Here is a 143,284-nt window from a genome sequence, read left to right on the forward strand (position 1 = left end):
CCTGCCCAATTTCAGTCAAATATGCAGGTAAGTAAAAACGAAGCTTACTCAGACGATACTCATTTTTTCACTGCGGAATTAGGAATAATTATTTCTTAACCCTCCAAACTAAAAATAACTGGAGTAGGTACCACAGATTGCTGAATGTCCCACAAATGTCCCACAGACACAATCAAGCTGTTTTCTCATTCTCACGCAACTAGATCTCAGGTGGAACTTGCAATCGTTACAGGTGCACTATGCATACAGATGCACCATACGACAGCATGCATAACTATGCGTAATACATTATTATGCCTAACCATAATTGCATATAAAGGACACGCTCCACCAAATCACGGGTCGAAAGGAATAAGACCCATGTGCGTCCAAACGTATTACGGGCAAATTCTACGTTGCTGGAGAGTCTCACTGACCGAGAAGGACGGGCAACGCCCCGCAGTTTCGGCGGCCTGTTGATGTCACACTGACCCATTTTTCCATTTTGACCATTGACCTCTCACGTGTTGCGCTTATGAATATTAAGGCGCGATTGTTTGGGTGGCTGTCCGGAGCATTACCATAGTGGATCGATGGTGGAGCCCGCACGCAACGCGCGCTGTAATGGAGCACAGTCAAATGTCCGGGGTGTACTGAGCTCGCCCTCCGGCAGCCGCCCACCTGGTGCCCGCACGTGGCCGGTCGCCAGTGTACCGCGGGTTACCTGCCCGCCCGGCGCCCGCACGTAACCGGTCGCCAGCATACCGCGGGTTACCTGCCCGCCCGGTGCCCGCACGCAACCGGTAGCCAGTGTACCGCGGGTTACCTGCCCGCCTGGTGCCCGCACGTAACCGGTAGCCAGTGTACCACGGGCCTCCCGTCCGTCGGGTGCCCGCACGTAACCGGTCGCCAGTGTACCGCGGGTTGCCTGCCCGCCCGGTGCCCGCACGTAACCGGTAGCCAGTGTACCACGAAAAACACTTTCCATTTTCGCACCGTGGAAACAATTCTTGGTGAGTTCCAGACAGTTAGGGCCATGGGTAGAGAACACCGACCCACCAGAATCCCAGCTACGACATGCAACAAGATCGCGGCGCGAATATTGCTTACATCCTACACAATTGGTAGGCACTGTACCACAGCCGACAGCCGTTCGGCATAAAGCATGGGTGCGGCTTCCGGAGCGCCAAGTCGCCAACGCCAGGAGCCCGCACAGAGCCCGTCCAACCCCCTCCCCCCCCCCCCCCAAGGCTATAACGATGTGTGGCCCGGGCAGTCGGGGACGCGACCGGCACCATCCCTTGAGGGACGACATTCATCTTGCTGAAAGGTACCCTCATACGTTTATGGCGATCAAGGTTGATGTACGGCGTACGCAAAGAATACAGTTCATATGATGTTGCCGTGGTTATACGCCTCCTAGGAGACTCATTGCTACGAGCACTGAGTGCGGTGCAAATAGTCGACGCGCATTCTCTAAGCGTTCTTTGATTACACTGAAACTGAACTTGTGTGGTTTTCTCAACTAGTCTGACGATCCTCAGAGGACCATCGCAAAACTTTATGTGACACCTTCATGGACGGGCTTGGTGGTGGCTGGACGGAGACGTTTGCCCATGTTTTGTCCCATCATAATTTAACCATCGTGATGGATACGACGGCCTGTTCCGTTGTCCATACTGACATTCTGAGCAACCTAGTATCTTGTCGACCGCCTCACACCGATCTGCCATCATTACATCCTTCGATTGGGTGACGTGGACGGGGCAGTCTGCGCCTAAATTTCAACGACATGCCCCAAACGGCTTCGGAAAACCCACCGTAAAAGTTAGGCGCGGTGGAATTCCGTCCGCCGCTTGCCAGAAATACGTTTAAGTGATCTTAGATGCCGAGTCAGCACCGCGGCACGGGAACCTAAAGGTGGAACTTCAGGCGTTCTTGCTAATCAATGTATTTCTGTCATGACTCCTGATACTCAGCATACGCGGCAGAACGCAAGAGCTTCCTTCTCCGCACATCCGCCAAATTCCACAGCCCGATCAGACGCTGTGACACAATCACACCATGGCACATTCAGTGAAGCGTTACAGGTCACCAATGGATCTGGTCAGATTGTACGGAGGGGTGCCAACTTCTTGCCTTCTGACGCATGCGCAGACACAGCGCGAGCCTATCATTGTAACACCGCTTCGCACCGCGCCGTCGCGCTTTGACAAGCGCCGTAAATGACTCCGCTCCAAAGAGGCTGCTTCCGAAATCTGGCGAGAGGTGGATGAGTGACTGGTAGCAAGGTGGCGCTGCCGTCGCGCGGAGCTGGCTCTCGAAGTCGCGGCTCCACGATCCTCTCCATCTTGCGCCCTGGGTAGTAGCCTTGCACTTGGCTGGTATCGTCTCATCTGCAGCATGTCATGAGAACTGTGCTTAAAAAGCTGTTGAGCCACCTCTGACAAGAGGTCAGGACAGGCATGTAGCAAGGCGAAAGAGGGGGTCAAGTCCCTGCACTCCAATGCGCCAACAAATTTGCTCTGTAAATATTAAATGATTGACCTCAGCGTTGAGTCCTATGGAAAGGACATGCGGTTTCCCAAACGATTTCGTTATAAACGGGTACGCAGCAACATGGGATCTGCTTAGGCCGGGTGTAGTCATTATTTTCCAGAAGTCGTGAAATGTTAGATGTTTTTAGGCCATGCCCACTTCTGTCAAATGAACGATCGAGAGCAACGCAAGTATTTCAGAATGGACGCCGTTTAAACCCTGACTTCGCGATGGATGGTATGGTGACATGATACTATGTGCCGACTTATGCATCATTTCTTTCAAGCCTGAGCGGGAAAATGGCCAATCAAAGGCAAGAGATCATATCGCACCTGGTTTACGGTCGTCCCAAAACAATAAGGAAACCGTTTATTCAGCACATGTGACACATATGGGGATGTGCTTTAAAGGCAGAACTACATAAAGCGAATACATCATTTTGGAAACATGTAAACACATCAAGGTAGGTAATATTTTACTTGCAAAAGTCACCTCCCCATTGCAACATTACAATATGAATAAATTATCATTTGAGAACGCACGGCACACTCACCAGAAAAGTGTGTGGGGAAAAAAACATTCGATCTGTGACAGAAGTTTTTGAGGATAACATAATTCGTTGTCCAGGTGACGTCAGACTACGTTGCGGTACCGACTGTAATTATTTGGGCTTTATAATCCTTGCACACACTTTGTCATTCCATTACACGGCAGCGCACACAGCCCGATCACTGGGAGCAGCAGTCTAGTTTTCTCGCTCACCTGCACTACCTGATTGAAGGTAATCGCAGCCTATAAAAATATGAAATGTTTAAATTGGTAACATAACAGGCTGTTGAATACTAGTGCGAATAGAGCCGGCGGCCGATGAATCAAATATATCGAAACGTCTACCCACTCACCATCCGTTTAGAATGCGGGCATGGCGCGTACGTCCACTCGCTGCGCAGCGCTTCCAGGTTCAATTTCAATTTCAGTAAATAAAATAGTTGCGATTTTTCTAACACTTTCTTCGTAATTGGCTGTAAATATAAAATGCCCTGTGCATCTTGAAAAGTACCGATAAGAAAGTACCCCGTTCATTTTGAAAAATTCATAATGATAACGATCAGTACCATATTTTTGGTGGCTCAAGCCGTTAAACATATTTTTGGCGGCTCAAACCGCTCGTTTATGACCCATGCCTTGACTGTTGCAAAATATGATATGTACACCACCAGGCAACGAGCGGCAGCTCCGACAAATAACGTGCTCTTTATTATGGTAGATTGGACCTTTGGCTGTCAAGACTGTTGGCAGCATTGGACAGGGCAACAGGTGACTTCTATAAGAGAGGAATTTGTCGTAATTCGTAAATAATTTGTCGAATTTGCCGAAAATTTAATCGGATTTTGGAACGTATGACTTGCTACTAGGTGTAAACATTCGATGACTGATGTTGATCGTGTTAACGTTGATGGCGTAAATAAAGTGGTGTGATGTGACACAATTCTATAGAGAATAAATACGGAACACACCCCCCCGAGTGTCAACTACTTTTAGGACGTGAGCAGGAAATCCTGAGCAAGAAAAGACGGCATCAGAGCAAGGTCACAACACACGTTTCTTTACCTATCTTTTGACGAACTGTTCAAGTGGGGCTCTATCCCACAAGAGGTCAGGAGTCAGGTACGACGTCATCACCGCGATAATGTCATCCTGATCAGCAGCACTCGTCCACTGGTTCACTTGTGCGGTATTTGGTACATGGTGTTTGGAAGAGTCCTCTTCCCGCAGAGTTTGGTCTCCACGATGACAGGCGCCGCTCGCGCAGCTCGCGGACTGAGCGCCCGATGAGGCGCCGTCGGCGGCGGTTTGTACTTGCAGGATCGCGCCGCTCGGACTGGGTCTGGGCGGCTTCGCAGCTTCGCGGCGTGCTTCGCAGCTTCGGAGCGTGCTTCGCAGCTCACAGGACACGCCTGGTCTTCAGGCACTGCGGCGTGCGCTTGTCCCCCATCCAGACGTGCTGATAAGCGCAGTGCTTGGCCAGGAATCGGCTGGCGTAGAAGCGCGCGGGACACAGGCCGCAGCTGTACTTGGGACGCACCTGCACGCGCAGGTGCCGCTCGTGCACGTGCGCCACGAGCATCAGGTGCTCCGGAAAGCAGGCCTTGCACAGGTTGCACCTGTACATAACAGTGAAGGCGGTGGGCGGCGGCGCGGCGGCGGCCGGCCGACTCAGGTACACGGAGGGAGGCGCGCAGGGGCGGCGGCAGCTGGTGCAGCCCAGCAGCCAGGCCAGCCGACGACGCGGCGCCCGCAGCGGCGGCATCTTCGCCAGCCGCCAGCGCACCAGGTCGTGCGCTGAGCTGTCGCTCGCTTCGAGCGCCGGTCGCACGGCGGCGGCGCCCTCGTCCGGCTCTGGCGAGGCGGCGTTGGTGCCGTCGCGGACCAGCACCAGCGGGTCGAGAGGCGCAGGTGACGGTGACGGCTCCTCCAGGGCCGTCGGGCGGCGAGGCGAGCTGACGAACTGGCCCGTGCCGTACGCCCGGCCGGCCGAGCCGCTCAGCTCAGCCTCGAGCCGCGAGAGTTCGGAAACGACCCGACCGACCCGCTCCGCCGCCGGCCGCGCCTCCTGGCGGCCGACGCGCAGGATGCCCGGCCGCGGCGTGCCTGCTGCCACCTGGCGGCATGACGGCGAGTCGGGCGCGATCAGCTCGGTCGTGGCGGCAAAACGCAGCGTCTTGGGCGAGCGCGGCGGACACTGGGAGCGTGGCGTGCTGGCCGCTGCCGGGCAGAAGGACACCGCAGTGCGGTGGCGCGGCCGAGCCAGCGCGCCTGCGCCGCACGGTGAACCAGCGTCGTCGCCGAGCCGCCGCTTCACTTCCGTTTCGCAGCAGACGGGGTAGACAAGCGCCGCTACAGCCCCGCCGCCGCCGCCCGCGCCCGCGCCGCCGCTGCCGCCACCACCACCCGCTACATCGTCACTGACATCACGGCTCTCTGGCGGCGAGGCGCTCTCGGTACTATAGCCGGAGGAGCTCTTCTTGTCCGCCGGGTCGTGCCCCAGCTCATCCGGCTCGGGGTCTGGGCAGCGCACATACAGGCCCGACCACGTGCCCAGCTGCTGCTCCATGTGGTTCAGCTGGCTGATGTCCGAGTACAGCTGGTCCAGACACTGTGAGAGGTCGAGTCGCTGTAGGTCGCGGATCAGGTTGTCAAGCTCGCGACCGTGGCGCGGGCCAGGCGGCGGCGGGAGCGCGCCGCGGTTGCCGCGCAGTGCTGGCATCTATCAGTGTCACCAGTAAGCTGTAGTTACTGCATCACTCGGGCGTCTGCGAAAAGACCGATAGGTTGGGTCGGTCAGCACTGCGAGAATGCATTGAGCGGTGCGATACAGATCAGGCAAAGTTGTATTCTGCGAGTGGTGGCAACTAATCGCACCCTAATTATGGTATAAGAGGCGTTCGAATGCGATCGGATACTGGATCAATAAGTGACAACACGCTACATGCAAGGCTGGTTTCGCAAATGGAAACCGCTTAAAACGGCTCAAAGGTTTATGTTGCACGTACAGCTAATAAAAGTTGCAGTACGAAATATTATGATCTCTGTTATACGAGCGCAATACAGATAGCTTGTAAGGAACGCTATAAATACTTGCCGGATGGCATCTTAAGTCTGACCAAAGCTACAGGCATATGCTAGGTTTCATAAATCATTGTAACACCTGAAAATGATGGAGAGTTTTGCTTTTTGCGGTTCACCAGCCAACGATCAAAATGCAAGACACACGACCCAAGTAAGCACGTAGGGAAGCAGAGACCAAACACGTTTAAAGGGCCATATCCAGACCATTACAAGCTGCTCCTGACTATCGCAATCCCTTTCCCCTCGACCATGGGAAGCTTTAATCGCCATCATGAAGACTGCACATGCTGACAAGTACAGATTTTCATCCCCGACACCAACATCCGACAACTCCGACGCCCCCGACGCCATTATATTTTCTTCCCCTACATCACTGTTTGTCGTCACTGTCAGCTGCCATCCCGACAGTGTAAATATCTCGTCCCGACCATAAGACCCACTCACCCCGACTATTAAAACCACTCAACCCGGCCATCAGAACCACTCATCCCGACTCTCAGAACCATCCGTTCCGACCATCAGAACCATCCGTTCCTACCATCAGAACCATTCGTCCCGAAAATCAAAACCACTCATCCCGACCGTCAGAACAACTCAACCCGGCCATCAGAACCACTCATCCGACTATCAGAATCACTCATCCCGATCATCAAAACCACTCATCCCGACCATCGGAACCATTCATCCCGGCCATCAGAACCACTCGGCCGACCATCAAAACCACTCATCCCGACTTTCAGAAGCACTCATCCCGACTTTCAGAACCACTCATCCTGACCATCAGAACCACTCATTCCGACCATCAGAACCACGCATCCCGACCATCAGAACCACTTTCTCAATCACCACAACTTCCGTTACGCCCGTTGGGACATTGGAACGGCACGACCTGTCCTTTCTAGGTTCCCATCCCATCCATCCCAACATTGATTGCTCCAAACATCTGGTTCCGATCATCGGAACATCACCCAACCAAGCCGTTGGAACCTCTCATATTGCCCATCGTTACCTCTGATCCCGACTGTAGGCCATTGTGGGGCCATTGCAGGCCACAGGAGCACCAGCCATCTCAATCATGGGAATGCTTCAGGCACCAGGGCGATCAGAGCCTCTCACCCCGATTAGGGAACCCCTCGTGCCCCATATTTCCAGGGCATTCGTTTCTACTGAGTTTAGGTCTTGATGAATTACCTTTTGCCGTCGTGTTTGAGGATTCGTACTGGTCGTGCGAAAACACTAAATGGGTTTTAGTTAAGACATTTGCTCTCAGGGTGTGAAGAGGACCATCACAGTACTGGGACCCCCGCATAAAAAGTCTTGGTTGCGCACCTGTTACAACCACGCATCGCAAACTTAAGACCTCTATCGTGAACTAAATATCTCTATCGTGAACTTAAGACTTGTCGTGACGTTAAGCCCCGACCACCGGAGCATCCCAGCACAAGCATCGGAGCCTTTCCCTCCAACCATGCAGGCCTCCTTCCCGGCCTCCGCACTGCCGATAGCTCCCGCTGGCTCCCGAACTGTTCCAGCTGTCCAAGAGCAGACCGCTCTGCTGCGAGCCTTCCCCATTCGACACTCGCTGTTTTGTCCTACAAAAACACGCTTGCTCCATGCTGCGCCGCTGACGGTGTTTACCAGCAGCGAGGACGGCAAAATGGGACGGCAGGCGCTCACGTGTGGGCGCCACCCGCCGCAGACGGGACAAATACGGAGCGAAACAAAAGGCGCGCCGTGCCGCGGCGTAAAACACGCGCCAAAAACGCGTGCGCGTCGTGCCGGCGACTTCGAGTGGCGCGTTTTTGTGGTGCGCGGGCGTGTGTGGGTCAGCTGAACTAGCGTGTCTAACCAGCTCGGGTCACAGAGGTCAGGAGGCTGTCGGCGGCGTGACCGCGGCTGCTCGCATCCTGACCGGTGCATTTGACCGGGACAGGGTATCGCTGGGGTGACGAGGATACAAATGTTGACAACTATTGACCCCCAGCAACCGGGACTGGTTGCCGAATCGGTGCTGTCCGGTGCTTAACACGTGAACCAGCGACCAAACATTTGCTGTGCACGCAGTAGCTGCGGTCGTTGGCCTTACACTCGCATGGTAGCCAGCGCACTTCGAGCCGAAACACAGGCTGTTTGCCCCTTCTACCCAGTGAGCGTCTCACGTACCACAATGCACACAAACGCCATGATTAACAGGAACATTAACCGGGGCCAAACAGCCTGAAGGGAGTCGCGAGAGCAGCGATGCAAGCACAGCAGCCCAATATGGACCGTTTGCTATGTGAGACAGCACGTGGCTTCGCGAAGTCGACATCTATAGCATGTAACAACACCGCTTTAAAGTGCTCCAGTGGATACATCTCCCAACATTAAATTTACCTACGCATCATGTAATGCTGTTGCTATGTCATGAGTTTGAAATTCTTATGCAGAACATTCCTCGAGCTTCAGTGCACCACAAGGTACTGCTTAAACGACGATGCAAAGCATTGGTGATATCGAAAAATATTCGATCTTAAAAATCGAGCTTTCTGAACATAACCAATGCTTGCTTAATAAGATCACTTAACCAGTGCCTCCCGGTGTATACCAAATCGGCTATTCTCGGCGCAGGAACTCCAAGCCACAATGCGTGATAACCAGGATCTTAAGGCCTTTCTTGACAATACCAAGGTGTTTTTTCACCCACATCTTTCCTTTATCAATATCGGACCCAGAATGCGGATCTCAAAACTACACGGCACACTGTTGACTTGGGCTTCAAATGCAAATGAAATACGGTAAGTCGCAAAATTCGCGTTGCTGTTGGTGCCGGAGTAAAACTTGAACTAATCTGGAGAGGGCAAGCCAGCCAAAGGAAAGTGAATTTTGCGACTTATTGCATTTTATCCGAATTTGAGACCGAAATCAACAGTGCACTATTTAAAATAAACATCAAGGTGTCAGATGATTGATACTGCTGGGAGGCTAGCTTTTAGTTTTAAGTTATCTATAAGCGACAGAGGCAATTTGTGCCTTGAAAATGTAAAGGTTTCAGCAAGGAAAATGAAGTGCATAATTTGACATAGTCTCGCCTTGTTTTCTCTCAACCATGATGGCTTGCATCACATAGTCACCGGGCAGCTTGTCAACCACTTCCCCTATCATGTAAAGCGAGTTGAGGGCAGGGGAAAAATGAGTTGTATGGGCGGTGGGTTGCAAATGATATATTGCGCGCTCGTGGCGGGATACTTAACGCACGCTTCAAACACAGCCTGCCACATGTCAAAACATCGCGTCTGGACCGGTGCCTCGGGCCGACGGGCGTCTGCCTTCAACACCTCTAGACCGCGACCTGCCCCAGACGGCCGGCCTCGCTGTCAGTCAGGTACCGTCGAGGTGCCCCTCCCCTCCCCTCCCCCTCCCGGCCGCCGCCGCCGCCGCCCCGTCTCACCCAGGTCCGTAACTCAGTCACTGCCACGGCCGCCAGCCGCGCACGCGGCCCCCCGAGCTGGGCGGAGCCGCCGAGCCGGCCGGCGGCCCCCGGCGCCGGCGCTGCTGGCGGGGCGCCTCCACCTCCGCCTGCGTCGCAGCATGTCGCGCCGGCCGGGGCGGGCCTCTGTTACCGGGCGCCTCCCTCTGGCGTGCGCTCCGCCGCGGCCCCGGCCGGCTCCGGCCGGCGCCAGCGCGCTTGAGTGCAGCGTCGCGGGCGTCGACAGGCAAGCGCGCCTTGCGTGACCCCGCTCCGTCCAGGCGACCTCTGGCGTCCGTCGTCGCGCGACGTCGGGCAGTCTCGGCCGCGCTCCAAACAAGCCGTCACCGGCCGGCCGCTGCGGGCTTGATTGCGTCACGAGGGCTCGCAGAGGCCCTGTTGTGGGCCGGCCGGGAGGCGGCAGGGGCTGGGGCTGGGTAAACACTGACAGGAGTGGCGGCGAAAACGCGGCGCTGCGCCGCCGTCCCACAGCGGGCATCAACAAACACCGGGCCGATATCGAACCGGCCTTCCTGCCCCACCCTGCCAAGTTTACCTGCCCGCCAGCGGACGCTTCCAGGAACTGCGTCAGCTTGGGCATAGCGTGGGGTGACGGCCGCTCCCAGGAAACGGGACCGGGCAGCTCACGGGAAGCTGACACCTATACAACCTCACCCCTAAAACCCCAACATGATTTTATCCTATACAGTCTGATCTCTCGCGAAACAAAAATCTTATATACCTGTGTCTTAAGTACACACACACATACACACACACGCACACACACACACACACACACACACACACACACACACACACACACACACACACACACACACACACACACACACACACACACACACACACACACACACACACACACACACACACACACATATATATATATATATATATATATATATATATATATATATATATGTATATATATATATATATATATATATACCAAATTTACAGCCATGCTCGCAGCAAGATAAAAAAGACGGTATTTAACTTTCGTACTATTCAGTAAAGTTCAGCTATCTACATGCATATCTTTGTTTGACTCCGTGAATAATGGACACAAAACAAAGAAAAGCCCAATATGTGAGCTAAAGATGCGCGTATATGTTTTGGTAAGCGGACCGATCATCGTCAATCCACTTACAAACACGCACTCGGACGGGTTCGGGAGGAACCCATGACGCCCATTCCTGCTCGCTCGTGAGAGGCTCCAGAGATGCCGGCGGCTGCTGAGGCGCCGCGCCGCCCGCCGCCGCCGCCCACTGCTGCCCCAGTGCACGCCGCACCTGTCTCACGGCCCGCATCTGCCGCGGCGGCTGTCGACACGTGACCTGCCGGGTCGCCAAGCGTCCCGTCGGAGCGCACCTGGTGCTGCTGGGGCGTGCGCTCGTCCGGCCGCACCATATTTGAACGCCGAGATTGCGCGCACGGGCGGCGGCCGGTCGCGGCATCTGTTCTGGCGACGACGGCTGCTGCATGCGAATGAGGCTGGCGCTCGGTGCGTCCCATCGGCGCACACACAGGCGGGACGCGCGCCGCTCCACGCCGGTGGTGTGCCGTGCATCTGTCCCCTCCCCCCCCCCCCCCCCCAGCCGGCCGCCACCATAACTTCCTCTGCTCTCTCCCTCTCTCCTCCTCTTTCCGTGTCTTTTTCTCGCCGAGTCTCTGCTCCAAAGCAAACTTCCGCCACCACCGGGCGCTCTCCGTCTCCGGAGAGTGTCGATAAGCCTCTGTAACTAATCCTGTCAGCACTGCCAGGCCGCAAGCCGCCCGACGTACGGGCGCCGTGAGCGACTCACGCCCGCGCGGACGCTCCAGCGGGAGGCGTTCTCCTCGTTGCAACAGCGACTGGGCGGCCCGCGTCCAACGCGGCGCCCGGCACGTAAGCACGCGCCGCGAGCTGACTCACTTGACGGCGCTCGGCTGCTCGGGGGCGACAGATGCGAGCGCACCGCAGCGGGACCGATCATAAACCCTGAGCTGATTCACTGGACGACAGCTGCGGCCGGGGGACGGCACGCCGGGCCGTGACGTCACGGAGCCTGAGCCCGCCGGGTCACGCGAGCGGCGCTCCGCGCGGCTGAGGCTGCGAGCGGCCCCCTCCCCCCAGCCGGCAGCCAGGCGAGCTGCCGCGGCGCTGGCCACTGCCCGGTCCTCAGACGTCACAAGCGACGGCCTTCCTCTCTCAGCACGTCGCGGCAGAGACACCATTCCGTGCTCGGGGTATGTGTCTAGTGGCGACAACCGAGCCACGTACGGTGCAGGGTGCGCTAGGAGCTGACCCTGGCGGCGGCCGCTGTGGAGACGAGCCAGAGCGTGTTCGTCCGCTGTGGGTGCGAGCAAGAGCGTGTTCGTCCGCTGTGGGTGCGAGCAAGAGTGTGTTCGTCCGCCGTGGGTACGAGTCAGAGCATGTTCGTCCGCTGTGGGCGCGAGCAAAAGCGCATTCTTTCTTCCGAAGTGGTCGGGCACGTTTCGTGAGAAACAGTCTGAGATGCGCTTCGCTTTACCACGGTCCTCAAGCATTTGTGTCGTGATGTACAAGTGTATTGTCTTTACTTAAAATGGCCGCCAAGCCGATCCGCGCCAGTACTCCGTTTTTTAGTGTTTATCATAAACATGTAATACGTTATCGATTTATATGCTTATGCTTCGCTATATTTATACTAATCTTACAGATCGAAGGCAAGAGCGGCGAAAAACGATGCTGCACTGGATGGTGCAATATATCCCACATGCACAGTTATCTATGATGAGTCGTCACCAAATGACCAACAGATAGAATGTATCATGTTACTGAAGCGATGCTTAAGCAATGTTTGTGAAATGCACCAACCTTTGGGTGAAATGTGAGTTGGGGCACATTTAATTGCTCAACGTTTTATCTAGTGATTATGTGTCTCATCGATATGTTAAACAGCCGGCGTTGCTTTTCTTACTCGCTACAAAGGAGTGCCACACTGCGCTTCGCTTAAGTTGATCATGCTGTTTAATGGACTCAAGACCATAGATAGAACGCCTTCAGCCTCACCACTTTCCTTAGCTTGCAACGCTCTATAAAGAATGCGTCCTGAACACTTCAACCGGTCTATGGTGAGCATGATGTGATCGAACACGTAGCCAGGTGGGGGGGGGGGGGGGCAATGGGCTCATGGCCCCTCAGTCAAAAGCCTCACCCCACATATTTAGCGCTAGCGCTATCGCAGAAAGTTGGTCCGATTTCGCAGGAGTTTGGAAACGATTGGACATTTACCCCCGCCGCTGGAGGAAAAGTCCAGGTATGTGCTTGCCAATATCACATGCAAGAACAGGTCACAACGCTGACTCGCATGTACATCCTTCGACGAACTTACACGCAAGCACTCATGCGTGCACAAGCAAAGCGTTTACGTGCACAGACGCCCATTATCGTGCGCTCAGGCGAATGGAAGTGCAAACGCGTACAAACACGCACACAAGCAAGCACCCACACGGATGCAAGCACCCGCGTACCCCCCCCTCTCTAGCATATATATATATATATATATATATATATATATATATATATATATATATATATATATATGCATATATATATATATATATATATATATATATATATATATATATATATCTATCTATCTATCTATCTATCTATCTATCTATCTATCTATCTATCTATCTATTTATCTATCTATCTATATATATATATATATATATATATATATCTATATCTATATCTATATCTATATCTATATCTATATCTATATATATATATATATATATCTATATATATATAAATATATATATATATATATATATATATATATATATATATATACCGAGAGGCGTTGTGAACCGGACGCTCACGAGCGCGTTGGCCATGAACCGCGCCAATCCCTGAGCCGGCGTCAGCGATCGTATCGGACGGTGCTGGCGAACGGAATTCTCATTCAGGTGGACCGGATCTTGCGCCAGGCGACCGCAACACTGCGCTGTGTGACCACGGTCCTGCGCTGTATGACCACGGTACTGCACTGTGTGACCGCGATCCTGCGCTGTGTGACCGCGGTCCTGCACTGTGTGACCGCGATCCTGCGCTGTGTGACCGCGATCCTGCGCTGTGTGAGCGCGGTTCTGCGCTGTGTGACCGCGACCCTGTACTGCATGACCTCGGTCCTGTACTGCATGACCGCGATCATACGCTGCGTGACCACATTCCTACGCTGTGTGGCCACGGTCATATGCTGGGCAAACAGCATGCTGCGCTTGACGAACGGCATCCTGCGGCGGCAGACGGGATCCGACGACGAATGAGGACGATCCTGAGCCGCCAAAGGGATCCTATGTCGGAAAAAAGTCCTGCGCACGGTAACGGCGCCCTCGTCCAGGCGCCGGTATCGGCGCCGATCCGGATATACTGGCGTCACGACCACACCGAGGGTCAAGGTCAGCAAGGAGGCGGCATCCCTCCTGCACCACTCTAATGTATGGCGGTGTAGAGGAGGGTTAAACCGGGGCGGCCAGACCCTCATCCGCTGTGCTCTCAGCACAAGCCAGCCGGACAGAACGCACTGTTGCATCGCCGTTGCAAGCGGTCGCGACAGGTTTACGCTCCCGTGCGGGTGCGGTTGAGGTGAGAGTCTTCTTGTGGTCATGACGGCTATCTGCCTGCGGTCAGATTACAACATAGGCTTAAAGTGCTGCAGGCTACACGTCACATGCGACTGCACCACAACAACCGACGGTAGGAACACGAGACGTGCGGTATGCTAACGGGGAGTCGGTGTCGCGGCCACGGAGTCCCCGTCCGGGAGGCGCTAAGGCTCGTGGTGGCGAGAGCGGCTGATGTCAGAGCACCGCTGTAGTTTGCCTAGTGGGCTGACACGGACAAACCGTTCGTCGAAAGTGCAACTGCGCCCACACAACAGCGCATCCTACACGACAGCCCACCTCACACCACAGCCCGCTTCACGCAGCAGTGCCCCCTCGCACAACAGCCCACGAGCCGTCACCAGGGGTCGGTGCACCACTCATTCTTATTCAGACTAAGATGCGGTCGGACATGGCTGCTGCGGCTAAAAGTGCTTCATCACTGCGCCGGCCGGCCCGGCAAGGAGCAGAAGAATGGTCAAAGGGGCGGCAGGCGGCGGGCTGCTGCTCTGCCCGAGATCTTCTCACCGGCTCTGAGCGAGAGACGTCGGACGCAGCGCCCGAGATCTTCTCGCCGGCTCTGAGCGAGGGACGGCGGACGGCGAGCTGCCGCTCTGCCCGAGATCTTCTCACCGGCTCTGAGCGAGGGACGGCGGACGGCGAGCTGCCCCTCTGCCCGAGATATTCTTGCCGCCTCTGAGCGAGGGACGGCGGGCGGCAGGCCACCGCTCTGCCCGAGATCTTCTCGCCGACTCTGAACGAGGGACGGCGGACGCAGCGTCCGAGATCTTCTCACTGGCTCTGAGCAGGGAACGGCGGACGCAGCGCCCAAGATCTCCTCACCAGCTCCGAGCGAGGCCCGTCGGGACGTGCGTGTCAGGTGTGACAGGCAGCCGGTGCGCTACCAGCCAACGCAGATCAAGGTGGTACCTTATTTCACTGAAGTCAGTAGCTCCACATTTTGACATTTTTTCTTGTCACCTGGGACGTGTTCAGGTAAGCAGTATCGGTTAACGAACATCACTGCACTTATTCAAATCAGGTTCAGGTGACCTTTCGAGTAAACGCTGTAGCCACATTTGGCGGGTGTTTCGCGGAGTACTCCACGCCCGGCTCCTCGGTGAATCGGGCAGTGTTCCAGAACTGACTTGTGTGTGCCTCGGGCGGTGATCCAGACCCGGGTCCGCCGATCAAATTGGTCTGACTGCTGGTAAACCCAGCTGGGCTGACTTCAAATACGCCCCCCCCCCCTTCCTCCGTTCTCTGCAGAGAATCGGCAGCCAGCGCCCGGTTCTCGTCTGAACGCCGCAGCTCACAATGATCTCGTTGGCGCGCCGGCGTCACCGGAGAGAGTGAGCGCCGTTTGAATGTCAGCTCCGGTGACCTCGAGTTCCAGGGCTGACAGCCATGCACGGCCACTCTCAGAGCCAAGGTCACCTTGCCACGTCACAGGACTTCCCGGCCGGCGGCGGCGGCACGGCGAGCGCGCGGCGACTTCGACGGGCTTGAGCCAACTCCCGCTGCGTGACACCGCTCAGCAGGCGCGCTCCAAGCCGGCTGGCGGCGCCTCTGATCCGGCGACCGCACCCGACGGGGCCTCTGATCCGGCAGCCGCACCCGACGGCGCCTCTGATCCGGCGATCGCACCCGATGGCGCCTCTGATCTGGCGACCGCACCCAACACCGCTGATCCAACGACCGCACCCGACAGCGTCTCTGATCCGACGACCGCACCCAACAGTGCCTCTGATCTGGCGACCGCGCCCAACAGCGCCTCTGATCCGACGATTGCACCCGACGGCGCCTCTGATCCGGCAATCGCACCCGACGGCGCCTCCGACCCGACGGTCGTCGCAGCCGCCGGCAGCCCGGGCTGCCCGGCTGCGGCGCAGCCTTCGGCACGCGTCTGAGGAACGGTGTCAGCCACACGAGACGGCCCGGGACCGAGGACAGTGCGGCGGCGCTGGTGGACGGGCCCGAGAAAGAGCGAGCGGAGCGAAGTCACAGCAGCCACAACCTCCCCATGGAGAAATATAATTTTGTCTCACCTTGAATAGCGTTGTTTTGGCAGTAGATACACCTGGCTTACGGTAGGAGTTCTCCACCCATAATCAATAGCCGTCCTGCGACCTCACACAGTGAGTCTCCATCAACAGGCGCCCTTCGTATTCTCGATGCGGTGGGCAGAGAAGCAAGAAAATGGTTCGGTAGCTCCCCTCCCCCCCCCCCCCCCCCCCCAACAAAAGACTACTTTTGCGTAAAACCTAGTGTTTCCGCCAAACTCTATAGCTTTTAGTGGAAACAAATAATTGACCAGTAAACACCAGGGGGAAATTGCACCCTAGACCCATGACGTTGCGTTCAAAGGGCATACTATTCCCCCTCCGAACGTTTCGCGAGTTTCGCAAGTTCCCGTATGGGTGCAATCGCCCTGCGTGGTTGTAGAGGGTTTGAACACAGGGTTCACGCATTCGACAGTGTAAGGAGCACAGTGCCTTGACGCACCCGGTGAGAGAGCTATCTGACCTTCCGGCCACGGGCTTCGCAGCGTGGCGCCGACGTGTCCCCGGGCGCCTGCGGCCAGTCACAGAAGGCGGTAGTATAAACTGTGGCCGGAGACGTGCCGCACGCCGCTGCGGCCGTTGGGCTGCGCATGACTGATTGATCGTGTGTATTTGATTACGTCATGATAGCCTTTGATCTGTTTATTCAGAGCTGCCTTTTGAAGGAGCGAGATGGAATGACGGGTTTGATATGTCGTCATTGATATGGATTTTTATGAGGCAGACCAACAGAATTGACTGGCATAACAGTCAACTTTTGCCGCTTTTAAAATCCCCTCAGAATGTTACCGCCTTTTATCTCCTGCTTTTAAACAGATTTAAACATGCTTCACGAAGGTGTAGCACTGGCGATTTTCAGCAACATACTGGCGGAAAAATCGCTGAAGATGCGGATGTTATTATTTCATTTTCATTGTTATTGTATTGTTAAAGGTACAGATACGCTCATTTTTTCGCAATACAACTCACGAAGGAAAAAGCCAACCCCTCGGGCTACTTGCCGAAAAAGGATTGCAAGAAAATAACGTTCAGTTTTTTCGTGCGGGCCCAAGCGCCGTGAAATGAATGCCAAATTGCCTGCTATGTCATTTACGACCAACTGACAATGATATACGACACAGCACCATTGTTATTCTCACATGAGCAGTCGTATATTCCGCTTTCCAGCATCGCTCCCGCTCTCTCCAGCGCTGTGACGGCGCACCCAAGCCAATCCAAGCATCTGGCGAGAGCATGCCGCGCGCTGACGTCATGCAAGACGCAGCGCGGCTGTTGTCGAAGCCAGAGCCGGGCCAATCCACCCGTCATGCCGGGCGGCCATGGCTTTGACAGGCATAGGTCGCGAACCTCCCCATCCCGGCGCCCCAGGCGGAGGACATCCGGTTCACTCTGACACAAGCAGCTCTTCAGCAGCTGAATTTCAACCCCAGTACGTCACAAGCAGGGATAATATGAGGACGTTGACTGTCTGACCGCTTGACCTGATGATCAATGGAAACATGCTACGGAGCCACGTCCATGTCGATTCCGAGTATGTCGGTGAGCCAGACAGCCGGCGTCTGTCGGGTATGTCTGGTCGGTCTGGCTGTCATCCGAACACCGGGGAACGATGGAGGAGAAAGCCGCTCGCTTCTCGTCTGCGGACAGGCTACGCTGTCATCACTTGGTGACGTCACCAGCCATCCCGTCCAGCTGTGGGCCGGTCACGTGACGGCCCAGGGGAGCGGCTCTGGGTCACGTGACCCGGCCAGTCCGGCCCACATCGTGCTCCGTTGCTGTTAGGAGCGGCGCGGCAGGGAGGCGGAGCGGAGAGCGCAATGACAGCCAGAGCCAAACACGGCCCGGACTGAACGCCGCTGCGCTATAGCTCACTAAATTCACCACTGTCGCTGGGAGTTCCAGGGGAACGGAGAACAGCGACCCTCCGTTAACACCCGAAAAGGCCGAAGGTCTTACATTTGGAACTTCCCGGTCGAAGCTTTCCCCGAAATGTGTGTGTAAAATGAAATGTAATGTGCCATGGAATTGCATCTCTGGCCGTACAAAGCACGCCAAAATAGCTGATGAAAAATGTTAGATACCGATGATTTCACTTGAACTCTAGAGCGTTAAGTGCATTTCGGATGTGCGTTATCCATTCTCTGCTCTAAGACAATAGATTTAGTTCTATTTCATGCCAAATGGCTCGAAGCTGAGTTTGTTTATTTCCGATTCGGTTGATGAGCATAAAAGGTAGTTGTAGTTCGGTTCGAGACACCCTCAGACAACCGAAAACATTTCTTCAGAGATGTGGAATGTTGGCCTAAACTGAAGTTAGGTACCGAGTTGTTCATCGCGGACAGAATGCTGTCAATTCGCAGTCAACTAAGCAGCAGTGCGAAGTTCTAGGCTCGGAATACTCTAAGGCTCCCGATTCAGATCCGAATTAGCAGTTTTAAGCAATAAACATTCACACATCACGCGGAAATTTGCATATCTGACGGACCAATCGCTCGGAACGTGCGTACCCGCGCTGGAACTTGCACTCCTGACAGACCAATCGCTCGGAGTTTGTGTACCCGCGCTGGAACTTGCACCCCGACAGAGCAATCGCTCGGAACGTGCGTACCCTTGCAGTCTTTGTAGCACGCTCCGATTATATCGGCATTTGCTCACGGAGTAGTCCTGCCCCCGCACCAACTCATGACTACTTTATTCGCCCCTGCCACGGTCGCATTCTTCACCGAAGAGGTCTGGACGCTGACCTACGCAGTAGTTGGGGCGCGGTGTGATGGGTGTGTCCGGGAAGTGCTGTGTTATCCAGAGCGCTATTTCGAGTGGCTGATGACACGCCGCCAGTCCCTGACACGCGCCACTGTCAATGTTGACAGCAGGAAAACAGGGCGGACCTGCGCGATCGGGGCGGTGACCGCCCGCTCCGGGAAAGCGGGAGTGTCCGCGCGAGACAGCGACACTGGCGTGCCGGTCAGACTCAGACCTGGACCCCACAGGTGTGCCGGTCAGGCTCCGACCTGGACCCCACTGATGTGCCGGTCAAAACTCAGACCTGGACCCCGCTGATATGCCGGTCCTCAGACCTGGACCGCACAGGTGTACCGGTCAGGCTCCGACCTGGACCCACTGATGTGCCGGTCCAAACTCAGACCTGGACAGCACAGGTGTGCCGGTCAGATTCAGACCTGGACCCCACTAATGTGCCGGTCCAGACTCTTAGCTAAATTCCACATGTGTGGCCAAACTGCTTCTGGGCTGGATGATCAAGCGATCAAGCATCAAGCGATGTGTACCGATCAAGACACTTTACCTCATGTGGGCACCATTAAAGTCTGCTAAGCTGAAGGCTGCCGATTCAATAAGACTTCTATGCCGAACATATTAAGGAAGCCTCTGATGCAAAGATCAAAGACATGAGTGAAAATGGAAGGCAGCTTGTTATAAAAACCAGGAAACTCGCCACAATCCATGACCCTCGGACAGGTCAGGCTTGCTTCATTACATGACGAAAATTGTGGCACACGCCTTGGGCGTACCTGTATTTAACATAATTTACAAGCATGTTTTCAAGTGTTTTTTTTCACTTCAGTGACTGTGCTTTTTTGAGTGCTTTGCCTACCGGTGAGAGCTTCTTAAAAGGCTCTGCTGTGATGCGACATTGTGGTCCACCAGGGATTCATCTTCCCACCACTGCCAATCTGCTCACACTTGCACCCACTGTTTTACCATGGCGCAGTTTTTGCACCACAACGGTATTTAACATAATCACGCAATCTGATAAACAGAGCTGATATTTGATTGCGTCACACTGACTGTCATGTGCAATGGCATGTTGCATATAACAACGGTAGTACAATAGTCAGCAGATAGCCCAGTAAATACGTACAGTACGCAGCTGGGACATTTTTTCGGCGTCATGGAAACCAATATTGATAGCCCATTGATATGTGACATATGACATATTTAACGTTTGTGGTACCTGCAATCTACTGGCAGTGCTGTGAATGGGGCTGGGACTCTGCCCTGAACAAACCGCAGCCCTCCGTCACAAAATCTACTGGCCCACACCCCAACCCCCACCCTGCCCACTCGGTAACCATGGCTGAGCCCCTGAACGCCAGCCGGACCACCGTGACAAGGTCTACTTCCGTCTGGTTTCACACCACCCTCGCTCGCTCGAGCCTCAAGGTCTCATGCTAATAATGTATTTTTGATGGGTCCGCAGAAACGGGACGGGACGGAACAACGGGAACGGGAAGGGAACGACGGGAACGTCTTATTTTAGGACTAACAACTTCACTTTAGACTTCACTTACATGCGTTTAAGCACCTAGGCCGCTTACCGTGGCCTACATTGCCGATTACTGAAACGTAACACCAGTAAAGCTTTCCGACACGGCGTCTTCACCGACAGACCCGAAGCATGCTCCAGGGTCAAATTCACCAAGGAGACCCCGGGGGTGCCGTCGCCTCCCCTTGAGGCCCCTCTGGGGGCGGCCCGGGCCGGTGACGTCACGCAGAGCGGGAGGGCCGCCCCTGAGCTGTCAGCCGGGGGCGGCCGCCGGTCAGGGGCGCCCATTGTGCCCGGCCGCTCAGTTCTGCCGGTGCTAATCGACTATTGCGCACCGCCCAGATCGCTGTGCACTGCACGGTCACGTAGAGGTGGCCGCGCCTTGCCCGGGCGGGTCGAGCGGGCGGGCCCCAAGGCTACTGCGCAGCACAGGCACCTGATCAGGCCAGTTGGAGGGAGGGCACGGTCACGGCGCTCTCCTGGAGGCGAAGACCTCAACCCGTGGCGGAATATAATCAAGTCACTGATTTGCGTGATCTGGGAGTACGAAGTAAGTAGTAGTACGCGTAAGTACGAGAAAGAGCGTAGTAAGTATAGCAAGAACGAGTCGCAAACTTTGACGCAAACCAGACGGACAGAAGCCGGCAAAGTACGCCGATAAGCCAGCTCGAATGTCAGTGCACCGTCCGGCTGGGACGTTCATGAACTGTCTACAATTACACATTATCAGGATCAAGTATGCTGAACTGTGCAGCGCCGCGGACGAACCAGACGGCGCGGGCGGCGCTCGGCACCTCCGGCCGTTGGTGGACTTTGCCACGCGCTGAGGAGGCGCCGGCTCCGGCTCCGGTGAGTCACGGCCGACCGGACGGAAGCCCGGCTGACCCGGCCCGTCCGCCGGCGCCCGCACCTCTTCACCGTTACACCTCAGTCGCGGTCAGCGCTCCGCCACGGTTAGAGCTTCGTCACGGGTACGTCTCCGCCACGGTTACAGCTCCGTCATGGTTATAGCTCCGTCACTGTAACCACTCCGTCACGGTTATAGCTCCGTCACGGTTACAGCTCTGTCATAGTTACCACTCCGTCACAGTTAGAGCTCCGTCACGGTTAGAGCCCCGTCACGGTTACAGCCCCGTCATGGTTATTTCTCCGTTACGGTTTTGTCACTGTTTTTTTAACTCTTTTGTTGAAGGCTAAGAACCTGCTGATGACATCAAGTAAGCTGTCACAACTATACGCCCATTGCTTACGTGGTGCGGCGACGAGGATGTTCTGTGGCGTACTTCAATCCGCCTTTCCGACGTTGAACCTCGAACTAAATGACGCCTCGTAAGAGGCCCTACGAGCCGACTGCCTGTCAGACCTAGCGCACCCTGTACCTTATCTTCACAACAGAAACCAGATGGACATCCTGTGTTATTTTTGTTTGAAAACAGTGAAGCCTGACACCAAACATCCATGCGAGAATGTGAAGAGTCCGAGCCTCCGTCGACGCGTTCAGCACAGTTCAAATGGTCCATACCAACCAACACAAATCGAGAACGTACTTATGGAATTGATGGAAGGCCGGACCTGATGCTATGCAGGAAATATGCCCCTCGGGAATCAACATTTCTTCCCGAGCTGCAGCATAATTGGCAAGATAAATCGTCTTGAAAGGCCCTAATTGCCTTGAAATAGCATGAAGCCGTTGGAATGTTCCTGAATAGCGGTCTACGTACACCGTGTCGCTCACAAGTGTCCACCTGCAGCAGCGGACTGAGGTGCTGCGCGTCGTTCATCGTGCGACCCTGCTCTCTCTCCACCAGATGGTACCCTATGGGCGCTGGCCGACGCTGTCCGCTCCGTGCCGGGTGGTGCGCCGCCCACAGGCCCGTGCGGCGGTCAGCACAACACAACCCAACGAGCTGCGCGGAATCGCACGCTGGTCAGCACACCTCCGGCACCGGTTTATTGCAGGTTTGCAGAACCGCCTCCTGCATGTGACCCATGCCCCGTGGACGACAGCCTGCGAGACTGTAGTGGCTTTAATGAAACCGAGTGCAATTGGCTGCAATCCGGGTACTAGCTCGTTGCAGATGATAGCTAAGAAACGGGCGGAACATGGGCATTAACCTCCGATTGTTCGAATGTTGAAGCGTCTTGAAGCGCACTGACAGTAGCGATTTACGGCTTAAAATTTCACGATGAAAGCCTATGACATCCGACCAGCAGCTCCTCACACTGCGTCCGACATGGGCTGGCTCGCTCGGCGTCCCCACGGACGTGGTGGGCCAGTACAGCGATAGGGGTGGATTTGGAGCAGTTCGCTGGGGTGGCCGGACGTTTACGTGGGTCGCTTCGGGTCAGAACGCCGATAGGGACGGAGCTGGACCAGTTCGCTAAGGTGATCGGACGTTTACGTGGGACGCTCCAGGCTCGATGGCGATTCTCACCGCGGCTGGCCACGTCTGGCAGATAAGCATCGACAGCAGTTTATCTGGCTATACGTGTCAGCCATTAATTCATGGCTGTTTACTTGACAGAAACAACAAGGCCCTCAGCTGCTGCTCTTTTCTTACATTATGAGATCTGAACTGAAAATAACCGACCTTTGATATAGCTAGACAAAGGCGCGCAGCCAGAGCCTTGCCAAAAGGGGGGGGGCGGGGGGCACAGGGTTGACAAAGGGCCCCCTGATAGTAAGGGGGCCCCCAAAAATGACGTATATGTCCCATTTGTTAATCCGGGAATATTTGTCTCTGAAATTTTTCATTTTTACATTCTATTACTGGGAAAGAAGCCAGAACCTACCGCGGGACTAACACTGCCTGAAAATTATAGCCAACAAACTACATAAGTCACGTATTAAACGACCACATAAAACAAATCGCCCGTGCTCTTCAGTTTACAATGGTCTAGTGAGCTCTTTTTAAGCCTACTGAGCTCAGAAACTTCGTTAGAAGTAGTGTCTGGGTTGTACGGAGATATAAAAGACCCTGCGATTTTCGATTGAAGATAAAAATGGGTCAACAATCTATATTGACATGGCCAAGTCATGTTTGTCTGGAAATGTTCAACATTCAGCCAGAATCGATTAGTGATGCAACTTAAACGTAGCTGTGAGCATGTGCACTCGCCCATCTTAGCAACAAAACCTCCACGCCAGGCGTTGCAGTCTCCGCTAGCTGTACAGCGTCGGCCCCGTGGCTGACACTGAGCCGTGGTCAACAGGTGGACAAAAATGCTGACGTATCTGAAAGAAGTACCTTTGAACGCTTCAAGACGCAAAATCGGGCATTTAGAAGATATTGCAGACGTATATTTTACCTGAGCGACTTTTCAATCGATGATACCAATGGATTGGTCTTTCCAGCACCACCTCGTGGTGCTGGAAGCTGACAATGGAACTGGAAGAGTAAGGCAGAGTCTCTATTTTTCGTCTTGCTGTAGCTGTAATCTGTCCAGAGAACATCCTCAAAGATTCAAAAAGGGTAAACCAAGTCTTATCTTTGAACTTAACTAATCAATTTTGAAAGGCGTTCAGAAACATTATTTTACGATGGTTACTGTTGCGCGCACGACATTCGCCACCTGGCGCTGCTTGCAGTGCCGTTCGGTTTTACGAAAACTACAACCCAGACCATCGCTGTCCGTGTTCCCGAGATTTCGAGCACCAAGGCTCAAACTGTTTGATGCAATTTGTTGCACTAGTCGATTCTGCCAAAGAATGGACGTTTTCAGGCAACATGGGGTGACATTGTGCGATTTTGAAATCATTTCAACACACTCTGTCCAAAACTTATGAGACACCATATTTCTTTTCAATAAAGGGCCCCCTTGAGAAGAACACTACGGGACACATTATTACTCCCGGTGAAGGGCTGAAGGGCCAATACCAAGCGCCCCGACCAGTGTAAATCACTGGCCTCGGCTTTATAAGTGACTGGGAAATGGGCTCTCGGGCCCATACCGACACGGAGACGACTGTACGGTGCTGGTGGTGGTCAACCGACACAGAGGCCCATATCGACTCAGGGGTCCCCGCTGGTCGCAAAGGGCCCTCTGACTGTGATTTGAGCGCCCGTCTCTCCGTAGACCGGAGTCCCTGAATGCGACTTCGACCGGCCTTTTGGTCCCTCAAATCAGGCCCTTAACTGTAGGTTCCGAGGGGTCTGAAGGGCCTCTTGGAACCTAAAGTGTGGGGGGGGGGGGTACGCGCCCCCGGTGCTCCCCTGCCCGAGCTACTGCCTAAACTTTCTGCTTAGAAAGATAGATGAAGTCTGCACCAGCAGCTCGAGACACTTCTTGATGCTATCAAGTGCAATCCTATTACTGGAGATGTCATGCACCAAATGACCCAGTTCACAAAACATCACCCGAAACTGAGGAATGCTGAAAAAATGGTCATGCTCATCCTTCACGACAAACAGCACAAACTTGACCGTCAGCGTCCGTACAGATTCCAAACATCTTTCGTCTGTCAACAGCCCAGGTTTTCCTTTCTCAATTTGTGTTCAACTTTGATACAGTCGTTACTATGAGCGCTGCCTTGGCGCGTCGACTAATCCCATAATGCGTCATAAATATTTACTCAGCATCCTCGCTCAACCAGTTCCTCCTGGCGGATTGAAGGTCGGCGATTTTAAACATGAAATCACATGTCACTTTTTTACTGAACAACTTCAGAGTGAGCGCACTCATGCCTGGTTTACCCCAGCTCTCGTCACGGAATGCGACGTTGAATATTGACACCGGCGGCTTCGAATCTCATGCAGGCCCACATATTAGGCCCACATGTTTGTAGATAAAACATGAACGCCTCTCCCAATAATTTTACTGCTCATCTCGAGAGCCACCAGAGAACCCAGACCAGGCATATAATTGCCGCGGCAGGCGCATGGGTAGCGTAATGAGCTAAGCATGGACAAGTACGGTTTCACACGCACCCGGGCGGCCGGTTGAATCCTCTTCGCTCGGGTAGGGGTCCATTTGACCCCCCTAAGATCCCAACGACTAAGAGACACCAAATTCACAGGGTTTGTTGGCTTGTATATGAACTCACTTGTGCTACAATTTGAGGTTCTTAGACCATGAGCTTCGGGTCAAACTCCAGATTTGTGTCCAAAGCGCCTACAAATCTAGATACCGGTTCTGACAAAGAATCACTGGTGCCCATTTAAGGTCAATGGCCTTGTTTGACCTTTTCAGGTAATGGTGCAGAGAAACATACAAGACTACGCTGAATTTTGCATTTGAATAAGTGATGAAGTTTGCGTTAGGCGGTACGTTCCGAAAAAAAATGCTGACCTGGGTCATTTAAGGTCAGTGACCTATCCTAATCTTTAAAAAGTTCATGGTACATGTATATGCGGTTCCTGTTATCAATAAACTCAAAATGAGCACCATAATCTACCCAATACAGCAAGCTCTAGAGTAATGAAACAGGTTGGTTTTGACCTTACTCTGACCTTCATACCTGACCTTATGTCAATTAAATTTGTTCAATCAACTGTTTTGTTTCCCGAGAAGCTCTCGTAGAGTTGCATGGTTTCATCTATCGCACCGTTGTTGCTTCAGATTGAACGATCCCCAGAAGATATCTTTGCTAAATCTATGACCTGACTTTGACTTGTGGTAAATTAATGACCTTACGAGCTACATTAAAGTTTTTCCATACCAAACGATCTGCTAATCAATTGTCTACTGCAGTGCAAACTTTGGCGTAGATACGCTGCACCATTCAGAAACCATTCCGGAAAAACCTTCGGAGGGTCAAATTGACCCCACCCAAGCGCGCGTTTTAACTCCCTGCTGACTAACATCAAAGTGATGCGTTGCATATGCCTCGCTTTTTCCAACGTGCGTGTTCTGCAATCGCACTAACGTGCCAAGATGCTTGTGTAATAAGTTGTATGAAAGCTTGAAACACTCTGTTTAGACAAAAAGATATGCGAACAACGAAATGCTATCATATGGCTTTGATTCTTGCCCTATGTATGGCGCTAACCACAGGTTGCAGCTTCAGTGGCGCTACCCGATGCTTTTATTAGACGTAACTAGTCCTGAGATCCCACCAGCTTATGTTTTTTATATTTCCTAAAGGTGGGACAGTCCCTTTGAAGGGAATGCTTTACATTTGGAGATTTGAAGCAAACAACAGAAATGACGAAACAATCTCACTTATACCTACTAGCATTTCTTCACTAGAAAAATCGTTTAAAGTTATAAAAAACTGCAGACAATACAATTCCTCCGTTCAGTAAATGTGCTCACTGGACTATGCGACACCCCAACAAAGGCAAGCATAACTGAATGAGGACTGTTTCACTGTATCATAGCACTTTCTGCTCCGAATCCTAGCGAAATCGGTTCACTAACTGATCAAATCTTAGGACACTGCCACAGAAACGAGCACACCTCGCTAACTCATTGCGGCGAGAAAACTATAGCCTCCTTGATATAGGCATATATTTTGGATTCATGATATAAGCCTGCTTTAAGATTATGGTTTCAACCCTATTGGGCCTCGACTGGTCATAGTTTATCATAATGTATGTTTTGGGGGCGCACAGAAGGGTTCTACACTGCTTCGACCGTCACAAACGAAGCCAGGATTGGATTTGAGTCCGTGCTGCATGGCTGCGGGCATCACCACACCACCTGAAGTAAATCGGTTCTTACGGAGGACTGTCCAGGTAACAACACCCCGCTTTTATCGGAGAGAGCTGTACAGGGTACAGTGGCCGGCCCACGGCTGCTACTGTCTGTAGCCCAAACTACTGCATGTAGCACATTCAGCCAACATCAATATCGAACGCAGCTCCATACGCGGGAAAACCGCATGCTCCTACCGTTTAGGCCGGTTACCTGTCTGGAAAATATTCAGTCCGTCACGGAGATGAACACCCGTCTGACTGCAGCACCGGCCCGGCCTCTGCGGTACGCCACCGAGCACCTCTCACCTGGACGGGCTCCGTCCCTCTCGCCGGCCGGTCGCGTCACCGCCTCCCCGCGACCCGACCGATGCGTCCACCTCCTCCCGCGGCCAGCTCCGCCGCGGTACTGCCGCTGCGCCGCCGGCCGCCGCGGCCGTGCCGACGGAGGGCGCCGCCGCACCAGCAGCGCAGAAGCGGCCGCCGCTCGGCCGGTGCGGCTCTGGGGAAGACTGGGCCGGGTGCCGGCCCACCTGACTCCGGTGACCTGAGGTGGACACGAGGAGGGATGACCTGAGACGGGCACGGAGGGGTGATGACCTGAGACGGGCACGGAGGGGTGATGACCTGAGTCTGAACGTAGAGGAGTGATAACCTGAGACGGGGCAGGAAGGAATGATAACCTGAGACGGGCACGAGGGAGTGGTGCCCGGGTGACGGACATGGAGGGTTGATGAGCTGAGACGAGCACGGAGGAGTGGTGTCCTGAGACGGGCACAGAGGAGTGATAACCTGAGACGGGCACGGAGGGGTGATCCCCTGAGACGGGCACGGAGGAGTGATGAACTGAGACGGGCACGGAGTAGTGATGAACTGAGACTGACACGGAGGTGTGATCACCTGAGACGGGCACGGAGGAGTGATGAGCTGAGACGAGCACGGAGGAGTGATGACCTGAGACGAGCACGGAGGAGTGATGAGCTGAGACGAGCACGGAGGAGTGATGACCTGAGACGAGCACGGAGGAGTGATGAGCTGAGACGAGCACGGAGGAGTGATGACCTGAGACGAGCACGGAGGAGTGATGACCTGAGACGAGCACGGAGGAGTGATGACCTGAGACGAGCACGGAGGAGTGATGAGCTGAGACGGGCACGTAGGAGTGATAACCTGAGACGAGCACGGAGGAGTGATGAGCTGAGATGGGCACGTAGGAGTGATAACCTGAGACGAGCACGGAGGAGTGATGAGCTGAGACGGGCACGTAGGAGTGATAACCTGAGACGAGCACGGAGGAGTGATGAGCTGAGACGGGCACGTAGGAGTGATAACCTGAGACGAGCACGGAGGAGAACGAGCACGGAGGAGTGATGAGCTGAGATGGGCACGTAGGAGTGATAACCTGAGACGAGCACGGAGGAGTGATGAGCTGAGACGGGGAACGTAGGAGTGATAACCTGAGACGAGCACGGAGGAGTGATGAGCTGAGACGGGCACGTAGGAGTGATAACCTGAGACGAGCACGGAGGAGTGATGAGCTGAGACGGGCACGGAGGAGTGATAACCTGAGACGAGCACGGAGTAGTGATGAGCTGAGACGGGCACGTAGGAGTGATAACCTGAGACGAGCACGGAGTAGTGATGAGCTGAGACGGGCACGTAGGAGTGATAACCTGAGACGAGCACGGGGGAGTGATGAACTGGGACGGACACGGAGGAGAATGGTGACCTGTACAAACCGCGTGAGTGGTGCCCTGGCACGGTCATGAGTCTAGTGGACCCGGAAGTCTCGGCCTCAGTCTGGGGCTCAAGTCCTCAGGAGCCGAAACGTGTGCAGGGGTAGACGTCCACAGGCTATCGGGGGATAGTGGTGCCACAGGATCCCTTTAGCTGGGAGCTGGCCGTAGCCCCGGACTGGACTCGTAACTTCGGACTAACATTGGACACATAGATGACCTGAGACCATCAGGGTGGCGTGGCGACTACAGGTCATTGCGTCTGTGAGTCGAAAATTATAGGAAGGCTCCTTGTTCCAGCGCTGTTGCGAAGAACATGTTGATAATGAAGTTACTGATCATTTGTCCGCGAGTCTGGTAATTATGTCGAAAAAGGCAAGATCAACGTTAAATCAAATCCGACATTTCGACCACTGGTATTCGTCGGACATTTAAGAGCTTACGAGCTTACACTTAACACAGCTTACGACATGGTTTCAAACAGCTCTCGCTTTTTTAGATATTCGAAATGTAGCCCGCTAAAGCATCCCTCGGGCTTCACTCAGCCCAACAAAATATTTTGCACAGGTACACGAACACGCATTCAGATGCATAGCATAGGCAGCAAACACTGGTGTTAATAAGGTGCGCGGCAGCACCTGCCGCGTACACACGACAGCTTCGTGGGAGCACTATCTGCAGCAACGTCAGTTGGTTGTCGGCAGACAACACATGTCGTGTTCATCTGAACATTTGACGGCGCTTAACTGAAAGCGGAACGACTGGTGTCGTTTTAAGAAAAAAGTAGCAGCCCAGAACAATATTTATAATCGAGCGGGAAGAGTGCGACAGTGTGGATTAAAAAGCTCTACCGAACGGCTATCAGAAAACACTGGACACGGTTCTTGCCGGACTAAAACCCTGCTATTGCGTTGATCACCTGGCAAAGCGTCTCTTAATGGCGATGACGGTACAGCATGGGGTGGCCATTTGCATACTCACGACGGCCATTTAAAATTCTAACTTATTTGTGTGTGCGTTGGGTGCCAACGTGTGCACACCACAGCACTGTGGGAGCGCTGCTAGTCAGCAACGTAAATTAGACGTTGGTGGACAACGCTTACTTCGCACATTTGTCCTCTAGACGGCGCATTAATGAATGCCACATACCGCTTGTCACAGGTGACTAAATGCATAATGATTAACATCCGGCAACACGAGAAACAATGATGATAATCGCGCGTGAAATATGCAAGCGTGTGAATTTCATAACAATGCTTTAGGGCTATCAGCTGACATTGGAGGCTATCGGCTCAAGGCACACATTTCATTGGGTTGACACCCTGACGGCGGCCGTGAAGGTTATTCGCGCAGCGGGCGCTTTGACACTTTGCCATGTTGCTACCCTGACTGCTTAGAGAGCGTCGTACACTGCGCTCTCTTTCAAGCCCACGAAGTCGGACGTGCTTAGCAGTGTTGGCTACTCAAAAATGCACACCATTCACTAGAGATGCTCCAGGGTGCCCGGACGACCTCCTGGGTCACTTAGCCACGAGGCGCTGGCAGTAACTGGGCCAAAGGGTATGCTCGTTCACAAACACGATGTTCGGCCTGCTCCAACTCGATATTGCACGTTCTCGGGTGCTGTGAGCTGTTGTGCTCCGTGCGTGGTGAGGAGACGGCGCGCTCCGCGCCAGAGAAGTTCGAGGTCGGAGCCTGACACGGTGTGAAACGATGCCGAGTCTTCTCACAGTTGCAGAACGCGACTGGCTTTTACGATAATCCACGACGTGGATAATGAATTTGGACATAAACCAAACGAATTTTCCATTATTGCGTATTAACCATTGCTAGCTTCTATGCTGTTTTGCCAATGCTGCCAGCGACGCTTTTTGAACAACGATTTGGTATGGTAAATGCCACTGAATCTCGAAATCACGAGATCTTCTAATCCCGTGATTTGGCATTAATAGAGTCCCAGGATCCCAGAATTGTCGAAACCTAGTTGATAAGATGTCATTGCAGGATCCATACCGACCGTCAATGTAAATCGGCCGTCGGCCATCACCTGTTTTGTTAATCTGACACTCATCCATTGTATTACATCCCCTACTTTGTTGATCTGACACAGAGCATCTATTTTACTCGGCTGATCCCTCGGTGCGCGGTGCGGGTAACCGTGCGCTCGTGCACACGATAACACTGTGGAAGCGCTGTCTGCCGGCCACGTCAATCGGTTGTCGGTGAACAGCGCTCATTTGTACATATGCCACCCGGCAGCGCATCGCTGGATGAGGTCTGGCGGCCTGTAGCCTAGTGGCAAACATCCGGCAGCACTGGAAAAAAATAAACATTTCTGATCGCGCGGAGTCTGGCCACGCGCAATCAATAGCGAAGGATATTTCTACCTGACGTTGCTGGCACGGCAATCCGCCGTACTTCGATCATATCGCGAACAGCGGCGTGCCTGCCTGTCAAAGGCTAACGAAAAGCTTATGACGTGAGTTGGCGAGATCATATCCACGTTAAGTCGGGATCAGTAGCGAATATCCAGTGAAATCACGGAGAACCGCTCCAACAACCACGCCGACCGACGTGCCGTAATCCCTCGTTATCGCCGCGAATCGAAGCCGACTGTTTACTGACTGACTTCTGTCGGACTGCTGACTACTGTTGGACGTCTGTTCTGTTTTGTTGAGCTCCTGACGTGACTGGAGATGGCCGGATACGCTTCATCCCAAAGCCCCACTGGCGGCAAGCGTCCGCTCCACAAGCACGCGCGAACACATACGATTGGATGATTTTATTTCCTTCGTACCCGGCACGTGCCGCCAACGATCACCGCCCACACGTGATCCACCGGTTACCCGCTACGGAGGAATGTTCGGAGCGCCGCCGCATCGCTCGTCTTCCCGGCCGCCGGGCTGGACGCTCTTCGTCCAGGCCTTGGCCGGCTGCGGGGCGCACGCCGAGCAGCGCCGGACCGTCGGCCGGCGCCCCACGGAGGGCAGCCCTCCTCGGCAAGGGGCGCCGGTCGGATGCGTCACGATCGCGAGCGAGGTGAGGCGGCACACATGGCGGCCACAGCGGGGACCGGACACGCTCGCCGGCTCACAGGCCCGCGGCTACATCGGTCAGATGAAGACGGGACAACCGGGTCACCGTATGCGTGCCTCACCGGTTTCGATAGCGACTTGTACGCGTACCTCACGTCTACCATGTGTTTAACGGAGAGTGATGCGATACCAGGCTATAAGGCATCCTGTACAGCACACGCAGCAGCTGGCGCTCGTGCCTGCTCTCGATGTGTGGACCGGTCCGCATGCCCTGTTTGTCACGGCCAGAGGTCGCCAGAGGTGAGACCTACGACAAAGGTCCGGCCGACGCGGACAGACGGGATGCGACACAGACCCTACGCCGGGCCGGGCCGGCGCCGCGCGCTGCGGACGACACTGGACGCCGCCTATCATGACCAGCGACACAGACCGGGCGCGCCGGCCCGGCCGGTGGAGCGTGCCGTCCAGGAGCGTCCGGGAGGAGGCGGGTCTCGCCCCCCCCCCCCCCCCCCGCCTCCCCCGGAACGGCTGGCAGCATCGGTGGAGCACGCACCTTGTTCGAACTGCGGCGGCCCTCGCGTCAGTGCACGTGCGTGCCACGTGCCGAGATAACAACACTATTCGCTGAAGGCAACATTGCACGATGTCCTGGACGCTGTCGGGCCGGCGGCGCGGGGTCGCTGGCCGGCCATAATTGGACGGAGCGCTACCGACTATTCGCCCGCCCGCACGACCAATAAATACCGTCCACTGAATCAACTAACGATGGCCGGGCATCACGCGACTGGCGACCCCACCAGCATAATCACCAGTATAATCAACATAAACATAATCATTTGAACCCCGTCAAATGGACGCCGTATCTGACTTTCTCAGGCACTATCGGGGATATTTAGGTATGTACAGGTGACGTAATCACACGCGTGCCCACCGCCATCCGGCGATGCGCTCAGTTCTGTGGCTACAACCAATCACAGGCGTTCTCCAGCCTCTCCCGACGCCAAGCTCAGCGTCCCGCGACTTCCGGCGCCAGGCCCGCCGGCCAATCAGAAGCGTCCCTCGCCGCTCGCTACCGCTGACTGGCTGCGGCCAGTCACGTGGTCGCCGGTGGGGTGATGCCGAACACGGGTCCGATGCGCAGGAAGAATTTGCGCAGCACGGCGCGCAGCTCGGGCTTCAGGTCGAAGCACATGACCTCGCAGAGCAGTGGGTAGTAGTTGGAGGCGTGCGCCCGGAACTGCGGCAAGCAGACAAGGCCGTGTCAGGGGCGAGAGCTTGCGCGAGCATCTCACGCAAACATCACCAGCATCGCCATGACGACAAAGGCAGAGAAACTGAACGGCCGACAGATAGCGGGCGCTACTTAATATTTCACAGATTAATAGGTTCATTCGAAAGCATGACATACACTGTTGAGCGCTCCAGCGACGACAGCGCAACAACTGCCCTCTCGAAGACAGCCGTGTGCATGCCAGCGCACCCTCGCGGCCGAGCGAGAGCGTATCGGCGCTCTCAGCAGGAGACGCCCGCCGCCCACGAGCAGTAGCGACCCCCGAAATCCCTCACAGCAGCGCGCCGCCGCGCCCAGCCCGCCGCCACTCACCCGCTCATCGTCCATCTTCTGGACGCGCGTGAGGAAGAGCAGCAGCAGCGCCACCCAGGCGTCGCGGTGCGCCTCCGACTGCAGCGACAGGTAGTACTCGAGCGCCTCGCGGCACGTGGCGATCAGCCGCTGCTCCACCTGCGGCCAGCCGGGCCGCCGCTGCTCGTCGGCGTACAGCCGGAACAGGATGCGCAGCGCGCACGCCAGGCTCTGCGTCTCCTGCTTCAGCAGGTTCGGCTTGGCGTTGCCCTTGAAGCCTGCCGGAGGACGGGCCGGTCAGAGACGGCCGCGCGGTGATCGACGTCCGATTCGGTGTGAATGGTGGTGAGCGCGCGCGCGTCTCGAGGCTGTTCGGCTCATAGCAGCCATGCGGAGGGGCATCGGCGACAAAGGCCAGTTTGCCGGGTGACAGCAACGCAGGCAACAATCAGGCGGAAGTATTTCGTCGCTTACCTGAACCGGCTGCTGCAAAATTAAATGGCATGTTACATGATGCCAGCTAGCAGATCCTAGCCTCTCGGCTATTTTACGACGCCTACAAGTCAGCCTGAAGGCAGCCTCAAGCAGCCCCACACAACCATAAACTGGCCCGACCAGCCCGGACTATCGCCAGCCCGCCTGACCCGGTGTGCAGCCCGAGGATGCCCATTGAGACCCTGATAGACCCTTGAGACCCTTGGGCTGTCATCTCATGATAATCAATTGGTATTGTGAAACGCATCGGCCGTTAAACCCATTTTACACTAATTTTGCACTGTCTCATACTTTCCTTACCCGGATCCATATCCTAAGACAACCCGAACGAAGACCACAAGCCTAAAACCACACTTAACCCGGCGCAAGACCAGCCTGGACCATTCCGCCGCCGACCACGAACCAGCTCAAATCGGTCCCAGCGAGCCAGAGTCACCTGTCACCTCTCACACCGCCACCTGTCACCCCTAACACTGTCACCTGCCACCCCTCACACCGCCACCTGCCACCCTTCAAACCGCCACTCACCTGCCCGCCAGAGCAGATTGCGCTGATCGTGGTCTGCGTTGAACCTTTTGGCGAAGCGGTGGCTCTGCATGAGACAGTCAATCAGCTGGAACAGTTGTCCGGCGCTAAGGTAGGGGTACATGCCCTGGTCCTCGCGCTGCTGGGCGTCGTCCGAGAGACGCTGGCGCAGCGCCTCGGCCTGCGCCAGCGCCAGGTTCTCGGCGTCCTCCTTGCGCGAGGTGGTGGGGAAGAAGACGATGTTGTCGATGGTCTGGATCAGCTCCAGCTGGACCACGCAGCGGATCAGCAGGCTGGCGAATAGATCGTGGTCCTGGTGCACCTGGCCGGCCCACCGTCTCGGTCAGAAGGGGCAGGGGGGGGGGGCGTCGCAAGCTATTTGAAGAACATTTGAACAGGCAACTGAAGTTACGACTGGGTGTATTAGTAAATCTGTGATATCGCTAACTGACATCTAAGGAATACGTGAAAAGACCCGACTTCACGGCATTCAACGGCTGAACGTCTGCAGCTTTAGCTTCACTCTCTAAGCCGCAGCGACAGAGCCATCGCGACGCACCGCCTGACGAACCCTACACATAGCGGGTGCTCAGTTACCAGCCAGCCGCACCCCACTCAATACCACGCCACGACGGGCGACGCACCTTCATCTTCATGATCTTCCTGTTCTTGTCGTCGTTGCTGTAGGAGCCAATGCTGTTGATGCTGTGCATGCTGTCGGCCCGGCTCATGATCTCAGCCGGGGGCTCCAGCGGGCTCTGGCAGACAGCGGGCCGGCGGCGTCAACACACACGCGCGCGCGCCGCATCACGCCAGCAACCAACCACTCGTAACGGCGCCCACTTACGCCGCGCCACGGCGCTAGACTTGGACAAGCTACAGCGCCAGCCTTCCGCACGTATTGATGCCAACTACAGCAGCGTCGACACGCCCCAGCACCAGCCTTTAACATGCTCTGGCGTTGGTCACGCAAGCCTTGCGGCGCAGCGTGGCGCCCCTGACCTTGGGCTCGGCGGCCGCGTCCCCGGGCTTGCCCGGCCGCCAGGTGAGCAGCTGGTGCGGGATGGTCGAGTTGAAGATGTCCAGCATGCAGGCGCACGTCTGGTCCCAGGTCTCCGGCCGGAACTTGACGCCGTTCGAGATCACCAGGTTCTCCAGGCAGTTGGTGCCGGAGCGGGCCAGCTGCTCGTTGTCTGTGACGGCGGCCGCAGGTCAGTGAGGCCTGCCTTGCGGACGACGGCTGGACGCCGCCAGCTCGCGCGCGGACCACACACAACACACGGCGGCCGGGGCGCACCAACGGCCCCGTCTCTGAACAGCGCTGGGGCGGGAGCGTCAGTGATGTGTTGTACGCTCTCAGCCTCTGAACAGCGCTGGGGCGGGAGCATCAGTGATGTGTGGTACACTCGCAGTTTCTGAACAGCGCTGGGGCGGGAGCGTCAGTGATGTGTTGTACGCTCTCAGCCTCTGAACAGCGCTGGGGCGGGAGCGTCAGTGATGTGTGGTACACTCGCAGTCTCTGAATAGCGCTGGGGCGGGAGCGTCAGCGATGTGTGGTACGCTCGCAGTCTCTGAACAGCGCTGGGGCGGGAGCGTCAGTGATGTGTTGTACACTCTCAGCCTCTGAACAGCGCTGGGGCGGGAGCATCAGTGATGTGTGGTACACTCGCAGTCTCTGAACAGCGCTGGGGCGGGAGCGTCAGTGATGTGTGGTATACTCGCAGCCTCGGAGCAGCGCTGGGCGGGACCGTCAGTGACATGTGGTACACGCTCAGCCTCTGAGCAGCGCTGGGGCGGGAGCGTCAGTGATGTGTCGTACACTCTCAGCCTCTGAACAGCGCTGGGGCGGCACCGTCAGTGATGTGTGTTACGCTCACACGTGGCGATCTTCCACTATGAACATACCCATCACCCACGCATATCACTATTCTGTGGAGTTCGTAGGATTTAGTTTGACTGAAACCGTGAAAGCCTGCCATTTTTCGGTCAGCATGACCTCCTGAAAAGAAACGCAACACCACAATGCAAAACCTCGAGCAACCCTCAGATTCCTGGAGCCTTTTTGTGTCATTGAGTCAGTGGGGCTTTACGACGCACTCAGCTGCTGAGGCTATATGGCGTCGCCTGCCTCTCACCCTGGCAGGAAGGGCGGGCACCGCGGGGAATCGAACCCCGTACCTCCGGGGCCTTTTTGGACATGACTTTCTCCGTCATAACTGGGTGGCCGACACAACGGCGCCGCAGTCCTGGCCGGCTGCTGGCTTGTGCCGCGGCCAAGCCATGCACCGCTCTGCCCCAGCCCCGGCGGCGCGTCGCTCTGTGCCAGTGTGCTCACCTTGCCGGACACACCAGTGCAGCTGGGAGTACAGCGGCTCCAGCAGGATGGGCTGCAGCGTGTCGTGGTACTGGGTGAACACGTCGATGATGGCGTACAACGCGTGGTTGCACGTGGTCGTCATCCACTCGGCCTTCTGCAACGGCGCCGCCCACACAGACGCGTGTTAGCGCCAGCTCCGAGGGCGACCCCAGTCAGCGCCCACGGCCGGCGGCTGCATGGAACGGGGTGGGGCCATGCCATTCCCTTTTACGCGAGGCAGCGGTCGGGTACTGACCGCAGATGGGTCACACAACTTATATGCATAATGCTTGTACATGTTACCAAGAAGCTCCTTAGTGCATACCGTTAGTTAAAAAATGATGACAACAGGATAAACAGGACATTAATATCGCTACATATTAGCAATCTGAAAAATTATGTTAGACAGACCAACCAGCCCAAGCAGCGAGGAAAACTGCAAACAGGGACGTAACTAAAAAGGATATGTTTAAACAAAACAAAAATGACAATGACAGGAGAAAAAGCAAGCATACTTAGCAAGAAACCAGCAAAACAAGTTGCAACAAGAACCGACTGGCGGCGCCGAAACGAAAAATCGGAGAGAAGTCAGGCCGGGGCAAGAGGGAGTGCGGCAGAGATTATTGAAGCTGTGGAGCATGGACAGCAGGATGACAATAATGAACTGAGAGGGAAGATGAGAAACGATGGAGGTTACGAGACGGAACGGGGTGGAGTGAGCTGCAGTGAAGTGAAGTGAAGTGAATTGAAGAAAGTGGTGTGGAATGGAATCGAGGGGAGTGAAACGAAATTGCTCAGATAGGGGAGCGGGGAGCGAGAACCAGATGCTAGTGCACCACGAGCCGTAGGCCCCAAACAAAACAAGCGACGAGTACTAACATCCAGCTGGTTGTCGGGATGCACGAAAATCTGTTAAACAGAAGAGAACGGAATCAGACAGAGCGGCTGAGCCATCGGGGCCAGTACCAAGGCCCAGCTTGACCAGCCCGCTGACGCTCAAAGAAACAGGTGTGCCCTGTCCAAGGCGGCCCAAACTTAATCTGTTGTGAACTGGAACGCAGAGAGACGGCCCGATCCCGACCGCTTTTGAAGAATCTGTACCACAATATTATCTCAACGAAGCCGATAATTGTTGCGACATGGTGAGCTTTGTACAACGAGAGCGTACATTTTCTTCGCGCCTTGTTATCGGACCGCATTCTGCAGCCATGCGTTCAGAATGCGGTTGGAGTTAAGAGTATGAGTGCGATTGGTTACTGTCACTGCCTGAGCCGCCCTGGACGATGGGGAGCGCGAACAAAATAGCAGGTCCGGAGAGCCGAACGACAACGGGGCCGAACACGGCGCGTAATAGAACAAACTCCCCCATGGCCCCGAAAACCAGTGCCCACTCACAAACCCATGTGCGAGAAAAAGCTAAACAAAACAATTACGGTCTCAGTAGGGCAAGACATGGAAATTCGTTGCGATCAGGAATTCGTCCGAATATTCGCTTCTGAATCCACGAATGGACAATTTACCACGCCCCGCCTCTTTACTTTACACGTTAGCGGCTTTTGATGATGACAGAAATACAACATACCCTACTTTGAAACGCATACACAAGTTTACAAGTTACATACTGGTTCCTCAAGTGCAAGACGAATACAAACGGACTCAAAAGGGCTGTGAAGCAATCACGCGCAACGAAAGTCACAACTTAAAGCAGACACCACCATCCATCCATTATCTAGCAGCCAAACGAAATTGCTAAAGTAGCACCTAGCACGAGGTAGCACGAAAGCAGCAGCAGCCAGTTCTCCACAAACACAACGGAAAGGCGCAGCCGGCCACACCAAAATCTGGGAACCAAGCCCTCTACCTCTGACTGTTGCTCAGGCAGCTTCATGTTATCGAAGATGCGGAAGAGGATCTGGAAGAGGTCCTTCCACCAGTGCTGACGGTACGTCATGCCGTACGTCTTGATGATCTCGAACATGACTGTCAGCGCGCGCGTGCGCACGTCCAGCTTGCACCTGATGACAGCAGGAAGTGTCGCTCACCGGACCACATAACGCAGACGGCTGGCGCTACCGCTGGTAATGACAGCGTATCACACGGCTTAAGGCCGTGATAACGCTGCTCAACTCCATCCCAGATCCAGCGGCCTGAAGACCGACGCCACAGCCAGCTGTACCACCAATATTACTTTGTACCAGGGGTGAGAAACGGGACACAGTGAGCCATTCAGAAGATGAGGTGGGAGTCGAGGTACGGTCGGTCGACCAGGGTACGAGTAATGCTTACGACAGAACACGAGCGCTATGAACAAATTCACACGCGCCAACTGTTTCCGGAAGGCGGACCCGCGCGCGACGCTCACCTGTTGACGATGCAGGAAAGCTCGAACATGATCGGGAACCAGGCGCGCACCCACACGCGGTCCTCCTCGGGGATGGTCTTGTCCTCGATGTTGTGGTCGCGGAAGAGGTGGGGCGAGTCGGCCACGTAGCGGGCGCAGCTGCGGATCAGCCGGATCGCCTCCATGCTGGTGTCCGGGAACTGTGCGTTGCACGCGAACTCCGACAGACACTTGATCGAGTCTTGGAAGCTGTCGATCACGATCGCCAGGTGGTTCTCGAAGACGGTGGCTGCCGGCGGACGGACCGCGGTGAGGCGCCGCCGCCAGAAACTCGGTGACGGAGGGTACAGACGAGGCCCACTGAGACTCGACTGATTCATAAACGGCTCCCGTGGCTGCAGAAAGGCGAATGGACTGCCTGCCTCTTTCGGCAAGACCCTCACGCTCCCTGCTCCTTCTGCCGTTCGAACCAACAAACCTATCTACCGATCGCGCAGACGGTTGCAACGTTACCGCGGATCGGCGACGGTGTAGTGATTAGTGCGTCCGGCCATGGACATGTAGGTCTTGGACCCGGGTCCCTACCACACCATCACCGCATCCCACATGGCACCTTAAACAGGCACCCCGTCTCACACTGGCCCGGGCAGCCGGTGAGACGCCAAAGCAGTCAAGCCCGAATTATTATGATGGCCATACCCACCCCATCGACCCACTCACAGATGATGGAGCCGGTGGTCTGGAAGGAGAGCTCCACCACGTTCTCGTCGTGACCAGAGGCGGCCAGGTGGAACACGCTGAAGATATTGTTCCAGCCGGAGCGGATGTTGCGCGCCTGCGAGTTGACCATCTGAGCCACGCAGCGCACCACCATGTCCTGGATGGTGGGCGACCTGCCGGCGGCCACCGGACAACGTCACCCACGCGTGTTCACCGCCCAGCGCCAATGGAGCGAGGGCTTGAGATCTGGGGCCCGTCGACCGCCGAGGTCGCCTTCCCCCCCCCCCCCCCACACTGGCCATGTGGTAACAAAACGGCTGACAAGTATTCTGCGGGTGGCTTGCCCAAAGCCCATCGGCGGAGAGGGTTTGGGGCACGCCGACTGATGACGCCGTGTTGTAGCGAAACCTAGAAACATGGAGGTCAGTGTATGGATTCGAGAGGCCTCAGTCGCCACCTGGAATCATTCGACCAATCCTGGCGCCTCGGGGTGACATGGGCACGTCCTGAAGCGGATCCAGACATCTGAGGCGCCACGCTCTTCCGACACAGACTCAGGCTGCTCATAACACGGGCGAAGACGACGGCACGAACCTGTTGGACTTCATGATGTACTCAAACGGCCGCAGGAAGTCCTTCTGGAACCGGAAGTTGGCCAGCTCCCCCTTCTCGATGAACTTCATGGACAGCTGCCGCAAGGAGTCCACGGCGAAGAACGATATCTCTTCCATGGGATTGCATCCCACCTAAAAACACAGCAGGCGGCATATAACATCGCGTTCATCGACGTTTGGTCAAGCCAGATTTCGTGATTACAGTGGCACCTCGATATGACATAAACGCATTCCTCGGCCACATTGCGTGATACCGAGGCCGCGGGCACGGAACTTCCACTTCCATCGTGTCCAGTTACGGGCTAGCCTGTTACTGTGATCAATACGCCGTCAGAGACCAGGATGTCCCGGCACACTTAACAGGTACGCCATGCCTACTACAATTATTAGCAAAGGCCGTCTCAGCCCACATGTGCTTTCCTGACGAAGAGCCAGATACTCTAACCCATCACCCAGCAGACCGTTCAGCTCCTTACGCGGTTGAAGTGCTCTCCGAGTTTCTTCCAGATCCTGGACCACTGCAGACGGATCCTGCCCATGTTGTAGTAGGAGATCTCTACCAGCTTGGTGAGGGAGAACATGCGCGGCTGGGCCTGGGCCAGCTCGTCTCGTGACACCTGCGCGGGCCGTGCGCGGTCAGTAGGGGCACACGCACGGAGACACAGCGCCGATGTGTGGTCAGCAGAGGCGCAGACACGGCACCCATGTGTGGTCAGCAGGGGCGCAGACACGGCACCGATTGCAGACACGGCACCGGCGTGTGGTCAGCGGGGGCGCAGACACGGCGCCGGTGTGCGCAGGTCCCAGCAACCCGCGGCTGCTCACCGATGGCACGGCTGGCTCTAACGGACCACGCCCAAAATACCCGAGTTTCATTCCAAGCTAGACAAACTGACAGCTAAAAGCCGTGGGGACATGCTACTAGTCATGGTGTCTGCGCCGGACGATGGTCGATGGGAGCCGTTCAACACCTATCGCCATATCGCCAACTGTCCGCGCGTCAAGCTCAAATGTTGCGCCTCTCTTCGGCACGCTATTTCGCAGACGAAGGTAACCGACACACACATAACCACACTTGAGACCGGAGCCGAGGGCGTACGTGACAGAGGGCGTCCACGAAGTCGACCACAGCGTCGCCGTCCAGCCGTATGGAGCCCGTGAAGATACGGTCGACGGCCACCACCACGCTCTGGGAGTTGGTCTCGCCCATCGACTCCACCACGCTCGCCATGCGTCGCTCGGCTGTACCGGTGACTGTCGGTGCAGTGGAGCGTTACGGGTACGGTCTGGACACGCCCAGCGTCACTGCACGTGAACACGAGAGGCCTGACTGACCGGAGACGGAGACAGGTGCGGCTGAGGGCTGATGGAAGGCCAAGGGCTCGCGGGAACCCTCGAGTTAATGACTACAGAAATGCGAGGGAGAGCAAAGGATCAGCGCACGTGTGAGACGAAATAAGCCGGCATAGGCTGTCACGCAGCACGAACACGGCCACGTGGCAACCCCTCACATCTCTACCATCGTCATCCACCCGGCACCTCGCCGCGGCGGCTCATCTGGCACCGCCAGCTGACCACCGTCCGGGCCGGCCACTCACAGTCGATGCTCTCCAGGAAGTGGAAGCGGTGTCCGTCGGGTGCCCGGCCCCGCGCCTGCTGGTGCTGGTGCTGGTGCTGCGGCCGCACGCCCGTGCCGATCAGCTGCGCCAGCTCCAGCTGCGAGATACAGCGCAGGATGTCCAGCCACGAGCTGCCCAGGTAGTTGCCGTCCGTCTGCGCCACCGAGATCAGCGTCTTGATCGTGTCGATGTTCTTGGCCTTCATCTCGGTGATGGCCGCGTTGGCGGTGAGCAGGGTGAAGCGAGCCAGCGCCTGCACGTAGGCGTCCCGCTCCAGCTGGCGGCACGGCAGCAGACATGGCAGGTGAAGACGGACACGTGGCGGGACAGATGCAGCACACTGGAAGGCGTGGTGTATTCACTCACGCAACAGCCTCAGACGACGTATGTGGCAGTAGCGCACTGCGAGCATTAATGTGGATCTAATAAGTGTGTGTGGAAGGAGGGAAAATGCTCTTCCCGCGAGGTACTCATTCACTTGTCACCAGCATTATTACCTTTCACTTTCCAGGTATTTAAGGCCTCAGGGCGGCGTGGCACTCACACAGTTGAAGCGTAACTCACTCGATCCTACAACTGTCTGCAGCCCGCCTTACTTTGTCTTAGTTCACGTCGTCAGTGTCCCAAAAATGGCATTGGATAAAACAAGCGACACGCCCAGAACTTCCAACATCCCTTGCACAGCCTCGGCCCAGAGTGTTCTCCTCTTGACGTGTGAAAACGTGACTGGTGGGACGACTACCTTCATTGCATTACGCTTGTTCGACTATTCCACAAATATCTTCCACATCGAGAACATATGACACTTCTTACCCACCACATATTTTTCACCCTAGACAATCCTTCTGTCTCGACCAGACCTCGCACGTCCAACCCATTCACATCCTCACGATCGTCATGAACGCCACTGCGACACACACCAGCCGCCGTGCCCGCCCGCGCCGTCGGGTGCAGAGGCCGCGTCACGATCACCACTCCGCACCTTCATCTGGAAGATGCAGGCGATGCGGATGGCACAGCGGATGCCGTCCAGACAGAGCTCGTCCACTAGCGGGTCGTCGCAGTCCTGCAGGCCCGTGCTGAACGCCGCCAGGAACGGCGCCCACGCCAGCTTGAACATGGGCCGCACGTGCTCCACGTGCGTGGCGCACGTGAACTCCGCCTGCACGTGGCTGGCCGCCTCCATGAGCGACTTGGCGGCGTGCGACATCTGCTCCATCTCCAGGTTGAAGAGGAGGCGCCGCTGCTTCTCACTCTGGGCGACTGCAGCGGCGGGACGGATACGAGGTTGAGTACTCCATCACTGGGTCACAGCGTCCCAGCGTCCTTCACTGGGCTAGCGACACGATGATTTGGACACTCCTGCTGCGTAGTTGCACACTGCGTGCCAAACAGCGTCCATAATAACTGAGGTTAGTAAGAGACAATGGCTAGCAAAAGACAACCATGATGGAAGAGAGGAGCGAACCCACAACACGCTGAACTGGTGTGATGGGCGCCAGGAACATCACAGCCTTGAACCAAACTCGGCAACTCTGCTCTGAGAAGAGGGACTGATAATCAAGTTGAAGAAACTTTCAGCTTATGCCACAACGCAATGTCTACAAACGTACAACAGACCCCAACCGAGCCACACAGCGGTGTGTGGCAGCCGCGTGACGAGGAGTCCCGGGGGGAGGGGGGGGGGGGGGGGGGGGGGGGGGGGGTGGCCCACCGCGGCGAGCGCGTTACCTTGTTTTCCGGGCTTGGCACTGGCGGTGACCTTCATCTTGATCTCGTTGCCGGCGATCTCGTCGTAGATCTGTGACAGGTAGTCCTCCGGCAGGTCCTTGCTGTCGTTGATGCCGCGGTTCATCTTGATGTACTGGTCCTTGGTCATCTTGTGCTGGATGACACAGCGTGCGCGGTCACCATGGTGACATCAGGACAACTGACCGAGCGGCAAATGCCCGTCATAGCCCTCCGACACATGGTGAACGTTCTTGTAAGCACACCAGGAAGTTTCATTTATTGAACGTACATGACGCACCGACACAAATTATTCGGACGGACCGGTTCAGCTAAACTACTAACCAGTCACGAAGGAATCAAGCTCACCTGATTCGGCCAGAATGGCTAGTTGTGAAAAAACCAAACCGGTTGTCCGCCCACAGACCAGCTCCCTTAACAGACATCACCAACGGACCTGCTCCTTCAACAGAGGTAACCCACAGACCTGTTCCTCTTTCAGAGACCACCCACAGACCTGCTCCTTCAACAGAGGTAACCCACAGAGCTGGTCCTCTGTCAGAGATCATCCACAGACCTGCTCCTCTAACAGAGGCATTTTATGAGTTCATCACATACTCTGCGACGGCTCACCTTGACCTGAGCGCTGTGCAGGTCAGTGGTCAGCATGATGATGGAGTAGGCCAGCACGTAGGCCGTGTCCGCACTGGCGAAGATGTTCTGACTGCAAACAGGCGCCATCGGCCGCTGGTTAGAGTCCGACCTATTGCCGCTGGTCAGGATCCGACCTATTGCCGCTGGTCAGGGTCAGACCTATTGCCGCTGGTCAGGATCCGACCTATTGCCGCTGGTCAGGGTCAGACCTATTGCCGCTGGTCAGGGTCAGACCTATTGCCGCTGGTCGGGGTCAGACCTATTGTCGATGGTCGAGGTCAAGCCTACTGCCGGTGGTCAGTGTCCGACCTATTGCCGCTGGTCAGGATCCGACCTATTGCCGCTGGTCACGGTCCGACCTAATGCCGATGGTCAGGATCCGACCTGTTGCCGGTGGTCAGGGTCCGACCTATCGCCAGCGGTCAGGGTCCGACCCCAAACCGGCTGACGTGTCACGTCACGGCATAAGTATCAGCCGCACGGCCACACCGCGCGCCAGATTGCCAGGCAATACAGCGGTAAGTCGGCACACGTATCGACCGCCCCGTTAACCACGTCAATGTCGCGACACTAGTCGCCACCAGGGCCGGGGAAGCACCAAGCACATGTCAACAGGTGGACAGATAACAAATACACTTGAAACACTCTCCGTGAAGTGCCGCCGCCGCCGACGGAACTGACGGTCGCCTGACTGTTTATTTTTGTGAAAATCCGAAACAGAACGACCTGTAGAAGCCACTAGTCAGATGCCTTTTGGGTCACGGGCCGAGCCAGACGATAGCAGGCGCGACTGTTATTCCCATGCAGCAGATGCCTTAACACGATCGAGAGAAGTCGTCGCCTTTGGTTGCCTCTACGGATGGGACTTATCGAAGCATTCCAATATCCCACTTAAATGGGTTTGGCAGGCAATGACATTTAGCGTGCACACACTAGACATTCCAATATCCTACTTCAATGGGTTTGGCAGGTAATGACATTGAGCGTCCACGTAAGATATCTAGATATCATATCCCCGCTTGGCCTGCGGCCTCGCCCACAACAAACACCAGCTGTGAGCATGCGAACAACAAACAACACGAAGCTCAAAGATACCCAACCGACAGGAGGCGAGGCCGGCCACTCACTTCGGGTTGCACTCGCAGTATCTGCTGGCGAACTTCTCCATGAGCCGATCGATCTTCTGCGCCTCGCCCGGCAGCCGAAACCCGTCCAGGAAGAGGCGCAGCGCCGCCACAAAGTCGCGGTCGTTGAAGTCCAGCCGGTCCACGTATGCGTACATCACCTGCAGGGAGAGCGGAGGCGCCCGGGTGCGTCACACAGAGGTACCCAGCTCGCCAGACAAGTGTGTGTACACAGACAGACAGAGACAGACATCCGTTAGTAATTTAACATATTAGGCTATGCTTGGCCGATACGAACCCATACACAAGAAACAACTTCCAGCCATTGAGTATACGCTCAGGTACAACTTTGAAGCGGAAATAAGATAATCTGCACGCATCAGCCTTCCACCAGAAACATATTAGATTCATCAAATACATGACACGGTATCGCAACTTTGAAGATGAGCCTGCCAAAAGCTTAACAAACCTCATCAACGGAAGCCAGCCAGACTAAAATGGCGCCGCATCGCCAAAGAGAATTCTCAGACGAGGACTCAAATCACAGACTCCCGGACCCAAAACCACGAAATTAGCTACGATGTTAATGGCGCATACTCCTTCAAAATATACATCTCCGTCGGTGAATTCACAACCTTTGCATGCCAGGCATCGTGTTACATATGTTCCACCCAAAGATTCACCCCAATGCGACTGGAGCTATGTTTCATCTCCCTGCCAACGCTGGCTTGTCCGTAATTCGCTACGACTAACCGCAGTTTGCGCGGTCTGCCTGTCAGACTATGCAATTTTGAAACTGATCGCCCTCTGGTGAAGCACACATGCCTGCTAATTATTCAACATGGACGTTGGTGATCTAGTGGCATTATATATCTCAGGGTACATCCAAAAGTATGAAAAGAAGAGCACCAATGCCACGCTAAGCCTTTTCACATGATTACCGTTTCCACTCAGCATTCTCCTCCCCGTCCCACTCACCTCCCGGTTATGCTGGTCTGGGTCGCCCAGGTAGTCGCCCAGCACGGCCCGGTCCAGCCGGTGGTCGTCGTGGAAGAAGGCGGCCACAGAGTCGGGCGTCGCCTCCAGCAGACCTTGCTCCTGTAGGAACGCCAGGCCGCGCTTCGGCTTCCGGTTGAACCTGCCGGCCGGGCGGGGGGGGGGGTAGGGTCAGAGGACGGGCGGCCGGGCGGGAGGAGGGTCGGAGGACGGACGGCCGAGCAGGCCGGGGGCGCCGAGACAGCTGCAGTGACGGCACACGCCGGTACCGGGCATGCCACAGAGCGAACCATCGCTGACCTATCACGCGCTCGAACAGCGCCGGTTAAAGGTCATATTGCGGAGGAGGCCGTTGAGATGAAGCCCCGACAAGAACAAGTCGGTCCGCGGCGTACGAGATCGAACTCTCAAGGTTAACTAGAAAGCTACGGTTATATTCATCCGAGGCGGCATCTGCTAAAGACGTTTACAAGCAGACGCTAGCCAGCGACATTAACGCGCGCGCCCCTGGATGCCTCAAAGCAAGACGGCGCATGAGCTAATCACTGAATGGATGAGTCAACAGGTCACAAGAGTCACTCCAGTGAAACAGCGGAGGAACGCTCACATGTCAATGCCTTGTTCCCAGATCTCCTTCTTGTGCTTGAGCGACTCGTACTGCTGCGGCGTGCTGGAGGGCAGACTGCTCTGGCTGCCGTAGGTGGTCAGCGAGGTGGACGCCGGCTCGTCCGGCGCCTCCCGGTCCGTGTCTGGAACACGCGCGCGCCGTCACACCACCGCGCGCCGCCGGCTGACCGCGCGCCGTGAACACGCCACGCCGCCAGAATGTCTCTCGGTGACAAGATGAAAACATCACACGGTGAAGAAACGGACCGCGAGAAGCGTCTGGCCATGCGTCCCCACACGTCACCGACTCGCGGCGAGAGCATCACAAGAGGGCCTGTCGCCGACCACCTCGCAGACACCACTCTCTATACCGGCGTTGGAACAGCAAGAATGACAACTTCAGTGACCGTAGACGCCAAGCAGGCAACATACCAGACCATTCATCCGGCTTTAACCCACGCACAGGAAATGGCCCGTAACGCCCGCTCCTGACGCGCACCGCTGTCGACGACTGCAGTCCGCTCGACTGGGGCACGACCGGCCCGCCGGCAGCGGCCCCCCGGCTCCGGCCCGGGCTGGGCCGTTACCCACCCAGGTTGGTCTGCGAGTGCGGATTGACGTAGAGCTCGCGGCTCCACTCGACCATGCACTTGAGCAGGCCCACCAGACACTCGAGCGCCTTGAGCCGGATACTGCGCTCCTGCGTCAGCGTCACACCCAGCTGCTCCTGCCCGATCTGAGAGAGGGGGAGGGGGGGGGGGGGGGCGAGGTCACGGCGGGTGAGAGCCGACTGCGTCACATGACGCCACTGGGGCACGATGCATGGCGGTGGAGTTTGCCTCATAATACGAGCGAAGACGGAGTTCCTTGGACACTACAAGAGCCCTATCTACGGCAACCAACAGCAATGTGGTCCACACCAGATTCGAATCACATCGATTTTTCTTTTTTTTTGGCATTTCTACTGACGGCGAAAAAGTCGTCATCCTTGCCACACATATTCTTTGTGCGAAGACTCAGGCGGAACGTATCACGATAACGCAGGTTCTAGCGGTATGAGATGCTGTAGGCCCTACTTGTCTGCTGTAAGCCCTACTCGTCTGCTGACAGGCATCGTGCAGACACAAGCTCTGCCGCACACAGCTGACACTACGGAGGACGGCGCCACACCGCGTCGTTAACGCCCCGCCAGCCGAGCCCGCAGCGCTGTCACCCCGCGCGCGCCGTCCGCCCTCACCTGGCGGCCTTGCGCCATCTTGCTCAGGTCCGTGACCAACCGCTCGAAGATGTTGGCGGCGGCGAAGTCGCAGTCGTAGTTGACGTAGATGTCGACCACGCTCTGAGCGTCGGCGCAGATGCGCGTCAGCACCTGGATCACCATCCACTTGTGCTCGAACGACGAGCTGGGCGTCTCCAGCAGGTTCAGGAAGATGCCTTTGAAGAACACCTGCCAAGGACAAGCGGGCGACTTGTCAATATTTGGATTTATGGGTGACAAGATGCCAATAATTGTTCAGTTATGTCTCGATCCACGCAACAACTGGCCATTGGCACCACCGCACCAAACGATCTGTGCAATGGGCGGGTACTTTGGGAAAATGGCCCACATTAGTCTCTGTAGTAGGTGGGTACTTCGGAAATTGGCTCCCATTAGCCTGTGTAATGGACAAGTACTTTGGAAATTGGCTCGCATTAGCCGATGTAATGGGTAAGTACTTTGGAAATTGGCTCGCATTAGTCTGTGTAATGGGTAAGTACTTTGGAAATCGGCTCGCATTAGTCTTTGTTGTGGGTGGAGACTTTGGAAACTGGCTTGCATTACTGCGTTTACATTAATGTATTTGTCCACAGCAAAACTTTGTGTATAGCAACGGAGTTTAGTCGAGAGCTCCCACGACAAAGGTTTCAATTGCACTGTTTCCAATGCATGCCACACCCCATACCAGCTACTGAGCCACACCATGATGCAATCTCCCTCAATCCAACTGTCCTCCTGACAATACCACCGCAGGCGCCTCCGTGACACGACCCGTTCTCCGTGACCAGTACCGGTCTCACCTCGATCTGCTTCTTTAGGTGCTGCTTGAAGTTGGCCAGCAGCGCCAGGAAGATGGCCAGGCTTAGCTGGAACACCTCGGGCACGGAAGAGGCGCCGTTCTTGGACAGCGCCACGCACAGGTACTGCTTGATGGCCGTGATGAACATGTCGTTGGTGGTGAAGACGGGGCCGGGGCTCTGCAGGATCGACAGCAGCAGCTCCAGCGACAGCACCTTGGAGCGCAGCTCATGTGACCTGTGGAGGTACAGCGTGGCACGCGTTAGACGGAGGCAGGTCCGGTGGACGGCAGCTCGGTGGAGACGCACGTTCTGGAACGCACTCGGTGCTGCTTCCAGGGTGAAATAAATCATCGCAAACAGCTGTTCAGCACAGCTGAAGGAAAAACAGCAGCATCCACGACATGTAAAACTGAACAGTGAAAGCGACAACCAAATGGCTGAGTGACATGGCAATCAAACAACTAGGTTTACTGAGGGGTCCACATTGTACGACAGTTTGCATGATACTAGGGTTAGCACGTCACTGAGTCAGGTGGAGCAAGGCCAGTCCAAGAAACATTTTGATAACTCGCGTTTTTTAGAACTGGTCACATATTACATATTTAGCAGGTGAAAAAAGATTGTGAATCTAACATCCTTCATTACACAATCGCACCGAGCACCGCAGCGCAGGTCATCGCTGCCAACCAGCTGCTGACGCAACGACCTCCACCCAGCCTAGCCCTCACTGGGACCGGGGAGGGGAGCGGGGCGGGGGGGAGGGGGGGGGGGGAGGGCGGGCGTCTCACTTGGGGTCGGGCGTGCCGTCCGGCAGCGGCTTCATGGACAGCTTGCAGAGCGAGCGGAACACGAGGAAGGCGTCCTTCTGCAGAATGTGCGAGAACTTGGCCGTCATCATGTCATTCTCGCTGGCGTCTTCGCTGCCCTGCCGAAGGATGGGGAGGAGGCGTGTCATGCGCGCGGCGCACATAGTCGTGGAGAAGAAGACTTGCCACCAGGCGTTCATGACGGTGTCACGGTCAGGATTCTCATTCATGTGGCGGCACGCTTAGGAGAAGCAGACACAGAAACGCCCTGACGTTCAAAACCAGGTGCGGTTAAACTTTTCTGGGGAGACCAAGGCTGCAAGGCAGTCAGAACGGCCGGCGCGTTAAGACCAGCCATCCCCGCGCTGCACCTCAAAGCCGGCGGCATACACACGATCAAACCCTTCCACTGCTGGCCACAGGGCGTACCAACAGTGCCATCAGTCCTGTTTCAGAGAGAGGCGGTCGAGTATCACAAGCTATCTCCCACCGCGCGCACCTGCGAGTGTCGCCGGTTGAGTTTGGGCGTGTTCGGGCCGCTGGAGCGTTCGGAGCCGTTCTCTCGCGGCTCACTGCTCACAGAGGCCGTCGTCTCAGTAGCCGCCGCCTCTGGCAGTAGCAGACGAACAATATTACATGATTTCACAGCTACCGAATCCGCTTTGTCAAAAGTCTTATCCAACCTACGCAACACACGGTGTTTCGCAAATCTAACGCAGCTTTTGGATATCCACTAAATCACTGCAACTGGTTCGCAATGTACAAGATCCGTGAATTAACAGCAAAGTGAATGTGATCTCTGTCGCGTCAGCTGCACAGTAGCTTTGTTTTATAGAACAAAACATTTAAATTTGCCTGTGTTAAACCACCGTCTTGACTTGCACACTACGGGTGCGTACGAACGCCATTTAAGCTGATTAAGTAAAAAGCTCCGAGCTGACCAGAGCTGAAGCTGGTCACAGGCAGCTGTCATGCTGCGAAGTGACGGCTGCTTATGACCATGCTTAGCACTAGTCACAGCACCGAGCTGACGTGAACATAACGCCCAGCCAGCCTTGATGGGTTCTGTGATGGCCACAGTCCTGACTGGCCTGACCCGAACACCGCGCCGTCGGCGGCCCTCTCCGGGCCTGGCCGACCGGCCGACTGACCCGCGCGGACCACGCCATCCACCAGCTCGTCCAGCAGAGGCCGGACCACAGCCTCGGCGCTGACGTCGGCCGCCGGCTGGCCGTCCGTCTCCTCGGCCGGCTCGGCCGGCTCGGTCGGCTCCTCGGGCCCGGCCGGCGGGCCGACGGGCGCCTCCGCCGGCGCCGGCGGCGACTCGGCCTGCCCGTCTGGCGCGCCGTCCGCCGCCGCCTGGCCCGCCGCCTGACTCTCCATCCGCATGAACAGCACGTTCACCACCTGTCCGTGGGAGGCACGGGTGAGCCGGATCGCAGCTGCGGGACGTCCGACACCAGGCGCCCAACGGCCGCTGGCGGAACAAACGCGGCCTTCAAGGAGTAGCCACTTCGATGCGAACCTTCATCCGCGCAGGGCATTCTGACATCGTTGGTGTGTGGGGCAGAGGTGCAGCTGGCACCATTCCATTGACATTTCTAAACGAAGCGTGCTACATACCCGATACAGACAGGCGTGACATGATCTAGTGATTGACGTTTTGTTTTTATAACTAGATGCCATAGGTGACCTTTCCGACCATGTAAAGCGCCACATGTGCCCTGAACTGTGAGGGCCATTACTTGCATGCACAGCCAACCAGAACCAATGAGCTGCGCAGTATCATGTCAATGTGATGACATGCGCTAAAATACCTCCAGCACACAGATCACGGGTCGGGTCACGGGACGGAGACCGCCATATTGGCCGCAGGATTATTGCTCTCCAGACTGTAAAACACAATCTTGTAGCAGCATACCAGATTATGGATGCTGAATTCGAAGCCAGGACCTAGACGCCTCCATAAAAACGTGAACAAGACCAATCAGGGAAACCTGAGTCAATAACTATGGAAGCCCCCCCCCCCCCCCAAAAAAAGCTGTCAAACCTGCACTGGTCAAGTCCCCGCATTTCCCACAGACATAAACGTGATCTCACTGACAATCTGTGCCATCCGAACACCGGACGGTCCACAGTACCTGCGTGAGAGTGGCTTTGGCTGTGGTTTGGTAGACGAGGTTCTTGCTGGCCAGGTAGATGTTGTAGCAGGTGCGGACGGCCTGCAGCACGGTGCCCTCGTGGACCTCCACGTGCTGGGAGGTGAGCACCGTCAGGATCGCCTGCAACAGAAGATGGCGTGTCACCAGCCGCACTCAGCCTGCTCCCAGCGTCCGACGGCACTGACAGGCGCACGACATACATGTCCGACATCAGACGAACACACTCACTGACAGCATTTACACGAAATCTTACCATGTGTCTGGCATATTTTACAGACACATACTGTTGTAAGTGCTTTGAATGTCTGTTGCTCCACCAGACTATCGGTAGATGGAACCCCCCTCACCCAGAACATTTGCAGTTGCAACGCCTAAAAGGTTAGTGACGAAATGCTTTAAATGCGATGGAGATAATCATCTATTATTCAATATTCAATTGGCTTTACAGCATCTGTTGCTGCACTTGGCTTTTTGGCGGCTAAAGCCAGTTTGCTGTCAGTAGTTTCTGTTAATCAGTCTTATTCGGCAAAAACCGGCTGACAGCGTATTTCAGCCACCGGCCTACCTTGAGCCGCCCACCCTGCCGAGCAGCGGCCGCCGGCCCGCCTTGAGCCGCCCACCCTGCCGAGCAACGGCCACCGGCCCACCTTGACCCGCCCACCCTGCCGGGCAGCGGCCATCGGCCTACCTTGAGCCGCCCACCCTGCCGAGCTGCAGCCACCGGCCTACCTTGAGCCGCCCACCCTGCCGAGCAACGGCCACCGGCCTACCTTGAGCCGCCCACCCTGCCGAGCTGCAGCCACCGGCCTACCTTGAGCCACCCACCCTGCCGAGCAACGGCCACCGGCCTACCTTGAGCCGCCCACCCTGCCGAGCAACGGCCACCGGCCTACCTTGAGCCACCCACCCTGCCGAGCTGCAGCCACCGGCCTACCTTGAGCCGCCCACCCTGCCGAGCAACGGCCACCGGCCTACCTTGAGCCGCCCACCCTGCCGAGCAGCGGCCATCGGCCTACCTTGAGCCGCCCACCCTGCCGAGCTGCAGCCACCGGCCTACCTTGAGCCGCCCACCCTGCCGAGCTGCAGCCACCGGCCTACCTTGAGCCGCCCACCCTGCCGAGCAGCAGCCACCGGCCCACCTTGAGCCGCCCACCCTGCCGAGCTGCAGCCACCGGCCCACCTTGAGCCGCCCACCCTGCCGAGCAACGGCCACCGGCCTACCTTGAGCCGCCCACCCTGCCGAGCAACGGCCACCGGCCTACCTTGAGCCGCCCACCCTGCCGAGCAACGGCCACCGGCCTACCTTGAGCCGCCCACCCTGCCGAGCAGCGGCCACCGGCCTACCTTGAGCCGCCCACCCTGCCGAGCTGCAGCCATCGGCCTACCTTGAGCCGCCCACCCTGCCGAGCAGCGGCCATCGGCCTACCTTGAGCCGCCCACCCTGCCGAGCAGCGGCCACCGGCCTACCTTGAGCCGCCCACCCTGCCGAGCTGCAGCCACCGGCCTACCTTGAGCCGCCCACCCTGCCGAGCAACGGCCACCGGCCTACCTTGAGCCGCCCACCCTGCCGAGCTGCAGCCACCGGCCTACCTTGAGCCGCCCACCCTGCCGAGCTACAGCCACCGGCCTACCTTGAGTATCTGCAGCTGGACCTCCTCGTCCGTATGGGCGCCGGTGAAGCAGCCGCAGATGGTCTGCACGATCCGGTCGATCTGGCGCTGGCCGGCCGTGGTCGCCGTCAGGTCCGGCACGTCCCCCGTCAGGTGGCCGTACGCGATCAGTTTCTGGCGGAGACGCGGGCAGCTCGGGCATCCTACATCGCTGAGCGTCTGATGGCTGGTGCCCCGCCGCGGCGGGCGCAGCTGCCCGCCTGCTAGGCGCTTATACGACTAGAAGTGCGACTAGAGGTGATTCAAAACCCCACAGGTAAAATCGTCACCAAATAATACACAGAATTTCATGTGATTATGGCATTTTGATATTACAGCACATGCTCACTCACACACGCGCACGCCCACGCCCACATACGCACGCACGCACGCACGCACGCACGCACGCACGCACGCGCACACGCACACGCACACGCACACGCACACGCACACGCACACGCACACACACACACACACACACACACACACACACACACACACACACACACACACACACACACACACACACACACACACACACACACACGAACTGCACTGGCTGCACAACCTGCGTGCGTCTTGCACGTGCTGGCCAGTGCGAGCCGGCAATACACTGCCAGTGCGGCCACGCCATGGGCGTCGCGCCGCAGCCGCCGCCGCTGCCCTCCTCTGCCCTCACCTGAAGGCAGTCCAGTGCCGTCACGATGATCTTGGCCGACTTGGACTGGCACGCGAGCTCGAAGGGCAGCAGGTACTTGTCGGCGCGGAAGCCGGTGCTGTCCTGCTTAGGCAGCGGCAGCACCGAGCTGCCGTCGCCGGCCGGCTCGCCGTTCGCCTGGCACTGCTTCTTGGCCTCGTCTGGAGTGGCCCAGCTCGGTTAGCGTGTGACGACCACAATATGCCATTGGACCAAGGTGTTTTACGGTGAATCGAGCAAGAGCGAGATCAATATGATATGGATCCGAGGTCCATGGGAACGCGTACAACATTTAAAACAATAGCTGACATTTAGTATGTAAATATACCCACACATAGCAAACTATAGACATTTATCAACAATAAAGCACCATTTATGGCACTGCATGTTGCAATGAGAACAAACTGAAATTACTTGCACATATCACTTTAACAGAGGCCAACCAGACAGACCTGACACCAACACACCACTTCCCTCTGATGATACATTCCAGCATTTGCCAAACATAAATAGCTTCCTTTCACAAAAAAATTAATGCCCATGCTCATCTATATCTGCACTAAGATTGTCCATCATCCTCAGCCACAATTCATTTTCTGTAAAAATCATGCTGATACATGTCTGCTATCTGATAGCTCAGTTGGTTACAGCACCTGCCTCCTGATTCACCAATGCACAGCGGGGTGGGCTTGAGTTGCATCACCTTATGCACTCTTACTACCTACTGGATGGGGACAACCTACACTGGGTGAAGCTGCTGTGCTAAACCTCAGATTATGCCCAAGGATAGGATGTACCATGCTGAGTACTGAGGAGCATTCACCTTTCACCACAATATTCTGTTCTTGACCCAGAATTTAACAATTAAATGAGGGAGGGGTCAGGGCTCACATGACAAGCATTGCCCAGTGTTCATGCTGATTCTAGAAATTCATTAAATGAAGCTATTTTGAATAAATGCCTGAAGATTGAAAAATAGAGGGAGTTAGCCTATAAATTCTACCATTGATTTTTTACTGGTAGCAGCCTTTCATAGACATTGAATGACCCTTAACTGAGATGAAATAAGGATGTGCTGCACATATCACACATTATTTTGATTGGTCTGAGACCAAAGCAAATCCACCTTACCTATCACAATGTTTTGAAAACAATCTCCCAAGACTAATAACCTTAAGCATCACAATGACAGGAAGGGGATGTACAAGCCAAGAGGCAAAAGCCTTTGGGTTCAGCTTGGAACTGCATAATTAGTGCTTTCTTAATTACTTCCATGTGGGAGCTAGAGTTGAGTCCTGACTGCATCATGGCCTTGAGCAGAAAATAGATGGCCTTTTCATTAGCTGATGCTGCATAAAGGGGGCACAGTGACATAGGTAGTATTTCCTTAAAATAAACAAAGTTAGAGTGGCAAAAATTGCAGCTACATAACTTTTTACCCAATGGATTTTCTGACTATATCTTCCTGGTAGGTCATGTGATATGTTGAGTTTCTAATTGTTTTACTAATCTGGGAGCATCTACTGTCTACTGATTTGATACCAAAAATATGCCACTGGCATTTATATTTGCTGGGATTGACATTATCTGGGAACACTGCCCAGCAGCCTATGGGAGGTGCAGGCAGCTGTTGTGATAGCTCACCCATCTGTTCTGGTCATGAAAAACTGTGAAGCCATGCAATGGTTAAAAGTAGCTAAAATCATGACTCCTGTGATCTAAAAGGCATGACAAGTATCTCAAAAGCCACAATTGAAGAAGTTATATAGAACAGAGTAGAAGCAACCTTACCCAAAGCATCTTGGCAGGCTTTTCTGAGCTGAGAGTGATGAGGCTTCTTGGTCTCACGCTCCTGCAGGATTTTCTCCAATGCCTTGATGATGAACATTTCCTTGCTGGTTCCTGTCTTCTGCATTTCCTTAGAGTAAATTTAGGAACTATCATGAATGTAAATGGCAAATCATAACACTTCTTCTTTACTGGTACTTGATACTAATTCCAAATAGAAATATCAGATATTATGTGATTAAATTTTCACTGACTTATTGTCAGCATGCTGCAATGTCAAAACAATGATGAGTATGGGGAAATAGGAAGTAACAAAGCATGAGCTACACAAATTCAAAAAGGAATGGCTATGAAGCAAGTATATCACAACTGCATACACTTTCACAAAGTCCGGGGCCAATGTCACAGCACTCTAACCTGCCACTTTCAACAAGGTGCACAGATGGTGTGGGACACAGTGATCACATTCCCAGAGCACCATTTGATAAGTAATACCTCGAGCCGAACACAATTTGTCAATTTCTTAGTTAAAATTTTGAGAAATTGATGGCACACATACATGCCGAGGAATTACGATCGACAGAAGCCTAGTAATGAACCTATCTGGGCTGTTACGGGAACGAGAGGTCAGTAAGTGATGTGTTCTCAACTCACACACCTTCACAACTGCTCACGCACTCGCAAACAAAGCGGAACATTTTTTTGTTCACCATCATCAGTGCGCCCATAATAACGAGCTTGAGGCATGCCATGAAACTCGCCCTAATGACATACAACCACCCAACAACACCAAAATGATAACAGCCCACCGCCCCACACACACTCAGCGAGGTACTTGCAGATGCGCTCGCTGTCGATTGCCAAGCTATCATGAACACGTCAATAAGCGTAATATGTGTAACTTTTGAACACGAACCTAATTGTTGTTCGACCAATAAATTTAAAACTGGTTTTTCTTTTTTTCCCACTCAATCTCTAGAAGACAGGGGTTATCATAGAAGAAATTCATGCCCTTTCCTTACATCGTTGATGTCCCAAACTTACTAAATGCTCCTGATAATTTATAGACATTTACAGCGCGCTTAAGACTTTGCAAGGGTATCAGGGCAATCAATGAAGTCACCGCATTGGGACTATAGGACGTGCACTACTTGTTTCCTTCAATTGCGTGATATGGTTATGATACTTCTATTGTATTGCGTTGCTCTGAGTCTGTCAGTTGCATTCTGGATATCCAACTATGTGAGCCTTTGGATGTTTGGAAATGGTGAGGATAACGCGCGGAGAGCGATAGCGTAGGCCTATCATAGACTTCAACATGAGGTGAAAGCTCACAATGGCTGCTCAGAAAACAATAACAGTTCGCTAAAGCACAAACTGACAATGCCGTTTGTCGGGTTTCTTTAATTTTCTTTGAATGTCCTGGGTAATGGCCAAATTAAGAGATAAGAGGGGTAAGAGAAAACATCAACATTGACCACAGGGCATTGTCACAGCTGTAGGCCAATTCCACAGAGGCTAAAAATGCAAAGATTTCACAAGTTATGAAAATGATGAAATATCAATACTGGCCACAAGTCATTGGCATAACCAAAGGCTAATTTCACAGAGGTGGAATGTTGGAAGATGTCAAGATTGGTTCAATAATTCACTTGGTATAGGATATGTTAAGTACTTTTATATCATTTTAAAGACAAATTGATGATCACTAATTTTCAAATGACTTGAGAAACCATGTGAGGTTATGATATAGTGATCAATGTGAGAAACCATGTGATGATGTGATATGGTGATCAATGCAAATTTGTTAAGTGAGGCATGTGTAGTGTTCATGAAAGTATGACTTACATGATGTATGCAAGTGCATGGTAGATAAGATAGTAGAAATAGCCTAATTTGTCATAGAAAAACACAGCAAAAGAAAATGTAAATGTGTTACATTTCCCTGTTTTTTTCTATAAGGAATGAGGCCATTACAGGTGTCATGTATATATATATATATATATATATATATATGTGTGTGTGTGTATATATATATATATATATATATATATATATGTATAATGTTCTTTGCAAATTCATTTTACTTATACAAGTGCATTATATATAAACATAGGATTCACATACATATTGTGTTAAAAAAGCATGCATGCATCATGTCATCATGTGCACCATGCCTGGTTCTCAGAACAGTTCACTTGAGTGCTACTTTCAATATTTTGATTCTGTCAAGAGGCTTCTCTTAAGAGCCCACCATGGATATGATTAACATTCACAAGGAAACAAATACAGAAGTAAACAAGTAGTTTTGCCAGCTATCAAGTGGCAAATTAAGTAATAGCAAATAATTTGCAAGTATCAACCTGCAACTGCTAAATGCCAACAGTGCAGAATATTGCATTTGGAGTGTAGGTGGCACTGAGTGGGTTATTGTTAAAAATGCTATTGGTTTTATTGATAATGCTTAAAATGTCATGCAAATGGAAACACAGTTTTTTCAGCAAAAAGTTTATTAGAATCTTACAATTCCTTTAGTTTCCTCAGGAAAGGTGGCTAAGGCAAGATGGAGAGCTGTGGTCAGTTTGCAAGGGCTATCTAAGTATAGGGATTCCATTGTAAATGGCTATCAAAATGAAGGGATCAAAGCATTTACATTAATCCTTGTCCAAGAATGTGGCAACCACAGTGGTTCATGAACTGTCTACAGATCAGGGGTAGGAAGTTTAAAGTTTCATTTGAGCAAAAATGACGCCTTCAGAGCAAAGATGGATGATGACCTAGTTGTTATTAGCCATAAAAATAGCATGGGTTTGACCAGTTTGTCTGATGGGTGTTCAGGTATTGAAACATTCTCAGCTGTCAGGAGCCATGATGTTTGGCTAAAGGCCACTTTTGGTTCCCATGTGCTGTCACCATATTAATTGCAGAGTTATTCTAATATTGGCCAACATCACTGTGTTGTGCAAATTAATTGGTGCTCAGTGAGGAGGATCTGTTCCAAATTCAAAGTTCCAATATGAGCTAGTTGAGCAGCATGTCTGTTGTGTTGACCTTGTCTTTTGTATGATCAGATATACAGCAGTGACTGTGGGGAAAGTGCCAATTTCTTAATGTATTGTGTGCAACCCAATGTCACCTTATTTTTTAGACCAACAAGTAAGAGAGTAGCTGTGACTCATTTGTATGTTAATGATGACGTCATCAGCTGTCTCATTGTGCAAGTCCCACCGATATGGTGATAGCAGAAGTAAATTATACAGTGTATGCATTAACCTGCATTTGATCCCTAATGTTGCTTCGACGTTGGCATCAGATCACAAACATATTGATAGATTTCGAGCTCAGAATCGCCCACCGAATTGTATGTGGTTCACGGCCTCTGGATATGTTTCCCCACTCTGGAGATATACGGCGGTACCGTTCCCAGCGCCGTCTACACGCCTTTTGTGAACCCCAACAATGGCGCTTATAATAAGAGACCATCTTTTTGTTTTCCAACTTTCACATATTTCACCAAAGTTGATTGGGGTCATGTTAAAATGGCAACTTTTGACATCATTGATACAGGAAGCTCTTTGAAAAAGACCGGAGTCACGTGGTGAAAGTTGCAAAGAAATTTTGAAATTTACAAAAGTTTCCTTGCCTGCAGCATAATCTCTCGAAAATACCCGAGGCTATAATGCGGTGATCGTTGCCCAGAGGGGTCTGGGACTCGCACAGCTGTCTTTAAGGGCCCGAGAATATCCCTGGTATGTAATTTCAGATCTTCTGAAAGTATGAGGGCGTAAATTTGAGATTTGCTCGGTTATTTTGTCGTGAAATGCCACATTCCCCCATGCACATATCTATGATTAGCTGGAACCGTGTTTGCTAAAGGTTCCAGCTGCACAACCATTGCGATGTCTTCTCTGTTAAAATGTGCAGGGTGGCTGATGGGCAGCTGTAGTTTCAGACGTGTGCTCAGCCCCAAGATGGATCGCCGCCATCATCGTACCGATCTTCATCGCCCACCGGGGCTTGAAGAAGCGCAGTTTGGATAAGTCAGGAGTACTAGCAGGTGGGTGTTGAGCCAGGCAGATAGTCTGTTTAATGTTTATGCTAACAAAATAACGTCTTGTGCGCGTTGAGACGGGCGAAGTGATCGAGCGTGTGATACTGATCAGATGTCATCACGTAGACGATTCCAAAAACGTAGCTAGTGCCCCCAAACACTTTTAAATGTTGTTGCTTTTGAAGCAGGGTGAAAGAAGACGTGATATTAATGCGCTGAAAGCCCCGCCCTGCGTGAGCGTTCAGTCGAAGATCCACTAGTTGTGTGCGCACGACGACAAATAGCTTTGCATCAAATCTGACCGGTGAAACCTTGCGCTGACGAGAGGGGCAGAAAGCATTTCCCAATACACTGTTTCAAGTTAGCTGCGAATCGAAATACATGATCCTTGTACTTCATTGTGTTGTGAGATTATTCAGAATACTGTCCTCGCCAGTGTCGTTATTGTTTACTCAACGTTTTGGTCTGATACTTCTCTCCGGCCTTTCTTGCGTGTCAGTTCATCCTGAGAAGGACTTGAGGGTACCTAGCGTATTTTTGGCGGATATGCACAGCTGTCATATGCTTACTGAAATGTTTTTGGTCACGTTGTGCCTTGTTTGCTGGACCATGCCGTGCATATTGCACATTGTATCCCAGTCGGTACAGGTTGTCACCGACAAAAACCGGTAAACACGCCATTTTCAGCCAGCTGAAAATGGCGTGTTTACCGTTTTTTGTCGGCGACAACCTGTACAGACTGGGATACATTTCTGAAGCTGATAGCCGCAGTCACACTTCCTATGAAATGAAGTTACAGTGACCAGCAATGGCAAACTGTAAAGGCATACTGATGCAACGATAGGATCCAACGAGTATCTTGCTTGCTTTTGGTTTATGCATCAAGCAGCACCTGAACCTGTGGCCTGAGGCCGTCAGCCACGAGTCATGTGATGCACGACTGCTCCTACAACCAGCCTGGCGATGTGCTACCACTGCATGGTGTTGACTATTTGTCATTTGACGCCATCTGACCAGAGACAGACGGCTGCCATCTGACCAGAGGCGGTCAGCTGCCATCTGACCAGAGGCGGTCAGCTGCCATTTGATCAAAGATGGTCAGCCGTCGTCTGACCAGAGGTGGTCAGCGTGGCACACGTGCGCCGCTTTGTACGCCACGAGAAATATCTGTCCGCTGCCCTGTCTGCCAAAATGGTCGGGGGCAAAATATCAGTTGAATTGAAATAGCTTTCCCTAGGCAGATGGATAAGGGTGCGAGCAAAGACCTTTACGCTACATATACTCCTATCTGTTTATCCTCATTGTTCGTGGATAAGGATGCATTTACAGTTGCAAGAGTTATTTTCATGCTGCATAACTGTGAGGTGGTGAAAAAACTCGCTGCATTTCAGGTCTGATTGTTGGCTTTCTCCTCACCCTGGGAAACTGGACGTTCTTGGCAATGCTGCTGACCTTCTTTTTATCATCGTCGAAGGCCACACGTTTTAGAAGCAAACAGAAGCAAAGGTTTGAGGACGATTTTAAGGAAGGTAAGTGTGTAAGGTACTTGTTTTGAGAATGTCAACTTTTTTATTTCAGTTTATCCTTCCAGTTGGCGGTGGGTTATGTATATGGTGCGACATCGTTTTGCCTGATTTCAAGCTTGGCCATGTTTGACCTTAACTGACCTGAAGGTCACGATCTTAAGCCCGAAAAGTGCGCCCAAATTAGCACATTGAGTTCTACGTATCATGTAAATTTGGTGTTGTTGGCTCTCTTAATTTTTGGTATTTCAGGGCAGATCAAGCTGCCCTACAGACCAAGCTAACCCTCACCAAGACGCATCGCACTTAACCGGCCATCTGTACTCGTGCAAGGACACTGATCTGCTACTGACGGGAAATTCCTTGGGTTTAGCGAAACCACAGAGGGCAATCGCCAGGGCAAGACCCCCGCCGCCAGAGCGCTGAGCCGGTGCTCCTCCCCTTCCGCAGGCGGTCAGCGCAACTGGCGACAGGTGTTCTGCAATGGTGGCGCCGCCGCCCAGGCCGCCTGTCTGTACCTGATCGAGTGCGGCTGCCGCGAGACGCCCGTCGACTTCCACGCCGACTTCCACGGCTCCGTGCTCATGCTGGCCGTGCTCGGTAAGACGGAACTTGGGAGAGAGCCGGGATGGTGCGATGGGACGTGGGAATATCGGTGCGGCCCTGACTGACCCGTCACCGTCGGAAAAAAAGCAACCACCAAGTGTGACGCGCCGGTTGCCCGGCGTGTGCGAAGTTTGGCATCGGGTCGATGGATTAGCGCTGGGAACGGCAGTCTGGAGACCATCCTGGCTAATGGCAAGCGGAAAATCGGGAGCTCTTGTCTGGATCTGCGGACCTCGATGCGAGGTGTACAGGTGGGAATACTATGGGGTGGGTTTCTGAAGTCGGAAGGCATGAGCTCTTCGCTTGACCGTTTTGGAGGCTGGCATATAAGTCCGCAAGGAGCCGTCATGCAACTTATTCTTATGTGAACGCCAAAGTGGTGAATACTGGCACTGCCATCCCAGTGTACCGTTTGCCTGAGTTTCGGAGCGGCTGTGACTGGTGTGGCTTTTGCCTTCGTCATCCACCATGTCGATTGCCGCCGAGAATCAGAAACATAGCCAATAGCAAGTGCCCACATGTTCGTCTTGACCGTAGACTTCGGCGTTAGCTGGTGGATGCCTTGCAACGATGACCCTTGTATGGTAGCTCCAGCGTAACCGGCCGAAACAGACAAATATCTAAGCGATGTGGAGCACAGTTTATGCTGACAGCGGCCGTTTCGAATCTGTTGACTTTTCCGGGAGCTTGCGCACAGTCAAATTCAAGATGGTCTGTCTCTTATCTGCTGAGTGCGACGGCCGGCGTGTCCGACCGTGGCGCGTGTCCGATCGTGACACGTGTCCGACGGTGGCGCGTGTCCGGCCATGACACGTGTCCGACCATGGCACGTATCTGGCCGTGGCGCGTGTCCGACCGTGGCACGTGTCCGGCCGTGGCGCGTGTCCGGCCGTGGCGCGTGTCCGACCGTGGCGCGTATCCGGCCATGGCACGTGTCCGACCGTGGCATGTGTCCGGCCGTGGCGCGTGTCCGACCGTGGTATGTGTCCGGCCATGGCACCTGTCCGACCGTAGCGCATGTCCGGTGGTGGCACGTGTCCGGCCGCGGCGCGCGTCCGACCGTGGCACCTGTCCGACCGTGGCACATGTCCGGCCGTGGCACATGTCCGGCCGTGGCGCGTGTCCGATCGTGACACTTGTCCGACTGTAGCGCATGTCCGGTGGTGGCACGTGTCCGGCCGCGGCGCGCGTCCGGGTGGTGTCGGCGCGCTCCACCGGCCGCCGCTGACTGGACGCCCCCTCGCGGCAGGTTCGCTGGCCGCCGCCAACGCCGACACGTGGGCTTCCGAGCTGGGCACGGTGCTGGCCGGCCGGGACCCGATGCTCATCACCACCCTGAAGCGAGTGCCCACAGGTACGCGCCCCGACCGCGGCCGGGGGTGCACCCGGCGACCGGGCCGGCCGCCGCCTGTCCTCGCTTGCAGCGTGCTGCTCACAGCTCTGTGCTAATGAGCGGAGGCCTACCGTGCAAAAGAAAGCGTGCGGTCCGCAGTGGAGGTCGCGTTATATACGGGCCTGCTGATGCTACTTAGTGCAGTTTTACCATGCGCCTGGCTTTCGCACGGTGTCAACTGGTGCGCCTTACGTTTCTGTTGTTGCTGTACCTCATGCCCTCTTAACCACCGGCCTGTTATTAGTGCCCTCTCTGCATTGTTACCGTGTCGCTTTCCCGACTTTCGCTTACATCAGGCGTGCATGGACAGCACGTTTAGTTTGCATCGGCTGTAGGTTCGGCGCGCTGTGACCATGCGCTGGCCATGCCTTCAGCGTAGTTTCCTCGTGAATCCAGCGCGCGTTGCGCGGCACGTGGAACACCTGCCCTTAAGCCCAGCGTTCAGTTCTCGCACCTGCACCCCGCTCTGGCCTACAGTCGACGCTCCCTCTGGCAGGCACCAACGGCGGTGTGTCGCTGGCCGGCCTGCTGGCCAGCCTGCTGGGCGGCGCGCTGGTGGGCCTGGCGTGCTGGCTGACGCAGCTGGCGGTGCTGGGCGGCTGGACGCTGCACGGCCGGCCGCCGCAGTGGCCGCTGCTCACCGTTGGCCTGCTCTCCGGCCTGTTCGGCAGCCTGCTGGACTCGCTGCTCGGCGCCACGCTGCAGTACTCAGGTCAGCGCGCCGCGGCTGCTGCTGCTGCTGCTGCTGCGGCTGCTGCTGGTGCGGTGGAGTCAGCGCTGACGTCACGTGCGCCGGCGGCCGCGGCAGAGGTCAATGGTTAATTAACGCTTGGCTCGGACCAAAGCTCAGATGTCGTTGTAGTGCGCGGGTCGAGGCCAGTCTGTGGTACTGGGGTCGGCAGGTGTGGTGGCGTAGTGTTCAGGCCTGGTCCGCAGGTGTGACGTGGGACGGGTCAGGCCAGGTCAGGTCAGCGGTCGAGGTGTATGCAGTACTCAGTGCCGAGTGACGCGGCTGAGTAGCGGTGCGTTAGGCCAGGCGCCTGGCCGCAGTTGAGACCCGCGTCCCATCACTGCCCACCCTGCTCAGGTGTGACGGAGGAGGGCGTGGTGGTGGAGCGGCCGGGGCCGGGTGTGCGTCACATCTGCGGCCGACCTGTCATCGACAACCACTCCGTCAACCTGCTGATGACCATCGCCACCGGCTGCGTGGCCCCCGTCATCGGCTACTGGATCTGGCCGGCCGGTCGCTGACCCCATCACCAGGGGACGCCATTTGGCACTGGCGCTAGGTCGTAAGCGCCTGTCGACCGGAGGATGATACTATGCTACAGGCTGGGGCATCGGCTAAGGATTTTTTGTAGAGCACGATGTAGCTTGCTTTCTAGCAACTGGTATTCTGGTGGGTCCGACGGACTCGGCAGTTAAGTTTGCGTGTTGGCGAATTGTGGGTCGTCACAGCTGTAGTTAGGGCCGCCGTTGTCATAGTAACGTCTTCCATTGTGCCGCTTCCAGTCTGCCGGCAGCATTGTACGTACTGTGGAGGATCGCTGACGCTGGGCTACAGCGTTGCAGTCACTTGTCTTTTGTTGGGAGGGGCATCTACTCGTGCCGAACCCATGTGGCTCAAAATATATTGTCTAGCAGCTGGAATGATATTATGTGCTCCAAACTTGACTAGGCGAATCATCCTCCTGCATGCGTAATTATTTGCGTTCAAGACCTTGCGCGCCAATGTACTGTGCCGTTCTTTACGAGAACGTGTCAATTTACGTATGTTGTTAAGTGCATTTTGCGAGGAACATTATACATTAAGATAAGACAATACTGCTAGCCTTATTCCATTTAGAGTAACCAGGAGAAAGGAGAGATAAATGTATTGATATTTTGGCTACATGGCTTTATCAAAACCAATATGACCAGGAAATTCCAAATCTGAAATTGCTGACCCCACTCGATTTTTTCTTTGTTAATACAGCGAACCACAGTTTTCACAAGTCACCAACATTCAGAGGATTAAACAAGGATCAATTTCCAGACACGAATATGCTATAGTGGATATCCAACTAAGCATTAAAATGCATTAAGATGCATGTGTCTTTCCTTGAATGCGTTATTTCTTGAATTTGCGTATATGTACACGTATTTTTACGTTTCTGATATTTTGTGGGGTATATACTGTATCATACACAGTATATGCTGACAATGCATATACAGTATAAGCTGGCAATGGCCACTGTTTAATCCCCTGCGTGTTGGTGACTTGTAGAAACTGTGACTCGCTGTTTAAACAAACCTGAAAAATCGAGTGGGGCTGACAAGCAATTTAAACCTTTGAATTCACCACTCACATTTGGTTCGATAAAGGCAGGTGGCTGAAACGTCATTGCGTTTATCTCTCCTTTCTGGCTATTCCAAGAGGAATAAGGCTAACACTAGCGTCTTATCTATAGGGTGCCAATTTATTGCACTGGTTTATGTGCAAACTCAGGTCGTGACTGCTGTTGCTTCGGGTGCACCGGGTGTATCGTGGCACGGATGCTGCATGTGTTTGTGTTCCTTGCACCGGCATGTCCACGCTCCCACTTGTGTTTCACTGTACCGGGATGCGCGACCCCCTGAGTGTCGGGGGCACGGCACGCTCCCCTCGGGCCGCGACACCGGGTCCAGGTGTTAATCCTCCCAGGTGGCGTGGTTGGCCGTTTGTGTCTACCGTCCGCCACAAGCGGTACGTTTACTTTTTATTAGCAGCGTGTGTGGTGATCAATCCGTTGACGGTTTTCCCATAGTGCAGCTCGCCAGCGGCAAGCAATACACGTTTCGCTTCTGACTGTGGTGCAGGATGATGGGTCGCAGTTGCGTGCGTCTAACAAAGGACGTTATGGAGCTGCCTGTGCTGACACTTTTGTAATGAAGATCAATCCGTTTGAAATCCGTCTGAAATCAATCCGTTGACGGTTTTCCAAAGCGCAGCTCGCCAGCGGCAAGCAATACACGTTTCGCTTCTGACTTTGGTGCAGGATGATGGGTCGCAGTTGCGTACGTCTGACAAAGGATGTTATCGAGCTGCCTGTGCTGAAACTTTAAATGAAGAACAGCTAGTTCTCAGTTCGCACACAATCGTCCACTGACGCACGAACACACGCATGCACGAGGAGCGTATCGAAACCAATGCACACCGGCCCTGCTTTCCAGGCGGCCTATCAGATTTCTGGCTGTTTGAAAAGCTGAAAGACAACCTCCGTGGATGTCGCCTCTCGTCCAGGACAGTGCTTGGAACCGTCATGTCTTTGTGGTAAAAAAGATACTGCTGAGGGAGCGTTCCTACAGAGCCATCACAGCTGCAGGAAAGGCTGGGAATGGTGTGTGGAGGGAAAGGGAGACAAAGGTTGAAAAATCAGTGAAGTTCCCCTTCTCCTGCATCAACACATGCGTTTTGTTTTAGAACAGAATGGTTACCTTTTTAACTCCACTTTGTAGATGTTGAGTGAGCTTGTGTCTTGTGAGCCGCTGTTAAGTTTTAACTTCATCATCTTGGCGGTCCATCACAAGGTCAAATAGGAGTTAGAATTTGTTTTGTATTTCCTCATATACAGATGGACACGCACATTTTAAGGACGCTTGTCTTTGAATAAATTATTTGCTAAACAGACACGTGGTAATTTAAATGGCTATGTCACGTCTTCCTCATTAAGCAGGAATGCCATCTTGGACCTAAGATGTCACATTTACTGTCAGTTGTGTCCAAGAATGCGTGGTGTGCTGCAAACCGTTTAAGCCCGCCACTGCATTGCGTAAAGGCACGGTAATGTCATAACACCAAGAAACTACAACACTGATGTCTTGGTGAAATTCTACTGACCACAAACATCCCACTTCAAAATTGTTCAAGGGAAATGTTTGAAGGTTGGTCCCTGCCAGTCCGGCAAGCAGTTCACGGAACACTTGCTGAAAGCCATTCCTCTACGTGGTACAGGATCATAGAAAGCTTATAAACTTAAACAAAACGAGTAAATGCACATGTCGACTCATATTGCAATGCTTCTGTATGATCCACCAAATGTGTCAATGCCTAGACAAGATGAGAGGGTTCTAATTTTTGGATTTCGACCTCGGAATTACTTATACACGAAATGTTTCCAGGTGCGCAATGCACAGAGAAGATACGCAACCGCGTATGGTCGTATCTATTTGCGTTCTACAGCTACCGCAAAAACACGACGGTGGAAGTGGTGATGACACGCGATGGACATTGACGAGAGCGCGTGGAAAAGCAGCTGTACCTGGAGAAATAAATATATTGCGTCGAAGTACGCACATTGTAATTCAATTTTAGTTCCACCTTTCTCTTAAAAAACAATGCCTTATGTTCATAGGTTGCATGCACGTGACGCTCCAATCATCCATCACCTCATCATCCGACTTTAAACTCCAGGCATGCGGAAGACAAAAACATCGAATGTACTCGAGCAGTATGGGGAAAGGTCCCCGAGCTGTCTTATGGAATACTAATAGCATCGCACTAGCATTCTGTAACAATGTAATCCTACCGATGAGAGATAACTTTTTATGACAGCAATCGAGAACAGGGTCCCCTCAGTAACTATCTGTGCCGAGAATACATATTCTCCTACAAGAGATTGTCAAAATATGGGGAGTATCCCCGCCTCTCCGACGATAGAGGGGAACACGACCTCCCCGTCGCTCCGGTGGCGCCGTCTCTGCCCGGACGCGTTAAACGTATTCATCATTGGCTACCGGTACACTATCGTGCACACGTTCAAGGTTGACACCCTTGGGGTGAGGGTTGGATGGAGTGATTGACTGTACGGGCCCGTACGGCCTTTGTTCAGCATTTGTGTATGTCTTCAGTCGAATGCTCTGTTCTGAAATTATTATGTCTGCATCTTTGAGCCTCCCCTGTTCTTGTTTTACACTGGTGTCGTCAAGAATCACGACTGTTTTGCCTCAGTTGTTTGTTGCTTGTTGTTTTGTAACACCGCCGAACCCTGAATAACGGCGGTTTTCATTTTACTAAGCTAGAACATTTAGAGCAGCCCAGCAGCACCAAATACTGAACGTGCAAAACTTAATGAATATCAGTGACGAGAAATAAATATTGTGAAATAGCAACGTGGTATGTTGCTGTTTCAAATTTAGGCAGTTGCAGATACATTAGCTTACGTGGTTACTCCGCAAAAGCGATGCAATATCTGGACGATTTTAGTTTTGCCTAGCTTCGTTTTTGACATAAAATTTCGCAAAAAAGCTTACAGGCTAATAGGCCAACGTGTCAAAACAATACACCCACACAGCTTACTCCATGAATTATTATTTCCATGAATGAACGTGTTTGGGTAACTTATGCTTATTCTTATTAACTTATTATAACTAACTTATTAATTCGACACTTCGATATGCTGCATAATGAAAACGTGCTAGATCAGGCGCAAACTTTATTCGTTTCCTTGCCTAAGCTCCGCGAAAATGTGCCGGCGTCCAATGGGGTCCAGCAGCTGGCTGATGATGGACATTATTTGTTTTCACAAATGACACATTGTTGGCAGCATAAATGCAGAAAAATGGCGTTTGCCCGACAGGACTACGGAAGACTGATACATGATTGTTATGTATCAATGTGTCTGTGTTGATGGATGACGTTGAGAGAACCAATTTATAAAGAAACAGAGGCACCTTTCTTAGCTGCTTTTGCAATGATTAATTCAGGAAATACAGATATCACGCAAGATGAAAGTGATTATCACATGTTTATTATGTCTGGTTATATATAAACATATGTATGTATATATGTTGTGCGTATGTCTGCGTGCGTGCACAAGTGTAAGAAAAGTAAACTGGGGCAGAGGAAAAATTAACCCTGCGTATGAGTGAGTCAGTTAAAGCGTAGATTTGTGGGGCACAGATACACTCGGCTGCTCATTTGAAGTTGAACACAGATCTGGGCTCTGGCGCTGTATGCTTTGCTGGTCAGAATTGGGACATCCTGCAACAAAAACAAGGCGCACAGTCCCGTAGCAATCGTACTGTACATTACTGGACGCAATGTAACACTTGCTTGGGGTCGTTATTCATGTCCTAAAAACTAGGGATGTCATCATCTCTGTAGAGATGCGGGAGATGTGGGAGCCTGAAAGCGATTGCGCCGAGTGAATCGCCACGCTGCTGTCACATCCCTGCGACCAAGAGCCGCGTGTTGTCTGTGATGCGCTGCCTGTATCAAGAACCAGGCGCCGTCGGGGTGTTTACGTTAATGCTGGGATGGTGCTCGTTTGACCCGTGCCAGCCACCCGGCCAGAGAGTTTCTCTGCGAGCCACACGTTCTTCCCAAACGCCACGCGTCTTCGTATCTGCCTGTAGAGAAGTAGCCAGCTCCCCAGCCACCATGAAGCGGACTATTAGCACCAGCAGGTCGGCCGCACCTCAGTTCCCGTACAAGTAAGACTGTTTGTTTATTTGGCATGCGGTCAGCTCCACAAAATGTCTCTTTTGTGTACTGGAGCATGGGCACAGGTCAGTGCGCACAGGTGCAGTTCCTTCGCACTGGTGAAGGAGGCGGACGTCCCTGTCCCAGGTCATGTTTAACATCTGAGATGAGCACGCCGGCAGCCGAGGTTCAGTGACGCTCGCCACTGCCTCAGCAATCAACCACGAAGCCTGACATCAAAACCCCATATTTATTTTCGTGCATGCTGTGTCTCTCCCCCTTTTCCCTCGCACTGCCAAAGACCTGCTGTTGTGTCAGTCCTACATTAACAAATTATGAGCGGCCTGAACCTGAGCAGAACAGGCTTTCTATATCTGTAGTGGTGTGGTCTGGCGAGTTGGAACGGCGTTCTGTATCTGAAGTTCTGTGGTCTGGTGAATTGGTACGGCGTTCTTCATCCGTAGTTCCGTGGTCTGGCGAATTGGAACGGCGTTCTATATCTGTAGTGCTGTGGTCGGGTGAATTAAAACTAAGCTTTTGGCCTGAGGTCACGCAAGGCAAGGCTGCGGTGCAGCTGATACAACCTGGGCCGTATCGGCAGTAACCGGGCCATGTTCCGCGGAGTGAAGTTCGTCTTCGTCGAGAGTCTCGACTCCATATGGTTAGGCATAAACATAATGAATACCCCGTCGGCCGGTGCGACCTCGCAGCAATATCCTGATAACATACGTCACGTCACTGAGTTGTGGACAGCACTGACTGTGACGCCGGAACAAACTGATGTCTGTGCTCACTGGCTCGCGAGATGTTGTTTCACGTTTCCTTGGCTGATTGGTGAATAAATCAGTAAGACAAGACTTGGCCAAGTTTGTCGAACATACCTTGGAATGTAATTCGAAGCTTAGATTAACACTCGGTTTGAGCTGAGCACACGAAGGCATCTCGTCACGGTGACTCGTTGCCTTTGATGCTAATATTTCTGTTAAAAAATGTCATATGGCCCGCGATGATATGGTGTCATCAGCTAGTTAATCGTAAGGATGAATGTTACGTGACGTTTCTAAACAATGATTCCTGAAAGAAAAACCACAGGATCACGAGTCAGTATTGTGTTCAATCAATCAATATTGTGCGAGATACGATAACGTATTAAACAATGACGTAACGAGGGGTATATTTCCTAAACAGAGAAATGGTATTGTCTAGCGCAGTCTTGTAGAAATTAAAAGCATACCAACAGCTATAAGTGAGCTTGCTTCGCCATATCTGATGCTTACTTTAATACCTTCAAACGTGAAAGGCTTCCTTTAAGGAGTGGTTGGTAACTCATGCTTATTTCGAATGAATTGATAGCAAGGGCCGCAACAGATATTTTGCTATGAACCCCTTAAAGGTTAGAACAGGTCACTGACCTTAAATGACCCAGGTCAACTTTTTGCTTTAGGAGCCTACTGCCTTAGCGTATTTATTACCGCTTATCGAATTTGGCAAAATCAAAGCAACTTGGTAGGTTTCTGGTCATTATAACCTACTTATGGTTAAACAAGGCCACGGACCCGAAATGAAAATCAGTGACCTTTTGCTTCAAACAGGCATCTAGGTCCAAGGCGGTTGTATGAGGAGGTCTGGGGACACTTTGGACAGTAAACTTGAAGGTAAATTTGTTTGACTATTTGACTCAGAGGTCATGATCTATGAACCTAAAACTTGGCCTGAAATTTTGACACAGTTGCGTTCCCGCAGAGCCACCCTGTCAATCCAGTGTATCGAGCTCTCATAATCTTTGATACATCAGTGGGAGTCAAGCTGAACCGCCCCCGCCGGGGCGATTAGTGTTCACCCGGCCATCCAGCGATGTGGTAAGCATTCTCAAGACTCCCGAATGAATGACAACCACGCCTGGGCGTGCCGTCAAGCTGTCCAAGGCCCCGCGCCCCTGAAACACATTGGCTATGCTCCCCCCCCCCCCTCCACCCCCTCCTTTCCCCATGCCCGGACGGCCCCTTTTCTTTGCGGTTCCACCGCGCGGCGGCTGCCCGTCTTGTGACAGCTGGCGGGGTCACGTGACGCTCCGCGGGCGTGTTTATCGGCCAGCTGAGCCGACCTTGGCGTCTGGCCGGGCGGCCGGCCGGGGGAGGGGGAGGATGGGGAGGGGCCATGTGACAGGACGCGGGCCCCGGCCGGCCGCCGGCCGGCCCTGTTCGCCGCCGTCTGCCGTAGCCGCGCGTGCGAGGACCGCAGTCGGCTGCCAGCGTACCCCCACACGACCGATATAGGCGGGCAGGCGTCACGCGCGGCCGGCAGCGCCATGAAGAGGACCATCTACACACCCAAGGCAGCGCCAGCCATTGGCCCGTACAGGTAGGCCGGCACCGCAGGCCGCCCTGCGCAGTTGGCGGATTTAGGCTCGCTTCTCAGTCGCCACAGATTACCGCTCTTGGCCGAAGCGTTCACTGATCAGTTGGCACCGCGTCGACCGAGTGGCAGATATACAGCCACGAAAGGTACCACTGAGGCGGTTAATATCTGAATTTCTCGGTTGTGGGGGGGGGGGGGGAGACGTCATATTCATGGTCAATTTCTACACGTCAGTATGGTTATGAACTACGTCACATTAGTGGATAAGAGAAAAAGTCGGTTTTGACATGCTCAAACCATGAATATTCTTCTATCCCGACCCCGATTATTCTCCCCAGGGTTTCGCCGAGGGGCAGGTGAGCCGAAACGTCAGGCTCATCCTACCTTCAGAATTTTGAAATTGTTCTGACCTTTGGCCTCTTGCTTTCAAGGGTGCAGAGATCATTTTCTATCGGAGGAGCCACTTTTATGGCCCTTTCCAAGGCCTCAAGCATCTTTTGGTCTATGCCGAAAATGAGGTGCCTTAGGTCTGCTAGCGTCGTAGATATAGCTTTCGGCAGAGCTGCCCAATGTATCAAGGCTGGTTGCATTTCACTGCCTTCTGCGCGCAAACCCCGTCCGGCCAAGACTCTGTATTACGCTCGACAGCTAAGCTGTGAGCTTAAAAACAGCAACATAAATTACAGATTTCAACATAGGTTTCCTTCATCATGTCTGTCAAGAATATTTTCAAAACAACTGATGTCACTGTGTACGGCGGTGAATAGGAAGTATGCCACTAAAATCATATTTTAGTTTCTGTGTCTAAATTATGAGTGTTGTGTTGAAACATACCGGGATTCGAGCATCTCACATTGCTGCCCTCTTACGGTGGGGGGTCGGAAACCACCGGCATTCCGCCGACTCATCGACAAACGCTGACCTTGGGGCGGCCAATGAGAATACAGCAAAAGTGGGCGTGTCTGAGTGACATCTGAGATATGCGCCCCTGCACGGCGTCATAAACAAATCCGCCTTCGTTAATATCCTTTGAAGAGGACGCAAAATCCGAATGGCACGGAGCACAATTTTGATGTCTTGTGCATCAGGCACCTTGATGTCTTGTGTCTCATCGGGGTCTATTTGAGCCGCACTGTGCGTGCGATACGGGTCTAACGTGGGTGAAGCAAGCAATGTTCCCGTGGCGGTAAACGTTAGTCTGCTATAATGTGCCCATCGGTGGTTGATGAACAGGGCGAATACATGGAGGTGGATATTTGGGCGATGGTCCCTTGCGAGACGACCCGGAAAATCTAAGCTTTCCATGCCTCCGACCACCGCAACTCCTGGCCCTATCATACTTGCTGGTCTTTTCCGGAACCCGTACCGTTCAAGACCCCATGATGACGAAAGAAATCGATCTTAGTAGTTGGCAGAACAGAAATGCTTGGTCCTACGGGGGCGCATTCTTCTCGGTCCTACTTACTAGAAAACGTATTTGCGATGCGCGGAGTACTTGTTGCACATAAATGTCGACATTTTTCGTGTTACTCCCCACCATAACAGTCATATGCTTCAACGCACGTCCTCAAGGTAAAGAAGAAAAACATCGCGATGCTTTGTACCTGTTGCTCCAAAGAATGTCCTTGTGGTTGCCCCTGTCTGGAACCTTGAAGGCACGCCTGCTTCGCGAGTATCCGGTGCGCCGGCCTGATTCATCATGTTCACCAAATATTTAACAATATTTGTTGCCCTGGTGGAATCCACCTCATTTCCGCCCTCCAGTCGCTGGAACATCCAATTTTAAATGTCCAGAAGGCTATTCCTATCGCAGCACAGATTCAAAGTCAAGATAACAGGACTGGTTACCAGGGTCCTGGGATTCGGGCTTACAGCTCTGGACTCTGCGCTGATGAATAGAAAAGCTCGTACCCTGATTCAGACCAAAGAACATCGGGCTAGGACTTAGGGTTCTAGGACTCAAACTTGAGCCGTAAGATTCAGACTGACTCACGTTCAGAATAGCCAGGCCCGTAGCAACTGGCTGCATGTGTTGCTACTGGCTGCATGCGGGTGTAGTGCACGCACCCAGTGGCTACACCGGGTGCGTACCAGTGGCGTGCATTGGGCCGGTGCCCCGGGTCTAGCGTGTCTAACGGGGGATCCCGGGATCTGGAGTGCATCCCCAGCCGCATTCAGTGCTCCCTTAAACAAACGGCGGGGGATTTCACGACTGGATGCAATTCTTCCCCGCGGTTAGATCTGCGACAATTGTAACGGAAAAGCGTTGGAGTCAGCACTTGACTCATACCAGGTTTGTTACCGATCTCAAACCACGTATCAGTTGTCGGGGTTGCGTTTTGAGGCCTAATTCTTCGTGTGGACAGAGGCTTCTTTTCAACTCTAAGTGTCTCCACATTTCCCGAACAACCAAGCGATATTAGAGCGGATAGATTTAAGGAGACAACTATCGGATGTTCCATGTTATGCACGTGCATTGGGATTACGATCGACGTATTTTAAGGGCGAAGTTTCTTTATGAACTCTGAGACACTTTTCGGGCCACTTTTACTTCTTTTTGTCTAGATTTTCGACAGTTCTGAATACGGGTGCTCGACAACAGGAAAATGAACGGACTGGACAAACCCACAGGCACCTACATGGAACGGGCAGCGGCTTGGGCTTGTATGAATTTTTTGGAAAATTATATAAGTGGGCACGAGTATGGATAAGACTTTTACGAAATATTAGGCGGATGTCTCAAATAAATATAATGCGATCTGACTGCTTGCGCTTCTTTTCCTCATTATTAGGTTCATGCATCTCACTTTTGCAATTATTAATGCAAAACAGGAAGTTTGAGCCTGGACTCGACGAAATATCTATTTCGTTTTTAAGGTTTGGTCTAAACTCTTTGAATAGACTGATTTTTGGGATCAGTGTTCGCGCTAAGCGGTGCTTGTTGCGTGACGACTGAGACCACCGTCCGATCGTAGAATTCCGGGTCAATGTCATGATTTTTACGGCGAAAACTTAACCGTCTCCCGTTACTCGGCACGATCCGTCTATGGCCACCTGAACTTCAGCGCGGCTGCTGCTTCGTGCCGCGGAGCATCTCAGCCAGGGGCAAATGGCAAAAAAATAAAGGGACTCGAACTCAGCCCACCACGGATTGGTGAATCGGAGGATGGACGCACAAACCAACTGAGATGTCGGGGCGCACGGAAGCTTCTCTAAGACATTTTTGTTGCTTAGAGCTTAAGTACTGTAACGTGGCGAATGGATGAGTAACGTGTAGATAAGACTGATTATGGAAGGGCAACAGGTAAGTGTGCGCTAGAGGACTTCATGGGTTGGTTTAACCCAATGGTAACTATGTGATGTGGGTAACAGGGTGGATTGATACACATTTTGGTCAAGCTATTTTTCTGATATGGGTGAGACGTTTACGAAATGTCTTTTGGATTCTGCAAGAAACACTTCGCAGTGTTGCTGCTGGCGCTTTATCAAGACATGATTAGCTTAATTCGTACCTTCTTTGCAATTATGTACGCATCAGCGTAAGGATGAATTCAAACGTTTCTTCTTACATTTTTCATAATGTAAAATGAAATGCCTGGGAAAATGCAAACGAGTGGGTAACGGGCGGTCATAACTACATGGACGGCTGGTTGAGAGCAAGGTATGAGCATGCTTAACGAATGGGTAACGAGAGGATCGGGGTAAGGAAGTCTCACCCGTGAAGGTATCTATTGCGGGCACAGCCGCAGGGGTAGCTGATGGATTTGGTGAGGAAAATCTTACGCGATAAGTTCTTTGTTCTCCAAGTCCCTGGGCAGTGCTCCCTTCCTATTTCATTAAAATTTTCCCGCGGTTTCGGCCACTCGTCGAGCATACTTTTTTTATTAAAATTGATCTAGCTTTGGAAATGTCAAATTTCAAGCCTCTGTACTTAAAAGCACACTCGTGCGGTATGCGTGCGGTAGCAAAGCCTCGCTTAACCTGTGGAACATGTAATGCAATGTTTCCGTCTGATGCACGTCATCACAAAACTTGCAACCGTGGTGTACTAAATTCACAAAACATAGTCCCGGAGATAATCCTGCAAGCGAAACGAGGTTCAATCCGGAATAGGAATCAAATCTGCAGAGACGGCGGAACCCGCAGAGACCAGGACTTACCAGTGGAAAGTTCAGGAGAGAATGGCTTAAGGCAAACGTGCCGTGTTCTGTCGTGACATGACTTAACTTGACCTTGAAAAATGTTGGCGTAGCTAGGCATCAACAGTTGCATAGCTATCAAATGGAGTATTGATTAGGACACCCAGTGTCTGCGCAATCGTTTTGCATGTACTCGCGCATGAAAGCGTCATTTTGCAGGACATTTAGAATTTTACTAACTAGCCGGCGCATATCAATGAATGGGTATGAAAGGATGGCATATAACTCATCCATACGGTACTGCCACCTGCATACAGTAAATAGAGTAGATGTTCACTTATTTAGAAGCAAATTTGTCCGATTTTAAGCGTTTTTTTGTGTGTGGAAAAAGACAGTTTGTTAGCTCGTAGCGCGACCTCCCACCAAATTTTTAATTCGCTGATTTTAATGAAAAGACCTTGAGAAGCAATAAGATAACTGGAAAAGTCGCCACTACCTATGAACTTTCACGCTTTGTGCAAAGTGGGTGCTTCCATCCATTTCATGAATCGGTCAGTAGCCAACGCACATTCCGACACAGAAGGTTGTCCGTACAAAAAAGTTCATAAAGCGACAGTTAGCAATTTGATAAGGTGTCATCGTTTGGTCATTTTGTTGTTTTGGGCTGTCATTTCCACGATGCTCGCATGCGCCATGCAGCATTCTTAGGTCAAGGCATTTACAACGTTTTTTCCCGCGTATTTTGTAACGAATTTGTATGTACTCTTCATCCCGTCCGTTCCCAAAGGTAATCCAGCTAGTTTCAGAGGCTAAAAATTCGTTCAGTGCAGCGTTGGTTAAACTCGTTGCAGCCAGAACAAAATTAATTATACTTCACAAGGTGTCCACTTTTTTGTTGGTTTTCTGGTGTGCCCCCTGGGAGTTTGGTCTGGATACGCGCCTGATAATGGCCGGTGGGCTCGGACTTGCACTCGTCGTATCAAAGGACGCGGACTTTGGCGTGGGACCTAAACACATTCACAACGCAAACGTCGTCAGCAAGTGGTTGCATGGGTACCGCAGAAGATGGTTGATAATGAGGCCCGGCGGAAAGCTTGCCGTAACGTACGTGCTTTTTGATGTGGAGCTTTCTGTTTTCGCATGTAAGCTTTGCCGAAAATTGTCTCTGCCCCTCTGAAGTTAAGGTTAATTTCAGGGGTCGCAATTCCAAAACCAGCAGTCGGGAGCTGATGTCAGTCGCGTTCCGTGTGGTTAGTTGTATGTATCAGCAGATCCTATGTAAGTGCGATTGCGATTTTGCCCCTTGATTGTCAATGTAGTTCGTTTCAAGCGTACACAGTAGAATGAAAAAACGTGATTTTGTTAGGAATCTTGAGATTCTCTCGTCCGCTCATCCCTTCTTAATAAATGTCCAAAGTCATCGGAGTATCAGCAAAGACGTTACGGTCGATAGCTCTCACGGAAGGTTTTTATATCAAATTTTTCAGTGCGTTCTAATGTGTTCACGTTCGAAGTTTTATCTTCAGTCTCTACGTCGCCTTATTTTCTTGTACGCCGTTTAATGTATTTCACTGCCTTAGGCCGAACCGCCGTCGCACCACCCCGTCCCCAGCAGCGGGCGGCGCTGATGAACGATGGTAGATACAGAACCCTTCCGTCCTGCTTCCGCCGCCAGGCGGTGGTGGTGAATGAGGGCAAATACCGAACATCTCTGTCCTGCGTCCGGAGCCAGGCGGTGCTGGTGAACGAGGCCAGATGCCGAGCACGTCTGTCCTGCGTCTGGAGCCAGGCGGAGCTGGTAAACGAGGTGTAGATACTGAACATCTTTTGTCCTGCGTCCGGAGCCAGGCGGTGCTGATGAACGAGGGGTAGACACCGAACATCTCTGTCCTGCGTTCGGAGCCAGGCGGTGCTGGTGAACGAGGGACAGATACCGAACATCTTTGTCCCGCGTCCGGAGCCAGGTGGTGTTGGTGAACGAGGGCAGATACCGGACATATCTGTTCCGCGTCCGGAGCCAGGTGGTGTTGGTGAACGAGGACAGATACGGGACATATCTGTTCCGCGTCCGCAGCCAAGCGGTGCTGGTGAACGACACGCTGTACGTGTCCGGCCAGCTGGGGATCGATGCCACCTCCGGAGAACTGTGCCAAGGCGTGGAGGCGCAGACGCGCCAGGCGCTGGAGAACATGGGCCACATCCTGCAGGAGGCCGGCATGACACACGCGGACGGTGAGGATGGCAGACCGGCACGCGGACGGTGAGGGTGCCCGGTGAGGGTGGCAGGCCGGCACGCGGACGGTGAGGGATGGCAGACCGGCACGCGGACGGTGAGGGCGGCAGACCGGCACGCGGACGGCGAGGGTGGCAGACCGGCACACGGAAGGTGAGGGTGGGAGACCGGCACGCGGACGGTGAGGGCGGCAGACCGGCACACGGACGGTGAGGGCGGCAGGCCGGCACGCGGGCGGTGAGGGTGGCAGACCGGCACGCGGACGGTGAGGGTGCCCGGTGAGGGTGGCAGGCCGGCACGCGGACGGTGAGGGTGGTAGACCGGCACGCGGACGGTGAGGGTGGCAGACCGGCACGCGGACGGTGAGGGCGGCAGGCCGGCACGCGGACGGTGAGGGATGGCAGACCGGCACGCGGACGGTGAGGGCGGCAGACCGGCACGCGGACGGCGAGGGTGGCAGACCGGCACGCGGACGGTGAGGACCGGCACGCGGACGGTGAGGACCGGCACGCGGACGGTGAGGGCGGCAGGCCGGCACGCGGACGGTGAGGGTGGCAGACCGGCACGCGGACGGTGAGGGTGCCCGGTGAGGGTGGCAGGCCGGCACGCGGACGGTGAGGGTGGCAGACCGGCACGCGGACGGTGAGGGTGGCAGACCGGCACGCGGACGGTGAAGGTGGCAGACCGGCACACGAACGGTGAGGGTGGCAGACCGGCACGCGGACGGTGAGGGCGGCAGATCGGCACACGGGCGGTGAGGGTGGGAGACCGGCACGCGGACGGTGAGGGCGGCAGACCGGCACACGGACGGTGAAGGTGGCAGACCGGCACGCGGACGGTGAGGGTGGCAGACCGGCACGCGGACGGTGAGGGGTAACATACCGGCACGCGGACGGTGAGAGTGGCAGACCGGCACGCGGACAGTGATAAAATATGTTGAGTCCACGTTTCCTTCGAATGAACCAATTGCACACGTTTATGTCTGCTCTTCATCGCACTCTCTCTTCTCCACCCGTCCTCCTTTCATTGCGTTTTATTGGTTCGATATTTTGATGAAATTATCCGTCCAAATCTGTTTAAATTTGTCCAAATGCAAATATGCACAGTAAATTGATTTTTGCTAATGAGGGGCTCGATGTAACCTTCATACTTACGACTGCGCGTACTACCCTCAGTGTCGCCACCTTGTTTTTATAGCTTAACGCCAGAACGGATCATTCCGATGCATTCAACAATTGCATGTATTTTACATTGTTGTCCTACCCAGCCTGCCCTGGATGTCGGCGACATTGCAGCGCGCGCCCATCTGATCGACGCCTTTCTTTGTTCCAGTCGTTAAAGCGACGGTTCTTCTTCTCGCCGACATGAACGACTTCTCCAAAGTCAACGAAGTCTACAAGACATGTAAGCGGACCGGAGGCGGCTGCTGATACCATTCCTCCTCGATCGTGTTTATAAAACCGCCCTGCCCTCCCCCTTCCCCCCCCCCCCCCCCGGTCCGCCGGCCCTGTCCGCCGCCCCGCTGCTCTCCGGCGCCGCAGTACCACGCGTTGCGTCATCGACTCTCGCCGACGCGGCGGTCCCCACATGAGTCGGCGAGATCGGACCGGCGAAACCATGGCCGGCTCTGACAGCCGGCACGTGACGTCATACCCGGCGGTCTGCCGAGTCCCTGACGGGGGGGGGGGGGGACCGGGGCAAGCATAGCGTTGCCACACTGCACAGGCGCAGGGAGTTCATTCATACCCGAGCACTGCAGGCACTCGATTCGCTGACAGGTGGCAGGCGCATGGAAGACAGGGCAATGCACTCATTGTGGCGAGGGGGGAACCATGGACACGGGCGGACACTGCTGTGGAGCCGATCTGGAATAGGGCTGCGTGCAGTTTTTGTTTGTTTGCTTCTCATAACACAAAATGCCTGGCATGAGACCTCACTTTGCGGAACAGGTGAGACCGGAAGAGCCCGGTTCCGTTGGTAGCTGGGAATCTCAAGTAAGCAATGCCATGTCAATAACAATGGCAAGCAACGGCGCCGACACTGCTGGTTGGGTGCCGTATGCATCAGTAGCTAGGCGGGCGGCAGGCGTGCCGTGCGGGCGCGTGCCGTGGGCTCAGGCGTGAGGCACGTCACCTGTTGTGCGGCCTCGCGACAGTGCTCCGCCCAGCGATATGTCAGTGATTGTGATATTATTTTCCAGTTTTCACCAGTGATTTTCCGGCCCGGGCGGCCTACCAAGTGGCAGCACTGCCTAAGGTGAGCTCAGTGGCCTGATTCACGCTATTTTGCGGCATATGTGTCGAGAATGTATCCGCCGTAATGACATCACGTCTGCAGGACATGCATTTGTGCATAAACCTATGCGGCTATTTATTCATAAAATGTTAACCATGTGGCTCTTCCGATTTTCCAGGTAATTACGTAATCTCTGCCGCCAAATATCGGGCAGTACAAAATGGCGGCGCAGTTATAATTTTGGAAAAAGGCAGTTAATCTGCACGATGTAATGATCCGACAGCAGCCAGATTAGCGCATGGAAAAGCTTGGCCAATTGTACCCTTTTGACATCTGGCGGCAACTGATCCCATACACCAGTGCCTCAGCGCACGAGGGGTCTGCGGCGAGCTCGGTACGGACACGTGTAGTTTGTGGCAGCAGACTTGCAGGGTCTCGCGTGGTCCTGCCGCACACGTCAGATCGCGGTATCACAAGACTGCAAACTATCCGGAGCTCTAGGCGACTTATTTTGTGGTGGAGAGCTGATAGACTGCGCTCGGTGAAAAGGTTGTCTACTTAGAACCGCCAGAATACTTGAAGGACGGGATTTACATGTTGTGATCGTTTGATAACTGGTGATTCTGGCACAAAAATATGTTGTTTTTTATTTTTTTGTTTGTGTTTGAAAAATCTAACGACTCCACATGTATATATATATATATATATATATATATATATATATATATATATATATATATATATATATTACAACAGCGCTTTACAGAGGCAGATGCCTGATGTTCCAAACTTAGGTTGGAATTCACAGTGACGTAAGAAACTTGACGGAAGCCAAAAGTTTCGTTTTTACTGGTCCAAATGGAACGTAAAAATTTTGACTTGGTTGCAATGGAGGTGATTTTACCAGTGTGAATCAGTTTTACGAGAGCTAATTTTGAGGACTTTTGTTGTTAATTAGTTTCTGGCAATGTCAACATCGTCTCCACCCTAACACCAAGACCGTCAACGTTGACTGGAGTATCTGCGTCGAAAAACCGAGGGTCGTTGGCATGCATGAGTTAACCTCCGTAAATATAAGAAGGCAGGCCGTTAGCACACAGGAAAAAGAATATCAGCAATAAGATACTTCTCTGATCTTTAACGTTCGTAACCGGGATTAGCATTTCACATCCTACGACACGCGAACAGCCCTCAGTCAATCGCGGAAGCAGTGAAAACCAACCCCGTGCCATCCTCCAGGAGCCGGGAATGCTAAGCACTATCAAACGCTGTCAATGTATCCGTCGTTGTCAGCGTGGTAACAAGGCCTCGGTCCGTGTGTCTGGCTTGCCAGCTCACAGTGCATTACATGGCCAACTCCATGGAGTGTTCCGGGCAAAACCATGTTGTACACGGGAAATTTTTTACGTTCCGAAAGGCATGAGACGATTTGGTTACGGACATTTCATTTGCAAAGTCGGACATTGAATGGGGCCGGAATATTCAGGTGCCTCCGGTCGCTGGCTTTAGACAGGGGCGTTACTCCAGCGGTTTTCCAAACGGGTGGTACATTGCCGAGCGCTAGCAAACTTTTGAAGACATGCAAAAGATGAGGCGCATTTGGAGAGGGAGGGGCGGGGGGGGGGGGGGAGAGCGCGTAGTGATGATTCCATATACTAGCTTATGGTCATAAGCTATGGTGACAAAGCGTGTCTGCACCCCGGCGAAGCATTTTAGACTTGGAAGCAAAATGTTATCATTGTTCACTACAGTCACTCAATTTAACTCAATAACGGCGGCATAGTTTGCACGCACATGCATCTTCCAATTGAACTTGATAGTGTATGTCCAGTATGTACCCTACGGACACTGAGAATGGAAGACAACTTCTTCATTTTACTAGAATCTTGACTAAAGCTGATATATACTGATGATTGTTACGGATTGTCTGCCTGAGACTCAGTGACTTCCACCATGCTCAGCTGATACCGTGGGCCAAGGGCTGCCATGTCCGTGAACGGCTGCGTCGCCGTACACTGTGAGGCCCGGTACACGGGCCGCCGTACACTGCGAGGTCCGGTACACGGGCCGCCGTACACTGCGAGGTCCGGTACACGGGCCGCCGTACACTGTGAGGTCCGGTACACGGGCCGCCGTACACTGTGAGGTCCGGTACACGGGCCGCCGTACACTGCAAAGTCCGGTACACGGGCCGCCGTACACTGCGAGGTCCGGTACACGGGGCGCCGTACACTGCGAGGTCCCGCACACGGGCCGCCGTACACTACGAGGTCCCGTGCACGGGCCGCCGTATACAGCGAGGTCCCGTACACGGGCCGCCGTACATTACGAGGCCCCGTACACGGGGCGCTGTATACGCCGAGGTCTCGTATACAGTGAACAGTTGTCCCGCAGACGGCGTCACGACGTTGCCGCGGCGGGGCCGTCACGGTCGTCACGGCGTCTGTATGGGCCGGCGCTGACCATCCATGCACCGTCCACAGGGCGGGATGGTGGAGATCGAGGCGATCGCCTTCAAGTGCTCCGACGGCGACAGCAGGCTCTAGCGCCTGACTGACATCGGCACCCCAGTCCCTGCCGTCGGACCCCGGCCCCCCGTCGGTGCGCCGGCCAAGCCCAGCGTCGATGAGATTCCCGGCCGTGTCGCCCGCCTCCCGCCGGCAGCCTTCGACCGTCGACCGTCGCCGCCGACGCCGCCTGTCGGAGGCAGCCTCTTCACGGCGAGCCGGTCCGCGCCGTGGTAGCTGACGTGGATCGCTGTACGGTATTCTGGGCCGCTCCAGTGTGGCATGTGCCGAGTGCCGACGGATGGAAACCAGTTGCAAGGAGAGGAGGGTAGGGCTGGTGTTGCGTTTATGATCGTACACGGCTTGGAACAGATTTGATCGCGGCTAAACGCTGGATTTGGGGAAAGCTGCAATATGGTGAATAAAGTCAATAAAGGAGACAGTGACTGCTGGCACAACGCTTTTGTGAACGAATGACAGGATATTCCATGGAGACCCGTAACATGCTGCATACAAGAATGCAGGTTCAAGCTCCAAAGAATGATTTGTGAGACCCGGTAAACATCGAGTCGCGTGGCAGTGCACTACTCACTGGAGCCGGAACAGACATGGAATGGTGGAGCGGCGTGGTCTAGGTAACCGTGAAGTTCGGGTGATAATCATGAAATTAGACAAAAACGGAGGCACGATGTTAGGCGTTTTTATGAATAATTGCTGGCCTGAATTTTTTAATAAGAGTTTTTTAAATGTTTACAAATTTTTTAATGATACATCAGCTAACAAAATAATTTTTTCATGAAATTGCATGGATATTCAGTAGCTAAGACACGTTTACGGAACTTGAACTAAGTTTATAACACAAATGACCTGGCTCATAGACATGCGTGCCTTCAGTCCATGTCTTTAGTTCACCTTTAAGTTCTGGGGTTACACCAGGCCTAGCAAACGCGCGGATCGATCGTGGGCGTGGGATGATGTGGCGCGCCGTTATCGTTAACATCGGTGTCGCGTGGAGCAAGGCAGGCTTGGTACACCATTCCAATCAAGGATTACTCGTCATGGGCTTTGGCTAGGTAAGTGTGCTCTGTAAGAAATGCATGTCTGTTAACAGACACACAAACACACACAGGGATGCCACTTTTTAAATCTAAAATGGTTGGGGGGACTCAGCCGATAAGGTCGACGTAACCTACCCGCCCCCCTGGAACTTGACCTCTCCCTGGATTTTGACCACCTCAGTCTGTGTTCCCGATGCCAAAGATTCGGTTGTTTCTTCACATTTGACCGATAAGATATTTATCAACGGACGAATTGCTTCCCATTTCAGATTCATGTGAGACCGTAGCCGTTCATGGAAGGTAGCCCGAAACTTCGTGCAGAACGCCGTTTCTGACACGTGCAAAGTAGAGACAACTGTGCACATGATGCATTTTCCGTGGAGAGGCTACAGAAAAATGTATCAGATGCACTGCCAGGAAGTGCATACATATTAAAGTGAAACTGAACTCATTCGACTACAACAGACGCGCTGCCGAGCTGAAGAACGGAGATGGTAAAGGCTGGTGACCGGACGGGTCGCCCGAACTGCCGTCTTCATAAATTGCTCGATTAGTGCTTTGAGATGAGTTTGAGGTCAGTGTAGACAGGCCATGCGCTCGTAATGTTTCGGCTGAGTAATGGGCTAGGAGTTCGCTGAAAATAACTGACGTTCAGGTGCTGAGGAGGCACTGATTAAACGACAAAAGCAAGCAAGTATTGGTTATATTGAGAGCGCTTCAAATTTTTAACCTGTGTTCGTGGTCAGACTCCTTCGCAAAAATCGATTTCCAACACGCCGATATTTCTTTCACGCTGGATCACTCCACATCAAGTGCGTCGATTTCATTCCTTGACACACTTTTGCCTTCAGTCGGATAGAAGATATGTCACTGAATTGTTCTTTATACCCATTACCGCCAGTATACTGCTTGGAATCCGGCACATCCCATGATTACTAAAAACAGTAGCTTTTAATCGCAAATGTGGAGAGTGGCGTCCGCATCTTATTACCCCTAGTCTGTGATCGTGGTCGTGCTAAAATAAGTTTTTTTTTTCGTGAGTGCGTATACCCGGAGCACCAAGTGAGGTCTGCGGCTTGTGCAGCGCATACTCGATTAAAACGAAAACGGGGGTGTTCATACAGGTTAACTTCCAGAGGCATCTCTCCTTAATGAATTTATGGCATGCGTTAAAATGTACGCAACTGAATGCTGACCGCTAAATTTCCAGGAAGACGCAGGAAAACGCAAAGATCAAGAATGTGCAATATTCTTTTATGGCATGTAAGAAAATGCGCTCGCCTGCGGTGCGCTTACTCAGTCTTCGTTTTGGAGTTGCGCCATTCTCCCAAATTGTTAAATCCTGTGTACGCCCCTGTTTGACAATGCATCAAGTTTGCGATGAATTTGTAGAAAGGTAAGACAAATAAAGTATCTGCAGCCCGTTTCATTACCAGTCTTAATTCGACTGATACTGAATTATGCCCCACCGTATTCCACAGACATCAGATGTTGAAATGCACGACAAATTCACGCTTCATGTCATGCTTAAGAACCGCCGTAATTGTGGAACATACAATTCTGAAAACGTTTGCACACGGGCAGGCGTACAATGGCGTGGCCGTCATATCAATGGATCTTAATTTTGACCCACATGTCCGCAGTCTGGCGTGTGCATCACAACATATCCCACATCATCATGCGTGAAACTTCTCCGTCAATACCCTTGATCGTCTACTGAATGTGGCGGCGCAGTCGCCGGTGCCACCACAACAGCTGCGCACAGAAAACAGCTGCAGCCGTTCGGTGGCACCGACAACAGCTGCAGTCGCTCGGTGGCGCAGACAGCAGCTGCAGTCGCTCGGTGGCACAGACAACAGCTGCAGTCGCTCGGTGGCACAGACAACAGCTGCAGCCGCTCGGTGACACAGACAACAGCTGCAGCGCTCGGTGGCACAGACAACAGCTGCAGTCGCTCGGTGGTACAGACAACAGCTGCAGTCGCTCGGTGGCACAGACAACAGCTGCGGCCGGTCGGTGGCGCAGATAACAGCTGCAGCCGGTCGGTGGCGCAGACAACAGCAGCCGTGTGTGCCACCGAGCCACTTATACACCCTCCCCTCGCCAGAACCCAGAAATCCTCAATGGTCGTATTTGCAGTGCGTTGTGAGCGGATTGCTGCCACGTGGCACAGCAGGAACTCCATCGTTTTGTAACGGGCCCCTGCAGACAGTGTCTTATTTAATGGTAGCCTGCGGGCACATGTGCCGTCGTCAAATTGTTACCTGCATTGCTATTAGGGCCAAATTAAATTGATGAAATTCCTGGCTCGCCACGCTGTCAACTCTGGGCTGCGCAGCAGGTGGTAGTAGTATGCAATGCACTAAAGGCCGCATTTAAATGGTGTCCTACCTTTGGAGCATATTTAAAAAATGTCCAGTAGTGAAACGTCGGAACCAGTTGGTCGAATAATAACATTGAGTGCTGCCACTGCAGCACCGTTAAGAGCGTTAAGCACATTAGGTTATCCAGTTTAATATTTTTCAATCCCGCTGCCGCTTTCAACACTTCGTAAGCTTTGTCACAGTGCTACGCTTCATCCCTGCAGTCGCGACCACCATCATGACAAGTTCCGTGCGGACCTGTGCTGGTGCGGATAAAATAACGCTTGTGAATGGCCCAGCGGGTGGCAATGGCCTGTTCCGAGAATTTGGTTGGTTGGAGTTTGAGCCAGTGCTATGGATCATTTGACGCTCCCATTCCCAAAGCCAAGGTCCGCCTCGTGAACAGCCACTGTGGTAAACGCCATACAAAAGGGGACAATCAAAGCCATAGTACAACGTTTCGCTTAATTCGCGATGTAATAGCTTCAGGTCCGCAAATATTTTTGTCGTGACAGTTTTTCGTGCTTTCGTGGCATTCTTTTTCACGCAAACCTTTTGACACATTAGTGTGCATTACAGAACACACACATTACGGAACATACTCGTTGGAAATGCAAAGAAGATGAAATGCGTTACTTTCAGAGTGGTGAGCACGGAGTCAAATGAGATTTCTGCCGCGGGGGCGGCTATTTCAAAGCGAAATTCTGAGTTATTCTTGACTTTGAAAAACTGCCATCACAGATTAAATCGCACGCCTCTGATCTAGCAACAGGTGGAAAGTACAGAAAAGGTGGGATAACCCCCTTTAGATAACAAACGCGATGAACCGGGGCCAGCGGGTATAGGCAGCTCCAACAAAACAGTTGGCACAATGCTGGATGAGCCCATTGTCAAATGTGCATTGCTGTTTGATAACAGATTACCTGTTTACGGAGCTACCTTTGGTGGTCTTTCTGCCGAGACTGGGGCTGAGGTGAAATAGCCGTCTAAGCAAAACATCGTAGCCAGCTGCATTACAACCCAGGGAGCTTTATCTGCCAAAGGGGCTGCACAGGCTTAAACACTGCCAGCTCACTCCATGCTGCTGCACCGAGAAAGTGGCTCGCAGATAAATTTTGCGCTCCCCTTTGACGCTCAAGCATCCTTATCCTTGAGCACATCATTACAGTCTGTCGCTGGTTCCGGCCATGGTTCTCAGGGACCAAAGGTTGGATCCAAGACCTCGAGAGAATGTGCGGGTAGTGATTTGTATCAATTGATAGTGCATGCATAAATTTCCCATAACATAAAAGCTCTCGTAGTGCATACGTGCTGATTCAGTTCTGTCCATGAGCAGAATGAATATGAAAATGTCAATCTCTTCGCTTTTCACGTGATCCCGATGATGAAACCGCGCTTGAAATCGAAATGCTAATGACGACCTGCATTCCCTTTTCCTCCCCCGTCTGTTGCTTGATATATAATACTTGGTCAGCTAGCAAGGTTTGCGGATCCGTGAGGAGAAGTACACCCACGCGCCGGAGAGCGCCGACCGTGTACATAACAACGGGCAATATTCACAATCGACGCGCTGAGGTTTGCGTGAACGGCCAGCGGTCGGGGCTGGTGACCTGGTGAGTGGACGTCCACCCATGTAGCGCCCGCCGGTTAAACCAGAGATCCAGCTATGCGAGCTCGGATTCAGTTTTGGAAAGACACAGCCGAGAACAGAGAAGAAAGCCAGGAATGTTCAGTATTTATCCGAGGTTTAGTCTTTAAGCTGCGCGAGCTCTCCTGTTACCTACTCCGCCGACAGGAGTTTAAATGGGAACGTTAGTATAAAAATGACCGTGTAACTACACGCCCTATTTCTGACATGCTGCAACAGCATTATGGTGTCAGCCTGTGCTGTCTTGAAACACGCCAGCCATTTTCAATTTTTTAGCGTATCATAAACGATTTTGTGTAATGAAACGCGTTTATCCTATGCTTATACCATGCATTTATCACGACATTTTAGACATATCGATAACACCAAAGCATTTGATTGAGTATTTAATCCGAGCGCGCCAAATTGCCTGTACAGTGATTGCACTTTAACAGAAATTAAAGGAAGTGTTCCACATTTGAATGGGGTTTTGAACTGAGGTAGCAATACTGAATACTTTTGATGGAGATCACGGCCATGTCCTTTTTCTAAGACATGAAACCCTCTGGTTTCTGAGCCAGAAGGCTGCAGAGATGTGGGACTTACCGTGGGAAAGTATTTGAAGGGCACCTTGGCATCCATGACGTCATAATACCATTATTCAAATCCTGCCATTCCCTAACCCATGAGGCGATCAATGCCCCGAAAAATGTCATGGCCAAGTCGTTCATATCTGGCGTCCGTGAGCACGATTTCCAGATAGAACGACCGTTAATTGACTTTCAACCAATATCATGTAAGTTTCGATGGCGTATTATATAATGACGTATCGAGGGCACATTCACTAAACAGAGGCATTGTACTGTCTAAAACAGTCTTTTCTACTTAAAAATATACCAGTAGTTATAAGTGAGCTTGTTTCAACATATATGATGCTTGCTTCAATATATCCAAATGTGAAACATACCCTTTAATGGATCATTCAAGGAATGAAATAAATCCACTCAGTGCCAAATAGCGTGATGCCAACGATGGGGTGGATGGAACACCACGTGCCCTCGTCACCTTTCCCCTGGCTCACTCACGTGTCGTCCGAGTCTCCAACAACCATTACTTCGGTGTCGTAAGCGGCTGGTCCGGCGTCAGAAAGCGTTTCGGTGGTTTGATTGAGGGTGCTTTCGTCTATATTGGGCTGTAAACGCTGACCACACAACCAAAACACGAAAGAAGAGCTGCTGTTGCACGACCATTTCTTCGATGCGCGCACGCCCTGTGTCCCCGTCTCTGAACCAGACGCACGGTAGTTCCATTGCATGCGCTGCTAACCTTATGTAAGCAGTCAATGCACTGGTGGATCTAATCGCTCCGTGAGGGTGGGGCAAAGCGTATTGCCGAATAAACGCACCAAACTTTGAAGTTATCCCCGGGTTTGAGCCAATGCTCACAGTGTACAATGAATGGACATTTAAGAAAACGCAAGACAGCATATTGAAGAAGTTGGAGAGCTGTAGCTGATACACAGGTTTTCAGATGTTGCCGCACAATTTTGTCACGTTCCTTGGAACACTGAGTCGTGGCAAGGGAAGCAATCTGAGTTAAGCTCAACGTCTGTCACAGACTATCCAGCTATGTGTCTTCGGGCAGGGTGCAAACAGTTTTTAATTGACACTGTATCCATGAACCATGATTTCTGTTCCGTGCTGGGTTAAATAACTCCAAATTCAAATAAAAGATGTGTTACAAAACACTTATTAGGCATGCATTAGAGAAAATCTTGATTATTACGGATACCAGATAACATTAAAGGCTTTGCAATGCAATTTCCCAACTTTTGCAAAGCAAGGTAAGCAAAGTTGTTGAATTCTCTATTAAAAAAGGTCACGAGGTCAGGTATTTACCCTAAAAGAACACAAGTGCGTGTTCTGGTTTCCTAGTTCTTTCTAACTCTGGTAATATCAGGTTTACTGATTCCTATATTTAGAAACATTTTTGCCCACAGCCTTGTGATGAGCATCGCTCACTTATCCTGGAAAGATCTTGAACTCCACAGCGTGACCCAGTGACCCGACTGGACCCTAACTTTAAAACAAAACAACCAATACGTTTAGAGGGCTCAATGCACCAAGTTCCAAGAAATTCTCAGCCATGAGGGCGCTACTCTCTGTGCGATTTGTGTTTGACTGTGAAGGAATGGTGGCAAGACTGGCGCGGTGCTGAGACATCGGTCGCTTATGAAAATATGTGAGTACGTGGGAACATTGTGCAGGATGGTCTGGCCTTCAGGGTAAGAATACTTATGATCCATGTCACTGATAGGACTGAAATGTTTCAAAATGGAGACATAAATAGTCCTTCAAAACTACATAACCACAATCCTTTTCCCCTGTATCATTCAGTTTCGTTCGTGTCGATTTGTTTCCCAACGTAATAACACACTTGCGACATTTTTAATCTTGTTATTTGATGTTTTGCTGGGTGAGTAAGAATACATTGTTCCTTCTCGAATTTTGATTAAATTGCCTTATTGAGATAATAATATTATAACTATAACCATCACAAAGTGACGGCCTTGACGATTTCTCTACGTTGACGGCGAATGCTACGTGTTTGTGGGTGGCGTGGCCTCCACCCTTTCCCCTCCCTTCGCCTCAATCCTGAATTCGCCGGTACCTGTACGCCGACAACATAATTCCGTGAACCTGCTTCAGTTGTTCTTTAATTGTTCTCCCACATATCATGGCTACGTATGTATTGTACTGATGACATGTGAAATCGGAGATAGACACTAGTCGACCACACAAATAGGCCGTCAGTCCCAGGCATCGCTCGGAAGTCCTTCGTGCACTGATCGCCATGCGTCTCGTCACGAAGCTGATCCCGAAACAAGGCACGACGCCATACAGCAATGTAACAAAAACGGCAACAATACCACAGTTTACAACAATTGCACTGTCACGCGACCGCGTGTTGGAAGTAGCTGTTCCTCTGCTGTAGCTGCCGGGACCGAGCATAAAACGCCCGACCCCGGCCTCGCCATCGCCAGCTGAGTTCCACCCGCGCTCACCAGGCGTCGTCAGTGAGCACGCTGCTGGCCGGAATAACATCCGCTGCCAGAATCGAAGGCACCCGTTCTCCACTTTGGCTTCTGATATTGGACACTTTTGGAGGGCCGTACTCGCTGTGTGACTGTTCGGGGGCAGAGTAACTGTCCTGCGGAGGCCCGTAGCTGGGTGCCTTTGTAGTTGGAGCCTGGTAAGTATTTTGTGGGGCTTGGTAGCTGGGTGCCTTTGTGGTTGGAGCTTGGTAAGTATTTTGCGGGGCCTGGTAGCTGGGGGCCTTAGTATCGGGGGCCTGATAGCTGTTCTGAGGTGCCTGGTAACTGTTTTGAGGAGCTTGGTAGTTGTTTTGGGGCGCCTGATAACTAGGTGTTTTGGTGGTGGGCGCCTGATAACTGTTCTGAGGAGCTTGGTAATTGTTCTGCGGTGCCTGATAGCTTGGTGCCTGGGTGCTGGGTGCCTGGTAATTATTCTGTGGAGCTTGGTAGTTGTTTTGGGGCGCCTGGTAACTGGGAGTTTTAGAGGTCGGTGCCTGGTAACTGGGCGCTTTAGTGGTTGGTGCCTGGTAGCTGTTCTGTGGAGCTTGATAGTTGTTTTGGGGCGCCTGATAACTAGGTGTTTTGGTGGTGGGCGCCTGATAACTGTTCTGAGGAGCTTGATAATTGTTCTGCGGTGCCTGATAGCTTGGTGCCTGGGTGCTGGGTGCCTGGTAGCTATTCTGTGGAGCTTGGTAGTTGTTTTGGGGCGCCTGGTAACTGGGCGTTTTAGTGGTTGGTGCCTGGTAGCTGTTCTGTGGAGCTTGATAGTTGTTTTGGGGCGCCTGATAACTAGGTTTTTTGATGGTGGGCGCTTGGTAGCTGTTCTGAGGAGCTTGATAATTGTTCTGTGGTGCCTGGTAGCTGGGTGCCTGGGTGCTGGGTGCTTGGTAGCTATTCTGTGGAGCTTGATAGTTGTTTTGGGGGGCCTGGTAGCTGGGTGTCTTAGTGGTTGGCGCCTGGTAGGTGTTCTGTGGAGCTTGGTAGTCGTTTGTTGGCCCCTGGTAACTAGGTTTTTTGGTGGTGGGTGCCTGATAGCTGTTCTGAGGAGCTTGATAATTATTCTGCGGCGCTTGGTAGCTAGGAGTTTTAGTGGTAGGCGCCCCGTAGCTGTTCTGTGTAGCTTGGTAGTTGTTTTGGGGCGCCTGGTAACTAGGCTTTTTGGTGGTGGGCGCCTGATAGCTGTTCTGAGGAGCTTGATAATTATTCTGCGGTGCCTGGTAGCTGGGTGCCTGGGTGCTGGGTGCCTGGTAGCTATTCTGTGGAGCTTGATAGTTGTTTTGCGGCGCCTGGTAAGTGGGTGTTTTAGTGGTCGGTGCCTGGTAGCTGTTCTGTGGAGCTTGGTAGCTGTTTGTTGGCGCCTGGTAACGAGGTTTATTGGTGGTGGGCGCCTTGTAGGTATTCTGAGGAGCTTGATAATTATTCTGTGGTGCCTGGTAGCTGGGTGCCTGGGTGTTCGGTGCCTGTGTGTTAGGTGCCTGGTAACTATTTTGCGGAGCTTGATAGTTGTTTTGCGGCGCCTGGTAACTGGGTGTTTTAGTGGTTGGTACCTGGTAGCTGTTCTGTGGCGCTTGGTAGCTGTTTGTTGGCGCCTGGTAACTAGGTTTCTTGGTGGTGGGTGCCTGGTTGTTCTGGGGAGCTTGATAATTATTCTGCGGCGCCTGGTAGCTTGGTGTTTTAGTGGTGGGCGCCTGGTAACTGTTCTGTGGGGCTTGGTAGTTGTTTGGGGGCGCCTGGTAACTAGGTTTTTTGGTGGTGGGCGCCTGATAGCTGTTCTGTGGAGCTTGATAATTATTCTGCGGTGCCTGGTAGCTGGGTGCCTGGGTGCTGGGTGCCTGGTAACTATTCTGTGGAGCTTGATAGTTGTTTGTTGGGGCCTGGTAACTGGGCGTTTTAGTGGTGGGCGCCTGGTTGTTCTGGGGAGCTTGATAAGTGTTCTGCGGTGCCTGGTAGCTGGGTGCCTGGGTGCTGGGTGCCTGGTAACTATTCTGTGGAGCTTGATAGTTGTTTTGCGGCGCCTGGTAACTGGGCCTTTTAGTGGTTGGCGCCTGATAACTGTTCTGTGGAGCTTGGTAGTCGTTTGTTGGCGCCTGGTAACTAGGTTTTTTGGTGGTGGGCGCCTGGTAGCTGTTCTGAGGAGCTTGGTAATTGTTCTGCGGTGCCTGGTAGCTAGGTGCCTGGGTGCTGGGTGCCTGGTAGCTATTCTGTGGAGCTTGGTAGTTGCTTTGGGGTGCCTGGTAACTGGGTGTTTTAGTAGTCGGCGCCTCGTAAGTATTCTGTGGAGCCTGGTAGCTGGGGTTCGACGTGGTGGGCACCTGATAGCTAGGTGCTCTAGTGGTTGGAGCTTGGTGGTTGTTCTGGGATGCTTGGTACAATGGTGAAATCGTCGAAGGCAGCTTGTAATCGCTAACTGGTACCTGGGAACTCGGGCCTGCCGCGCTTGGTGCCTTTCCGGGAGACTGATAGCTGGTGACCGCTGTAACTGGAGACTGTTGTTTCTTGTCATCTAAGTCCACTTTAAATGCCTCGAAGTCAGGGAACGAGGGAAATGAAAAATCGTCAAAATCAGGCGGGGTGAATGATGCAAGGTTTGTTGATTTTTTGGTATCATCTGTTGGTGGCCCATAACTGTTTTCGGGCTCTTTGTAGCTGGTCTCAGGCTCTTTGTAGCTGGTCTCAGGTTCCTTATAGCTAGTCTCAGGCTCCTTATAGCTTTTCTCAGGCCCCTTGTAGCTGGTTTCGGGTTCCTTGTAGCTTGTCTCAGGCTTCTTGTAGCTGGTCTCAGGCTCTTTGTAGCTGATCTCAGGCTCCTTGTAGCTGGTTTCAGGCGCTTTATATCCTGACTCCGGCTCTTTGTAACTGACATCAGGTTCCTTATAGCTGGTCTCAGGTTCCTTATAGCTAGTCTCGGGTTCTTTATAACTGCTCCCAGGTTCTTTATAGCTAGTCTCAGGTTGTTTATAGCTGGTCTCAGGCTCCTTATAGCTGGTCTTGGGCGGGCCGTAGCTGGTCTTGGGCGGGCCGTAGCTGACCTCCGGCTGCGGCTGGTACTGCTCGGTGGTGGCCGTGTAGACCAGCTGGTGGCCGTGGGGCCGCTTGCGGTGTCTGTGCGGACGGCGCTGTTTGTGCGGCCGCTTCTTCCCGCGCCCCCGCTTACCGCCGCGCATCGGCTCCGAGAGCACGGCGTCGGCCAACAACAGCACCGCCAGCAGCAGACACAACAGGGCCTGCCGACAGCAGATGGTGTCAGTCAGTACTAAGTCAGCAGTAGCACAGCCAACAGCAGACACAGCAGGGCCCGCCGACAGCACATGGTGTCAGTCGGCACTCAGTCAGCAGGAGCACCGCCAGCACAGCCCGCCACAAGCGGACGGTGGAAGTCAGAATTCAGTCAAAAGCGGCAGATAAGCTGGGCATGTCAATAACAGGCACCGGCAGTCAACACTTAGCCAAGAGCAGTAGACAGCAACACACCGAGGAGTCCGCCGGCAGCAGCGGCCCCACACTCGGTCAACAGCAGCAGCAGTTGCCACGTTGCTTTCAGACTGTCGCCATCAGCACCACTCACAAAGGGCAGATCATTCATAACGTAATTTTTCACACCCAATACTGGATTGATGACGTCACATCTCATTGGCAAGTGACGCAGACGGGAGGCACGGTTTGGACGACCCGACGGCCGGGCGCGCTGTTCGTCTCACTCTCTTCGCCCGTTCGTCCCGTTCGTCCCGTCCTCCCTTCCACCCGTCCCCCCGTTGCTCCGCACCGAGGGTACGAAGCGACGGTGACCTACCGTCGCCGTGTTGAAGAGGTCGGACAAAGCCGACCCTGAGCTCAGTGTCGGGTAATTGTCATAGCACGTGATTTCAGTCCGTTGTAAAAGGGACGGGCTGGGCCCAGCCTTCATTCTTTGTTATTATGCTTAAGGGTCGTCAACCCTGAAAACAGTCGCGATATACGCACACGATGGTCGGTTTATAGAGGTTGCCTCCAGTTCGCCCAGCACATCGCACTTGTGTACCTTTTGACAAAATGTAGTACCTGCCCTAAGACGCATAGCGAAATGCCATGCCCGATAACTGCAGTTGTGTTTTATGAGATGGTCGATCAAAGTTTGATTCTGCTGTGGTTTGATGTAATAAAGAATGCACAAAAACGTCTACAGGTGCTTAAGCAGAATTAGAAATGCAGATCTGGAACCAATAACAGCATGCAACGGAATGGAAGTTGACATTTAGCGAGAAAGGTTTCGGTTCCTGTTTTTTTTTCTCTCTCTCTCTCTCTCTCGAAATTATGAGTTCAGAGTCCTTATGCTAACAGTTATCAACGTTAAAGGGAATGTCTCACTTTTGGAGATGCAGAAGCAAAGATCAGATATGTTCAAAAAAGCACAAAATCGTAATTATACAATATTTATTAAGAGCCAATTGATGGCCGTTTCATCTGGAAATCGTGCTCACAAACGCCAGCTATGGACGCCTCGATAATTATATTTTTCGGCCTTGATTACCGCATTATTTATGGAATGGCATGCTTTGAATAACGTTATTATAACGTTATGAGTACAAAGGTGGCCCTGAAATACTATCCCCGGAATGCTCTCCGCACTTTCGCGGGCTCAGAAGCTAGAGGGGTTTAGGTCATAGGAAGGGCAGGGCTGCAAGCTGCACCGAAAGGCCTTCAAAATGCATATTTCAGTCTAAAACCCCACAAAAATGTAAAATTCTCCCAGTAAGTGAACCAGAAGGTTCTGGTTAAACGACGGTATCATGCAGCTATTGGTTACATTGTCAAAATACGACAAAAAGAACCAACACTTGCTTGATAACGTCATTTAGTTAGTACCTGTCGGTGTATTGAAGGTTGATAAGTGTCAGGATAAGAACTCTGACCTCATAATGTGATTAAGCTTTAAAATACAGCCCAACGTGAAGGCCTTCTTCGTTAGCCCTGACCAGGACATGATCACTGGTTCCGAGCCCTAAAAAAATCAAAGGGGTGGAGCGACCACGTCATAACCAGTAGAAGTGACACTTTTGTAGAGACGAGGGAGGGATGAGGTTTTTATCTCATTTCTTTCCGTGCAGCACCATAGAGCTCATATTAAATATTGTCCGATTCGTGGGAGGGGGAGGGGTAGCTGGCCCGCTTCCTCCTCCCTCTAATTTGCCGCCCATGTTCGCACAGCTTTGATGTTGAGTGTGGAAGAAATGTTTTCCTCTGGGGAACATCAAGCCTTCGTCTATATAGTGAGAAATCCATTTTACATGCCTATCATCTCTCCGGCATTTCCTCTTTGGGAAGTGCCTCACCCAGCTATAAATAAGTTTTAGCTCCTCCTCGGCTCCAATGACCACTTCTGTTTTCATGGGAGCTCCAGACCTATCTCCTCTGCGGATGATCTCCTCTCCTTACCACCCGAGAACGAATGGGACTAGCAGGGCACAACGAACGGGAAGCTAGCATTCAGTGACGACAACCTATCCCGGAAAATAGCGGTAGTCATGCGCTCATTGCAGTTAACATTGAGAGTGTCCTGAACCATTCAGACCAGCTAGATAAGCCTACTATTGAAGACTAGTCTTAGAATAACGGCGTGCCCGACGAGGGTCTGCTCCGCCACGCCTATCACACTGGACCTCGTAATGCACGTAACACCAAAAAACGTGGGATACAATCTGACTTATCCTTAGTTATGCGTCACAAGGCACGTGACCGTGGGAGAGAAAATGCGGCCCGTCAGAGCGAGATGAACATTTCAGAGACACAGCCAACAGAACACTTAACACGCACATCAGAGACCGTGTGATTCACGTGCATCCTGAATAGCCACCGGCGTAAATCACGCTGAGAGCATGCATGTCACGCAGATGCATGGACGAAGCCGACCGGGAAACTGCTGACTCCGTTGTGATCAGATACATTGAACCAAACCTAAGCATCCCACGCACCTGCGAGCTCATACTACCACGCTAGAGACATCAAACCAAGCCCCTGCATCCCACGCGCCTGCGAGCCTGTACTACCACGCTAGAGACATCAAACCAAGCCCAAGCAGCCCACGCACCCGCACTACCACGCTAGAGATATCAAACCAAGCCCTTCCAGCCCACGCACCTGCGAGCCCGTACTACCACACTAGAGAGATCGCATGTGCAGAACTGCGAATGGCTCAGTCTGATGTAGCCTCTTGCATCAGATCTGTGCATTGTAGCGGAATCGTTGAGTGGACTGAATTCAGGTACTCCAGGAAGCTGGCTAGCCACTTCCTACCGTCCAAAGTGCAATGCAATGACATGATCGGTCCATCGAAGACAATGCCGGTTGATACCTAGGTTAAGCTAAGACGACATCGGCCTGATATGCCTTATGATGAGGTGACAGCAGATATGTGCGGCAGTGTCGCGTCGACTGTTGACAGTTGTGCGGCCGGGCTTTATTGTGTTGAGGTGGTTTGCATTAGTCAACTCCCTACTTTGGGCCGTGCTGCTTGTTTAAGAATTTTAGATATGTGTGGGGAAAGGTAGATTTGAGGTGCTGGAGTTATCGTCAGTTATAGTGTTGATACCTGTATTAACGTATGCATGCATGTAATGAACGATCAGTTGGTTGTAGAGGTCGAGAGCCGATTGAAGAGTGTATCTATACACAGCGATATCGTCACCAATGAGCAATGATCGTACCACGAGAATTAAGATGTGCTAGATAAGTTTGCTATTTCACCCCCCTGTCATGGCGTAGATTCTGTTTCGAATGTTGACTTGATAAAGGGCAATAGCCAGCATCTATTCAACCTGAAGTACTGTAGGTGGGACAGTGTTGATAGTCTTATTCCTCGTAGAATAAACAGGAGAATGGAGAGATTGATGTGATATTTCGGCTGCATACCCTTATCAAAACGAATATCAGTGGTCAGCATATCAGCACCGTAACAGTATCAGTAGACTATTGATATTCGTTTCGACAAAGGTCTGTAGCTGAAATATCACATCTATCTCTCCACTCTGCTGTTAATTCTACGAGCAATAAGGCTATCAATCCTGCCTCATACGTTCCTCGCAAACGCACTTAGCAATTCGTCTAAAATATTGGGTTTTATTTCATCGCTTGCAACCGAGGCAATACAAAATATAGGGCGTTATCTAACAGCACATTCTGAGCTTCGTCCAACAAGTTGCGTTTAGTATAAAGCATATAGACAGCTTTCATTTGGTTTTCATAACCATACTTTTGCTGAATTAAAATAATTTTACCGTTAACGGAAACATGGCAGCGAGCGGTCTTCCATCACCATTAACGAAGCACACATCACCGGGTGTCACTCAGCGTCGTAACCAACTGCTCCCGGAACGCACACTTCTGCCATCTCCCGGATAAGCTGCGTAACATCGCTGAAAGTGAAAGCCGGGACGCGACAGGCAGCCACCGAAAGCGCGTGTGATGAGGCGGCCTTCTGCAGTGTCACGCCTCGCCCGAGTGGCGTGGGAGGGCACGGAAGCGCAGATGGAACTAATGGTACACCGGGGAGACGCCTGCACACGCATCGTGCGAGCGGCTGGGGACTGCTGGGGAGGCGGCCAGTCGGTACAGGCGCCGCAAGGCATGAGGCTGGCAGGTTTTCTGCGGTTTGAAAGCGTGCAAAACGGTAGTTGGAAAGTGGGAAAACATGAAAGCAATCACATACGGTTGTTATCCGCGGTAACCATTTATGCTCGCTTCACTTTGCATCCTCGCGACGTCCCGTTTGCCCCGGGCGTCTCTGACATATGATTACGTACTCAACCTACATGCATCAGCCATGAGTGGGCTGGTGTGTGTAGCCTGAATAAGAAGCCATGAATGCCCCCCCCCCCCCCTATTGTGGGGGTCCCGCCATAGCGCTAAGAACATACCCCGCAAAGCGGCCCCGTGAGGGCTTAGCCTTGGCAAATGGACCAGCAGGTGCATGTAGTTTTGTCCTACCATTTTCGACTCTTCCTTATCTAAAAGTCATGTCAAGCCATCAATCGAGTAGCATTAATCCAAACCAAAACAAACCATACATGATGGCGAAAAACATAATCGTCGCAAAGGTCGTTAAAAGCATGCGCTACAATGGCGCTGCGATGCACTACCTCATCAAGGCCTGCTACGTAGCCGGTTTGGTGTCGAGCCCCGGGCGTCCACCTGGCCACTCGGTCATCTGGCGTGCTAAGGACTCGAATCACCCCACGGACATCGTAATTGTGCCAGCCAATCTATTACCAACAGTTTTCCGCCAGTCAAGCACGCTGCTGGAGGCTGATGACGTATTAAATGACGCTGTTTTTCCTGTCCATGGGCAGCAGTCGATGTCGACGGGTTTCTCTTGCGCTAGCACCTGCGTACCTACCGGGTAACCGAGCGGCTCACGGGCAGCCACACCGCTGATGGCCGCTCTCCTCTATTTAAAACGCCATTCGGAACGGTCGGCAAGAATGGCTGTCGGCTCAAAACAGTGGAGGGATCTTCTGGTGCGGACTGCTGTCGGTTTATCGCTCAACTAGAGCACTATAGCTGAAGACAGCATCCCACTTTTTTGTAGCTTTCACCTATTGTTACATCAGACGCGTACGATTTGATCAGCAATACCAGCTTTCTCAGAAGCCTTTTCAGTAGCTCAGAACTTCAAGTTGAAGTAGCTGAACCCGCGGGAGAAATCTCCTTTCACTCCCTGCACACCACTATGAAATCATTGCACTTCATTTGCCTTGCTTTTTCCAACGTGTGGACTCATGTTTGCAACAGCTTAAGGTGCCAAAATGATTGCCTAATACATGCTACGAAAGATTGAAGCACTCTGTCTAGAAAACAATATATGTGAACATGAAACTATCATCCCGCAAGTTCAACGAAACGGCAGGTACTATGGCTTTTGTCTTTATCCTGCGGCGTTTTCTTCAGTGGCTCTTTTCGAGACGCTTTTTGGTTTCGGGAATGGAAATATCATATAACTCATGTAACGCACTGGCACAAAAACTTCAACCAATCAGGTTTTCGGTAAAAAGCTCTTGCCCAATGGGCCAATCACAAACGTCCTTTTATTCGCACCAGTGGAGGTGCGAACGGTAGTCGTCATGACATCAGTGGTCGCGACAGCAAGGAGGGCCGTAGTGCTGTCGCAAAGCTTGGCATGGTAAGTTGGACCCGAAAATAATTAAAATTGACATCCTTGTAACGCCTTGATGACGTTGCAGTGGCATTACCCAGTGCTATTATAGAACGTTTCTAGTCATGAGCCTTCACTATAATATGCTTTTGAAATATTCACCACAGTTGGTACAATCAATGTACAAGGAATCCTTCATCTTTGGAGATATTGAAGCAACGGATATACAAGATAAAACAAGGTCATTTATAACTATCAGTGTCCTTTTAAGTAGAAAAGACTGCTCTTGACAACGCAACTTCTCTGTTAGGTAAATATGCCTCTCGATGCGCCATTGTTCCATTACGTCATGGTACCTTGCACAACATCAGTTGAGGCCAATTGACGGCCGTTATATCTGGAAATCGTGCTCACGAACGCCAGGTATAAATGAATCGATCATTATATCTTGAATCGATCACTGAATTGAGCGTTATATCCAGACCTTGATCGCCGCGTGGCTTATGGACAAGCAGGCTTTGAGTGACTTTATTATGACGTTATGAATGCTAAAGTGACCCCGAAATACTTTCTTCGAGATAGTTTCCCATCTTCCCGGGCGTATAGCTCAGAAACTAGAGGGGTTTGGACCTTAAGAAGGACAGGTCTGTGAGCTGCACCGAACGATCTTTAAAACGGCTGTTTCAGTTCAAACCCTCACACTAATGTGAAACTTTCTATTTAACTGTAAGCTTTCCTTTTTTCGCTTTGCAGGGCTCGCAGCTAAATCCCGTCACTGCACCATGATATGTTGCGTTTGATGTGGATAGGAAAGGCCTTATCTCTGCCTTAGCGTTCTTCAGCAAGAAATGATAGTGGGTTTGTAACATAGGAATGAAGTTGCTTAAAACAATAACAACTTAAATGATTCTGTGAACAATTTCCATCCCACTTTCTCCGCTTAAGTCCCCAAGTTATATGCTGGGAGATGCGCTTGCTTTTGTATTTTGATTACAAATCCAGAGGCAGAGTAAATGCCGATGGCCTATAATTTCAAACGAATCTTAATAAATGTCTTAACTAACTGGTATGACTGATCCAGAGTCTGATACAGGTCATACTAGGGTATTAGACTTCCTCGTTCATAGACAGTGTTCGCTCCCATGTCTGTTTCGTTTTGAAACGTCCTTATTCTGGACTGCACATTGCTACATTTTTGGTTCTGGAATTTGTTTCACGTTTACACGTGAATTATGAACCTGGATTGCTGTTGATGGAAATAATCAGCTTTTAGTACACCAGGAGGCATTGGTTAAGCGACATCGCGAAGCAAACGTTGGCTGTAGAAGGTTAAGCAACACTAAACAAACAAGCAAACAAAAGACATTTAAAAATATAGACGCACGAAATGCAGAAAATGTTCGAAAGCTGCGAAGACGCCGCCATTAGGAATGCATAAAATAATCAATAATTCGAACATTCTTCATCCAACTCCCGGTGCACGGTACGACGCCAATGGCTGCACGAAACACAGGGGACTTAACTGGAGGGATGCGATGATAAAGCCTGAGTATAAGGTTATATGATTATTTACCATGAACATAGGCACCTCAAGCATTACGCGGACATCTACAACATTCCACCCACTCGGGCTCTTACGTTGTAACATCTAATTCACAGTGTTATGCTAAGCGTTGCTCGAAGTACAAACACGACAATGCTTTCCAGCGGCAATCAGTTTCCATTACAACAATCTGATAACATTTCTAAACGTGCGTAGCGTTAACAACGCTGCTCAAAATAACTCCCAGGATGATGTCTATGTGTTCAACCTCGGATAAAGGTCTTGGGTGTCCAGTAGCTCTAATATCTTGAGATCTATGATGTGTCTTGCTGTTGGTAAAATTTCCACTTTATATTTGCACTGTGCTGCATTGCCGTGCGTCAGTCTGTCACGTGTCCTCTCTCCGCAAATTTACGTTTTCAATGTGTCAACGAGACGCCATTAACGCTCTGTTTAACTTTTCCTACACATACCTAACACTGGGTGAGTTCACACGAGATCCTGCACGTAGAGTTTTCCGTGCGAATTCCTTTCAGTCCATTAACACACATGACAACACAACTGCAAATCCCTCTCCCGAATGGGCACACTCCAGGGCTCGTCGAACTATCGTGGGCTTCAAACTAAGACCGTTAGTCCACGCTTAACTAAGCTTGTGCAACGCCCGCCAATCGTGAGGCGTTCACCGTATCGCCCACCTGTTTTCACCTCCACAGCTGACCATCGATAGACAATGGTGTCACACAGATGCTTTGTTTGTGTTAGCTTTACACAGCTCGTTTGCGAGCATCATTTAGCGTTAAAGTGTGGGCGTGCAATACAGGTGGCACACCTCCCTCGGAGTTGCTGACGTACATTCTCACGGGAGAGAAGACTTATTTGAGCTGCAAAAAATACGCTCAAAGGGCTGTGGTCCGAATGTGCGAGCAGCTCCCTCTTGCTGCACGCTTTCGATTTCAAGCTGCATCAGTTCGTGACAAGGTCGTGCAGAGGGGAAACAAACAATTATATACAAGTGGCATCCCGTTTGTACATAATGAGGTGTGCAAGCATGCGAATGTCGCCGTTCGATCTAGCGGTTTGCGTGCCGTTAGGCTAGCGTGGACTGGTGGACATAGCATCAAATCCACGCTGGCGTGGACTGGTGGACGTGGCATCAAATCCACGCTGGCGGGGACTTTTGTACATGGCGTCAAGTCTATGCTAGTTTGACCACTCCTTGAGGTTCTAGCACGTACAGTAGGGAATAGAACTCGTCGCGTATGTTTTACTGAGGTAAAAGGAAAATGGATACGAAATGTGTAGCATGTAGGTAAGATCTTTTGTAAACTAAGTTCTGGGGTGTTTTACGTAAGAGAAACAAAACACACCGTTCGTGACCTATTTCCGAGACAGATATGCACGGCAATGAAGCATAGTGCAACAAACACAACTTAAAAACAAATTTAGCAACCACGAACCAGTACTTTGACCTCTAGACAATAAACTTTCAATACATCCGTGACATTCGTTTGAGAAAAAACACAAATCTCATTCTTGGCTTGGTTTAAGTGACGCTGTTCATGTCATGTCCGTTTAGAAAAAGTTCTGCAGCTGTGGTGATGAAAACTGATGCCCACTGAAATTAGATTTGTTTCCTGGCGGTCGGTGCGATACATGGAAATCTTTCTTCTTGGTCAACTGTGCCAGCCGCATTTTGGACAGCCCTCAGCGCACTACCTTATGCTGTGTTTGGAGGTGAAAGCCCGGATTGTTGGAGTGTTTCCGATGTTCGCGCAATGTTCGTGATTTACGTGTCCAGCAACTTCACAATCTTATTTTCCGCACGGTGCCTCCGTAACCTCCCGATTCGGCCGTCTTTGTTTCATGCATTCCTTAGCGTTGTACCGTAATCGGGCATTGAAATGTGGAGGTCGACTTATGGTTTATTTTGAAAAATATTAATAGCGGTTCTGTGCACATAAGAAACATTTTCTATATTTCGTGCGGTTTGTTTCATGTGTCGGCAGCTTCTAACGTTTTTTTTTCTAATCTTGTTCACTCGCCACTGTAAACGCGGCTTCAAAAAGCCGAGTTTTCTCAATGTACCTGAACTCAATGGCTGCTTGAAAGCATAGTTTAACTAATATCCCCAGTAAAATGAACGTATATTTTTCGAGATTACAGCTTCCAACTCATAATGCCGAGATACCAAAGCCCTTACAAGTCTCTTGCTATTATCACGTTTATACATGCATTTTTATTGTGCTGCAGTTTGTTCAAGAGGCTTAGCATGGGTCACGACGTCATGATGACCTAACACGCATGGGGTGGGGGGATAACCAGACCCACTCGCCTGTCTCCCTTAGACAACGTCAAATCTAATCTTGCAGCAGGCGACTTTTGGCTGTCCCATCTAGCATTCAACGAGTCAATGAATAAGACAAAATGAATCAACCAGGCCGCGGTGTTTTCAGTCACAGGCTGGCACTCGCCGCGAACGCCGGGGAATGAGCGCCCGCGCCCCGCGCCTGCCAGCGGCCGTGCTCAGTGTAGCAGAGATGTATATCGCCATATCGCCGAGTGGACAGAGGTCACTTGCTGTGTAAATTATGAAAATGTATGTGATGAGTTTAATTAGATATGCTCACCACATCGGTGCTTTACCCACTCATATTAAGCCACACACGCGCGTCAGACCAGCTACTTAGCGTGCTGTACTGCAGCAAAATACTACCTATTAACCATTTTCATATCAGCATTTCACGTAGTGAACGTTCGCTTGCGACCATGAGTACAGCTTGCAATTTGGGTTTCGGTAATGTAATCAATGTTTGATAACGTTGCCTGACCGGTAGCTCCGTATATACTGAAGATCGACTATTGCCACCGACATAGATGTTCTTGGCGTATAATAGTCAGCAGTATATATATATATATATATATATATATATATATATATATATATATATATATATATATATATATATATATATATATATATATATATATATATGTATATACAATATATCTACAGTAGTGATATTTCCTATATATATATATATATATATATATATATATATCTATATATATATATATATCTATATATATATATACATGAGGAATACTGCTTAGGCATTCTACTATACCTGCATTATTTCTTTGAGTCTAAGTAAACCTGTTTGGAATGGCGCAAAACAAATACAAACCGTGGCCTTTGATCTCACCAATGATGTCACTATTGATTTACAGGTTCACCGGTGTATGTGCTGGGGCTGCACATTCTGGGGATATTTTTGTCGTTCCAGTCAGGCCAGTTGTTTGGCTGGTTCCGGACGGGTTCAGGAAATCTCGGGATGACGTCACCCGCCTATCGTCAGCTAGCGGAACGTGACAAACATCTCACCACTCCCGCTTAGCCAGTGCCCTCTAATGTATTTCCTGTGATTTCACAATGGGTGCTATACCTCCACTACATTAAACTGCAGACCTCACAGTGACGTAATTTGAGCCTCGAGACAACGACCCATTGCGCAAAATATAATCCTAGGCGTATAAATTATAACACATCGGTTTCATGAACATCAGAAGCGTCGGAGTGCCTCAAAACTACTTCCGTCAAACGTCATTTGCTAGGAGCCGATTTTGACCATGCACTACAGCATGGTTAGTGTTAATCTTCCGCAACAACTGAGTTATGGCTTGTCCGGGCCGCACCGAGCCGGTTACGTAGCTGCTGCGGCGTTTTGCGAGCTACGTCTCGGGTGGCCGGCGTAACGATGACGGATGGCCCGTTGCGTCATCAGTGTTGTTACTGCATTGGCTGATGCCAGTGTTACTTCCCCGCCATCTGTTTTTCTAAGCAAACATCAACGGGCCCAGCAGTTCTACCTGGCGCATGATGTTTAAACAAACATATTTCCATATGTGATGGGTTTTTTCATGAAGTTCAGATGTCTCGTTTAAAGCAGACTGCTACTTTAGGGCAGGTGCTCGAGGCTCTATTTGAGAGGCATAGGTTATTCTGCGCATGGAAATTATAGCTTAGCGTCATGCCTGTCTGTCTGTGTTTTGACAAGACTTACAGCAAGTCGTTTTATGATAAAATGAATCTATGCTTTTACGGCTTGAAGGAACGTTTCATTTTTACGATAATATTTAGGAATGAATAGATATACATATATATATATATATATATATATATATATATATATATATATATATATATATATATATATATATATATGCATGTATCTGCGTGTGTGTTCGCCTTGCAACCGAGCATATCATTGCATTCTCTGCCACTCAGGTGTCGCACGTGGGCGTACAATCGTTCTCTATCCTGCGTAGATTCATTGGTCTCTGCCGGTGTTTTTACGTTTGATTATGGTTCCATATCGACCCATAATGCATAAGGTTTTCCCAAGCATTTCAAAGGAATGACCCCACTGTGCTGCCAAATCTTTATGTGGATACAAGGTATGTGAAACCAAGTTAACATGCAATTTAATTTAATGTCAGGGATTATTACTGATGTATTCAAAGGGGGCTCTTCACCAAGACATTCCTAAAAATCACAAGATTATCAGACAGCAATACCTTTTGCCGAACGTATGCCTTTAAGCTCGTTTTAAGCTCAACACATTTATTCAGCACCGCTTTTCAGCGTAGCAAGTACATCACGTGAGAATGTTACCATGCTGGCAGCTTTTTGCTGGGGAGCTTTCCCGTAGAATCTTCAAGTATGTTCATCTGCCGTCTGCTCAGCCGAAGTTTAAAGCCACCTCTACTGGTCTCTCTGACCACCAGCTACGCAGCTGCCCATGCCTGCCCGGCCCCTCACCTTCAAATTCATGGTGTCCGGCGCGCGCGGTCGCCTTCAGCGTCGTCCAGAGCAGCTCGGACGTGCCCGCGGTCCCCAACACGCCGTTCCACTGCAGCAGCCCCGCCGCCGTCGCCACTTTTTAACCGAGCCCGCGCGCTCGTCCGGCAGCCACGCTTTCACGAGCGCGCCGCCGGTGGCCGCCTGCCGTCCTGGTAGACGCTGAGCTGCTTGGCGTGCCGCTGCTCTGCTTACCAGGCGACGTTCGGTTACACCAGGCTGAGCCCAACGCGGCGGCGGCTCTTCAGCTGCCAGGTTTGATTCGTGGTTTTACATACGTTAATGCGGGCTGGGCGTGTACCGGTAGACAAATGATGTGATACTTTAATTGAACGCACCTTTCAGCCAGTCACGAATAATTACCTGTAAGGCACTTTGTGTGGTGCAGAACGGGCAAGAGGCTTTCGGACATAACAGTTGTCAGTTATCACGCAGATAATGACAACGTAAGCTGATGAAGGCGGACACCTATACATTCAACGTAATTGATGCGCTGGCATGGTCACCTTTCATTGGAGTTTGTTAGGCGGGTTTTCACTGGAAGTTCGCTCGCGTGTAGACAGCCCAACTGTTTTGGGTGTATGCTAGAAGTAACAAAATGAATATCACGTCTACGTAGTTTTTGCTGCCCAATCCTCTTGGCAACTGCATGTTAGAGCTAAGGCTGATTTAAAAAGGTGGCAGTCGCCGCTGCCTGGTCGATTATTGGGCCATAGCCCGCGCCGACGAGCGCGCCATAGGCTGTACACTTGACCCAGACTTTCGGAACTGCGACTGCCTCCTCTGCGGTCCGTCAGACGATGCTGTCGTGTCGCTGCGGCGCCGTATCGTCGAGATCCGCACACGTTTTCAGCCCGTCTTTTGACAGGACAGTGTAGCTTCTTCAAAGTTAATTGATTTTGCTCGTCACGTGGACAGAAGGGGAAGGACACACCTGTTGACATTACAATTTTGCATGTAAACCACACCTGACAAAGCGGCTTTCATGCAAACAACTTGCCACACATATACAAAAAGTACACATCACGACTTGTAAACTATTGTACTTGTACTATGCATCATGACTTATAAGCTGTCTTCACAGCATGTAACCTACTGTACTTTTATTATTGAAAAACGGTAGAGGTAACCATTCGTAGCCGCAAAGATATCGGCTCCTAAAGAGAGCAATACAATTTGCTTGAGATACAGGTCCTGTATAATGTGGAGTTTCATTGGAACTTTATGTAGCCGCTGCCGCACCGGCTGCACCGTGTTTAACACCAACTCTTAAATCCATCAACCCTGGTCACCAAATCCATTAACCCTGGACAGTGTTGGCTAGTGTCAGTCAACTAAATCAAGTTTAAGCTGATTTCATTATTGTTCACGTCGAGACAAAGTATGAATCCCGTCTACTGATTACGTGTATTAAAAATGCGGCCTTAAAAACGAGTGTTGGACACATGCATTGACAGCAAATCCACAACATTTCACAACCCACACCCAGACCGCCATTTCTGCCCAACCAAACCAATGCTCGCGTTTTTGCTACTTCCAATTTTCGATGAAGTTTTTTCTAACAGTCGCTCATTAGCAGGCAGTTAGGAGTGGCTTTCCCACTATCCCAGCAATGCAGGGCCATGATCTAACACCTGAAATCATGGAGGCAAGACGCAACACACTTGTTAATGGACGGAACCAAAGGGAAATTCTGAGAATGACCTTGCGGAGCGGAACAGCAGGTTAGTAGCAGCAGGTCTGTGGTTATGGTTAGGAAATGGATACGCAGCGTAACGAAGGTACCACGTACCACGTGCACTTCCTTGCTACTAGTTCCACATAGAGGTTCTTTTATACGAGTTTACGTGTTTCTAGAAGCATTTGAGATTTAGCTTCATCCGAAATGAAAGAATATTTTATTTTTTGCTCCAAATTTGGAACTACAGTGTTGAAATACGTTTGCTATGATTCGGTTCGGTGGGGGAGAGGCGGGGGGGAGGGCGGGGCGGGCCCATATGTCCCCATATGCCCCCATATGCCCGATGTCTGCATCCTTCCCCTGGACACTCGTAAATGCCAAAGAATGATATGTGCAGACAGCGTCAGTTGGTAGTACTTTGGCTATTAGCTCCCACCCATGGCGCAGGAAACACGTAAGGAGAGTTATGATGAGCGTTTCCGTGAAGAGCTGGCTGTCATATCATGTCATTCGGGCTTTACGACGCACTGAGCTGCTGAGGCTGTATGGCGTCGCCTGCCTCTCACCCTGGCAGCAAGGGCAGGCATCGCGGGGAATCGAACCCCATACCTCTGGTTTCCCAGACGTGCATTGGTTAACGCAGGTGCATTAACCACTATACTACCGGCACCTGTGTGTGCCGGTAGTGCCATATACCGTGTGAAGAGCTGGTTAGGACAGGATCGCTTGCAGGGCAGATCAAGATTCTTACAACGTAATCCTTATACAAAAGAATCTCGTGGGTGTAGCTTCCTATTCAGTTTCTGTTACACATATCGGCGGTAGGACATTTTCATTGGCACTGCCAGCTCTCGAACGCACTAGTCGTCATTCAAGCCTCCTGAGGCACATGCCGTGTACGGATCTAGCTCGAGCAAAAGTCCCTCCGCGTTACCTAGCGGGGGGTCGAAGTTGGTCGGATCTCGGAATTTAAAAAGTGGCGACTCCCGAGCCTGGTCGTTCATAAGAGTCGAAATTTGCATGGCCGAAGCGGTAGTTATGCGCTCGAAGATAAGGGTGAGAAATCGGGGAAATAATCATGTCAAGGATCCTAAGAAAGACCGAAAGCTTTTGGAAATCGTGCTGATGCTGATTCATGAGTTATTGCAGCTTAATCTGAAAGTCTGTGACCAGGCTTAGTATATACAAGGGGTATTTAGGGGTTTACTACAGTTTTAAAAGTAAATGTTCGATGGGGAAGCGCCGTACGTGTTTGAAAGCATGGGATCAGATTATGAGTCTTCGACGCTGCTCCCCTCAGGCGAAGTGTAATCCAGACATCTGTGTCGAACGGTGACATATTACAGCGCTGCCCAAGACTGTGGAGCGTCTCTTTCCACAAGTCATCGGAGAAAGATGCCGGGAGTTCCATGTACCTGTCGCTTGGCAGGGATTCTTCTAACGTGTCAACGGCAGGAGAGCAAGGGGGCTAGACAACTCCTCACTCGGCGCCAGAAATAGTCAAGTGGGTAAGGAGTGTGTTCTAGGCGGGTGTTTAAGGAGGGTGTTCTTTTTATGATGAAGTGTAACCCTATTCGGCATATAGCTCTATTCCATTGAGAAATTACTCTTCAAAATCATATTTTGTCTCGGTTCGCTAACCATCCAACAGAGCTAACAACAAATTAAACTTTGCCTGCACTCAACTTTCACGAGGGTTTTCAAAGGCAACCCTGCGACCGCGCAGATCTTCTAATATACTGTGAGTATAGCTTTTCAGAGTTCATTTCCGAGACGGCTTACATGCTGAGATAACGAGAAGTCACAACATGATTGTTTGTTGTTTTTTAGGAGACGTTTGACTTCTTACGGGATTTATATTATACACTGCAATGCGCATCACACAAAAACAGGGGTGATGCAGCTCAGTTTGCTGCAGACGTGGGCGTACAAAATGCGTGAGCCAGTGATGGGGCCATGATATGCAGTCACTAAACATGTGGTTGGTGTTGCTGGCCGGTCATGAAAACCTTTCTTCTTATTTGCATGGCAGAACTCAGTATGTCAAAATCAGGAATTATCTATCATCATTTAAAAACGTAACAGTGGGTGTTTCCCAAAGGTCAATTCTGGGTCCAATTCTGTTCACAACGTACATAAATGACTGGCCAAAATTTAGCAGTAAGATGTTCTACCTGTCTTACGCTAATGACTCTGCGCCCTTTTAGAAAAGGGTAAAAGTAGTATAGAGTTTCAAAACAATGCCAATGCACTTTGGCCTCAAATGACTTTCTGGTTTAGCGCTAATTTTATTTTACTCAACATATCTAAAACATTTGCACAACATTCAATTACCTTTTCTTCGCATTTCCAACTAAATGTATGGATTAACAATTCACCTATTAAAGAGAAAAAATGAAATACCTTGGTGTACTCATTGACGAATCTCTTAAATTTATGCCTCACAATCATTTCGTTGCAAGCATACTAAGTAGAAATATTCAAAACAATTAGTAGGCTTAGATACTTAATTGCTAAAACAGCATCATATCTATTCTATAGCAGTTTAAATCTTCCTTATTTGAATTAATGCTACATGATTTGTGGAGTTAATTATGCTTCTCAGTCAGAAAGGTTAGTAGTTTTACAAAAAGGGCTGTGCGTCTGATAAAAAATATGCGCCCTCCACAAAGCTCAAAGGCAATGTTGCGGTACGTAATTTTGAAATTAGCGGATATCGTTAAATCCCAAATGTTAGTTGTGATACCCAAATTTCTAGCTTTACAGTTTCGTGTATCATTCGATTCTATATACAAGCTCTACGAACTAAATGAAACGCATATGAGGCACGTAAAGCATTTAGATCACACATTTTCTAATCGTAATTATAGGTTATTTACAACCTCTTGCCTTGGCCCTATTCTGCGGAGCGATATTACAATTTCATGTTTCCCTAGAATAACTGACATCTCTGGATCACAAACCAACATTGATGACATCACTCGCAAGCACTTCGTGAACACCTATTAACGTAGCCAGCATATTTGAAGATATTGCAATTTTTGCCCTGTAAGTATGTAACTCATTTCATACTTAGTCTCCCTCATGCTCCATAATCACGTTCGGATATAGCCATATCCATACCCTTACACCTAAATCCATGGCACTGGCTCCGGGACCTCCCCCAGCAACAAGCTCCGCTTAGCTGGGTAGACTCCCTGGAGATCCAGCTCGAACTCCAGTACAAAAATGATCAGGTAATTGCCCCTCCGACTTGTGTGACTGCACAACCCTTACTAACACTGTGAATGAGTGGTAGTAGCTTACTGGGTGGTTCTAGTGGTCTGCCGTTAGCTTCCTTCGGCTATGACGACTTCAAGCCTTCTCATGTATGATTTGTTCATGCCTTTTGAATAACACGACTCCTATCAGGTCTGCACCACCTCTTTGCCTGCTTCTTTATGCTTGTTTCCTCTTCCTAGCTGGCAGTGCCGCGGCTTGATTTCATGTTTTCTGGTGTTAACGTACGGTTCATCGCGTCGCTGGGACAGCGGAATGGGCATTCATGGTTATCTGCTCTTGGGTAACGGTATGGAAATAGGTTATCGCTGAACAGAAGTATTTCATGCGTGAATCTTTTTAGTTTCGACTGTTTTCGCTTGTCATCAGCACCACAAAGTGCTGATGAAATGCTACAAACCGGCCCACATCAAAGGCATGACGTGCATACGTAAGGTTGCGCATTATTGAACTGTACGATATGCTACACACCTGAGCCAAGTTTGCGTTGAATACCGAGCGATTTCGCAGGAATTCTGTTCAACTTCGCAAAATTTGGAAACATTTCCATATTTGCCCCGGCTTGAGGATAACTTTGGGGGTATTTGCCTGATGTGGTTTGCTTATGTGCTTGTTCCAACAACTTGCGTTGATGATTAACTCAGACTCAAGAAGTTTGCTGTTCAGTTGTATGCTGCCAATTGTAAGTTTCTGAGCACACTTACGGTAAATTATCTTTGGAAAACTAGCTCGACGGAACCGAGTGAATTAGGGCCGGAGCCCCTGAGAGGCTCCGGAGTAAGGGAGTGAGGGAGGGGCTCCGGCTCCCACTAGCCTGACGCGCACCGGAGCTGGGCTGGGACTCCTACATGCCAGTCGGGGCTGGCCGGTCGGAGAGGACGCCGGACGTCCCCGTGGTTCAGCGTAAGCGGGGCCGGCGCTTTGGCCGGCTTGCGTCGAGGCGGAGGTGACTGCCTGGAGAGTACGTGACGAGGAGCGCCGAAAGCGCTGCGTCATGACCATGCGTAACAGCAGCAGCTGGTAGCGTCACTTGGCCAGACACGGTCGGGCTCAGATGGTGCGGGAAGGAGCTGGGCTGCTGTTGCTGCGCAAGCCTGCTTGGGAAAGGCGGCGCCACGGGCCGGTGCTGGTCAGTGGGATGGCAGACGGGCGGGGGTCGGGGAGGGGGGGGGGGGGGGAGCGAGATTGGCTCCATTTGAGCGAGGAAAGGAGCCAAGGATGATGGGCCGCGTCTGCTGGGCATAGGAAGGACATGTAAGAATGATGAGGCGGACTACGATCTGATCAAATAAATCGGTACATATTATTTAGAAGAACACTGCAGGAAGTTCGTTATCAGGTACCCAACGCCAGATATGTACGTACGACATGTAAGATACGTTTATGCAGGGTTGGTATCTATCTTCAGCAGTACAACCGGCCTTTGGATATGAAATAGCGGGCATCACAAGCAAGCTGGAGGTTATTCTTCCAAGGCGCTATATTGACGTCATGACATGGGTAGGACAGGCAAAGGCGGTCCAAGGGGAAGGGGCAACTCAGCTGTGCACCATCTAGCACCTAAGCAAACTAAGGTCAGGCCATAACGTTCGCGTTTATGGGCACGGTCATTAGCACTTGGTTCATGAGAAAATATCGCAGCTGTCACTATGAAACATAACATCGCACTTTCGATAAGAAAACGAAGAAGCATTACATAAAGATGTTCTCGGGCTGCAGAATGAGAAAAAGTTGGTGTTGATCGGAACCTTAAGCATCGCCGTATTGATGAAAGCTCCAAGATACGAGATGCCTACAAGAGACTCCCATCAACGGCCGATCATAAATCAGTCCAGAAACTTCGAGACAGTGAGCGGATAATAGTGCGAAGAGTAACTGTATTAGCTGTCCGCGTAACCAGGAACAAGACACAGTACGTGAAGAAAATGATGAAAATCTATCTGATAGCCCACAGCCTGAAAAAATACAACTACGCACTTAAAGAAAATGCTAACTGGCACACAATGAACGCTTACTCCGTGTTTTAACTCAAGTAACGCCTGAGCTTTTAAACTAAGTACTTTTTCGAAAACCGCTGATTATCGAACGCCTGGGGCTAAAGAGACGCATAAGATAGTTATGCTTTGGTTCGCTCCTGGCTACACAAATCTCAAAGCACACAAGGCAGGTATTATATATATATATATATATATATATATATATATATATATATATATATCAATGAGCTCTCATGCATTACACCAAAATACGTGTCTTCCAAAAACCGAAGAAATGCCCGAGCCGCCACGGGTGTCGATTTGTATTTTTTATTGTGACCCCGGCCCCCGCAATGATGAGTTGTGTCCTCCGTGTACATCCCACCACATTTTTGAGTAGAGCATTACAAAAGCGCGGAGAAAAGATGACGATCACACAGATCTTCCTTAATCTTGGGGTGTAGAAGTTATTTTTCCTGCCAAACGTAAGCCCAGAGCAATTTTTCTCGCAACCTTAACACACATTCCTCACGTCAATGATTCACCGGTATTGTGATTACGTTTTATGCCAAACGACATTTTGTCTGCCACCCATGGTGGGCTGCTGGTCTAACAATGGTTTGCTTGCGACCCAGATTTTCTATCGTAAAATACCAGGTAAAAATAAAATTGGGTAACACGAATTTTTGTTATCTCATGGCAAGTTCAGATGGAAGTCCAGTTCAGCCACAAAATGGGAAGCATTGCGCGAAACAACAACGTTGCGGGGACCGATTTTGATCCGTGTTCAATGTTGAACATAACTGGTTGATGCCATTCCGAATCTCCCATCCCATAATTGTAATGAAGGCTGAACGAATTCATTTTGTCTCGGTGTCTTATCCGAAAAACACGAAAAAATGTTGACCGTGTCACGCAAACACACGACTTTTGGCCGCCCTGTAACCAGGCTGATATTATCAATCTAACAGATAAAGACCCTCTTTGGCGAGGCATTTACGAACGCTTACTGTGGAAGGCGAACTCAGCAGCACGCGTCTGTGGCCAGCGTAACTTCAGCGCCAAAGTTGGGCTTCGGCAACGACGAATAATTAGTGTGTCTGCGCGTTGACACATGTTTTGTGAGCGTTTTTCGTCTTGCAGCCAGCAGACGCCTAGAAAAACGGTTTTTGTGAAATCCACTTCACTAACTTTTATGGCAAAAGACATCACCTGTGACTTACAAGCAGCCATGCATAGTTCACCTAGGAACAAGGGATTCCATTTATTGGAACAATCGTATTGTTTTTGTTTTTTGACAACCCCTTACACTTTTTGGGGCGATATCATCGGAGAGTTTGAGCTTTTCTGGTTTCCTGTTGCCAATGTGTTTTTATATTGAGTTTGTTTAGGTAGGTTTTCTTATGATTTTCAGGGAATTCACCGATGCAGATTTGAATGAAACCTTCATCAGACTACAAGCGACAAAAGCATCGATGAGTGTAGTGGAAAATGCTGTCCTTTAATACTGCGCAATCCTAGGCATTTAAGATAAGCCTGTTTTGTAGGCTGTTCTGGTATCGCTTTGAAATATCAACTCTTGCATCTAATTCATGACCCAAGAACAGGTAACCAGAAGTGTTTTGACGTCTCTCTTTTCCAGCGACGCAATACACCGTGCGTAAGCGCGCGCGCGCGCGCGCGCGCGCGCACACACACACACACACACACACACACACACACACACACACACACACACACACACACACACACACACACACACACACACACACACACACACACACACACACACACACACACACACACACACACACACACACACACACACACACACACACACACACACACACAACAGAGAATCAAGTCGCGGACACTCCCAGCTAAAAAGTGAAAACAAACGTCAAGGGGCAGGATGAAGAGGTGCGAGCCGGCGGGATCAGTGCTATACAATAGGCATGGACACTGATATAAAGAAGGCTTAAAGTAGTCATAGCCAAAGTCAGATAATGATTACCCGCTAAAAACACTCGGCGCCGCTCGCGTGTCACACAAAAATTTTAACTTAAATAAAGCAGCACAGCTTTACATGGGAGAGCGCTGTGATCTAAATCCAAGGACAAAAATGCAATTCGGGTAGGCTGTGTGACTTGGCCGAATGGCTTGGCTTCCAAACCCCACATAAATCTAAATCTGTTAATTTAGTCGGTTGTTTACCGTCCCATGGATGAAAATCTTTGTCGTATATAGCAGCGCACCTGTCAGCACTAGAGCACACCCTTCCCTCGTAATAAAAAACCGGTGTTTGCTCTCACCGCCAGATGCAAACTATAGCAGCTGAGCGGATAGACAATGCGATAAACTTTACACACCTAGAGTCATAAGACACGCAAAGTTTTGAGGCGTTTAACTGAAAGCTGTAAGCAGCCTTGAGTTTGCTTGTCTTCTCCATTACGTTTGTAGCTAATTTCAGTTTCGATAAGAATCGCGCCGAAGATCACTGAGGAAGGATACCCCAGGCTCCATATAGACCAAGAACATGTCGACTGCTCTGAGAGATGTGAGGCCTGGCTTCCTGAACTCGTCTGTCCCAGCACCGGTCAGCGTGGACAGTGTGCCGTGTTGCGATTCACCAGCTAGGATAGTTACGCTAGTATTTGTTTGGGTTACATCGCTGCAAGATATTACGCGCAGTTTGTGCCGGGGTTTCTCGAAATTATTGATCTAGGTAGCAAAAAAGTACCGAGCTAAGCGGCAAGGCGCATAAAAAATGCACTGATAATAACGTAGCACCAACGCTCCTGGGACGAAAGGGGGTAAAAAGCTGAAATCACCGAAAATATTTCCGGGAAAACGTTGCTGTTCCGTTGTCTAACTTTCGGAATGGCAGCCAGTTTTCGAAAAAAATGTGCTCAGTGTCCAACTATTAACTTTTTTGTGTATATTTTTGTATTTCTGTCTACGACAACGCATAGAGCAGAGCGAGGAGGCGGGAATTTTGACAGAAACCATTTACAAGACCCAAACTCCTGGAAATAAATACCTGAGGGTACAGGGAAACGAGTTTTCTACACCACCTTTTAGATACGATCGAAATTAACGAGACCTTGTATCAACGTTTCCTTTTCTATTCATGTCGTGGATGAGCGAAGCTCCATGCCGCATGGATTTTGATTGACTGATATCACGTGTCGGAGCCACATTTTTATACGTTGACTGCATTTTGAACTCCATCACCCAGCCATCCGAGACACGGTGCATCACTAATGACTGCACAAAATAACGGCGGCCGCTTTTGATGGTTCAAATGACCCACCCCAGGCCTACGGTTGGGGAATTACTCACCACAAGCATTTAGTGTGATGCATGCAGCTGGTGTTCGGACGCAAAGTCGTACGGAAAAAGTCGAAAGACAAAAACAAAAACAAAATTTATTGACAGGAATAAAAAGCAAATCACAAAAAATCGGACGACGAAAAGCAAGTGCGATGAAAATCGAGGTTAAGGAAGTCGAAGGACAGAGCGATAAGTGGGTTCAAGGATGTTGGCAATGCAATTCGAATGGAAAAAGATCATGTCATTTGCATCTGCAACCTTAACCTGCCAGTTTCTGGTACTAATCCAGCTTGTAAAAAACACATTTGATCAGCGTTGGTTGGTCTAACAGTTGGGCAGGGTGGGGAGGGAGGGTTGCTACAATGTCAGTCCAGATGGTGTTTCTGAAGAAGCGATAGTTAGTAAAATGATGATTCAAGGTACTGGAGTGGCCTCGATGGCTTCGCTTCTGTGCTGTTAGCAAGTACAAATTTTGGGTAAGTCAATTCCGACTATTATTCTGATGAAGCGATACAAAACCTGGCTCAAAACAAAACGAGCAGAGACCGGAATGAGATATGCCGATATGGCAGTGAACGAATTTAAATGCCGTTAAAGCGCATTGAGCAACACCAAAGGCACAACCGAAAGCGAAACTTAGAAATGAGGATATGCTCCCCCATCAATGATCAATGTCCATGTTCCACTTGTTTTTGCATCCGGATGCATATGATGCGGTCTGTTGAGCTTGACGCTCAATGCGGCTGACGAGCCCCGAAATACATAATACTTACAAAAGCACCATTTTCTCGTACGTAGCCTTGTTATCCGTGCATCTCACCATTCCCATCCTGCCTTCCCCTTTCTCTTCCCTTTCTAATCTCCGGTCCATATTTACCATCCCGACGGGCACCTTAATGGGCTCCCAGGGCAATAAAACACTATAACCACCAGTGTGGGTGGATGTGCCAGCACGTAATACGTTGGCGGCCGCTCATAGCTCTGTCATGCGATGGGAAGGGGTTTGTGAGGTCCACGGTGAGGGGTTGTGGTCTGGAAGCCCGGAGGTCGAGGGGTGACGCTGGTGGCCAACAACCGGGAGTGTTGCCGGGACACTAGGCCGTAGCCTTGCCCGAAAAGGCTTAGTGGGGTTCGGCGATTACTTCGTTTTTTCTAATGTGCCGTTCTTCATCTATCAAAATTAACGTTTGGAAACGATTAATGAGTAGAGGGTTAATGAAGAGAAATTACGCGCCATCGTTAGTGGCATGGTTAATGTGGAGACAACCGCCCTACTGGCGTGAATGGCAACGTGGTTTTGTTTTCGACAGGTGAGAAACCGCTTCATTGACTTTACAATTGCCAAAGAAGTTTGTGAATAGTGCCACGTTTGAAAAACCTTCATGAGATACAGACGTGTACTTGAGTTTATTCCAACGGCGTCGCGGTACAATGTTGACAGTCGCAGCGCTGCAGCGAAATCAACGCACTCAGTTGTTTCACCTTCAAATGTGGTCGTTTAATGTTCACCTAGACGGTAAAAATGGTATTGAAGCAGCTTTAGCTCTGTCTATAGGTACCTTCTTGATGCTGTCAACTTTTATCAAGGCCTCAAGAAAAGCGTTTCTTGACGAATGATATAGAAGTTAAAGCTCAAATTATCAGTCATCATCACAAAGTGAGCTAAATTTGTCCATAAACACACATTGGGGACTTTAGGTTGCCGGGGTGATTGATGAAAGCTTGCTGGATGATCACACCCCTTCCCCAAATCACACAAGTCGATGCACCTAGTACTTGATTCTTGATGACACTATTTTTTTGCGTAAGACCTACGGGTAGATGATTTTTTCCATCGAGGTTGAGTGGAAGTATAGTTCTCAAAACACTATGATTAGACACCATTTCTGAATATTGTATAATGGCTCCGTTGCCTCTGACTCCAAAACCCTTTTTCACTTGACCACGGAACACTTGAGGTCGACCAGCGTCAAAAAGTGGCAAAACATCAGAACAAGAACAAAGCTGTCGAAGGGCATAACTCGGCTTGATTGTCAGCCGACAACCGCAATGTAACTCAATGCATGCAAACAGCTGGAAAAAAGCTTAAGCTAGATTGATGGGTAAACCATATAGTGCAGTGATACGTTACCTAGTGAGGTATACGTAGGATGGCTTCTGGCACTGAGCCATATTGGTCAGTATCTGGTCACCGCGTCTTTATGAAAGCTGGTATCCAGTGGACAGCATTTCTATTCGTATAAACGTGACATCACTCGCATCCCATCTACAACCGAACTCTTGAAACTGCTGACTACGCGCTGGATCTGGCTTAATGCTTTTACCCACGTCCTCCCCCCCCCCCCCCCCGTGATGGTTGGTGGAAAACTCGTGACGCATAAGGCAATAGACATCTGCATGACATTAGCCTGGAGCTGGCAACTGAAGGTAATAACTTAGCTTCATTGTCAGCCGACAACCGCAATGTAACTCAATGCATGCAAACAGTTGGAAGAAAGCTCCGTCCGTCCAGAACTCTTCAAAGCATAAGGTGCGCGGCGGTACGTTTTGTCGTCCGCCCTCTCGGGGCCACATCCAGCGGGTCGGCTGCGGCCCGCGGGCCGCGGGGAAGTCACAGCCCGTTACGCCTGACCGACCCGGCGCGTTTCTCGAGCGCTCCACAGCCCGGCCACCGTGCCCAAACGGCCGTGCCGTCCCCGCGAATGGGTCATACCGGATCACTATCACTAGTCCATCCATCTTGAGGTGCTGAACGCTCTCGCCGCTTCAGTGACGACAAGAGCTGTGCCAGCATACATACCGATGGCAGTCGGAAGAAATGCGTGCGTGCTTGTAACGTACCGTCGGCCTTTTCAGCAGCCTGCGCAGCTGACCGTGACGATGTGTCGTGGTGGGCGTGTATGGTAAACATCAATCGGACGCAAGCATTCGTGACTAATACGGGCAATTAAGGGCAGGTGGGGCTCTCATCAAGTTATTGAACGCTTAGATTTGCATGTCAGGGACTCATCAGACGGCAGCCACACCACTGCTGATGCGCTGGGCTCTAAGCCGCTGGGTGTTTGGCGCATGGTTGGGTTATCTATGCGCGGAACATGGCAAACTAGCAACGTAGACTGGCGCCAGATGTTTGAGCGACGTAATATCTGATAAGCTAAGCGTAAGCGAGCGACATGATGATGAACCTGAAAGCGTTGAACACGAAATGGGTCACGTTTTGAATCGTTACAAATGACCTTGCAAAATGACTGGTCGTTTCAGCATAACCAACCAAGCCTATCACGCATCATTTCAACTAAGAATTAGACTTGATTGCGTGCAAACAAAGTATCACACCGATATTTCGGACATGGTAGGTTTGCTTCATACTAAGCATGTCGAATTTGTTGTAGTTCTCACTTATTTGAATCGAAGAATTTCTTGAGAAATCTCAGGGCGATAGTCGCACACGGATTCCTGCCGCTGAACCAACAGCGAACGACAGACAGAACGACGACATGTGAATGCTTATTGAATCCTGACAGCGAAATGCATAGACGACCGTTATACGATGTTTTTGTTTTTAGATATGCACGGGCTGGGACCGTTTCCAATGTTGCATTTCTGGCCATAATTTGAGCAAGTTATGAATGCGCTTGATAAATCGGGAGGCGGGAGTGATAAACAAAGTGTCGAAACTTGAGCGAAGAAGTCTTTAGCTCCCGGTGTTCAGTATTGCCAGCTCTTATGTTAAATAAAGTGTTCTTCCAAAAACCAGCATGCTCTTGGTGAAAGCTGTGACGAAGCATAAATTCTTCTGGAATGGGAAATATTATAAGCCGCAGTATCAGGGTCACCAGACTCGTCACCGTTAGCACTGCTTGTAACGAGCATTTTCATGGGATAGAAGAAAGGCGGTGTGTAAATAATAAATTACAATAACTATCTAATATTATTGCTGGTGCGATGCTGTCTGCTATACAGAAGACCGATTATCCTCACCATGTCAAATAATAGCGTCTTGATTTGTACAGTGCATATTCTGTGCTTAGATTGTACAATGTCGTAAGGAAATATAGGATTTGTTGGACACACCGAATGTGAGCTCCCGTATCAATCGGAATGTGTACATGGTTTGGTCGTATATCACTTTGTGGTTGCAGATATATTGTGGTAGTTGATATATCAATGTATTTGTCGTCATTGCGTGTCAATCAGCTCATAACAATCAACATGTTAGGTCATTGCCTTCGCTTATCTTGGAGATGCATTCAGTCATGCACCAGCATTACAGTTCAAGCATCATATCTATGTATAGATGTTATTGGGCACTAGCGTCAGAATGGGGCTCCAACCATGAAAAGTCGCAACCCGTTCTTCAAAACGAAACGACGAAAAAGAACTCAACGCGTCTTTAGTTTTTGAACGGAAATTACGCGCCGCATCACCTTGTCAAGCGAAGCCGAAAACAAGCGAAACGTCTCTGTAAGCGAAGCCAGCGCGAGCTCTGACACTGATGAATGGAATGCACTCGCCGTTTCCACTCCACCTCCGTCTAGCGCGCTTACTTGCGTTGTAAAAACGGACAAAATGAATCATGCTTGCGGAGAGATCTCGAAGCGGTCCCGGTTCAGCGATCTCCTACAGTGGGACTGGCCCAGGATCGCGCGCTGTCAAACAATAGCCCAGGTTGGTCGCGGGGCGGCGACTGGCACGCGTAGAGCCCGCCGCGCGCTCTTCCAGCAAACCACGGGGTCTCTCTCGGGTGCCAGATGCCCTCGGGTCTACATCTGGCTTTTATAGCCGGGATTAAATCGATTCTCTCTCTGACATGTGGGAAAGATACCTACGAAGTTGCCTATCTTGCAATGCATGCACGACCGCACAGACATGATAGCTCCTTCGCGAGCGCTGAGGCATGTCTCATTAGCGCAGGTGTGGTTTTTCGTCGGATGACGTCCTTGGGGCATTTGTTTGCCTCTGTTGGCGGGGCGAGGCCACTGACTGGATAATATAAGCATATGTGCGTGTCCAGGTACGTGAGCTTGAATCGGCCGAGAAAAGTGAGATACATCGCGTAGTGGAACGCCTCGTCACGTCAGCCCAGAGGAACTGTGTGACAGAACGCTTGTCTCGTTTGGCCAAAAGGCTGCTGGTCTCATTTGTTGCATCCTCTGAAGCCATTTGGTTAATATCTGGCATGAAAATTAAAATGGAATGGTATTCAGCATAACGTTGGCGCAACATGTGCCATACCGACATTGTTACTCTGTGGTGATCGTAGCCACCGGCGTAGAAACGGCGTTTCCTGTAGGAACCGTCGTTTCTGTGGTTTCCCAATAATTTCACTGAATACTAACCTTCAGCATTTCCTATTTCGCGTACAGCGACCTTTTACGTCAGGTCATTTCAGTCCATTCCGCATCACCCTGACGCGTCTCCTCGACACCCAAGGCCACCGTTTCTGTGGCCCACTGCCATGTCACGTCCAGACCCTGGCGACCGCGCCTCTGGCCTTTGCCGCCGTGTGCGTTAGCTCACCGCTCACCGGAGGGCGCTCTCCGCCAGCCATCTCCCGCTGTCCTGCCTCCCCGCCGTGTGTTTTCGCTCTCCGCCAGCGCTTTCCATCTCGCAGTCGGTGAGGCGTGACGACCGGCGCCGGTCGGGCCGGCGCGTGACGGGGCTGCCGTCGGGAATCCTCGCGGTCTGAGCCGGCCCGGTCCAGCCGGGTCAGACTCGCACCAAAGTATATCACAATGCGTGTCCGTCTGCTCATTCCCTCGCTTTGATCATGCCGCACTTACTAATTCCAGAGTTGCAACATGTTCGAAGACGGCGATGACATCATGCTCATGCGGTTTCGTAATCCGACGATACTGATATCACAACAGCTGGATTTTAAGCTCCCTTACTCACCTGCTCAGGTTGATCATGCTGTATCTGACCATTTCGACCTTACAGCACATTTGCCGTTAATGGTGTCATGCTTGACTGTGCGACCGCTTCACCGGGCTGACTGATGTGATTTCTCCCCTCTCGCTCCGTGTTATGGAGCGCCGATAGGCAATCGCTGAGCGCCGGCAGCGGCCGGCCGGCTGCCATCTGTTGCAGCGTGGAGACTCCGCCTGAACTCAAGTGCCGCGGAAGAGGTCCGCACGCGCCCCGAGCCATCCCACTGCGGCGTGCTGCGTTGCAACAGACCAGGGGTAATATAACGCCGGTGATAGCTGTTCTATTGCTTTGCGCCCCCGGTCCGTTTCTATGAAGAACGGGTCACAGACAGTCATGATGCATGTAGGGCTGCCAGTGCTCGTGTCATGCAACACACTGAACACTAACGTTCTCTAGAATAACGAGCCTTTCTTGTCGTACAACGTTACATAGAGAATCACACCTTTCACGCTATGCTTTACAAGCAAACTCCTTTATCACACTATCACTTTACTATGTCTGCAACACTATTTGTACACGGCTCGTCAGAGCAGCATAATGCTAGACCTAACGTTGAAAAATACGAACTGACGCATAATGCGCTTGCAGTATGCAGTGCCTCTAGTGTATTTACGGCAGACAGCGTTTATTTCTTGGGCGTGCGAAAAGTGCAACACGCGGTGGATCCATCGCTATGCCTTAGGTAAAAACAACCAGGTAACCGGTGAGTCTGTATTGGGTCTCATTGTCGGATCTCGTGCAGAGCCTGTCCCACACTCGGAATGCACATTACTTCAATAGCCACATCGGAGCCCACGCTGCCGAGTGAACCTGGTTAGTCCTAGCGATCTAGTACCGAAACGGAAGCCCGACGTCATCGACCTCACCAACAATATTGCACTGCTCGTGATCTCGCATCACGCTGTGCCATCCACGCACCTCACCTGCGGCGCATCGCACCCGCAGCGTACCGAAACAACCGAAAGCCATCCGACCCAGTCTGCGGACGCCACGACACTGTCCCAAACGGCGATCGCTAATCTCTCGACACGCCGTAAACGTCACCCCGACGTCAGTCATCGCCTTGGGCCGGCGCAACATAATTGATAATATGCGGCCAAGCCCCAGATGTCTCTACTCGCGCACGCCCGGCCTAACAGGCACCAATTCCTACATGCACGTCACAGGCACGTGCCTGCAGAAAAATACTGCGATACCGGCAGAGCAGGAGCACATGACAGCTACACATCTTCACCCCGTCTACCGATTTCGAAACGTTGGTACAAATCACGAAAATGGTCACGTAGAAATGTGGCATCGGCCATCCATTGGTGCCATCAGCCGTGCGTCTCCTGAGCTAACCCGTGTTATTTCTACCATACTGTCGTGCCAGTCATGATCACTTCGACCGCCCGGGTCACAGCCACCCTCTGCCAGACCCCGAGGCTCGGCAGACCGCGCGCTACACACCCGCCGATCGCTCAACAAGCGACCCTCAGCTCTCTTCCGGCAGGACCTTGTGCGGGTTCAGGATACCGTGCGGATCCATCATCCTCTTCAGCTGCCGCATCAAGACTACAGCGCCGGGCGACTTGGAGTAGCCGATGTAGTCCCGCTTCTTGAGGCCGAGGCCGTGCTCGGCGGAGATGGAGCCACCTCGCTCCGCCGTCCAGCGGTACAGGCTCGGCTCGATCCGCGCCAGTACGTCGCCGTCAAACTCACGCGACGTCATGTTCAGGTGCAGGTTACCGTCACCTGGGGAGGGGACAGTACCACGTGCAGGTTACTGTCACCTGGGGAGGGGACAATACCAGGTGCAGATTACCGTCACCTGGGGAGGGGACAGTACCACGTGCAGGTTACCGTCACCTGGGGAGGGGACAGTGCCAGGTGCAGGTTACCGTCACCTGGGGAGGGGACAATACCAGGTGCAGGTTACCGTCACCTGGGGAGGGGACAGTGCCAGGTGCAGGTTACCGTCACCTGGGGAGGGGACAGTACCAGGTGCAGGTTACCGTCACCTGGGGAGGGGACAGTACCACGTGCAGGTTACCGTCACCTGGGGAGGGGGACAGGCCAGGTGCAGGTTACCGTCACCTGGGGAGGGGACAATACCAGGTGCAGGTTACCGTCACCTGGGGAGGGGACAGTACCACGTGCAGGTTACCGTCACCTGGGGAGGGGACAGTGCCAGGTGCAGGTTACCGTCACCTGGGAGGGGGACAGTACCAGGTGCAGATTACCGTCACCTGGGGAGGGGACAGTACCAGGGGCAGGTTACCGTCACCTGGGGAGGGGACAGTACCAGGTGCAGGTTACCGGTCACCTGGGGAGGGGGACAATACCAGGTGCAGGTTACCGTCACCTGGGGAGGGGACAGTACCAGGTGCAGGTTACCGTCACCTGGGGAGGGGACAGTACCAGGTGCAGGTTACCGTCACCTGGGGAGGGGACAATACCAGGTGCAGGTTACCGTCACCTGGGGAGGGGACAGTACCACGTGCAGGTTACCGTCACCTGGGGAGGGGACAGTGCCAGGTGCAGGTTACCGTCACCTGGGGAGGGGACAGTACCAGGTGCAGATTACCGTCACCTGGGGAGGGGACAGTGCCAGGTGCAGGTTACCGTCACCTGGGGAGGGGACAATACCAGGTGCAGGTTACCGTCACCTGGGGAGGGGACAGTACCACGTGCAGGTTACCGTCACCTGGGGAGCGGACAGTACCGGGTGCAGATTACCGTCACCTGGGGAGGGGACAGTACCAGGTGCAGATTACCGTCACCTGGGGAGGGGACAGTACCAGGTGCAGGTTACCGTCACCTGGGGAGGGGACAGTGCCAGGTGCAGGTTACCGTCACCTGGGGAGGGGACAGTACCAGGTGCAGGTTACCGTCACCTGGGGAGGGGACAGTACCACGTGCAGGTTACTGTCACCTGGGGAGGGGACAATACCAGGTGCAGATTACCGTCACCTGGGGAGGGGACAGTACCAGGTGCAGGTTACCGTCACCTGGGGAGGGGACAATACCAGGTGCAGGTTACCGTCACCTGGGGAGGGGACAGTACCAGGTGCAGATTACCGTCACCTGGGGAGGGGACAATACCAGGTGCAGGTTACCGTCACCTGGGGAGGGGACAGTACCAGGTGCAGGTTACCGTCACCTGGGGAGGGGACAATACCAGGTGCAGGTTACCGTCACCTGGGGAGGGGACAATACCAGGTGCAGGTTACCGTCACCTGGGGAGGGGACAGTACCAGGTGCAGGTTACCGTCACCTGGGGAGGGGACAGTACCACGTGCAGGTTACTGTCACCTGGGGAGGGGACAATACCAGGTGCAGATTACCGTCACCTGGGGAGGGGACAGTACCAGGTGCAGGTTACCGTCACCTGGGGAGGGGACAATACCAGGTGCAGGTTACCGTCACCTGGGGAGGGGACAGTACCAGGTGCAGATTACCGTCACCTGGGGAGGGGACAATACCAGGTGCAGGTTACCGTCACCTGGGGAGGGGACAGTACCAGGTGCAGGTTACCGTCACCTGGGGAGGGGACAATACCAGGTGCAGGTTACTGTCACCTGGGGAGGGGACAGTACCGGGTGCAGATTACCGTCACCTGGGGAGGGGACAGTACCACGTGCAGGTTACCGTCACCTGGGGAGCGGACAGTACCGGGTGCAGGTTACCGTCACCTGGGGAGGGGACAATACCAGGTGCAGGTTACTGTCACCTGGGGAGGGGACAGTACCAGGTGCAGATTACCGTCACCTGGGGAGGGGACAGTACCACGTGCAGGTTACCGTCACCTGGGGAGGGGACAGTACCAGGTGCAGATTACCGTCACCTGGGGAGGGGACAGTACCAGGTGCAGGTTACCGTCACCTGGGGAGGGGACAGTACCAGGTGCAGATTACCGTCACCTGGGGAGGGGACAGTACCAGGTGCAGGTTACCGTCACCTGGGGAGGGGACAGTGCCAGGTGCAGGTTACCGTCACCTGGGGAGGGGACAGTACCAGGTGCAGGTTACTGTCACCTGGGGAGGGGACAATACCAGGTGCAGGTTACCGTCACCTGGGGAGGGGACAGTACCAGGTGCAGGTCACCGTCACCTGGGGAGGGGACAATACCAGGTGCAGGTTACCGTCACCTGGGGAGGGGACAGTACCAGGTGCAGGTTACTGTCACCTGGGGAGGGGACAATACCAGGTGCAGGTTACCGTCACCTGGGGAGGGGACAGTACCAGGTGCAGGTTACCGTCACCTGGGGAGGGGACAGTACCAGGTGCAGGTTACCGTCACCTGGGGAGGGGACAGTACCAGGTGCAGGTTACCGTCACCTGGGGAGGGGACAGTACCAGGTGCAGATTACCGTCACCTGGGGAGGGGACAATACCAGGTGCAGGTTACCGTCACCTGGGGAGGGGACAGTACCGGGTGCAGGTTACCGTCACCTGGGGAAGGGACGGTACCAGGTGCAGGTCACTGTCACCTGGGGAGGGGACAGTATCAGGTGCAGATTACCGTCACCTGGGGAAGGGACAGTACCACGTGCAGGTTACCGTCACCTGGGGAAGGGACAGTAACATGTGCAGGTTACTGTCACCTGGGGAGGGGACAGTACCAGGTGCAGGTTACCGTCACCTGGGGAGGGGACAGTACCAGGTGCAGGTTACCGTCACCTGGGGAGGGGACAGTGCCAGGTGCAGGTTACCGTCACCTGGGGAAGGGACAGCACCAGGTGCAGATTACCGCCACCTGGGGAGGGGACAGTGCCAGGTGCAGGTTACCGTCACCTGGTTTGGTACGGCGCCAAATGCCAAATGCAAATGCCAAATACCCAGAGACACGGGATGCCTCAGAAAGGACGAGCCAGGCTCGTCTAATACCCCCAACTTGGTGCTGGTATGCGCCAACAACTGCATGCGCACGATTGTGCGTACCGCGTACAGCTCCAACGGCGCATACCGGCGCAGGCAGTGACTGGCGTATACCAGCGCAAACAACCCGTCTAACACACCCAAAACTGGGGCTGACCAGGCAAGTCAGTCACGTCACGGCGCGCCAAATGCGCACGGACCCGGCGCCCCGCAGATCCCGGGGACTGCGGCCGGCCGGACGCTCACCGATGTGTCCGTAGCCGCAGCAGGTGACGATGCTGTCCCCGAGCGTCTGTCGCATCTCCGTCACGATGTCGTAGAAGGCGTGCAGCGGCAGCGAGATGTCGTACTTGTAGTTGTAGCCGTCCACCAGCAGCGCCTCTGCGATGCGCTCCCGCAGCTGCCACAGCGACTGCCGGGGACCGCGGTAGTCAGCGGTAATGCAACGAGCCCACACGCGTGACAAACGCGCATACGCACGCGCACACACACGCGCAAACGTACAACCACACGCACACGTACACGTACACACCGACGGCGGTACAAAATATTCGCAGCCAGCGCATGCAACCGCAATACCGCACTTCACTGCAGCATCCAGCAGGTTAAAACATCCACTCCGCAACAGCCGGTAACCCACATTAGCCTCGGACTTCACCTGGGCAGTCTAGTACCCACCTTGATCTGGGAGATGTTGGTACCACCTGTGACCCACCTTGACCTGAGCAGTGTCGGTGCCACCTGTGACACACCTTGACCTGGGTAGTGTCGGTACCACCTGTGACACACCTTGACCTGGGTAGCGTCGGTACCAGACGCGACCCACCTTGACCAGGGCAGTGTCGGTACCACCTGTGACACATCTTGACCTGGGCAGTGTCGGTACCAGACGCGACCCACCTTGACCAGGGCAGTGTCGGTACCAGCTGGGACACACCTTGACCTGGGCAGTGTCGGTACCAGACGCGACCCACCTTGACCAGGGCAGTGTCGGTACCACCTGTGACACATCTTGACCTGGGCAGTGTTTGTACAAGCCGCGACCCACCTTGACTTGGGCAGTGTCGGTACCACCTGTGACCTACCTTGACCACCTGGGCAGTGTCGGTACCAGCTGCGACCCACCTTGACCTCGGCAGTGTCGGTACCACCTGCGACCCACCTTGACCTCGGCAGTATCGGTACCACCTGCGACCCACCTTGACCTCGGCAGTATCGGTACCAGCTGCGACCCACCTTGACCTCGGCAGTATCGGCACCAGCTGCGACCCACCTTGACCTGAGCAGTGTCGGTGCCACCTGTGACCCGCCTTGACCTGGGCAGTGTCGGTACCACCTGTGACCTACCTTGACCACCTGGGCAGTGTCGGTACCAGTTGCGACCCACCTTGACCTCGGCAGTATCGGTACCAGCTGCGACCCACCTTGACCTCGGCAGCGTCGGTACCACCTGTGACCCACCTTGATTTGGGAGGTGTCAGTGGCCAGCACGCCGTCGATGACCAGTTCCCGCTGCATGCCCTCCTCGAGGAAGAGGCTAAGCTTCTCCTCATCGTGCGTGTCCCGGCTGCCGGCCGTCTCAATCACCATGTAGAACGGGTGGCCCGGCAGCGGGTGCGTCACCTGACACAGACGGATGACGTCACCACTGGTACTTCGGCGACGTCATCGCGAGCGTGCGGCAACGTTATCATCGGTGTCTCGGCGGAAACAAGCGAGACGACGAAGGAACTCCGCGGCGTGGGAGACGCCCGGGGGTTGCACCGGTCGCCGCTTTTTCGGTGTGACGAGGGGAATGAAAACCTGACAACCGACACGATTCGAGCCGAGACGGCGACGAAGGCAGACATCACCTACACCCGACACCCAACAGACACGGACTTCATCACCTACTGGACTCATTCATTTCCTCAACTCCTCATTTCCTCAAGTCCTGTCAGTTTTCAAAGCGTGCACACGGCTGGGCGTCGGCACACAGGACACAGGATAACTGCTGAGACAACTTCGCACAGCTGACACAGTTGGAGCGGAATAACTGGATGACAATCAGCCAGCTGCACATACAGGGCCACCAACGCCCGAAGACACGCCCTCACTAACCAAACGACGCCGAGCACCGACAGATCGTGGGCACCCCGACGGGGACAGCGGCGGCAACACGACACCCACCTTGAGGTTGTTGCTGACGCACTCCTGCGAGGCCGCGTCCATGAACTCGATGGAGGAGAGGATCTCACCCAGCTGCGTCTGCGCGAACCGGTACGTGGCCAGCACGTCCTCAAAGCTCTTCACCGCTGGAGGGCGGAGGCGACGACGTTAGTGGAGCTCACACCCGGCAGTGGTCGGGTCTGGCTAATTCAAATAATGCTTCACCTTCAAGGGAAGTGAAAAAACGACAGCACGTTTTTAAACAGTGCACGATGGACAAGCCACGTTATTCTGGCACGCGAAGAGAGACGTTAGGTTTTCTTGGAGTGCTAAAATCGCGCCCCAACTTTGACGAAAAGCAGGTCATGCAAATTTATCGCAGTCCGAAAGTGTTGTCGATATCATGACTTTTTCACGTAAAACAATCGGAGATTGAAAGTCAAATAGTTGACCACTAATGTGATCATGACCACGGATGACCACGGGATGATGATGACGGGGCCTGCTCTCGGGACCCCTATCAATACTTCGGTGTGGGATGGTCCGGTAGTGGTCCTATTCGGGAGTGAAGCTCGAGTGTTTTAGGTTAGTGAGAAGACCACGATTCTACAGATCTCTCAGAGTACTGGAATGAGTGCATCTCAGTTTAAATCCTCGTAAGGTGAAAATCCCCGAACGAGAACAGCCGTGATTAATTTAGCGTCTCTGCTCCATATCACGTTTCGCACGCAACCACTGCCAAAACAGCGTGCAAATTGCAAACGTGTTCCAGAAACTGCGAACCGTGCTTGTGCGTGCGAACCGTACGTGATAAAAAAAGCCTCCGCCCCCAATACCGCGCTATCACAGGACTGAGCCCCTGCTATGCCCCGGGGCGTTGTGCTCCGGGACCACCCACCGGCCGCCTCTCACCCAGCAGCACGAGGTTGACACAGTTGGGCCGTCGTGGGCAGCTGATGGCCACCTTGGTGACCACGCCTAGCGTGCCCTCAGAGCCGATCAGCAGGTGCTTCAGGTCGTAGCCGGTGTTGTCCTTCTTCATGGTGGACATGCAGTCCAGCACCTGGCCGTCGGCCATCACCTGCGCCGGCGCCGACCCAGCCGAGTCAGTGCCGGCAGAGGGGCCGTCACAGGCCGGCTGTCGACCGCTCACGGACTGAGTACAGGCCTCCGCCAGCGGCAGACACCCTCCCACGCAGATGGCATGCCCGCTTAAGCACACATGTTGACGCATTACCGATGTCATACCAGACACCCACCATCTAGCAGTCATCGCCATTCGAAAAACAAAATTGAAATTGTTTATTCAGTCTGGGCATGGTTTGCTAACCACATCCGGTCCCGTTGAATCATGAGTTCTCCTACAGCCTCCTCCAGCCCCAGTCACCAGCCCATCTTACCTCCTCCAGCCCCAGTCACCAGCCCATCTTACCTCCTCCAGCCCCAGTCACCAGATCATCTCACCTCCTCCAGCCCCAATCACCAGCCCATCTTACCTCCTCCAGCCCCAGTCACCAGCCCATCTTACCTCCTCCAGCCCCAATCACCAGCCCATCTTACCTCCTCCAGCCCCAGTCACCAGCCCATCTTACCTCCTCCAGCCCCAGTCACCAGCCCACCTTACATCCTCCAGCCCCAGTCACCAGCCCATCTTACCTCCCCCAGCCCCACTCACCAGCCCACCATACAGCCTCCAGCCCCAGTCACCAGCTCCAACTCACCAACTCCAACTCCCGCCACGAGTACATGACCCCCCCAGTCCCAGTTACTAGCCCATATTACCTCTTCCAGCCCCAGTCACCAGCTCATCTGACCACCTCCAACTTCAGTCACTAGTACTTGACCCCACCAGTCCCAGTTACCATCCCACTCCTACCCCATCAGCCTCCCCCCGTCCCTGCAGCCCGGCCTCCCACCTGCCGTCGGCGCCCAGCCGCACTCACCGCCTCCAGGCCGAGGACGGAGCCGTGCAGGCCTCCGTACCGCACCAGCCGCAGGCCGCCGGCGTTGGTGGACACGTTGCCGCCGATCTGGCAGCTGCCCTTGGCGCCCAGATCGAGAGGCATCATGAAGCCGTGGTCGGCCAGGTAGGCGTCGGTCGCCTCCAGCACGCAGCCGGCCTCGCAGGTCAGCGCCCCTGGCGGGGGCACAGGCCGGGTCAGCATCACCCACTGCAGGCTCGGCTGGTGGTGGGGCGCGGGGCAGGACAAGCCCCGACGCGGCTACCGCAGTCGTGGCGGGCGCGGCACACCCTGGCGGCATCATCAGTCCTGGGACGTTTACCCGAAACTTCAGGCAAGGCAGACCAACGTAACAGAATGTCCCAAGGTTGCCCCCAGCCACCCCTACCAAGCACAGCTCGCACAAACACGGAATCCTGGACGTATTCTCCAAGCGGCCGCCGTTCGCGCTTCTCCATCCAGGCCCGCGCGCCGTTGACTGTCGCCACCGGAGCCCGCCCCGTCTCACCGACCTGAGTTGGTGTCCAGCGCGATGATCTTGTTCATGAGCGAGGTGGAGAGGACGATCTCGTCGAAGACCGGCGTGCTGCCGCCAACCAGGCCCGTGTTGCCGCCCTGCGGGCACACCGCCAGGCGGCGCTCCGAGCAGTGACGCAGCACGGCCGACACCTCGGCCGTGCTGCGCGGCCGCAGCACCAGCTGACTCGCACCTGGCGGCCGGGACACGAACCGTCAGTGCCGTGATCGCTCACAAGACGGTCAAGCGCCGGCTCCCAGCTTGGTTGAGCGCGTAAGATGGACAGCCCCTTACGTATGTACGTCGTGAGCAACGGATGGACGGTAAACGACAGCCCACTGTTAGAATGCCGAACCCGTGACAAAAAGTTCCCAGCCTCACTATTCGCTACCTGCAGTGCCACCCTGTTATTCGTCGCAGTTAGCGCTTAAGATCTGGGCGCAGCGTATAACCGTGGTAAAGCGCATCGCATTACCTCGTGCCCTTGCCGTGCCTTTTACAGTCACCACACATAAAAATCACGTCGGCGGCATGATCCACGGATTCGGCGCAGACCTACTTCGTGCTGATCAGTCGTGAAATCATCAAAATAAGCAAAATAAGTCGTTGAACAGCCCTGGGCCCATTCGGCCTCTGACCTCTCACGGAGCGCATCCAGTCAGTGTTGTAGCCGTCCAGGTCCTCGGTAAGCACCCGATCGGGTCCGAGCAGCTGACGGAAGTGCGTGACGTCATCGCTTGTCAGCTGACTGAACCGGCCCCGCCTCAGGTGCGGGTACCGCTTCGAGGTCAACTCAACCTGAAGGATCGTGCGCTGGTTAGCGAGCTTCGAGGTCAGCCCAGTCTGAAGCGCCGGCCGCTGGTTACCAACGGTCGGTCGGCTCAAGATGAAGCACCGTGCACTGAAAGCCTGACCCCGAGATTGGCCGAACCTGGTATCCACTCGCGCCGAGTAATGAGCTTTGCGAACATCTCCACCTGAATGACCGTGCGCTAGCTGCCATCATTTAAAGTCAGCACACCTGAAACACCGCCAGCTGATCACCGGGCAGACACATCGTCTTCTCGGACCCTCTCCGCTGATAAGGCTCCGAAAGTGGCCAACAGCGTGTTCACTGCATGAAGCACCTGAGCCTGCATGATTGAGGGGTGCCAGGTTGATCACAGGTTAATGCTCAGAAACAGCTGTTTGCCTCTTCTTGCCAAACTGTCGAAAGATTCACTACCACCAGAGGTGGTTTCAGGGGGTGGGAACCATCCTGCTCCAATGGAAGATTGGGGCAGAGGCACTTGCCAAGTTAATGTGACACCAAAGGCATTCCCTGGAATGATGAAAGGGTGCAAGATAAGGCTAGGAAAGCACTCCAAAACACAATAGGGCACCCATGCAGCTTCCCTGAATTTGTGACCATGCAGAAAATTGCTATTCAATCTATTCATTTTTCTTGCTTCATTATATTACTAAAATTGAGAGATGCGCTTTCTCAACACCCAGAAATGCAAATGGAAAACACAAATCTATCCCAAATGCTTTAGGCTATCAAAGACATTTGCAAAATAAATGCATGGTAAAACATGCATGTATGTCCAGATGTGTGCTCATTCTGCTGTCTTGACAGTGTGAAGCTCTGCATTTAGTTCATCAAGTTTACACCCACACTCATTTCTGAGTTCACTGATTGCAACACAAAAGAAGTTGATACAACAGCTTTTTTGAATGAGGTAAAATACAGCCTAGCACAATAAAAGCATATGTGGCTGCTCACATTTGTTTCACCTGCTAAGTGTGGCAAAAAAGCACATGTACATATTTTCTTGATCTCTTTAGCAATGTCAGAGGACACCTGACAGTAGCATGAGTTGCTATATGCAGTGAAACAATGTTTTTTGGAACTTATTGTAATTCAGCAATGTTTGCTGCTTATGCTTACCATAACTTGAGACTTGTGGAAGCAAACAAGAAAATGCTGTACTACCTGAAAGTTTTGCATGTTATGCACCAATAGTGCTCAGGACATATTAATGCTATGCATGATGCATTATGTGGACTTTGTCCCATGCAACAAACACCAGTAGCTACCTATACCAGAGAATGTGAACTAAATTTTTTAGTGGCACGTCTCGCATCACCTTAATAGCCAGAAGCTACCATATCAAGCCCCTGCCCCTCTTTGCTTAACCATCAAATTCCCTTTTCTGGGGTTCTTAATTTACTTGGACCTAACCTGCTAGCCAACCTACTTCTCATACTACTTACATTTCCAAATGAGGTTGCTGAGGTGTGTATCCGTGCAAGACATTGTCGGCAGGATTTCAAAACTGTGTGCTGCATCTTTTACCAGCTGCAGGTTGCTACCTGAAACTAAGGCAAAGTATCTCAGTCCTGCAACTCACACTTAAAGCACATCTGGACTGAAAGCATATGGCTCAATGCATGCCAGTTTTGAAAAACAGTGAGCATTCCAGGCAATGAAGAATAAAATCCTGAAACACACACACAAATGACAATGAGGGTGAGGCTCACAATACAAAATGTGGCACAGGTGAAAATGTCATTTTGAAAAAAGTTTGAACTGAGCCTCAGAAAGGCCAAGACTTCCACAAGCATACAACATCTGGGTGTCCAACTAGGGTGAGTACAAAAAGGAATGCCTAAAGACCAGCAAAAAAGGGTGACAATATATGCAATCAGCTCAAAAACTGCATATCATGAACAATATGACAGTTGTTCCAGGACTTGCCAACACTGACCACCATTATTGACCTCCAAACCTAACACCTAACACCATTGTTGATCTCCTGGCCGCTAGACTTGTATGTAAGCTGTGCACAACCGCATCAACCACTCTCAATGCACCGCAATGCATCAAATGCCCTCAAAACTGGGTGAAGTGCTAAATACAGTTCACATTTCATTTCACAGGGGTTATAATCATTTCATAGAAGAAAATCTAAAAAGCAACCTATAAATATGTTGACCTACAAATAAAATGTAGATGGTGAACTGCCAACAATACTATGACTGATACACTGGTCATAAGAAACAAGAAGTGAAATGCAGCCCAAGTGGTACAACAGTGAAAATTGCTGAGCGATGTAGGGCTATTTCATTCTACATGGCACACTTGCAACTCACGTGCGGACCGACAACTCGCAAGTAGACCTGAACACAGCATTTACGCAAGGTGATCGTGCGTATATTTTTGTTAGTATGCCCCATATGTCACTGTTGCGTTGTGTTTGCAAGATATGGTAGCTGTGAATATGGAAACTATCGTAAAAGACAAATTTATATTTTATTGGTACAGAAGCCCAGCAGTCAGTCAGTAAATTTGGAAACTATCGTAAAAGACCAGTTTATATTTCATTAGTATAACAGCCCAACAGTCAGTCAGCCAATCAGTAGGCGACAAGTCGTAGGCTGGGTAGGCTAAGCTACGGTACGATTTTCAAAATCTTTTTATTCTTGCGGGAGGCTGCGGCGGTGTGCATTCGAAAGCACTGCGGGGCACTGTGAAGTACTGTCACTGTGAATTTAGGTGATACTGTGAAGTATCCATCAGCCAGAGACTCTTATTTCAGGGGTATGACCTACTGGCACTGCCAACGCATTACTGAGTTGCGATGAAAAGGCCGGAGCGTGGTGCTGAGAATGCAGCAGCTTTAACAAATATATGCATGCTCTCGCGCGAGTTGTGCGACGGTGTGTCATATTGTTTTGCGATATTTTGGCCCCTGCTGTAGCTCACTTGGTAAGCACGCATGCCTTCCGGTCCCCCCCCCCCCCCCCATCTCTGGACGGGTGGGTTCGGCTCGCGTAAGGTGCCCATTATCTCTGCCTAACAGGTCTGGCCTGCAGCCAGTGACAGCGGTCGCGCTAAAGGTCAGGTAACGTCAGAGGACAAAATGAGCCGTGCCCGGCATTGCGGTTCGCCGCCAAATTCTGCCGCTGACCTGGAGCCGCACGCTGGGATTGTAGGGACCAGGGCCTGCGTAACAAGCGGTGCTCAGCATAAGCTCTGATCCCAGAAATCCATCCATTACAGTTTTTTGACAAAATCTTGAAAAACATGGGAACAAGCGGCGTAGTTGCACATACTGAATTGTTGGAATGAGTGGTGAACAATGACGTAACTATCCAAAAACATAGCAATAAACGGGTTTCTCCCGGATTTCGTCCTCTTTCTTGTCAAGTTGGGTGATTGCTGATGAAGCACAAGTTGGGGAGGGGAAGGGGTAAGTCCATCCAACTGAAAAAGAAACTACACCCCCGATTAGTTCACTATAAACTGGCACCGTAAAACTGCGCTGGGCGGAAGGCGTCTATTTCATTGGAGTGACAACCTTATAGTGCAGTGCCGAATACCGAAAACGGCCGGCCGGCCAGGAGCGTGGGTTTGCTATGCTAGGGCGGCCTTTGAAATGCTTATGATCGTTTCCGCAGGGAGCTACCGTGCGCACTGTGAGAGAACCATAGGCTGCCGCCGCAACATATTTAGCCAAGGTGCCTGTTGTATTGGTATGACCCCCTGGCAGTACAATACTGAACGCGAGCGGACGGCCGGAGTGCGAGGACGAAAATAAGGCAGCCATTTAAAAAACTTTCATTCGTGCGCGTAGGGCTATCAACCGGCGGCATAACAGCGGGTGATTATGAAAGAACCAGCCGGAACCAGGGCCAGTGTCTCGTTTTTATGAGGGAAAGTGGGAACACGGAACCAACACTGGAAACTAGGCAAATGTCTGCTGAAGACTTTGGCCAAATGGAGGCATGGCGAGCATCAGAATGGCGAAGCGCATTTGGGCAATGAAGCCCATATATGTTGCCGGGTTTGTCACATGCCGCTTTGGTCACCTGAAACCCGGGCAAGGACGGCTCCAAGACGGCTCAATCCAGTTTGGTGCAACACATCTTGCTTCGGAGGGTCAGCCAATGGGGCTTCGGAGGCCTTCCAGCGGGAGATGAATATCACAGCACAGATGCCCTCTAGAGAAACACATTCCTTCTGCAGAAAATCCTGGATCAGCGCCTGCCGCGCCTGGGGGCCGGAACCAGCTCCTTATCAGCAGAGCCTGTCGGGCCAGACGGCGCGTCCCGAGTCAGCTGACCAGCCACTGGCGATCACGTGACCCGGATTGGCGGGCGCCGCCGGCCACCGACAGGAGAGAAACCGGCTCGGTCGGCCCGGCAGCGTACAGATCTTGATGGATGGGGTGCCTGCCCCAGACTCGGGCGACGGCCGAGCCGACTCAGCTGTTTGTGTCGTGACCGCGCGTGCCGCCCGCTGTCGGGCCGGGCGTCCAATGGAGGCTTATTCAGCTCCGCCGCCGGCCGTGAGCCGTGAGAGAGCCAAATCTTGCCCGAGTTTCGTCACGCAGGCGCGATGCGTTTCAGCGTGAATCCCATAGTTCCCTCCTCGCTCGACAAAGACGTCCGCTGGAAGGGCTCTCCCCGTCCGAGAATTTCGTCAGCTCTGGAGTGAGAAGGCAACCGGAGCGCTGGGCTGCCAGCTCATCCGGGGCTTTCTGGGCGTGCGCGAGTCGTAAACAATAACGGCTCGGGAAGCCCAGAATGATTACATGGCAGGCGGGGCCGGCGGTGGCCTACCCCACAGCCACGAGAATGCCGTCGGCACGCAGTCACTTCACAACACCACTGCGATGACGTCACGACGCCGTCTCACCATACCAAAAAGGCTGCGATAAACCGGTTACGACACCGTTTCAGCGACAACGTCACAACTCGGCCGAAACATCACGACACGGTCACGGCAGCGGGCACTGTTACGACGGTGAGTCATCGCTGCAAGCTGCGCCACCCCGCGGCCACCGCGGCATATGCAAGGTACACATCATCCCAACCGATGCCGTGTGCTGTTTACAGTTTCAGGTACTTGCGTACGTGGAACGGCCGGTCGATGGGAAGTGCTGCAGTGTTGCAGGTGGAAGTGCCATGGTGCGGCCGGCGGCGCGCTGCGCACGAGCTCAGGCGGCAAGGTCACGACTCACGACTTCTGAGAACGGTGACGAATGCGCGGGTCGTCTGGCGCTGTTTGCACCGACAACGCCTGGCTTCCTGACGATTGACGTGTCTAAACAATATTCGTGCACGGGGCTGGTGTCAGGTAAGCGCTTCTCAGGCAGGAGGCATTGGCGTGCATGGACGGCGCCATCAGCAGAGGGCTGCAAGAGACGGAGGAGGATCAGAGGGGATTGCGAGCATTTTAGGGCCATTCATTCACTGAATCCACCCCACAGCAAGAAGAAAAGAGCCGAATCAAACCTGTGGGTGCAAATGACGGTTGACATTAATTATTGATTCGAGTAAAATGGCATCCTGATTCTGACTGATTCTAAATAGATAAAAACAATATGAATCATGATTTGAGCCAGCAAGCCACTAACGTTAAAACATATCATAACGGTTAGAATATTTTATAGCTTGTTGGAACATTTTATTACAGTTCTAGTTATAAAAACTAGTCATTCCCGAGGTTACGCAGTTAAGGCTGTAAATCATCCACAAATCATTTATCGCACACAAGGACAGATTCACGACGCTGTCTTCGGGTGTCAACAAAGCCTTGGTGGGCCAAAGTCCGGAGGTAAGTGTCCTGGTTTAAACAAGTAATCGGATTTCGCTTTTCTTCATCTTGCGGATTGTTTCAAAACAAGCTTCTTATGGTCAGTAGTGCTTAGTTCTGGTTCAGAAAGGTGACATTTTTTGCTCAACTTGGGCGGTCCAGTGGGGGAATGGCTCGCTATTCTCCGGCTGCATCCGCCCATGAGTATGCACGATACGTTTAACGAAATATCTGGCAGCCCGTTTGTATGTAAATGAAATGCCTGCGTTCCCTGAAGCATCAGGCAAGCAAACCATTGTAAAAATCAATGCATTGCAAATTTGGAGTGACGCAAATTTCGGCACTGTGTAAATATCCGTGAAAATGTATATTTTCCCTTTTCTGAACTTTTTTGTGTTTATACATTGTCTTTGTAAACCATGGCTTCCATGCATTAGCTTCAGGTCAAGTAGTGTGTTAGCTTAAAAAACTATGATTTCTTGGGTACACTAATAAATTTACACTGGCTTATTCATGGTTATGAGCTATTCAAACTGTCTTTTTTAGCGTGTGGCGAGACCTACGACTTGGTTTTGATTCAAGTCCGTTGGCATTGATCCAGGATGGATCAGTGCCGATTCAACGGATTCAAACGTCCAAAGCGAGCAGCATGATAATTTCGATGACTCGACGATGGTTCAGAACTTGTGCAATGTCGGGCACGCTAATTATTCAGCCGAATCAAAAGGAGCTTACAAAATTTATGTAGTTTGAGTCATTTAGCAAGGTGTATTTCTTAGTTAAAAATACACGTCACGAAATGACCAAACACGCGCATAATTATCACAAAGTGATTTGTATTCAACTGAATAACGTGTAAGCTCCAAATCACACCAAGCGCCAAGGATCGTAATCGAGGTTGGTGCAAATAGTATTTGTGCTGATTGTTAGTGGGTTATAAATCTGAATCGAGTCGAGCGCACCTTTCATCGGGAGCACATGTTTCCAGCCCTCTGCGGCAATGCTGCCGAAGCGGCACCACTGCAGTCATCGTCGTGCACTCTCAGGTCCTTCAGGCTAAATGTCGTCTGTTTTCCGCCAACTGACAGCTAAATAAATGCGTGAATACCATGGAAATACCAGCGTCTCAGCACTGCGAAAAATGATGTGGGAGATGCCATGGCGCGTGAGCCTGGTCGCTCACAGGGGAGTGCACACATCATATTCGTTGGTGTGGACGTCGTCCTAGTGCATGTCTGCTGGTGTTAAGATGCTTCAGAATTTTTTGGGTCAGTACAAGAAAGTTATCGTACGCTCATCCTTGTCAAATTTCAGTAGTTATGACTCGTTGGGAACAAACTGGTGTACATTGGAACCCAAGGTGTCACCGCAATATGCTGAATCGGAAGATATATATTTTGGTCATTCTTGCCAGCTCAGACAGACATACTATTTTGCATCACCCACTCGTTGGTTTTGCCTGCTGCCTCTGATCATCCATGCCGCGTTATGCTGTTATGTTTGTGGGAGGAGACATACATTTCATTGAGAGCATGTCAGTGTAAGCAATACTAGCCAAATGGGTGTTGCGTGACTGTTGCTAAGCTACAGATAGTGTGCGATATTTTTTCGGCCAGTAAATACATCGTTTGTTGCACAATAAAATCATTCATTGGTAGAATTTCCCCTCTTGGTATGCGGCTAAGAAATGATATAGCGACTTAAGTCCTTAAGGTGATGCTTCGTGAATCGTGTGCTGAGAGCCCACAGATCCGACACTGTGCTAGCAATATCCGCTAAAATTCCCGGTGCCCTCTTATTGCTCTCGTTTGTGGGCATGCGGCTTCAAACGCGGCAGCTCTCTGGATGGTGGTGTGGGACACGGGCCAAGCAGCTCGGCGTACACTATACAACTTCTGCCCACATATTTATTTTACATTGCTCCCGGTTGTAACATACTTTATCATGCCTAGAGTTAAGAATATACAGCTAAACCCATCCATAAATTAAGCCTGCATTGTCATCCGGATCCCAAGCTGGCCTGTTGTTCATAACACTACGCCTCAGAACAGCTCGAAATCCGTTTGTTGTCAGGGAACCATTCCAACGGAATTTTCCGGCTTGCGTTCGTATGGCTACATGTTGACTTTCCAAATGTGTAATCAGCTTCTTTGATGCGATGCACTCCGCAGTCCACCTCCATCACCAAACCGATGGTAAGTTACAATTGCCTTACAAAAATAGGGTCAGCCTGCTCATCGTTTGTCCTGGTGTCGTCCCTGTCTGGAACCAACAGCGATTACCTGCCGTGATTGGCATGTCCAGCGTGTAATTGCCGGGGCGGGTCAAACCACGCGCGAACATTCCGGAAAAATGTTTCGACTACCGTTACAGGCTATTGGCTTCCCGGGACAAATCTGCAGCAAACTTCGTGCGCAATAGCTTTGGTCACGTCGGTCTCGTCATTCCCCAATGCTTCGTGTGCTTGGTTCATAGAATGCAATGCCTAGCCATGATGTTTTGTTTGATTGATGGTAAGATCCTTCAGTTTGAACATTTTTAGTTTCCATAAGGTATGGATCTACGGATACAGGCTCGGACAAGTCGGTCTGGATCACAAGCTGCGGATCGGTGCGTACATGCTCATGCATAACACATTAACCATGCATTCTACGCTTTTCGGAAATGCACTCTGCCCCTCCCTCATGGCTCACGCGTGTCGCCTGGGAAATCCAGTCCGCCCTCGAGCGCGGCGGCAGCGGCGGCGCCGGCGGGGGGCGTGCGGCGGTCTAACCCCGTGACGTCACGGCAGCCAGCGCAGCGGCGGCCGGGAGATGGGGCGCCGGTCACGTGACCTGGCGGCCCGCCGGACTGGGCCGGCCGGACCGGCCAGCGCCGCGCCGTCGGGCGGCAGTCTGGGCCGTGTGAGCCGGTGGTGAGTCGGTAGAGGGCAGTGCGGCGGGTGTGGTGGACAGTACGCTGGAGAGGCAGGAGCCGGCAGGTGGCCTGTGAGAGGGCGCGGGTGGCGGTATCTGCCGCACTTGGGGGACTGGGCTCTCGGCGGGTGCGGTGCAACTGGTGTCAGCCATCGTCACTGGGCCCACGCGTGCGGGACTCGCCCGCGAGGCGCCGACAACAGGTGAGTTGGCCGCGTGTCGTGAACAGCCTGAGACTGTGACATCTGTAGCGATTCCATTTGACAGTGAAAGCGTTCACATTCCCCAACAGGCATTTGACAGCGCCAAGCCGCATTTGGCCCGTTGCGTGTCCTCGAAGCGTGTATGCTATGCACGGCACGAAACGATCAATAGGTTACTGCTTGAAGCGGGCACCGAGCCAGGCAGGGCGGGCCCGCAA

At 52.2% G+C, this 143,284-nt stretch overlaps 7 protein-coding genes across 7 annotated transcripts in view; 4 read left to right on the forward strand and 3 right to left on the reverse strand.

The window, feature by feature from the left end:
- Positions 1–4,644: 4,644 nt before the first annotated feature.
- Positions 4,645–27,630, reverse strand: LOC119089997 (uncharacterized). Its single transcript, XM_037212795.1, has 3 exons — positions 27,541–27,630; positions 4,839–5,831; positions 4,645–4,651 (listed from the first exon to the last, which is right to left on the reverse strand). The coding sequence occupies exons 2-3, from the start codon at positions 5,783–5,785 to the stop codon at positions 4,645–4,647; spliced, it is 954 nt and encodes a 317-aa protein (XP_037068690.1). The 5' UTR covers positions 5,786–5,831; positions 27,541–27,630.
- On the forward strand, positions 25,499–30,666 carry LOC119089998 (uncharacterized). Its single transcript, XM_037212796.1, has 4 exons — positions 25,499–25,506; positions 27,960–28,042; positions 28,250–28,387; positions 30,644–30,666. The coding sequence occupies exons 1-4, from the start codon at positions 25,499–25,501 to the stop codon at positions 30,664–30,666; spliced, it is 252 nt and encodes an 83-aa protein (XP_037068691.1).
- A 1,843-nt stretch (positions 30,667–32,509) lies between these two features.
- Positions 32,510–57,297, reverse strand: LOC119089999 (brefeldin A-inhibited guanine nucleotide-exchange protein 2). Its single transcript, XM_037212798.1, has 32 exons — positions 57,181–57,297; positions 56,526–56,790; positions 54,717–54,895; positions 54,020–54,172; positions 52,368–52,508; positions 51,499–51,633; positions 51,378–51,402; positions 50,726–50,835; positions 50,209–50,345; positions 49,421–49,655; positions 48,600–48,809; positions 47,954–48,098; positions 47,364–47,505; positions 46,739–46,898; positions 45,764–45,921; positions 44,616–44,706; positions 43,986–44,139; positions 43,237–43,517; positions 42,234–42,531; positions 41,735–41,889; positions 41,112–41,252; positions 40,616–40,767; positions 40,022–40,194; positions 39,323–39,590; positions 38,822–38,975; positions 37,840–37,869; positions 36,940–37,075; positions 35,607–35,797; positions 35,249–35,362; positions 34,608–34,926; positions 33,606–33,862; positions 32,510–33,239 (listed from the first exon to the last, which is right to left on the reverse strand). Exons 2-32 carry the CDS (start codon positions 56,647–56,649, stop codon positions 33,096–33,098), a joined length of 5,112 nt encoding a protein of 1,703 aa, XP_037068693.1. The 5' UTR covers positions 56,650–56,790; positions 57,181–57,297; the 3' UTR covers positions 32,510–33,095.
- Positions 57,298–57,640: 343 nt separating this feature from the next.
- On the forward strand, positions 57,641–66,904 carry LOC119090674 (transmembrane protein 19). Its single transcript, XM_037213519.1, has 7 exons — positions 57,641–57,789; positions 60,469–60,579; positions 61,965–62,102; positions 62,547–62,696; positions 63,952–64,056; positions 64,592–64,807; positions 65,183–66,904. Exons 1-7 carry the CDS (start codon positions 57,696–57,698, stop codon positions 65,344–65,346), a joined length of 978 nt encoding a protein of 325 aa, XP_037069414.1. The 5' UTR covers positions 57,641–57,695; the 3' UTR covers positions 65,347–66,904.
- A 4,244-nt stretch (positions 66,905–71,148) lies between these two features.
- LOC119090000 (2-iminobutanoate/2-iminopropanoate deaminase) lies at positions 71,149–84,464 on the forward strand. The gene is made up of 6 exons (XM_037212799.1): positions 71,149–71,198; positions 72,704–72,898; positions 79,109–79,266; positions 80,600–80,671; positions 81,468–81,523; positions 83,986–84,464. Exons 1-6 carry the CDS (start codon positions 71,149–71,151, stop codon positions 84,046–84,048), a joined length of 594 nt encoding a protein of 197 aa, XP_037068694.1. The 3' UTR covers positions 84,049–84,464.
- A 40,121-nt stretch (positions 84,465–124,585) lies between these two features.
- On the reverse strand, positions 124,586–136,560 carry LOC119089543 (D-2-hydroxyglutarate dehydrogenase, mitochondrial). The gene is made up of 10 exons (XM_037212278.1): positions 136,501–136,560; positions 135,622–135,726; positions 134,004–134,163; positions 133,361–133,558; positions 132,831–133,024; positions 131,800–131,968; positions 130,909–131,033; positions 130,201–130,362; positions 128,986–129,151; positions 124,586–125,613 (listed from the first exon to the last, which is right to left on the reverse strand). The coding sequence occupies exons 2-10, from the start codon at positions 135,694–135,696 to the stop codon at positions 125,354–125,356; spliced, it is 1,509 nt and encodes a 502-aa protein (XP_037068173.1). The 5' UTR covers positions 135,697–135,726; positions 136,501–136,560; the 3' UTR covers positions 124,586–125,353.
- Positions 136,561–142,862: 6,302 nt separating this feature from the next.
- LOC119090001 (ATP-binding cassette sub-family C member 8-like) overlaps positions 142,863–143,284 on the forward strand; it is a 47,078-nt gene continuing 46,656 nt past the window's right edge. Inside the window, 1 exon segment of the mRNA XM_037212800.1 lies at positions 142,863–143,066. The gene's annotated coding sequence lies outside the window, so the exon portion shown is untranslated.

This window comes from Pollicipes pollicipes, unplaced genomic scaffold (genome assembly GCF_011947565.3).
Source record: "Pollicipes pollicipes isolate AB1234 unplaced genomic scaffold, Ppol_2.1 Scaffold_3087;HRSCAF=3621_pilon_pilon_pilon, whole genome shotgun sequence".
NCBI lineage: Eukaryota > Metazoa > Arthropoda > Thecostraca > Pollicipedomorpha > Pollicipedidae > Pollicipes > Pollicipes pollicipes.

Bases quoted from the DNA above. Each gene is read 5' to 3' on its own strand.
- LOC119090000 (XM_037212799.1), top strand. From the start codon at position 71,149: ATGTTCCGCGGAGTGAAGTTCGTCTTCGTCGAGAGTCTCGACTCCATA. The intron at 71,199-72,703 runs GTTAGGCATAAA...GCCATGTGACAG, and splicing joins GAGAGTCTCGACTCCATATG to GACGCGGGCCCCGGCCGGCC. The intron at 72,899-79,108 runs GTAGGCCGGCAC...CCGCGTCCGCAG, and splicing joins CCAGCCATTGGCCCGTACAG to CCAAGCGGTGCTGGTGAACG.
- LOC119089997 (XM_037212795.1), bottom strand. From the start codon at position 5,785: ATGCCAGCACTGCGCGGCAACCGCGGCGCGCTCCCGCCGCCGCCTGGC.
- LOC119089998 (XM_037212796.1), top strand. The intron at 28,043-28,249 runs GTGATCCCCTGA...ACCTGAGACGAG, and splicing joins CCTGAGACGGGCACGGAGGG to CACGGAGGAGTGATGAGCTG. The intron at 28,388-30,643 runs GTAGGAGTGATA...GCTCCGCGCCAG, and splicing joins TGATGAGCTGAGACGGGCAC to AGAAGTTCGAGGTCGGAGCC.
- LOC119090674 (XM_037213519.1), top strand. From the start codon at position 57,696: ATGGTTATGATACTTCTATTGTATTGCGTTGCTCTGAGTCTGTCAGTT. The intron at 60,580-61,964 runs GTGGGTGTTGAG...GCTGCATTTCAG, and splicing joins TAAGTCAGGAGTACTAGCAG to GTCTGATTGTTGGCTTTCTC. The intron at 64,808-65,182 runs GTCAGCGCGCCG...CACCCTGCTCAG, and splicing joins CGCCACGCTGCAGTACTCAG to GTGTGACGGAGGAGGGCGTG.
- LOC119089543 (XM_037212278.1), bottom strand. From the start codon at position 135,696: ATGCAGCACACAGTTTTGAAATCCTGCCGACAATGTCTTGCACGGATA. The intron at 134,164-135,621 runs GTAAGTAGTATG...ACGATCCTTCAG, and splicing joins CAGCAACCTCATTTGGAAAT to GTTGAGTTGACCTCGAAGCG. The intron at 125,614-128,985 runs GTGAGCGTCCGG...TCCCCTCCCCAG, and splicing joins CTGCGGCTACGGACACATCG to GTGACGGTAACCTGCACCTG.
- LOC119089999 (XM_037212798.1), bottom strand. From the start codon at position 56,649: ATGCAGAAGACAGGAACCAGCAAGGAAATGTTCATCATCAAGGCATTG. The intron at 52,509-54,019 runs GTAGGCCGGTGG...CTTCTGTTGCAG, and splicing joins TCCAGCTGCAGATACTCAAG to GCGATCCTGACGGTGCTCAC. The intron at 46,899-47,363 runs GTGAGCGTTCCT...CCCGGCCGGCAG, and splicing joins TGGGAACAAGGCATTGACAT to GTTCAACCGGAAGCCGAAGC.